At 41.7% G+C, this 121896-nt stretch overlaps 1 protein-coding gene and 1 long non-coding RNA gene across 5 annotated transcripts; one reads left to right on the top strand and one right to left on the bottom strand.

Moving 5' to 3' along the window:
- Positions 1-2033: 2033 nt before the first annotated feature.
- On the bottom strand, positions 2034-18850 carry ARRDC3 (arrestin domain containing 3). 4 transcript variants are annotated; one of them, XM_075932156.1, is made up of 8 exons: positions 18328-18848; positions 13687-13768; positions 10266-10413; positions 8874-8976; positions 8404-8660; positions 7375-7537; positions 6359-6513; positions 2034-4764 (listed from the first exon to the last, which is right to left on the bottom strand). In XM_075932156.1, the coding sequence occupies exons 1-8, from the start codon at positions 18605-18607 to the stop codon at positions 4708-4710; spliced, it is 1245 nt and encodes a 414-aa protein (XP_075788271.1). In that variant the 5' UTR covers positions 18608-18848; the 3' UTR covers positions 2034-4707. The 4 variants fall into 4 exon arrangements, with proteins under 4 accessions (XP_075788271.1, XP_075788275.1, XP_075788274.1 ...); XM_075932160.1 differs by lacking the exon at positions 10266-10413 and having other exon boundaries at positions 18328-18385; XM_075932159.1 differs by lacking the exons at positions 10266-10413; positions 18328-18848 and adding an exon at positions 15630-16466.
- On the top strand, positions 16494-116084 carry LOC142829906 (uncharacterized). The gene is made up of 3 exons (XR_012904814.1): positions 16494-16874; positions 41753-41935; positions 110878-116084. It is a non-coding gene; the product is annotated as an uncharacterized LOC142829906 (long non-coding RNA).
- Positions 116085-121896: the final 5812 nt, after the last annotated feature.

Genomic DNA, 121896 nt, shown 5'->3' with positions numbered 1-121896 from the left:
TCTCATCTGGAAACATGCATTACAATTTGCCACCTATTACAGAACTTTGAGAGAGTCTGGACTGATAACTACACATGAACAGAGTCAAAGATTTCAGGGTAGTTGATTGGTATAGTTATTTTTTTTAAATCTGTGTGGGGCACAAACCTGAACATAGGTTAAAAAAAAAAGCAATGATGACAACTTATTTAAAGAACACAAAATGCACTATAGAATATATTCTATAGAATATATTCAGGGCTGAAAACGTTGATAGTAATCCCCACCTTGATAGATAGTACTGCCAATGAACTTGTTCTTCGATGTGACAAGAGTAACTCATTCTAGCCCCAAAATAGGTTTTGCAAGAAAAGGTTTTACACAATTATTAGACTTTTTTTAAAATGCCAGTGAACAGTAAGTTCAAACAGCCCACAGTGGGTTGGAAACCAGATCACAAAATGATTGCAATAGTTCAAGCAAAAGCCAGAAAGTAACCAAATGGCAAAAAATAAGTTTGGACTAAAAACTGTTTTAATAATAATAAAATAAAGTATTACCAGTAAGAAAAACATAGGGATTTCTAAACATGTGTATCCACATTTCCAGGAATCTTAGTTCTGGCATATCCAAAACTTAGTGCTGAAGTTAGCATATTAAGACATTAATATATTAGAGTTTTTAAAAGTATATTGTTCTATTATGTGCAAATGCATTCTCATTCCAGTTAGCCAACCAGTAGAGCACGGTGTAGAATTAAAACAGTGAATGATTGTCTGAGCACCCCCAACTTATGAAGAAATAATCTGCATTTGGATTTCCTCATTCTTTCTGAGGAACAGTGTACTAAGGCCATGTTTACATTGCTGTTTGTCAGCAGAACTTATGCTGCTTAGGGTTGTGAGACAGCACACCCCACTTAGCAATGCAAGTTTCACTGTGATCAGTGGTAGCGCTCACAGCACTGTTGACAGCACAACTTCTCACCAACACAAGTCTCCCATTGACATAATTAAACCACCCCCAATCAGTGGCCGTAACTCTCTCCCATCAGCATAGAGCAGCTATTCAAGAGATCTTACAGCTGTCTGGGTACAGCTATGCCTCTGCAATGTCTCAAGAATAGACATAGCTTTAATAACTGAATCTTCCATTTGCTAAAGAATTGGTTTCCATTTCCAGCTTGTGTAACTCAGTCTTTGAAGTGCAAGGCCTTGCCCAGTGAAGGATTGTGAAGGTCACAGAACACACTACCAAAAAGTAGAAAAAGTGAATCTAGAAATCATAGGCCTCTGGCTTTTATCCTAATGGTTTCCCTTAGGCCACATGATATTTTGATACAAGAGGTAGGTAGTACATTTTGCCAGAGATTCAGCTGTGTGTGTGGTATGCTGCAGCAGCAGTTCATGGCAATATGTTCATTGTTGGAATACTGAGGGGCTTTACTAGTCAGTATCTAGCAAGCTCTACTCAGCAAAACACAAGCTGGGAAACAGGAGTTAATAGTATATAGCTGCCCAACCAACATGAATGGGGGGGGGGGGGGGGGCCAGCAAAAGGCACCTTCCTGATCCCAATGCTGTTTGCCTAAATGTTTCAGCCGCTTTTCGTATGGGGGAGGGGAGATAGGAAGGGGGTAAGCACTTATGCTTTCATGGTTTTCATTTGGAACTTGGAAGCTCAGCAGGCAATCTGAATAGGGAGTTATTATGGCTCCACTGTAACTATATATAAAGTCTCCTATACAAGTGTTCTATAAATAATTAGTGCTTTCCTACGTGGGAAACTTATGTACAATACCCAAACTGCCACACATCCTTACAGGTCACTAGGTTAGCCTGAAGCTTAGTGCTTCTGTTTAAATGGTTGATCTCACAAACCATCGGTCATGTTGTTCAAATGGAAGACAAAGCTCAATTGTGAGATTATCATTATAATTGCCCAACTTGTCATGTAAACAGTGAAGTTTTCTTAAGTCATATCTTCTCACAAATAATTGCATAACAAATGTTTTGTAGCTGTCAGTATAAAGATACTCAAAAAAAAAAAAGCAGTTTTCTTTTGTTAAAAAAAAAAACCTTTATTTTTCCACAAGGAAGAGCGATAGGAAAAAATTAAATTGTTTTCAATTTTTTTTTCTGAAAACAGATTCTACAAGGACATATTCAGCACCAAACTGAGAAAAAAAAGAAAAAAGTACAAACAGCCATAGAATATAATCCATAAAGCAAACATTTAATATTGCACTTTGTTTCTCTTAACATTTTGGATTTTACTTATTTTTTCCTAATTCAAAAATTAGGAGTCTATCTTGAATACTGGGCTAAGAACTGTGATGCTCATGTTGTACGATATCAGGAACTGACCGATATTTATAACAACAAGAAAAAATAATGCCTCTAAAAATTACGTAAAATACTTCAATGGAAAGTATAACATTGTTATAACTTTGAATTTGATCAGTTTGGTTATATAGTGCCAATTAGTACAATATTGGTCAATCCTGCTTTGTGTAATTTTTCATTATATTGCGGTAAGTATTTTAATGCTATGCATATCCAACAATTGTTCCCTAGACTTTTTCAAACAAAAAAGGAAAAAAAACGTAAAACCACCAAATGCCCTTTTATGCCAACAAATCCATTCATGTTTTTTTTTTCATTTTGTGGGGAGGGACATTCACAAAATGGTCTCCCTAAAATTAAAAAACAAAAACAAAAAAGCCCCCAACTTCCTTATTATCCAGTAGATTAGTTTGCTTGTAGAAGTCCAAACCCTTTAACTGAATCACTTAAAACGTGACCCATATTTACACCAGGTTTTTTTTCCACCCTGTCATTTTTAAACATGAAGTGTCTTCCATGTTTTGATAAAGGCCACTTATGGAAAAGCCTAATTTTGTTTTTATGGAGCTTTAAAAACAAGACAGCATTCCATCATTCCACCATGCCGTAGAAAGACTTAAATTTTATTTTCAAATATTTACTTGTAACTCATGGCATTAAATGAATCGAAATAGCCAATCCAAGAAACACTACTTTGTTAAAAATCGTGCTTGAATTTTGAATTTATACATATGCAGCTTTTGCAAATGAACCCTCAAAATTCCTAGTGCCTTCATCTGGATACTTGTGCTAACAGATCCAATGATTCTCTGCCCCTATTCCAAACACTACGATTGTTGGCCCCTTCCACTCTGAACTGTAGAAGTCCCCAGTCTTCAAGTAGTTGAAGTTTTGTTTACAATACATCTACAATTTTTTTTTATAGATTTATAATGTGGCTGTACAGTTACAATCCTTATGCTTAGACATATTTTAGGTTCTTGAGGGAACCCAGGGAACGCAATCATCAAGGCAAATCTCTATTATTATTCTAGTACAGCTGGTAATTTTGGTTTTCTGGCTAAGTTTCGCTTTTCTGACAATCTTACTGTTTTACAATTTTGCAAACGCTGAAGATAACTATACATAGTGCACAGTAACTGAGCCATCTCACCAACCCCATACTCTTCTTCCACTTCATACTTTAAAGACTTACAATATAGGCGTCTAGAATTGGTGATTAAGTAAAACCATGTATAAAAATAAACGCAATTTCCCTTTCCGCTCCCATGGGCTGAGAAAACTCACTATTAATCATGGATAGTATATTACTATTTCTTTTTTAAATTCTTTAATTCTTGCTGGGTGTGTGCTGGTGCTGTCTTCTTTTAAGCTTCAAAACTTGATGAGTATCTTCTGTAGTTGCAGAAAGATACAAGAGAATGAGGGTGCATGTGTTACTTTTGGGCATGTCCCTTTTTTTAAAAAAATCCTCCTTTAATAATAAAAAAAAAAAAGAAAGAAAGAAAAAAAAGTAACAGTGCAACATAACAAAACACACATAGCATTCCAACAGTTTGGCAAGTGATGAGTTCACCTGAGATTAAGTGATTTTTTAGGCAGTCTGTAACAAAATGCTTCTTTGCGGTAATAGTAGAAAGGCAACAAATTCTTAAAAGAAATCAAGAAGGTATACAATCTTGCAGAAGTCTCTTCTTCTTCTGTTATTTTTTCCACATTACTGTTGCTTATCTACTACAGTAGGCTGCAAAACATACAGCAAGAAGGATTGGCTTGAAGGCATTTGATGTTTGTGATAAATCCACAATAGGATCCAAGCTGAAGAGGTGATAAATGATCAGCCTACTAGGACAATTCTGAGCATGTGCATATGCAGGTAAAGTCCAGGCTACATTAAATTAAAAGAAAAAAGTCAGTGCATTTGTCAAGTTTTTCTCAAAGCTTTCTTTTTGCTCCTTGTTGTGCGGAACACAAACAAGTTTCAATGAGTAACAGTCCCGCATAAATGAAAAAAGCTGTAGTGACACTGAACCGCACAACATAAGCAATGCGCATGTGCAAATTTTCAAATCAGAAGAGGATGTCATCCCTCTTTTACAACATGGTGAGTGTTTTGACACATATTACCATAGGTTAAAAAGGCTGCTCCTAGTATGTGCCAGTATTTAAGGAAAAAAAGCTCAGGTCTTCAAGCAAGTGGAGCAGTCCTATGATACTATAGCTCCAGAAGTATGATCACAGGTTGTTTTCACTTATTCACCATTTTACAGGCAAGAGCAATACCGCTTCCTTTGAAAGTACATCTCCAACATAATGCCATGATCCTCAACACGGCAGAGATACGACACAAAATCCAAGTCAACTCAGCAAGTGAATGATTCCTTCAACGAGAGGGACAAGATGGTCTGTCTTCTGTGGGTTGATCAGGGTTTGGATCAATCTGAATGGGAGGGGGGGAAAAAGGAAATAATTTTAACCTTTTTTAAAAAGATAATCAAATTTATAAGTCACAGACACTGTGATAAACAATTAGACTTTTGGGCCCAATCTAAAAGTCACTAAAGTCAATGTAAAGTGACTAGTTGACTATAATGGACTTTGTATCAGGTGACCAGTGTTCCATAGTGGCTTGCATCCTGTACACATCCATGTTTAATTTAGCTTATTTTAAGATCAATGAAAGGATTGTAGCTGTAACCTGATGATACCTGGAGTTTTGCATAACTAGTTTATCTTCTTGACAGTTAGAGACATACAACTCAACAGGCACCGATACTGCCTTCTCATCCCAGGACACTTTATAGATCTTAAAATCCATCCCAAATGGCATTCAAGCATTTTATATTTAAGGCAGATTTTAAATCAAACTGCTCCAAAAGCATGTCACTTCTCAGCTGGAAGATTATTCAACAAAAGTTTGATTTGTCAAAGGCTGCATGAGAGGGACTTCAGAGACTAAGAAGAGAAAGCCAAATAGCCAGCACTGGCTGATGTGATGGCAGGCAGAAAAACTAATCTGAAGGAGATATGAAATATTCTGAACCTAAACCATGTTAAATTATCTAGATATCCAACAAGATACCCAAAAGGTCAACTCAATACTTGAATTGTTACCCACCAAAGTAACCAAAACTGGAATCACAGGCCTAGTGATATAGCTAAATTTACTTAGTGATGTGTCTGATTAGGCCTAGTTGGCTTAATTAGAATCACTATCTGGCAAGCCAATAAATTACAAATACGAGTTATTGACCAATACCCCCCTTTCCTAGTGTAAAGCTAAAATTCTGAATAATGTGCAAAAAGTTGATTGAATTAGCACAAGTCTGCCAAGGGACTCCTAGGTTTCATGGGCTGATACTCATGAGATTTGAAGCGTTTCTATAATCAACACTAAATAGGCACCATGTTTGAAAGGTGATAAAGTGAGGGTAACCTGCATGATGAGTTTAAGTTAAAGACTGATGCTAGGATAGAAATATTTTTGTTATGGTTTATGATTAGCAGACTTAAGATTACTGGCCCAATAGAAATAAGAGTGATCAAAGAATAACCAAAGAATAATAATTCCATGAGAATTTTCAAAGACTTAGGAATACCTCTTATTCCAACTTATGTCAGTGTAAAATGTGGTGTCTGGGAGCTCTGAAAAAGTCAGGCTAATGTTTTCAAAGCTAGGTGTCTTAAAATATGGATTTGGATTTTCATTTTAAGGCATATGATTTATTTTAGTTAAATACAGGTGATAAGCATATGTAGCATCCATGTCATGGGTCTGATAATGCTGTCAGCTGCTCTAGTATAATTCTTCATTAGTCAGTGAAGTAAAATAAATACACCGGTATAAATACACCAGTATGAATCTGAAGTGGAAAATACATTGCTCCATGTTTTGCTTTAGTGGTTTATTTTAATTTTAGAGTGGTGGAATACAGAAGTTCTCATTTTCTACATATTAAACTTCCTCCCCCAGAAAGGAGAATGCAAACATGTGAAACAAAATGTTGTGGCTAACTGCTTTTTTGCTTACTTACCTCTGAATAGAGAGGTGGAGGCAGAAAACGAAACTCCTGGATGTATGCAAATAATGGTCCTTGTAGTGCCCTCTCAAAATCATCATAAGCAGTTATAGGTACAAGGCTGGACTGCCTTTGCTCCTCGGTGACCACTTCTGCATAGCTAGGAGGTGCTGTAGGGAAAAGGTACACGCAGTTCGAACAACAGTTCTTATGCATGTCAAAATACATAACATGACAAATATTAAACTTGATAATTTGCACTAGATAGGTAAAAGAGTTCAGTGAAAAGTGTTTAGCTCTCGTGTTCAACAACAATTCATGCTAATTAATTTAAATCTAATAAGTTTACACTAAGACATGTTGAGAATTTATCTATTTTTGCTCGATTGTCTTCCTGAAATCCAAGCAGGAAGCTTCACATTTCCCCATATACCTCTGGATCATACAGAGGGACTCTCTGTGACCTGGAATTCATACAGGGAACTGGGCTGAAGACTAGGTAGACCAAAAGAGGCAACAGGGACAGTGTTTCCTCTAAGCTGCGTGGCAGCACAGCTTCACAAGTGATTATTAACCCCACCCAGTCAGTCATCTCTGTGCACCAAGGGAACACTGACCAGGGATGAACATCATTCCCTCTCCCTAATCATGTGCAGTCACAGTGGTAGCACAGCTGCCTGAGACAGAGTTGGTGTGAAGGCACTCCATGCAGATGGCCCTATCCTTCCATGCAACCTGTGCACTGATTCCACAGAACCAGCCAGATGAGTCCCATTGCCTTTGGGGCAGATGAGTCCCATTGCCTTTCTGGGACAAGGAGGGGAGAGATAAAAAGGAACTAACCCCATTATAAAGAGATGCAGAGAGCTCAATAAGGAGGAAACCTTGAGATTTCATTCTACCCTGTGGCTTTTATTGTGGGAATGGATTATCTGGGTCTTAATAAATCAGTAAGGATTTATCAAGCTAAAATTAAAAAAAAAAAATCAGACACCTCAATGAATTGTTTGGGAGTTGCATTGTCAAATTACCTTCAGGCCTTTCAGGAAGTGTCAGACCAAGCCAGTTCATATTCATGCTACACTGGCTGCTTACACTTGATGTTCTGCTGCCAAATGGATGAAGAGGAATAGTACCAATGACAAGTGGTAAATTAAGGAATAAATCCATTGCTCCAGGAATATCAACATACACCTAAAAAGTGAGTGACAAAAAGGCCATGATTAAATGTTGCAATAGTTGTCTGTGGGGTTCTATATAAGCTCTTTGTCTTGATTTGACAAGACACATGTTGCTTGAAGATCTATGTGGGTCTTGCTTCTGTTCCCCTTTTGACTCAATCCTGAGAAGTGCTGAGCTCTCAGACTACCAGCCAAACAAATGGAAGTTGAGGATTTTCACTATCTTTCACCATTAGACTCCAGATGCACAAGTCTTTCTGCTTACAGTTATGTATCTGCTTAGTTGGCAAGCAAATATTTTAATGTCTGCTATGGTTCAAAGTCGTCCCCCAGCACCGGCTCCTGTCCCCTGCTTGCCGCCTCTCATAGAAACAGCAAGGAGGGCAAGCGGGAACTACTTGAGTCCCTGCTCCTCCCCTCTCCCATACTCCCTGCAGCACTTCTGCTTTTGAAATGTAAGAACCCTGGAAGGGCTCTTGTACATGTCAAAAGCTGAAGCGCCCACACCGGGAACTGGCACAAATAGGGTCTGAAGCAGTCTCTGCTTGCGTCTTTTCCCAGTTGTGCCTCTGCCTACCCTTTTCCCTGTGGAGACGGTGCTGGGGGAGACTGGCTCCTGCTCTTTCCCCTTGCTGCCTCTATCAGAGAGAGGCAGCAAGGGGGGCGGGGACAACTAGTTGAGTTGCTACTCGACTATCCAATAAGCAGTCGCTTATATCCCTAACTTGTACTATTCATTATAATGCAGCAAGGATTACTACTGCTGAAAATGTCAGTTTCATAACCAACTAAAAACATCGGAGTTTGTTTCAAACTTGTATGTCTTCATGAAAATTAATCATATCATATATGCTTTGACAATATGAGCATTTTACTTACCATTAGTGAGTACTCTACACGAATTATACTACAGTCAAGGATAGATGGGGAAACTGGTGGAATTTTCAACTGTTTGCCATTCCATGTCTCTGTTTTCCCAGATGACAGAGATTCCCCACGCAAGTTGGCAACAAGCTGTTTTACTTCCTTCATTTTTCCTTTGGCATAGAATGCCTGTGTTTGGTAAATGGCTGCCTTTGGCACCACCATACGGGAAGAGCAGTTTTCTATCTCAGCAAAGATCTGAATTGATTCACCTAAAACAGAATTTAACATTCCAGTTATATTACATAGTAGTACAAGAACATTTTCAGCAATTCAAACATGGCTGCAATAAGCCAGATGCTTCTCTTACTGAGCTTACTTGCAAAACACCCATTGATTTCAACAGGAAAAAACCCATACATGTAGAGTCTTAAGTAATAGGGTACTTTTTAAAAAAAAAATTCTATTACTACTCTGCTACGTACCTGGGGTGTAGCCTTTCCTTTCTATTTTGGCACTTAAGGATATTGGGCCTGAGGTACAAAACCAACAACAGAGAGTCTTTTCTTTTGTGCCTGCTTGTGGTGACTGCAAAAGAACAATAAGAGATACCCATGCTTAAATTTGGCTTCAGTGCAAAATAGAAGTAGTTCTACAGCCTTTTAATCAACACAGAGGAATAACCATTAGAGTTTAAAGACCAACTCCTGCTGCTTGTTTTACTCATGGGAATAGTCTTGTTGAGTTCAATGGCATTACATAAGTAAAGCAAGCAAGTTTTGTCCTAATGCATCCCAGCACTAGCAATGGTTAATTAACCAAAGAGCTACCCCAAGACATGCTCATCTTCAACTGTGGACTTTAAATTTAAATTGGAAAATACTGTATATGACACAGTTGGGGGCTTTTTAGCCCATATATCCACAACATACTGTCAGTATAAACTTTCCATATAATTATCTATTCAGCTATCATCCCACATTCTATTTTACTTTTGAAAAATAAATAAATAAAACCCAACTCTGACTACTTTAATCTTGAATATTAACATTTCCTTTCCTTCCAGATTGATCCTGCTGCCATTCCCATATAAGTCAATGGTATTTCTGTTACTGCCTTCCATGAGATCAGGATTAAGGGCCTGATCCAAAGCTCACTGAATTCAATGGAAATCTTTCCCCTGTTCTCAGTGGAGCTTGGATGAGCCCTGGGTCATCTAAAAAAAATTCATTTTTTTACCCATACATACACAAAAGAAACCTATTTCAATGGACTTTATTTTATTTATTTATTGCCTACAATGCTATTTGAGCAAGAAAGAAAGAAAGATTTTATGCCAGATTGAAATATGAGTGCCTCACAAAAAACATCTTAATGCAATATCAGGAAAGCTTAGTAAAATAAAATTTAAAGGAAAATATTCTAGAGTTGTGATAATTTCTCCCTATTGGCAGACAATATCCATATTGAAGTTATGAATAATGCACTGTAGCGCAATTTTACTTTGCATGTTTAAGTTAGCAGTCTATTGTTGAAAGATTCATAAGAGTAACACTGCTTCCCAGGAAACTAAATTATTCTTTATTAAATCAACAAAGAACAGTTCATAGAATTTTCTCTGGAAAGAGATTTCATAGTTTAGCATGTATTCAGTTCACAGCTGAAGTTAAATGTAGATAATTTAAAAATGTGCAACTCCAAATACTTGAAGTTAGTTTTCAAAATGTCAGCTATTCTGAGTAGTTAAAAAATGGTATTTAAAGCATAGTTGCAGTTTAAGGAGCATATTAGTAAAAATTGAGGATTTGGATGTTGTTTTCAGTTATACTTTTTTGTATGGCAAAAAACAAACAATTAGTAATTCTGTCAATTCTTACCAGTAATGAAGGAGTGTTGATATCTATATGTTCAAAGACTGTAAATTCCTTCTTTAATTTTACTGGTAAAAGCCAAGGCCTGTGCAATTCGGCTTTCACCCAATAGCGCACACTGCCATGTCTGCCTTCGAATGAGGTAGCAAGTGGTCTGTGCAGGACACAAAGGTCAAAATTGAGTAAGTCTTTATCCTCTCTTTCGAATAGCTGATCAGAATAAGAATCAGTAAATTGAACTGTACTGTTTATGCTGCATATTTAAGCATAACTTACTTGCAAAGTTTCCATATTTCAAAAAGGATTAAGTTTGGGAGAAAAAAAATCTTTGTAGTTGAATTTTAATTCATCATATATTAGGTATGTCAAAATTGTCACTATTGCCATAGGAATTTTGATGCAACATGCCACCAGGATACATATTTCCTTTAAACTGACAAGAGGCTACTTTTAAATCTGGAGTATATGAAGTTCTAGGACAAAGTAAAGCTAACAATGATTTTAAAAATTAAACGCCCAAATTGCTATCTATGGCAGTCTATTTTGTAGATTAATTAACTACTCTGAGCAGCTTAATTATGCCTACTTTCCTATAGTGTCTATTTCCTCCTTATCTAGTTTAACCTCTTGTTCTTGTAGTTGACTTTAGCTCATGATAGTCTAGGTTAAACACTCTAAAAAACTACTTGACCAATCCCCATGTTTCTCAAATGTTGTAAAATAACTAACAGCCTCAAATTTGCAGTATTCTGATTTCCTGAATTGTACTTCCACATGTCTCTATCCTAGAACAGAGGTCAGGCAACCTTTGGCTCTCAGCTTGTCAGAGTAAGCTGTTGTTGGGCTGTGAGACAGTTTGCTGACATTGAGCGTCTGCTGGTATGGCTCCCTGCAGCTCTCAGTGGCCATAGTCCGCCGTTTCTGGCCAATGGGAGCTGTGGGAAGTGATGCAGAGACCCATCCTAGAATATCATCCTTATGTATTACTAGTGTATTTTTTCAGCGTACAATTCGACACCTCTATCTGTGCATCTGATACATTTACTTTTTCTTAGTGCTATTAAAAATCCAAGTTGAATGTTTTTATTCATCAACATCATTGTATTGTTTAGCACGTAACCACTATGCTTATACCGTTTATTAATCTGTATCTTTACATCCTCCACTTTTCTATACTATGATAGTCTTCAGGCTTTCATCATCAGTTCTCTCTAAAGTCTTCATCATAAGCTAATTTTATGGTTGCTTTCAAGTCATTAACACGGGGTGGGAGACTTAAAGTGATCTGAAGAGGGGATAAACAGTGAGGTGGCACAATTTGCAGATGATACCAAACTGCTCAAAATAGTTAAGTCCAAATAGTTTTAAGACTGTGAAGAGTTTCAAAAGGATCTCACAAGACTAGATGACTGGGCAACAAAATGGCAGATGAATTTTAATGTTGATAAATGGGAAACTAATGCATACTGGAAAACATAATCCAAACTATATGTACATAATGATGGGGACTAAATTAGCTGTTACCACTCAGAGAGATCTTGGAATCATTGTGGACAGTTCTCTGAATCAAACATCCATTCAATGTGCAGCAGAAGTCAAAAAAGCAAACAGAAAGTTAAAAAAGGGATAGAGAATAAGACAAGAATATCTTATTATCACTATATAAATCCATGGTACACCCACATCTCGAATACTGCATGTGGATGTGGTTGCCTCATCTCAAAATAGATATTTTGACACTGGAAAGAGTTCAGAAAAGGGCCACAAAAATTATTATGGGTTTGGAGAGATCAATAAGACTAGGCCTTTTCAGCTTAGAAAAGAGAGTAAGGGGGGGGGGGGGGGGGAATAGGATAAGAGTCTCTAAAATCATGATGGCTCTAGATAAAATAAATAGGGAAAAATTATTTACTTGTCCCCATAACTTAAGAGCTAGGGGCCACCAATTGAAATTAATAGGTAACAGGTTTAAAACAAAAGGGAGTATTTCTACACACAATGCATCGTCAACCTGTGAAACTTCTTGCCAGAGGACATTATGAAGACCAAGACTTTAATGAGGTTCAAAAAAGAGCTAGATACATTCATGGAAGATAGCCATTGATGAGCCTATTAGCCAGGATGGGTAGAAATGATATCCCTAGTTTGTCAGAAGCTGGGAATAGGTGACGGGAGGGAATCACTTGATGATCACCTGTTCTGTTCATTCCCTGTAGGGCACCTTGCATTGTCAGATGTCAGGATACTGGGCTTTATATCCATTTGCATCCTATAGGTGGACCTTTGGTCTGACCAAGTATAGCTGTTCTTATGACTTTTTACCAATCCTCATAATATTTTACCTATCTTCTTCCATCTTAAACTCCTTAATACAGACAGTACACCATTGGTTTTTGATGTCCAAACATATTACTCAGGTTGTTCATCATGTTTACTTATTGATAAGTTTCCTAAAGTCTAGTCCCAATTACAGAATGGAAAACCATTTTACAAAATGAGAAAAGAGTCTGTATAATGCAATTTGACATAAATTTGAGCCGAAAGAGCATTCTGGATGTTGTTCCCATCCAAGTGCCCACCTGGTTTCTAAAATATCCATAGAGGGGTCTTTCTGGATGTGTTTCTAGACAGAGTATAGCCTTTTCAATAGTATCACGGTAGTCCAACTAAATCTACACAATGCTGAGCTTCAATCAAAGCCAATGAGAAATGGAGGTGCTCAGCATCTCTACCACAGACATATATTTTAGCCATTTTCAAAGTGGTTAAATGTTGCATTTATGTCCTGATTTTATTTTTGTTAAAAGTATTAACATTGCCTGACCTAATCATTGCTATCCATTCACCTGCTTGTGTCCACCTTGCTTTCTGTGAAACTATCCTCTTGAAATATGTTTTTGCCCCCATTTACTAGTCTAAACTGTCAAAGGTATCTATCCCCACCTATTCAGATGTAGTTCATTCTATCATATCTGTAACAAATAAACCCAGATTAGTACTACATTTGCTTCTTATGACTTAACTCTGCTTATCTATATGGATATGCTTATCTATCAAGTGGAATCTTGATGCAGAAGGAAGTGATCCCAGCAACACTGCATGGTCCAGAGATCAACTGGTCCTTGAGTATAGCGAGTAAGACATGGGATAATCAAATGACACATATTACACCTGTAATAGCTCACAAAAGGAAATGATTGCTGCTCTTCAATCAATAGCCCTAATTTTGAAAATGTCACCATTTGGAATAAAAGCAACCTCTTTAATAGGACTATGTCCTTGTGGCATGTTTTAGTGCAATCCCTACCACCATTGAAAAGGGTTTTATTTTTTCCCCAACTAGAATTTTCCACATATAGTGCTTGTTTTTATAAATATGTATTTCAACATTATGTCATACAGCATTGGTATAACATGTGGTACTCACGTCTGTGGAAGCTCAAAGCTGAATGCATATTCGTGCCTTCCTGAATGAATAGTGTTGAGGCCTTCTTCAGAATTGTCATCCTCTAGGAGAAAGAAAAAAAAATGCTATTCCATTTCTGATCATTTTTTACACACCAAAATATACTACACGGTTTTCTTGCTTGTACTGTAATAAGAAATATCATTCTTGAGAGACTACGTGTTTAAGATACAATCTATTTGGATTCAATAAAACAAAATATTGTTAAGTAAGGCAACATGTTTAGAATCCATTTACATAAAAGCACATTAGCCACAATTTTAAGAGAATAGGCTTGGATGTGAGTACAGGTTGGACCTCCTTAGTCCAGCACTGTCGGGTCCTGACAGGTCCTGAATGACAGAATTTGCTGGATCAGAGGAGGTGTCTCCTGCCATGGGCCCAAGCCAGCCAACCTCCTGCCTCTGGCCCACTCTGCCTTTTCCCCAGCCGTGTTGTCCACTCTGCTGCCACCAGCCTCAGATTGCCATGGGTGGCTAGGGTTCTCTGGCCCTGGCCAGCGCTGCCACATACAGCCAGATTTCCCCAGCCCCATGCTACCACAGGAGGCAGAGCTTCTCCGGCTCCCAACCCCGTGCTCCTGAGGGCTGTCAGGGTTCTCGATGCTGTCACGGGGGCCCAGGCTTCTATAGTCCTGTGCTGTCATGGGCAGCCAGCCAGGCTTTTACAGCCTCATGTTGTTGTGAGCACCTGGTGTTCCCCAGTCCCCGGCTCCGCACTGCTGCAGGCTGCGAGTGTTTTGGTCCCTGGCCCCAGCACAGGTGTGAGGCTCCTCTGGCCCCAGCCAGGCTCCTGGCCCTCCTTCTCATTAGGCTCCTGTGCTCTCTGGTCCAGGAGCATCCATGGTCCTGCTGGACCACACATGATGCTGGACCAGAAAGTGCCCGTTTTCAGAGGCACAACCTGTAGTACAATTCCAGTGTCTATTTAAACATAATACAAACCTATAATGGTAACCACTTTTCAAAAGAATTCCAATGGGCCTTAAATAAAATTGCTGAATGATATTCAGAAAGTAACCCCATGTTATACCGACTATGGAGTCTGTGCTAGAAGAATAAATTTAGCAACTCGTCTTCTGTTTATTTTCTGCCTAGCAACAGACTTCATAAATTAGATGCAAAAATATCCTGTTCTGTAAGAGACCTGGAAAGTATTAGCAAAATCAAAAGGCATGGAAGTGTAGCTCTCTAAACGTTGCTGATAATTTAGTAGTAAAGTCATCTGAAGCTCTACGGTATTAGTTCTAGTTCCAGATAAGCTGACCTTCCTTGTTCTTGTAGAATAGTGATAGAAATGTTGCCGTGTTAGTCTGGGGTAGTTGAAGCAAAATGCAGGACAATGTAGCACTTTAAAGACTAACAAGATGGTTTATTAGATGATGAGCTTTCGTGGGCCAGACCCACTTTGATCTGAGGAAGTGGGTCTGGCCCACGAAAGCTCATCATCTAATAAACCATCTTGTTAGTCTTTAAAGTGCTACATTGTCCTGCATTTTCCTTGTTCTTAGCCATCATTCCTTGGTGTTACATGGAAAGTGCTTGCACATTGAATTTTATTGAGAACTATAAAACTTGAAAAACAGACTCTCCTCAAAATGGAATATTTGGTGAAGTTCAAAATAAATACTTCTATGCAAAAGTTTTCCAGCAATAACTCAAATGAAGGGAGTTGACTGGTATATCTCTATTCATCAATGACCATTTGGGAGCCTGACCCTCCCCCTCCCCGGAAAAAAAAAAAAGAGGGGCAGAAAAATAGAAGACTTTTTTAGATATTTGTTCTTATCCTTCCCATCCCTGCTTCCCAAAATGTGTGCTGCACTCGACTTCCATTTAACCAAAAAAATTTAAAAAGTGATATAAAAGGCATAATATCTACAGGATTAGATCATCTAAACCTACTCGGGGAGATTTATGCCCATCTCCAGCATGCGGTGTCACTGAAACTGCATCCTGGATTTTCACAAGGGCATTTCAGTCTTTATCCTTTTCTAGATTTGAATCATTTCCTGGCACCGAAGTTTCTCTCCTTCTCCTCCTTTCTGCCAGCTCAGCACTCCCATTGAGTCTCCGCAGCAGCAGCGAAACTGTGGTAAACAAGTGCTGAGCTGTCAATCACAGACCAGACTGGAGCAGGAGAGGACCGGCCTAAACCGGCGCGAGCAGCTCCCCAGCCAGCCAGCCGCTCGCGTACAGGCAGTGAACATCACACGAGCGCCCTCGCTCAGCACCTCCCTCGCGCGCAACCCAACCTGACAGGCCGGGGGAGCCGCCCCCTGCCTGGGCTTCCGCCTCGCACGCGGCCGGGCAGTGGTGCTCGCGCGCCGCCCGGCTCCTTACTGCCGGGGCGCCCCGTGCCGCTGGGCTAACACCACCCGGCCCCGGGGTGGGCTCGCCATGGCAAAGCGCGGGCAGGGGGCGGCGGGGAGGACTCTCTTCGCCTCCCTGGGGACCCTCAGGCAGCCCCAACCCCGGGGCGTCCCCGCGGAGCAGTGTAGCCAGGACAGAGCCGCTCGCCCGCCCGCACCTAACAGCCGGCAGCGAGACCCGCCCGGCCTCTGCGCCGAGGGGCATTTGCCACCCTCCGCCGGTTCGCGGGACGAGTGAGAGTGCGGGGGGAGGGCCCGCTCCCAGGATCGGGCCCAAGCCGTGCGAGCGGGACCCCGGGAGGATAATTTCCCGCCCCGAGCAGCAATAAGTGGCTGCCGGTGGCACCCCCTCTGCGTCGCACGTTGCAACCCGGGTGGCGAAACGACTCTTCTTCCTCCCGCTCCACCCAGCTTCCCTCCCTCCAATTAGCGTTTGGCATCGCCTTAGCAACAGGCTAACAAACCCCACTAGACCAATGACTGAGAGCACTGGGCGTGGTCTCTTGTTACCAGGCTAGGCTGAGAAGTGCCCGAGCTAAGTCATTGAAACTCCCTTTTTTCCATTCAGCAACAGCCCACTGTTAGCAGCAGCGCCTGCCTGTGCTGCAGATGGAGCGGCTGGCTGAGCTGCTCCAAGCTCACAGTATAAGTGAAAGCACAAATCACGGTTTACGCAACACACACTGCGCTTTATCTACAAGTGCTTCTCATTTGCAAGCTTCAGATCTACTCCACCTTCCCTACCAGCTTTCGTCTCCTGCTTTCCATTCAAACAGAGGTATGTGAGTGATACTGGTGGAGAGACGCTTGAGATACATACTCATACATACAAAGTCATTCCTGCTTTTAAAACTGCCATTAGAAAGCTCTGGACATATTTGTGACCCTACACGCGGAACGATGCATGCATTTTTGCGCCTATGCTGGGTGTGGGTGGGTTCTGGGATAGAAAATAGGGTATAAGGCAAATGCACTTTGCATAGACGAAATGTTTGCACGGTAAGAAAATAAAGAGCCTTTTAGTTCAATGCCTCTACCAATTACATTTACCTGCTTCTAACATAACTGAAATCCTTCCCATGCCTATGTAAAATACTCGATTTAGAGTCAGTGTAACGAACACTGTAACTTCTTTATTGATATTTCTTTTTTAGGCAAGGGGGAAATACACACATCTCTGCAGCAAATATACTGCATACAGATGTAAAAAGAGCCGAAAATTACATAAACACTTCTAACATTTTCTTGTGCTAAGCATTAAGTCATCGCTATCACCTGACGTGTGTAAACCAATCTGCGGAGAGGAGAGAATGCGCACCCCCCTCCCACTCCCTAGTACTGGTCCCAAACAGGATTGAACCGCTTCTAACAAAGGGTGGAAACTTCAGAAAAACAAGCTTAGTCTCCTATACTTCCACTATGCAACCTTTCAAACAATAGATGAATAATCAGAAGACCCACTCCTCTCTTTAAAATGGCTTTTTCCTAACCTAAATCAGATCCTTTTCTACAGTACTTTTCATTTCCATTGGGGCTGGCACAAGAGGCTTCATTGAATGCAGATTCCAGAAGTCCTTAACTTAGAAATGATGGTCTAATTATATAATAATGGACTCTAAGTGGCCTTTCAGACAGACTTCTTTACAGCTGTCTCACTGACATACAGTGTATTAAAAAAAATCTGTTCTTTTACTAACTTTGTTTAAAGCCAAGGAAAGAAAAAAACCACACGTGGAGTGCTGACTGCATATGTCAAAATAAACCACATGGAATCCTTTATCTGCCAACAATTACCCATCACTGAAGGGTTATCAGATATATTATTTGAAAATTGGAATTGTTTCCATAAATGTCAAAAGCAGAAGTCTATGCATTAATTCATCTCAGTACTTATGACGAGATTACAAAAAAAAATTATTTACACATCTGATTTCTGACTCTGTTTTTTCTTAATATCTCAAGGGAAGCAAAAAAATCTTCTAATGTCTAGCAAATCCATAGGACAAAAGTATGTTTACATTAAAAATGAAACCCTCATGTATTGAAAGTGCGCATGAAAGAGGCTCTGTTTAAGAGCAGGTAGTTGGGAAAAGTCTTGTTTGTATGCACTTTACAGCTGCATCTCAGTACAATTTTAACAGTAAATGTACATACAATCAAATACAAAGCCGTACCTACTTGCATCCAAAATGACTGTATATAATTTCGACTAGAGTAATACAATGACTTACCTCTTTCGTGCCCAATTAAGATGTCTTTATGGTTGAAATATTCTACTTCTTCAGTGTAATTCTGTGTATAGGCAGTGTTGGATCCAGCATTTCTAGATTCTGTCCAGCGTACTTTTGCATGTCCTCTTGCATGAATTTTAAGAGATTTTACTCTTATTTCCCCAGTAACTTCTAAATTGACCCTTCCTGAGACTGTGTCCCCACTAGAATAGACGGGGACATTGCTGTCATTGAGACAGTCAAAGCTTATTGTCAAACTCTTCACCTTCCCCAGCACCATGTTTTATAACAAAGTCTATAAAAATATATTGTAAGAAAAAAACAACAAAAGTCAAGATCTCATAAAATGCGATCTTCACTTTACACTGATCAATGCCTCTGCCGTGCAAGAAGCTTGCCGGCAGGATCAGTGTATTCTCTACAAACACTTCATTGGGATTGCTAAAAAGTAACAGCACTAGATGCTGTTCGTAGCTACTACCCAGCTCTGTGGTCTCTGTACAAAGACGGGCTGGTTGCAGCCAGCCAGCTCACTTAAGACTAGCTTTGTGAAAAACAAGCGGAGTGCGCATGAGCGGGCTGCTGCTGCTTCTCTTCCTTATAGGTGTAGCAGAGAAGACGAGCCTGCTGTGGAACAGAAGCTAGCGTCTACTCCATTCTGTCTCCCGTAGTGTGTCCGCTACCCTAAACTCTTTAAACGGGATGCAGATTTGTACCAAATAGCCTCTAATACCAGGCATAGAGCATTATATTATAGCGTAGGAATAGAGAGAAATGGGGGACTGAGAGCTAATGCTTCAAACAGCTGATAGAGAACACAGCCACAAGCCCAAACCTCCCAAAGTGTTTGCTTCTGGGAAGTACTGTGCTGGAATGGGAGTGAGAGAGGTTAGAGGGAAATAAGGCACATATCGAGGGATCTGGGACATCTTTCATCCCAAAGAGGAGCTTGTTCAATGACTATATCTGGTGCATTCCAGAAAGCAAAATATTTTGCTCTTCAAAGCATTTCAGCTGGAAATAAAAAACCATCTTGGCAGAAAATGGGATGAAATCCACCAGCTTCAGTGAAATCTCTCTTCCATCCCTCCCATTCCTTTCAATCTGGTCCTGGAAACCAAGAGAGGCACCCCACAAAATTTCAACCTGTTCCATTGGAAATTTCTCTTACCTCTCCTGTATTTTTAAAGTTGATATTTAACAGGAAAAAGAGGGAAGGGGGATCTTTAGCCTCAGTGCTTCCCTCCTATATACAATTAGGCCAATTACAGACACCAGCTGCATTTTTTTGGTTCAGATTATTTCCACTTCTGTATGCTGTGCCACCTGTAGAAATACAGCAGAGTTTAAAACCCTTCAAAAAGGTTTGGCTAAGTATATTACAGAGAGAATTTTGTAAAATAAACATTCTGTGAGAATTGGTGCAACTTTGTATATAGATAAAAGAACAAAAAGGTTAAATACTGACAACAAGAGAATATTGTCATTGCTTAACCAAATTGTCTAGATTAAATTAAATGCTACATTTCTTTTCCAAGTTCCTTGTTTATTGAAATAAGCAATTCATTATGATATATAATTTAATTGGTTAATATTAAACAGATTAATTTGTGTTGACAGTTATGGTTGTGTAAATTCTGTATCTAAAATAAAGTTCAGAGAAACAGTTTTGCTTTGTAGTATTGTGCCAATATATTATTTTCTTAAGGAAGTTTTTCAAATTTTCCTTTGGCAGACACCTGGTGGAAATTCTTTTGCTTTTTAGTCTTCTAGTGTCTTAATACATTTTATGTTTCTGCACCATCTTGTGGCAAATAGGGGAAATTTTCACAGGCACTTTGCAATGGTACTTCATTTCTTTTTGACACTGTGGTTTTGTTCCCCTACTCACAAATATGTGTGCAAAGGCTCCTTTCCAGGTACAGATCTTCCTTCCCCTGTGGAGTGAGATGATCGTCTGCTTCAGTGGGTCTGTTCTCCTCTGCTTCAGCTACCCCAGACTAACACGGCTACATTTCTATCACTGTTCTCCTCTGTTAGTTTTCAGAATCCCATCAATAAGTCTCTAGTCTGCTGTAGGACTGTTTGGCCCATATATACGCTTACCTCTATGCACCCTCCTACAAAAATCCAGCAGAAAAGTTAATAAACTTGGTGGCTGTGTCTAGACTGGCCAGTTTTTCTGGAAAATCAGCCGCTTTTCCGGAAAAACTTGCCAGCTGTCTACAATGGCCGTTTGAATTTCCGCAAAAGCACTGACTTCCTACTGTAAGAAATCGGTGCTTTCTGCAGAAATACTATGTTGCTCCCATTGGGGCAAAAGTCCCTTTTGCGCAAAACTTTTGCTCAAAAGGGCCAGTGTAGACAGCTGAGATTTGTTTTGCGCAAAAAAGCCCCGATTGCGAAAATGGCGGAAGGAAAAAAGTGCTTTTGCGGAAAAGCGTCCATGCCAATCTAGACGCTCTGTTCTGATAATGCTTTTAACAGAAAACGTTTCCGTTAAAAGCATTTCCGGAAAATCATGCCAGTCTAGACGTAGCCGGTCCGTGTTTTCTTTTGTTATATCTTTCCTGAGATATTGGGGGCAACCATGACCTAGAGTAGTCCATGTAGCTGAGCCTCAAGGCACTAGCCTCTTGCAGATCCTCTGGGGTTTGAGAGCAGGTCAGGTTTGAGAGAAAAGCTGAAGTACTCAATGATTTTTTGCATCTGTTTTCACAGAAAAGGTCACCTCCCAGACTACTGTACTAGGCAACACAGTATGGGAAAGAAGTGGGGAAAGAACAGGTGAGTGCTAACAGGGAGTTTTGAGAGGGAGTTCTCCAGGTGAAGGAGAAGCAGATACAGGACTCTTGAGGGAAGTGTGTTTTGTTATTGGGGCTTTCTTACTGTGTGCTGAGCTTGTGTTTGTTTGGTGTGTGGTGGTGTGGTTTTTTTCCCCCTGTTTGAGTGAGGCTTTAGAGAGGGAGTTCTCCAGGTAGAGGAGAAGCAGATACAGGAGTCTTGAGGGAAGTGGGTGTTGTGTTTGGGGCTTTCTTGCTGTGTGCTGAGCTTGTGTTTGTGAGTGAGGGTTGGTGTGTGTTCTTTTTTGTTTTTTGTTTATTTATTTATTTCCCCCTGTGTTTGAGAGTGAGGCTTTTTTTTCCCACCTCCCCTCCCCTTGATGGAGTTTGTGCTGTGATTGGCTGTGATTGGCTGGCGGAAACTGTTGGCTTCTAATTAAAGTTTGAATTCTAGAAGCCTCTGCTGATTGGCTGAGCCTTGGTAGGGAGAGGGACTTTATAAGGCAGTGGGCAAGTGACCAAGGAGCTTGCGAACAGGTGAGTGCTAACAGGGAGTTTTGAGAGGGAGTTCTCCAGGTGAAGGAGAAGCAGATACAGGACTCTTCAGGGAAGTGTGTTTTGTTATTGGGGCTTTCTTACTGTGTGCTGAGCTTGTGTTTGTTTGGTGTGTGGTGGTGGTGGGTTTTCTCCCCCCCGCCTGTTTGAGTGAGGCTTTAGAGAGGGAGCTCTCCAGGTAGAAGAGAAGCAAAGTTTAAAGGAGCAAACAACAGCATTGATGTTGTGGTTGGTGTTTGCTACAGGCCACCGAATCAGGTGGATGAGGTAGATGAGGCTTTCTTTGGACAACTGAGCGAAGCTTCTAGATCGCAGGCCCTGGTTCTCTTGGGAGACTTTAATCACCCTGACATCTGCTGGGAAACCTATACGGCAGTACACAGGCAATCCAGGAAGTTTTTGGAGAATGTTGGGGAGAACTTCTTGACACAAGTGCTGAAGGATCCGACCAGGGGCCGTGCGCAGCTTGACCTTCTGCTCACAAACGGGGAGGAACTAATAGGGGAAGTGGAGGTGGGTGACAACCTGGGAAGCAGTGATCATGAGATGGTAGATTTCAGGATCCTGACCAAAGGAAGAAAAGAGAGTAGTAAAATACATACCTTGGACTTCAAAAAAGCAGATTTTGACTCCCTCCGAGATCTGATGGGCAGAATCCCCTGGGATGTTAACATGAAGGGAAAGGAGTCCAGGACAGCTGGTAGTATTTTAAAGAAGCCTTATTGAAGGCACAGAAAGAAACCATCCCGACGCGTAGCAAGAGAGGCAAACCTGGTAGGAGACCAGACTAGCTTACAGGGGAAATCCTTGGTGAACTTAAGCACAAAAAGGAAGCTTACAAAGAGTGGAAACTTGGACAAATGACCAGGGAGGAGTTTAAAGATATAGCTCGAGAATGCTGGGGGCTTATCAGGAAGGCGAAAGCGCAAATGAAATTGCGACTGGCTAAGGATGTGAAGGAGAACAAGAAAGGTTTCTACAGGCATGTTAACAAGAAGAAGGTGATCAGAGAGGGTGTGTGGCCCCTAATGGATGAAGGAGGTAACCTAGTGACAGATGATGTGGGGAAAGCTGAAGTACTCAATGCTTTCTTTGCCTCTGTATTCACGGACAAGGTCGGCTCCTGGACTTCTGTGCCAAGTGATGCAAGATGGGATGAAGATGGACAGCCCGTGGTGGGTAAAGAACAGGTTAGGAACTATTTAGAAAAGCTAAACGTACATAAATCCATGGGTCCGGACTTAGTGCATCCGAGGGTACTGAGGGAGTTGGCAAATGTCATTGTGGAGCCTTTGGCTATTATCTTTGAAAAGTCGTGGAGATCGGGAGAAATCCCGGATGACTGGAAAAAGGCAAATGTAGTGCCCATCTTCAAAAAAGGGAAGAAGGATGATCCAGGGAACTATAGGCCGGTCAGACTTACCTCGGTTCCTGGAAAAATCATGGAAGGGATTCTTAAGGAATCCATATTGAGGCACTTGGATGAGAGGAAAGTGATTAGGAATAGTCAGCATGGAGTCACAAAGGGCAAGTCATGCCTAACCAATCTGATTAGCTTCTATGATGAGGTAACTGGCTCGGTGGACATGGGGAAGTCAGTGGATGTTATCAACCTTGACTTTAGCAAGGCTTTTGATACGGTCTCCCACAATATTCTTGCCAGCAAGATAAGGGAATGTGGATTGGATAAATGGACGGTAAGATGGATAGAAAGATGGCTAGAAGGCCGGGCCCAGCGGGTAGTGATCGATGGCGGTTGGTTTCTAGTGGAGTGCCCCAAGGTTGGGTTCTAGGACCGGTTTTGTTCAATATCTTTATTAATGATCTGGATGAGGGGATGGATTGCACCCTCAGCAAGTTTGCGGATGACACTAAGCTGGGGGGAGAGGTAGACACGCTTAAGGGCAGAGATAGGGTCCAGAATGACTTAGACAAATTGGAGGATTGGGCCACAAGAAATCTGATGCGGTTCAACAAGGACAAGTGCAGAGTTCTGCACTTGGGACGGAAGAATCCCAAGCTTAGTTACAAGCTGGGGACCAACCAGTTAAGTAGTAGTTCTGCAGAAAAGGACCTGGGGGTTACAGTGGATGAGAAGCTAGAGATGAGTCAACAGTGTGCCCTTGTAGCCAAGAAAGCTAATGGCATATTAGGTTGTATTAAGAGGAGCATTGCCAGCAGATCCAGAGATGTCATCATTCCCCTTTATTCGACTTTGGTGAGGCCGCATCTGGAGTATTGTGTCCAGTTCTGGGCCCCCCACTACAAAAAGGATGTGGATGCATTGGAGAAAGTCAGGTGGAGGGCAACAAAGATGATTAGGGGATTGGAGCACATGAGGAGAGGCTGAGGGATTTGGGCTTATTTAGTCTACAGAAGAAAAGAGTGAGGGGAGATATGCTAGCAACCTTCAACTTCCTGAAGGGAAGTTCCAAAGAGGATTGAGAGAGGCTGTTCTCAGTAGTGACGGATGACAGAATGAGGAGCAATGGTCTTAAGTTACAGTGGGAGAGGTCTAGGTTGGATATTAGGAAAAGCTATTTCACTAGGAGGATTGTGAAGTACTGGAATGGGTTACCTAGGGAGGTGGTTGAATCTCCATCCCTAGAGGTTTTTAAATCTCGGCTTGACAAAGTTCTGGCTGGGATGATTTAGTTGGGGTTGGTCCTACTTTGGGCTGGACTTGATGACCAGCCCTATGATTCTATGATTGTATGAGAGCAGGCTCTGTGGCTCATACATGGGGAAAACTCCTCCTAGTGCAATAGAATAACATGGAGACTGTCATGCCCAAAAGTTCTCGTGGAATGATCCAGCCCACAGTATTTTTCTGACTGTATACAATTCCTGTAATATTATTTTATTTTCTAAAGTTATTTTCCTTCACTTTTGATGTATTTTGTATAAATATTAGGGCTTTCTGCTTGGCTCATTTGAGAAGAATCAAATGTCCAGTAAGATGTTCGAATGACACCAGGTACCATCTGAAAGTAACCCCCCAAATTGCTGTCTCCTTCACATGCTGCAAAGTGGGGAATGCTGGGAGTAGGATGCTAAGCGCTATAGCTATTTTGGACTGGAGATAGCCAGAGAGAGGCTGCAGTAAGCTGTTGGAACACCCGCTGTGTGACAGGCAGAATTCAGGCTCTTCCTCCTGTGCTGCTTCTCAAGATTGAGCCCACTGAAGGTAGTGGAACATCCAGGCAACCCAGGAATTCAGGATCAGGCCCATAGGCTCTGAAACTTTCATTAGCTTTGCATGCACTACACTGTTGGTGGTTTGGGTAGGGATGTTAAATTTCAATTAGTTAACTAATTGAATAGTCCATGGGATTTCCATCTACTATTTGATTAGTTGATAAAGACTAGTGTGTTCCACCTTTGAAATGTACAAGAGCCCCAGTAGGGGTGCTTGTGCATTTGAAAGAATAAATGCCATGTGGAGCCTGGTGTCAGTGGGGAGCCCCACTGATCCCTGGCTCCATTCAGGCACTTCCACTTTGAAATGTACAAGTTGGAATGCCGCCACTGCCCTCTTGCCCCCTCACGTGAAGCTGGAGCTCGAGGGAGCTGGCTTTTAAGCCGACTCTCCCCCCAGCATCCTGTCCTCTTCCCACCCCTTGCTGCCTCGTTGTGAGAGAGGCAGCAAGGGGGGGGGAAGGTGGAAGCGACTAGTCGACTAGTGTATCAACTGTCTGATAAGCTTTCGCTTCGTCCCCCATTCATCCACTCACTCAGATTCATCCCCCCGCTCACTCACACTCTGAGATGGACCCTGTGTAAGTACACATTGATTAATCCAGGTCTGATTCCAAGTCCCGGTTTTAGATGTTTGCCTTGAAGCTCCAGGTCTTGGATTCATGTGATTAGGTAAGAATCTAATCTTTCAGGGTTAAAAGGTACATTTTTCCTAAAAGGCCCTCAGGGTAGTGGATAAAAGCTTGAAAATGTCATTCAAGAACCCCCTAAAAGCTCAGAAATCAGAAGACATAATGAGATCAATGTGTGTTATTTAAGGAAACTCTCATGATTTTTGAGGCCAGCCCTTAGTGTTTTTGAATATTTGGGACTAGCAATGCTGTAATAAATGTTTGTTAATTATAGGGGTGGGAGGCTACATCTAGAGGCTTGCAGTGTGAAATGGGTCATAAACACATAAGTTTGAGAACCACTGACTTAGCACTTCTCTAGTTCTTTATTGCCTCTCATGAAGTCCTACTTGCCACCAAAGATGCCACACATCCAGTGTGCTACTCACACATCCAGTTCTCTTCTCAGACTGCCACCTATCAACTCTGCTTGCCAGCTATTTAGCTTTCATTCTACCTCGCTAACTGCCCACCTGCTTTTCTTCCTATCCTGTTTCATCCACATTTGCTCCCTGCTGGGATGCTTTGCCACCCCTTCTGCCCTTCTACTTGTCTCTCACCCTAGATGCCACCTACATTCCCACCCTCCCTACAAGCTTCTGTCAGGACTTGCATACACCCCATGTGATATTTGTTGTAAATGCTGTAAGTAATTTAAATATATAACACTAGACAAACTAATGAATGCTGAAAGTCGCTGTCATATATGATTTATTTCAGCATATTCAGGCAGTCCCCGGGTTACGTATAAGATAGGGACTGTAGGTTTGTTCTTAAGTTGAATTTGTATGTAAGTCGGAACTGGTACATATTGTAGGGGAAACTCTAGCCAAACATTTCTCCAGAGCTCAGTTTTATTCTCCCACACCTCACTTCCCTCAGTCGTTTATTCTCAAGCTGAGGTGTCTGCTGAGAAAAGCCGCTCCACGTCTCCCTGGTCTGCTGGGAGGGGTGCTAGCTTTGCGTCTCCCTGGTCTGCTGGGGGGAAGCAGCTAGTGCGGGGTTGCCTCACCCCGTTTGTAAGTAGGGATCTGATGTAAGTCGGATCCATGTAACTCGGGGACTGCCTGTATGTTTCTTCCACTATTTGATCTGAGGAAGTGGGTCTGGCCCACGAAAGCTCATCATCTAATAAACCATCTTGTTAGTCTTTAAAGTGCTACATTGTCCTGCATTTTGCTTCAACTACCCCAGACTAACACGGCTACATTTCTATCACTATTGTATATGAAATAAAGTTCAGACCAACAGCTTTGCTTAGTGCCATTGTGTGTGTGCACGCCTATACATATACATAATTCAGTAAGTCATTCATAAATTGGTCTTGATGTAAATTCTAATTTTGTCCTTGAGAGGTTATGCTTATTTCTTCTGGGTTGTTGAAAAATGTTATGTTCAGTGCCATCTTGTGGTAAATAGGTTGAACTGCCTTTCCTGGTATCTTCAAAAGCTTCAGAGGGGTAGCCAAGTTAGTCTGTAACAGGAAAAACTTAAAAAACAACAAAGAGTGTAGTAGTACCTTGAAGACCAACAAAACATATAGATGGTATCAGAGCTTTTGTGGGCACTACCCACTTCTTCAGATGACCAGAGTGTTGGAAGTCCACATCTAACCAAACAATGAAGGTGCTAATTGTTCTCGAAGTCTGTGTAGAAACTGGTGTTGGTCATCTTCCTTTCCAAGTGCAAACTAATGGTTCTTATCAGCCTCTTCTGTCTATTTAGTCTTTAAGGTGCTACTAGACTACTTGTTGTTTTTTAAGTCTTTCCTGTTACAGACTAACTCAGCTATCCCTTTGAAGCTTATTTACTTGCTGTCTCTCTCTTTTTTTTTTTTTTTTTTTTTTTTCTTCCTCCACCCTCCCCATTTTTTCCTTCTCTCCTTCCCTTATTTATTCTTGGATCTGGACTTCCAACACTCCGGTCATCTGAAGAAGTGGGTTGTGCCCACACAAGCTCATGATACCATCTACATGTTTTGTTAGTCTTTAAGGCGCTACTAGACTATTCGTTGTTTTCCCTAGTATCTATCAGACTTCCTCCTACACACTTGTCCTCCAAATCTGTCACCAATCATTTCCCTTTGCTACTCCCCCAGAGTTCCATATTTTTTCTCTGTCACTCAGGGCCAGCCCAAGCCATTCGTACACCCTTGGCCCTGGGAGCGCGCACCGCCCCCGGGACTGCGGTGCATGCGCAGCCCCACCCCCACCCAGTCCAGCAGCTCTGCACAGCACCCCCTACAATGGGGCGCCCTGAGCAGTAGCTCAGTCAACCCGTAGCTCGGGCTGCCTCTGACGTCCCTCCCACTACAATACTTCCATATTCACCTATCGTTTAGTGTCATCTCTCCCCGCAACCCCCATTTTTACAATTAATATATTTTTTTTGTTTAAAAAATTGTTTTAAGCATCCACATGAATTTTATTTCTATTTTTCAATTGAAAAAAACTTTTAATTTAATTTGGCTAAAATTAAACTTGACCATAGATACTGAACCAGGACTTCTAAACTCTAGGGGAAAAAATCATACTCAAACCATTTTGGATTTTTAAAAAATGGTCAAGAAATCCTCAGCTCACTCATACCGAGTTGTACTACATGTGTCACTGAAGGCCTAGAACATCAAAATGCTTTACTCTGACTCTGTAAACAAGAGGACTGCTGGCTAGTGTTAGTCAGCTAATCTCAATTTCTGTGTCATTGCACTTATTGTAAATATTATGTATGTAAGGTATTATTATGACACTAATTTAATCATACGTTCCTTTATTAAATACAAAGGCCAAATAATATTTTATACAAGTTCTCTAAACATGCTTAAAAGCCTAAATAATAAGCAATGTACTATAGCCAAACAGTAACAAAACATATATAAGCATTTGATCAAGATCCCTAAGACACCTATAAACAAATGAAACCCAGGGATACTTTGACCCATATTGGACAGCTCCAGCTTGGTCAGACTGGCATTACCAATGAACCCTTTAAGATTTTATTTTTTATAGCTCTTAACAAACAAGTGATGTCACTGCTAATTATCAGGCTTTAGCTAAGGCCAGATGAACCAGTTTCTTAGCCAGTTATTTACTGCATCTGGTTCTCAGCTAATTTCTATTACCTCAGTCCAAACCTTTCAGATAATACTGGTACTTTAAATGGTCACTATAAGTTACACAACAACTCTTCCTTCTCACAATATCATTTTTGGGCTCATGCTTTGGTCCTATTTCTCATGCTAATGTCCTGACTCAATTTAAAACCATAGTTCTTCCAAATCTAATGTGGGCCTTTAGTCCTACAGTATTGCACAGGTGAGAATGAGTTTCTAAAGCCTGTTCTATGCTTTAAAAGTTTCCCCAGCATAACTATATGGGTTGGGCTTATGAAAAAAATCACACTCCTAACAAACATAGCTATGCCATGAAAGGTCTTAGTACAGATAGTTCTTTTGCCAGTATAAGCAGTAGGAGGGTTTCCTGGTATAGCTATACTATATCATATAGTTGTTTCGGAAAATCCTTTCTAGCATAGGTAAGGTGTAAGGTAGTCATGGCCTATGCTGTGTACAGCTTCTTAGATCCTATCCTATACCTTAAGTTTCAAATCACTAGGATGTTCAGGTAACCCCGATGAAATGTCAGAGAAAACACCCACAATGCTACTGGAATAAATCTTGCTGAAAAACTGACTGATTGTAGCATAATGGGTTTTTCATATTTTTACTATGGCTGGTCAAAGGGAAAAGAAAGGTTTCTTTCTTTTCACCCTTTCTTCCTATTCTCATTAGCAGAACAATTCTAGTGGACCTCAAACTAGTTACATTGTAACAGGGACAAGTGTTTCTCGCTGAAGGGAATTTTCAAGTGTCGTGTATGTGAAAGCTTGAATTCAGACAATGACGATTGTCATAGAATAGTAGAGTTTCAGCCAATTGTTACTCACTGAGTTGTGGCAGTGCTGGGCGATGTGTGAACTATGATATGTAAGCCAGAAAGGAAACATTCTGGTCATTATTGGAGTCAATATTTCCCTGCAGAATATCAAGGTTCTAGCTTCTATAAAGAAGCAACAATTAGCAACTCTTGCTCATTAAATCCTTTTCTGAAGTGCCATCTCCCTTTCTTTAATTTCCTCTTTTTGGGGAAAATTGTTTAGAATTTTACAGATAAAACATTCCAGCCATGTCTTGAATTTGTAGAACTCCTTGAGCCTGTTTTGTTTGATTTTAGTGTTGACTATAGAATGGAGACTGCATGGACTGTTGACTGATCATCATTTTTAGAGATGGCTGAAGAACTATTGTCAGTCTTTAGGATCATTGATCACACAGAGCACTGTATGGTCAAAACCAATCATTCATATGATGCTATTCGGTTGTCCCATTACTTCCTTTCTGAAGGTCTCTGAAAAGGAGAACAGCCCAATGGTAAGAATGCTAGGTACATGTTCTGTCATAGGTTTCCACTGTGAACAAGTCACTCAGGTCCAAATCAATAGGAATTAGCTGCTTAAATATCTTTGAAGATCTGGGCTTCAATTTCTCAATTTTCCAACTGTAAACTGGGGATAATAGCACTCCTCTACCTCATACAGCTGTTGTGAGGATAAATCCATTAATGATTACAAGGCACTCAGATACAATGATAACATGGCCTATATAACTATGATATAGCTTTGTATATAGTAGCATTGGGAAATTACTCACATGTTTTCCTGTGTAGAACTCTACAGGGTCTTATTCTGGTACAATTTGGACCATGAACTTCGCTCAAATTCTAATAGTCTTCTGGTAGCAGATGAGAACAGTGAGAGAGAATATAAGAGCAGTTTTGAGACTAGGTTGGATAACCTACATGTGTTTAATCAATAACAGAAGAATCAGGGAGTGTTAGAAAATGGCTCCTAAATTCTCAATGGACTGAAAGCTAAACGTTCCTTCAAGTTCTTCATCTCTCAGCAGCTACGTATTCCAGGAAAATGTTATTTGTTAATGAGACAAAATATGGAAAAATTAAATAAAATAATTATTCTGTTTATGATTAGAAGATTAATAGACTTGAGTAAATAATTCATAACAAATTTATTTGTTGAAATTAAATCTTTTTTTCCTGCTAGCAAATTATCTGCAAGCAAATTTGGATATTTTTCTATTTTTCTTATATCTTGAGGCAAGATCCATAAAGTGGACGTAGACTTTGCACTGAAACACCTATCTTTTAGGGGTCTTGTAACCTCCTGGAATCCAGTATCCTGAGTTAGGCAACCAAACTCCTTATACACTGCATGGGGAGACTTAGCTACCTAAGAATAGGATTCACAAAGGCCAGCACTGTGAGTTGAAAGCTGCCAAATCTATCCAGTAGGAAATCCTGAGGAGACTAAGCCCTGTTCCTCAAAGGCAGTAAGGTCCCTCCTTGGAAGCACCTCTCTCCCTGTGGGATATAAGACTGTGAACTCTTTCCTGGAGTTAGATGTTTAACCAGCTCAGTTCTTTCTCAAAAAAAAAAAAAAAAAAATTTGAACAAGGACTTGGGTCTTCCACATCCCAGGTGAGTATCCTAGCCAGTAGGCTTTAGAGTCATTCACATTCTGACTGTAGCCTATATTTATTAAGTATAGGTTGTACCTCCAAAAACTGGCAGGACCAGAGATGCTCCTGACCAGACAGCCTGGGAGCCTAAGTGCAGGAGGATTAGCTGGGGCTGGAACAACAGGGTTGGCAACCCGATTGGAGGCAGCGCAGGACCGGGGCTGGAGCCCCGTGGCAGCCTCCAGCAGCCTGCGGCAGTGCAGGCCACACTGAAGTCCCTCAGCAGCTTGGGTCAGCGCAGGGCCAGAGTTTCAGCTGAGGAGTCCCCAGCTGGCCCCGGGCTCCACGAGTGGCAGCGCTGCACAGCTGATCCCTGGCTCAGCTGTGCGGCATTGTCCCTTTCAAATGCTAAGGCCCCCACTGACCCCTGGCTCCATGCTGAACTGCCACTTTGAAATGTACAAGAGCCCCGCTCTTGTTATATTAGCAGCTCAGCATACCGTCCAGTACAACATCACAAAGAACATATAATTTGGACTGAGACAACAACAACTTCATTAACAAACCAGTCTTGAGTGCTAAAATGCCTAAGACATGCTTACAGTAAGGGTTGCTGAAGAACAAGAAGTTCTAGTGGCAAATCCTCGGTTGGTATAAAATGTCATTCCTTCACTGGACAATTTACATTGGCTGAGGCTCTGCCTCTAATTATGTTAGATGTTAAGAAATGAATCACTTCTGACTACAGTGTTCCAGGAATCAAGCTTCCTAGGAGTGTCTTTTGTTTATGACATATTGGGTGTGAGACACTTCTATATAGTTTCTAACTTACAAGAACACCTTTTTAAACGTAGAGTTTCTGATACATAGTGTACTGTGTTCTTTGAGTTTTTAAGTCTTCATGTGCACACATGATAAAATCATTTCATATCTGAGGGTATGTCTACACTACAAAGTTAATTCGAACTAACGGATGTTAGTTAACTTTGATAGGTGCTACACTAGCGCTCCACTAGTTTGAACTTAATTCGAACCAGCGGAGCGCTTAGTTCGAACTAGGTAAACCTCCATTCTACGAGGACTAAGCCTAGTTCGAACTTACTAGTTCGAATTAAGGGGTGTGTAGCCCCTTAATTCGAACTAGTGGGAGGCTAGCCCTCCCCAGCTTTCCCTGGTGGCCACTCTGGCCAACACCAGGAAAACTCTATTGCCCCCCTCCCGGCCCCGGACCCCTTAAAGGGGTACGGGCTGGTTATGATGCCCGTGCCAGGTGCAAGCCTGCGAGCACCCAGCCAGCAGACCCTGCACCTGGCACGGCTCGAGTCAGCCACCCGATGCCCCCCAGCCCTCCCCCTCTTCCCGGGACCAGGCTGGCGGCTCCCGGGAGCTTGCCCGGGACCGCAAGAGGCGGGCACCTGCCTGGTCTAGTGCGGACATTGTGGACCTTGTCCACGACCTCCGCACTAGGCACAAGAAAGTGGTCGTCTAGGGCAGGAGAGCTGCCAGCCTGGCCACCCAGGAGCAGGTGTGCATGAAAATCAAGGGGGTCCACTGAGAACCCCGACCCTGAGCCCTGAGCTTACAATGGCTGTACTGGGTCAGACCAAAGGTCCATCTAGCCCAGTTGCCTGTCTGCCGACAGCGGCCAACCCTAGGGACTCTGGAGGGGATGGACCGAAGACAGTGACCAAGCCATTTGTCTTGTGCCATCCCTCTCCAGCCTTCCACAAACTTTGGGCAGGGACACCACTCCTACCCTCTGGCTAATACCACTCCATGGACCCAACCTCCATCACTTTATCTCACTTCTCTTTAAACTCTGTTCTAGTTCTAGCCTTCACAGCCTCCTGCAGCAAGGAGTTCCGCAGGTTGACTCTTTGCTTTGTGAAGAACTTTCTGTTACTAGTTTGAAGCCTGCTACCCATTCTTTTCCTTTGGTGTCCTCTAGTCCTTCTATTATGGGAACTAATAAAGAACTTTTCTTGATGCACCCTCTCCACCCCATTCATGCTTTTATAGACCTCTATCCTATCCCCCCTCAGTCTCCTCTTTTCTAAACTGAAAAGTCCCAGTCTCTTTAGCCTCTCTTCATATGGGACCTCTTCCAAACCTCTGGTCATTTTAGTTGCCCTCCCCTCTCCCACCCTCTCTCTTCCCCTCTCCCACCTCCTTTTCCCAGTCTCCCCAAGTTTTGTTCAATAAAGAGAGTTTCTACTTTTGACCACACGTTTTCTTTATTTTGTACATCAGGAAGGGGGGCTAGGGAAGGGTAAGTGGAAAGAGGTGAGGGAGGAATGGGGTAGGAGCCCCCGATGGGGAGGACTGGGCTGGCTCTGCGGGCTTCTGGGGGTGGAAGCTCTCCTGCAGCCCCCCAATTGCCCCCTCTCCCCAGATGGCAGCCTGCGGCAAGTGCAGCCGGTCTGATGGCCGAGTGCTGTGATGTGCCCAGTGTGGGCACTCAGGGCACTCCAAGCCAGGACTGCTTTGCAAGCGGGGCACCCCGAGAACTGTCTGTCTGGGGTGGGGGTCGGGTCCCTTTAAGCACAGCCCTCGGCTAGCCCTCAGCAGCAGCTCCATGCTCTAAGTCCTCATCTGATGCCCTGCTGGCACTGCTTCCAGCCATCCTTAACCCCGGTTCCGGGTCCACTTAATGTGGACATGCTAGTTCGAATTAGCAAAACGCTAATTCGAACTAGTTTTTTAGTCTGGATGCGTTAGTTCGAATTAGCTTAGTTCGAATTAACTAATTTGAACTAAGTTAGTTTGAATTAGCGCTGTAGTGTAGACATACCCTGAGAAGGGGAAGTATAGGGAACACGTGAAATTGCTCAATGCTGTTAAATGTGAAGTTAATAAAGAGTCCATGTATCAGAGACATAATAGAACCAGTGAACTATATACCTGAAATTTGGTGGAAACACGGATGTTGTATGAGTTAAAAACTTTTGTTTGAAGTCAGCCTAGAGTTTGTCTGGCTTTACTTACTCTCCTCTCTTCTAGAGGAGATTTCCTTATCAAGGAAGCTACGGTACTGCCCAAATACGTGAACTAATCCACGTTTCAACTTGGATGAAAATGGGTGGCACTGGGTCATTGGAATGAGGTGCTGGTTGGAATAAGTCTTCTGTCTTCCCAAGTCTGATGGTGAGGCCAGAGAGCTGGGATGCTTTGGAAAATCTATCAAAATTGACCTAACGGTCCTCTTGTGTATGCGCCATCAAGGTACATCTGCAAAAAGTACATCAACTAGAAACCTCTTTAGTGTTTCTAGTGTCATTAAGTCGGTAGCAGATGTATTTTCCTGATCTCAGTCCTGTGTTGCATAGCTGAGAACACAAGCAAAGAACAAGACAAATAGTATTGGAGCTAGTATGCAAATGGATTTCAAATGCATTGGAAAAGTCACTGCTGATGTGCTCATGGAACAGATGAATGATTTGTATGAACCTTCTTGGGCAGCCCAGTTTATGTAGAATAGTCCATAGACTCATTCTGTTGACTGTATCAAAAGCTTTGATCAAATCAATGAAAACTGCATACAGGTCCATGTTATTCTCTAAACATTTTTCCTAGTACTGTCTTACAACAAAGATCATGACCATAATGCCATGATCTGGTCTGTCCAGTAGAATGCAACCTAATGGGATCTCGGAGCAGCCTCTGTCTGTGAGGAGCTGAGGCCCACCCCGTGGATAGGGGCTGCTGCCTCCCCACGCTACTGCCTCTGTATTAGATTTTTAAACTGGCTGCTCTCATGGACTGGTCCACCTGCCACAAAGGCAGAAGCACGGATTAGCAGAGGGCTCCATGGGAGTGGGGGCAGGAGCCGGGAACACACTGGCTGCCAGACCCAACCCCGGGGAATATTTTAGTAACTGTGTAACTAATAAAAAATTTTGTGGCTATATGATTACTAAAATAAATGCTATCTAACATCCCTACCAGTTCTCACCTGTGGCTCCAAGCTGTTGTTTGCATGTGACAGTGGTCATAGCTTGGGAAATGCTTTGATCAGTAGGCCAAATGAGTTGAGGGTAACTAATGGGTTTTTTGTCCTTTACGAAATAGGGAAACTGACTTTCTTTAGCATGTGAAGATTATTCTTGTGGCCTAGGTGATGTAAATCAGTTTTTGATTCCATGGCTATGAAGGCATTTCAGTAATGTGCTGAGGGCATGGAAAGCATGGCAAGGCACAGAAGATGTCCTGGTCACCCACTGCAGCTAAGGAAGTGTCCTCCGCCATAATAATTATTTGTGCCACTAGAATCTGGTTTTCATAGCCAAGAGAGTAAGACTGCCCCTGTGCAACAGCTTTCTCACTTAACCCCACATGGATTTTCTCACAACTTTCATCCCATTAACATCTTGTCAAATTCATCATCATTATCATTAATTCAAGTCCTGCGGTCATGGAGCATGGGGAAGCAATAGGTGGAGACAAGCACTGGCAGTCATAGTCACAATCCTGAATGTAGGCAGCCTTGAATCTAGAGGTTGTTCAGCTTTGTCCCCAGGTCAGTGGAGAAGTTCAGCAGCATCCTAGGTAACTGAGCAGCCCTTTTTAGGCTAGCAGTGATAGGTAGATATTAAATAAGTGCAAAATGATACTGTGAAGGCGATACATTTAGGGATCAGACATAGTTTGGAATCCTGACAATGCATTTGTTTTATTATTTTGAAAGCATCTAAAGTGATGCTTGTTGATAGAGCAAATGGAAAGATATGGTTCTTCTCCTGAAATCCTGACAATCTCAGTATTTATGATATACAATATATGGCGGTAATTAAAAACTAAGGCAAGAATGAGGTGATGAAATACAATGGTTACTGAAGTAAGGTCATGTGGTTATTAAGCTAGGTTGGTATGTGTAGATTGTATTGACTCCCCTCTTATGGGTCCCTATTACTACAATAGGAATCCTTATAATGTACCTATCACTGTAGTTATATGACCACAATCCACTAGTGCTTTATGCAATGTGATCAACATCTGAAGTTTGTTAGTACAGGCTGCCCCTGATTTGCGATGCGATCGGTTCTGGAGATCACATCGCAAGTCAGGGGCGTCGTAACTCAAGTCTGCATCTCCAAAAGCATCATATGCCGTCGTAAATGCGGGGCCGAGAACGTAAGTCGGGGGATTTCGGGGGAAATGCCGTAAGTGCAGAGGGGTTGTAACTCGGGCTGTCGCAAAGTGGGGGCCTCTTGTATACATGCATACAATTACATATCCTTTTAAATTTGGAGGATTTAGACCTTTTGACTGGGGGGTTTAAAATGCTAATTTTTGGACATATATTTTCCATGGGAAAGAAAATATTTTATTTATTCAAAACGAATACTGCTTATAGTCAGCTATGAAAGAAATTGTCACAAAGCTTGTCAACTGGTATTTTGTGCCATCTGGTGGTTGATTCCATGTACTGCAGACAAAAAAAAGATATTCCTAATTTTTCACATTGTCCATTTTGTTTGTTTGCCTTTTACACAAGAAAACAGAACTACCACATAAATATATAAAATAAGAAAGGAAGTGAGATCATCTGGGCTGAAAATGTACTTAATATAGGCTTGATCCTGAAAGGTACTGAGAGTGTTCAAAGCCTGTTGACTTCACTGGTTGTTGAAGTGCTCTGAGGAATGAATGATCAGGGCTTGTGCCCTTAATTTTATTTTTTATTATTTTAGTGCCTGTGACTTACATAGGAACCAAGTGAATTAAGAACATTAGAACGGCCTTACTGGGTCAGACCAAAGGTCCATCTAGCCCAGTATCCTGTCTACCGACAGTGGCCAGCACCAGGTGCCCCAGAGAGGGTGGACCGAAGACAATGATCAAGCGATTTGTCTCCTGCCATCCCTCTCCAGCCTCTGACAAACAGAGGCCAAGGACACCATTTTATCCCCTGGCTAATAGCCTTTTATGGACCTAACCTCCATGAATTTATCCAGCTTCTCTTTAAACTCTATTATAGTCCTAGACTTCACAGCCTCCTCTGGCAAGGAGTTCCACAGGTTGACAGAATGCTGTGTGAAGAAGAACTTCCTTTTATTAGTTTTAAACCTGCTACCCATTAATTTCATTTGGTGTCCTCTAGTTCTTCTATTATGGGAACTAATAAATAACTTTTCTTTATCAGCCCTCTCCACACCATTCATGATTTTATAGACCTCTATCATATCCCCCCTCAGTCTCCTCTTTTCTAAACTGAAAAGTCCCAGTCTCTTTAGCCTCTCCTCATATGGGACCCGTTCCAAACCCCTAATCATTTTAGTTGGCCTTTTCTGAACCCTTTCCAAGGCCAAAATATCTTTTTTGAGGTGAGGAGACCACATCTGTACACAGTATTCAAGATGTGGGTGTACCATAGTTTTATACAGGGACAGTAAGATATTCTGTGTCTTATTTTCTATCCCTTTCCTAATAATTCCTAGCGTCCTATTTGCCTTTTTGACCGCCGCTGCACTCTGTGTGGAAGTTTTCAGAGAACTGTCCACGATAACTCCAAGATCTCTTTCCTGATTTGTCGTAGCCAAATTAGCCCCCATCATACTGTACGTATAGTTGGGGTTATTTTTCCCGATGTGCATTACTTTACACTTATCCACATTAAATTTCATTTGCCATTTTGTTGCCCATTCACTCAGTTTGGTGAGATCTTCTTGGAGTCCCTCAAAGTCTGCTTCTGTCTTGACTATCCTAAACAGTTTTGTATCATCTGCAAACTTTACTACCTCACTGCTTACCCCTTTCTCCAGATCATTTATGATAAGTTGAAAAGGATTGGTCCCAGGACTGACCCTTGGGGTACACCACTAGTTACCCCTCTCCAATCTGAAAATTTACCATTTATTCCTACCCTTTGTTTCCTGTCTTTTAACCAGTTCTCAATCCAAGAAAGGACCTTCCCTCTTATCCCATGGCCATGTAATTTACACAAGAGCCTTTGGTGAGGGACCTTGTCAAAGGCTTTCTGAAAATCCAAGTATACTATATCTACTGGATCCCCCTTGTCCGCATGTTTGTTAACCCCTTCAAAGAACTCTAATAGATTAGTAAGACAGGATTTCCCTTTACAGAAACCATGTTGACTTTTGTCCAACAAATTATGTTCTTCTACATGATTCACAATTTTATTCTTTACTATTGTATCGACTAATTTGCCCAGTACTGAAGTTAGACTTACCGGTCTGTAATTGCCAGGATCGCCTCTAGAGCCCTTTTTAAATATTGGTGTCACGTTGGCTACCTTCCAGTCATTAGGTATGGAAGCCGATTTAAAGGATAGGTTACAAACCACAGATAATAGCTCAGCAATTTCCCATTTGAGTTCTTTTAGAACCCTTGGATGAATGCTATCCAGTCCCAGAGATTTGTTAACATTAAGTTTTTCTATTTGTTCCAAAACCTCCTCTAATGACACTTCAATCCGGGACAGTTCCTCAGATTCATCACCCACAAAGGACGATGCAGATTCGGGAATCTCCCCAACATCCTCAGCCATGAAGACTGAAGCAAAGAAATCATTTAGTTTCTCCGCAATGGCTTTATCGTCCTTGATTGCTCCTTTTATAGCTCGATCATCTAGGAGACCCACAGGCTTTTTAGCAGACTTCCTGCTTCTAATGTACTTAAAAAACATGTTGTTATTTCTTTTTGAGTTTTTGGCTAGGTGTTCCTCAAAATCTTTTTTTGCTTTTCTTATTACATGTTTACACTTGATTTGACAGTGTTTATGTTCCTTTCTATTTATCTCACTAGGATTGGACTTCCACTTCTTAAAAGATACCTTTTTGTCCCTCACTGCTTCTTTTACATGGTGGTTAAGCCATGGTGACTCTTTTTTAGGTCTCTTGCTATGTTTTTTAATTTGGGGTATACATTTAAGTTGGGCCTCTATTATGGTGTCTTTAAAAAGTTTCCATGCAGCTTTCAGGGATTTGGCTCTAGTCACTGTGCCTTTTAATTTCTGTTTAACTAACCTCCTCATTTTTGCGTAATTCCCCTTTTTGAAATTAAATGCCAGGGTGCTGGACTGCTGAGGTGTTCTTCCCACCACAGGAATGTTGAATGTTGTTATATTATGGTCACTATTCCCAAGCGGTCCTGTAACGGTTATATCCTGGACCTGATCCTGAACTCCACTCAGGACTAAATCGAGAATTGCCTCTCCCCTTCTGCAAAATTGTTTTTGCAGAAATGCTGTATTAGTGCTAAAGGACCATTGTACAGACAATAGTCTGCAAGGCCAGAAGGAACCATTGTGACGGAGTCTGACCTGCATAGCACAGGCCATGGGACTTCCCTGAATTAACCTGTCTGAACTAGAGCATAGCTTCAAAAGTCTTTCTGTCTTCATATAAACATGTCTAGTAATACAGTAAATTGTTCTGTTGGTTAATTACCCTTCCTTTGTCAGAAAGGGAAAACTTGTTTGGATGTGCATACTGTTATTAACTACTTTCATTCTACTTTTTAACATTTCAAAGTAATAATTTGTGGCAGACTATTTCTGAATATCCACAAGTATAAATTTGACTATTGGTATAAAGGAATACACACTAGTTTAAGGAAACAAGTTGTAAAGGTTTAGTTGTGATGGAGTCAAGTGAAAGTTGCAATAATACTTAGGTTTTAATGGTCTGAAAGAATGATCTTTATCCTATTTGATAGTTTTCATCTGATTTTATTTCTTTTTGTTGCCCATCCTTCACAAATCCTAAGGAACTCACTCTGAATCTGTGTATAAAGTTTGGTCAGCCTATTTGCTAATTAGTTGTGAAACAAATCTGTTGTCTTTGCTGTCTTTTTACTTTATTTTATATAATCAAACATTGCATTTGCCTGTAAAGGGGTATAGCAGAAGGAATGCACTGTGTGTACTGGGATAATTTGCAAGGCAGAATGTGTCCCAATGCTCCCTGTGGCATGAAAAAGTTCTGCACATACTCACAGCTGAGCTAAAGAGTTGCAATCACACATAGGTTGTCTATTAATTTTACTCATCATTTTGTAAATACAGTTCAGACATGCGTAATACACATGATGGAAGTGTATTGGTGTAAGTTTCTTTGAGAAAGGTTCAGAGATGAAGGGAAGCACTGAAAGATGGATTTGAATTAAAATAGGGAGGTTATGTGGTGAAAGAGGGAGCACCAAGCGTAATGAGTAGCCTGGAGAGACAGAAAGATACAAATGATATTTTAAAGACAGGGCTTAAAAAATGTGTGGCATAAATCAGAGGGGTAGCCGTGTTAGTCTGGATCTGCAAAAGCAACAAAGAATCCTGTAGCACCTTATAGACTAAACAGATGTATTGGAGCATAAGCTTTCGTGGGCAAAGACCCACTTCGTCAGATGCCCATGAAAGTTCAAACTAGGGTGGTAATGTAGGCAACTGGAGTTGCAAATGAAGCCCGGGATTTGAGTTTCCCAGGCTTCATTTGCATAAAGCTGGGCGCCACCATTTTTAAATGTTTGCTAGTGTGGACTCCATGCCACGCAGCTACACGCGGCACGGACTAGATAGTTTAAACGAGGAGTAATGGTAGTTCAGACTAGGAAGCCTAGTCCGAACTACCTAGTCCGTGCCGTGTGTAGGCGCGCGGCACGGAGTCCGCACTAGCGGACATTTAAAAATGGCGGTGCCCAGATTTATGCAAATGAAGCCTGGGAAATTCAAATCCCGGACTTCATTTGCAACTCCGGTTGCCTACATTACCATCCTAGTTCGAACTAGGGTGGCAGTGTAGACATACCCTTAGTCTATAAGGGTATGTCTACACTGCCACCCTAGTTCGAACTAGGGTGGCTAATGTAGGCATTCAAACTTGCAAATGAAGCCCGGGATTTAAATATCCCGGGCTTCATTTGCATGTTCCCGGGCGCCGCCATTTTTAAATGCCCCATAGTTCGAACTACCTGCCCGCGGCTACACGCGGCATGGACTAGGTAGTTCGAATTAAAGCTCCTAATCAAACCACTGTTATTCCTCCTGCAAGGATGTTTAATGGTAGTTTGAATTAGGAATTTTAATTCGAACTGCCTAGTCCGTGCCGCGCCTGGGCACATGCAAACGAAGCCCGGGATATTTAAATCCCGGGCTTCATTTGCAAGTTCAAACTAGGGTGGCAGTGTAGACATACCCTTATAGACTAACAGATGTATTGGAGCATAAGCTTTCGTGGGCAAAGACCCACTTCGTCAGATGCATCTGACGAAGTGGGTCTTTGCCCACGAAAGCTTATGCTCCAATACATCTGTTTAGTCTATAAGGTGCTACAGGATTCTTTGTCGCTGTGGCATAAATGGCTCTCCACCATGCTAACTTTCAGATGGTTGTGTTGACTGGATTTAGCAAGTTATCTAGAGAAGAATCAATCAGGGGCTCACCTCCCTGATCCTGTGCCTGTGTTCAGATGTTTTTATGACTAAAGGAAAAGTGATAAATTGTGAGAGTGAAAAACAGGTAACTGCCTTTATCGAAGCCAACAAAAGTTAACAGGGTGGGAAAATTCAGTTAAGTACTGGTGAACTAAAAGGACTCCTTGGCCTGTAACCTAAAATGAGAGTAGGTGTGGCAGTTGTAACTATAGAGGAAAAAAATCATCTTCCTACAGAGGATCCAGGTAGGTATGATAATGGATAAGTTCATCTTTACCATGTATGTCTATCTGTCCCAGGTAATGCCTCGGGAGACCAGCACCAGATCCACACAGATGATGAAACAGGTGAAGGCAGGACCTCAAGGGAACAGTGATGAAAACTCATCTAGATGGATAACAAACCTTCTTCCCCTGCGACACCATGACTGAGAGTTAGAATAAGGACCTGGGTGACAGATGTTGTCCCTTCTTCATGTGTGGGTGAGTGAAAAACCCTTCCCTCCTTCAACTCTATAGGCGTGATGCTATGGCCTACCCATCCCAAGAAAAACAGCAATGGAGTTTTGAAAGCTACCTGAATCCAAATCTATCTGTGTTCCTGTGGCTGTAGAGATTGCAGTTGCTGGTTCCTTGAAAGTCATCCACTATGGATCAGTAATGTTGAAAAAGGCATCAAAATGCACCTGGAGTTAGGGAAGAAGGATGCCCACAATAGAGTCCCTGTTTTGCTAGCATGAATCTAAAATGGCATGAAGATATTAGCAGCAAACAGAATTTTTCTCCTTGCAGTTGCACTGAGCAAAATGGGTGGAGTTTTCTCTTAATAATCATATTTCTTCTGAAAAGGAAGTGAAACAATATATCTAGCTACTTAGGCTTTACTAGCCTGTCAGTAATGGTTTATAGAAAAAGGATAGTCTGACTTCTAGATATCCATGGGATACAATCTTTTCAGGTGGTTTCCTACTTTGTTTGGGGACAGTTCAAACCTTCCACACATTGTGTGGTGGATCCAGGGAATGGGAGACTATGCCCCAGTACAGTTAATACTGTCTTTTCTTCTGTCCATTCTCTCTGCAGATTATCTTTTACTGTCTCTGTTCAATGTGGCTCTCTGTTCCCATCTAAAGGCTGGACCACTGGGGAGATTTCTGAATCTACTATTGCCTTTGCGGTGGGGATGTTAAAATTAGATTAATCAACTAATCAAATAGAATTTCCATCAACTATTTGATTAGTCAATAAGGGCACTTCCTCTTTGAAATGTAGCAACCTTCCACTTTGCAATGTTGAAAGAGCTCACCTGGCTGTTGCTACATTTCAAAGGCAGAAGTGCCATGCGACCCCAACAGAGGCTCTTATACATTTCAGATTGAAACGCCACATGGAAACTGGGGCAAGCAGGGAACTTAGAGTCCTCCGCTGGTCCCAAGCTCCAAGCTGTGCTTCCGCTTTGAAATATCAATATATCTCACGGGCAGGCCCTGGGGCCTAGTCTCTCAAAATCAGGCCCAGTAGCCTAGTTTCACAACACCTAGTCTGGGAGCTAGTAAAGGAGGAGTAGGGGGGCCCATGCCCTCCCTCTCCACGGGGCCCCAGCCCAGGGCCCTATCAGCGGTGGGTGGTTCCAACCACTGGCTCGGCAGGGAGACATTAGTTGCTTATATCCCTACTTTGTGGAACTGAAGCTGTGTCATATATTCAAGAAGTAGAAGGTCATTCTTTTAGATCCAGATATCCCAGTTTCAGTCCCTGTTTTACTCTGCTCTTGGTTTTTGTTCATACTTTTTGAGTGGCTGGCTGTTTTCCCATGCCCCAGAAGGCTACAGCTTGCTGTGACTATGAGCCTAGACTTTGTCTGTTCTCACAGCTGAACTTGATGCTACAGGAGCAAAGAAGATAAATGGGTGGGCCTACTTACCATGAAAATATACCTTGGCTAGCTACTTTAAACATAGTCTGGGTTAACAACGAGTAGTCCTGTGGCACCTTAGAGACAAACAAAAATATGTATATAGTATCATGAGCTTTTGTAGGCAAATCTTACTTCTTCAGATGAGCTTGAATGGAGAAAAATAGTCTGGGATGTAGGGAAAGGCAGGTGGTTTATAGCAGAAGGATAGTCTGCTGTCTAGATATCCATGAGATACAGTCTCGTCAGGTGGTTCTATATCTTGCAGCGAGCCAGCAACTGCAATGTCTACAGCCACAGGCACACAGGTGGATCTGGAGTCAGGTGGCTTTCACAACTCCATTGCTGTTTTTCTCTATCTTGTGCCTCTTCCCAGGGAGTTGCCATGTGTCCCACAGACTTTGAAATATTGTTTTAAAATGAGATTTATTCTGGCACTGGTGAATAACTTGATAGAATTGAGACTAGTTCTAACCTCACTTTATTGAGAGTGTGCCTCAGAGAAATATCCCTAAGGCAGCAGGACTTAAACTTTTTGGCCCATGGCCCACCTGGCTCAATGCAAACCTTTCTGCAGACCACGAGTTGCTAATGGAAACTCGCCATTAATTACATAATTACTCCTGAGCCATTTTGCTAGTGCTTCAGCTAGGGAGAATGGTTTAATTTAACCAGTAAGAAAGGAAGGCAGCTGCAGACCACTAGGCTACGTCTAGACTACATGGCTGCGTTGACGGAGCCATGTAAAATAGTTTATTAGGCATAGTCAAAGACGCGGGAATTTAAATAATCCCCGCTTCATTAAAATAAAAATGGCTGCCACGCTGTGCCGACGATCAGCTGATCCGGCACAGCGCAGCAGTCTAGACGTGGTGCGGTCGACAAAGGAAGCGTGAAACAAGGTTTACCGGAGCAGTCGACAAACACATCTAGACTGCCGCATTGTGCCTGATCAGCTGATCGTCGGTACAGCGTGGCAGCCATTTTTATTTTAATGAAGCGGGGATTATTTAAATCCCCGCGTCTTTGACTATGCCAAATAAACTATTTTACATGGCTCCGTCGACGGAGCCATGTAGTCTAGACGTAGCCCTAGTGTTGAGTTTGTTCAACCCTGCTATCTAACTACACCTGGAGGCAAGTCAAATCATGTGCAGTGATTGTAGTGGTTAGGAGAGAATTAACAAGGAGATTATGTGGTTTGTACACCTTTTCCAGAGTAAAATCATAGATCTGAGGAAACCGGATTTCTTTTCCCAGAATGTGCTGATCTGTCTGACAGTAGTGCAAATTACATGCACATTTACCGAAGCCCTGATGCTCAAGCTGCTTGCAGCTTAGCTTATTGTGGAGGCAAACTAATCAGGCAGCTGTTTGTGCGCCTTAAATGAACTACTGATTTCAGAGTTAGCATTTACTCTCTGACTACTGCAGTATCCTATCTGAGTGTTGTGTTGGCATATGTTGTCCAATAATATATGACAGCAGTCAAATAATTAATATTAAATATAATGTCCCCTCTACCAGCATGTATGTAACTATGATGACAGTTTCATTATTCCACAACAAAGCTAAGACAGACCTTCTCCCTTTCTTAGAACATAGTAGCTATGTTGCAGATTGAGTAGTAATCCTAGTGGGCAGAGGTTGTCCTGGCTCCTCAGCAGAGGAGCTGGCTCAGTCACAGACATTGAGTTTGTGGGAATCTTGCAGTGGCCCTACTGCTAACAGATATACTTTGTACAAAATGTATAAGCTTCCTTAATAGTGACAAGCTGCAATATCATGAGTTTCAATTAAGAAAAAAATCCTGATGTGTTTAATCACTTTCATTCAGGGTCCAGTTATACAACCAGTATAGGCAGCACCGGGAGTTTTGTCAGAGGAAAGACCACAGAGATCAGAAGTTCTGAATCTTAACGAGATGGGAACACTGGACTGTGGTAGGGTGCAGTCATGAGAAAGTGGAAGTTTAATCTGATTGCATCTCCCATTAGGCTTAGCAAAGTGGTGGGGTGGTGGTGAATGGAAAACTTAGTCAGGTACTCAGAAGGAACACACACAAAAATTAAAAACAGTTGTGTGAGGCAGAAGGATGATATTTGAGGAACTATGTTATGTTTAGTTGCTAGAGGAATGGGTCATAGCCTGAATTGGGTGGCTTGCTGCTTGAATGGTTGTTTGTGAAACCCCCTGTTTCCTGTGCTGTATCCTGTGTGCTGTAGGGCTAAAGAAACAAAGCACTGAACAAAACAATATGTGGCAGGAGACTTTTCTATTGGTCCAATCCGCAGTTTTACTTCACCAGCTTAGAAAGGGTTTTCATCCTTTGAAAATCAGTTGCTATCAACCCAGTAAACTTACTGTAGCAGGATATTAACAAGGCAAAGATCATAATAAGGTTCAACTATGGATTTGATGCTTTTATGAATAATAAATACAAGCTTGCATTAGTTATGATGAAAATCTGTAAGAAATAATCATTGACTGTCATGGTTCGGGACACAAGCCATCCACTACCAAAGATCAGACTTTCAAAGGAGCTCAGGATCCAAAGGGTTGTGCCCTTCTGAAAATTTGATCCCTACTTTGGTGCTGAGCTTTCTTGAACATTTAAGCATTGTGAGGGCATGTAAAAAGCACTCTGCTAGAGAACAGCACTGGGCCCAGGAATTGCCCAATCCTCCAGACTGGCAGAGTATGCACCTACTGGAGAGGAAGCTTTAAAAGGGAACAGTCCTTCTCAGTCAGGGGAGGGAGGTAGATCTATCCTGAGGGCTTCTAGATAAGGGTTTTAAAGACCCCTCCCTGGAAGAGTAGGACCACATGCTGTGCCTAGTGGAAGCTGAAGATTTAGTTGCCTTTTGTGACCAGAGTTCCAGGGAAACCAACTGAGCTTAGGACCAAACTGAAAAGAATGGGGCAGGCAACCCCCTAAACTGGTTGTTATTACAATACTTAGGGTGTGTCTAGACTACAGGGTTTTGTCGACAAAAGTGGACTTTTGTCGACAAAACTAAACCTGCGTCTACACTACTGCTGAGTTCTGTCGACATAACGTCGACAGAACTCAGCAGTTTTGTCAACGCTGGTAAACCTCATTTTACGAGGAATAACGCCTTTTGGCGACAGAGTTCTGTCGACAGAAGGCATTATTGCATCTAAACTGTCCTTTGCGTCTACACTGCCATGTTGACAAAGCAGCTTGCTTTGTCGACAGAACTGAATGTAGTCTAGATGCTCTTTGTCGACAGTATCTGTTGACAAAACTTCTGTCGACAAAAGCCTGTAGTCTAGACGTAGCCTTAGATTTATCAAGTGACCACAGAATAGCTTCTATAATACCTTGTTGGTTAACCAGAAGCCAGCAACATAGTTCCCTTAAACTAACCCAGCCTCAGGCCTCCACAAACAAAGCCCAAACAAACAACCCCAAATTCCTGTATTCTGAGGAATATTTGTGGGTAGATTCTTAATTTTTAGATTAATATAGATTGTTCCATCCTAGTTTGCTCCTAATTTGACATACTTGGTGAGAGGTTGTGGGGAGGAATCTCCATTTGTTCTGTTGATGCTACTCATGCTGGCTGAATCCTTCCATGAGCCTCCCTCACTGGAGAGCAGCACCAATCTGGATTAACTGTGGCTTTTTGTTTTCTTTATGAGTATGCAGAGGACCCAAAACAATGAACAATTTACACCTATTATTGGTAAATTCTATTCCCTTTAAAGCCTGCAGTTCCAAAGAAAGGTAGCTGGGAGCTATTAGCACCAAAATTTAATGTAGGCAATTATAAAAAAAATGTATACCGTATTTTCCGGCGTATAAGACGACTTTTGATGTTAAAAAACATCCCCCAAAAATCGGGGGTCGTCTTACATGCCAGGTATGAGGCTTTGCAAAGCCTCGGGGGAAGCCGGCGGCGGGGCAGCCCAGGCGCGCCGGGGCTGTCCCGCTGCTGGGGCGTCCTCAGAGGCTTTGCTCCCGGTGTCCCTGGTCTGCTGGAGACGGTCCCCAGCAGACCAGAGGCACAGGGAGCAAAGCCTCAGAGGCAAAGCCTCAGAGGCGCGGGACCCCGCCGCTGCTGCGGCTTTGCTCCCGGTGCCTCTGGTCTGCTGGGGACCGTCTCCAGCAGACCAGGGACACCGGGAGCAAAGCCGGGGAGGCGGAGGGGCGCTGGGGTATAAGACGAAACCCTATCTTTTAACTAAAAAATTAGGGGGTCGTCTTATACGCCCAGTAGCCTTATACGCTGGAAAATACGGTAAGCGTGATGTCTAAGTAAGATCTTTGCACAGATAGACCAAATTCATCCCCCACATCAGGGTCTATCACCCGTAATATTGCCCTTAAAATGACAAGGAGACTAGTCATAAAGTGAAACAAAGAAGAGTTAGTTAGGGATTTTAATACAATATTAGGTAAAAGGAGAACTGTGAAATAATAACAATCATAACAAAGCAACAGCGGCGAGGAGTCCTGTGGCACCTTATAGACTAACTGAAGTGTTGGAGCATAAGCTTTCGTGGGCAAAGACCCACTTCGTCAGATGCATGTAGTGGAAATTTCCAGAGGCAGGTATAAATATGCAGGCCAGAATCAGGCTGGCGATGACAAGGTGGATCCAATCCTGGAGAATGAGGCCCACTTCTAGTAGCTGATCTGGAGGTGTGAATTCCAAGAGAGGAGAAGCTGCTTTTGTAGTTAGCGAGCCATTCACAGTCTTTGTTTAATCCTGAGTTGATTGTGTCAAACTTGAAGGTGAACTGTAGCTCAGTAGTTTCTCTTTGAAGTCTGGTCCTGAAGTTTTTTTGCTGCAGGATGGCTACCTTTAAATCTGCAGGAGGCTTCTGGGTACACGTCTGGCTCTATCAATCTGTCTCCTCACTTCCTCGTGTGGGTATCGTAGTTTACAGAATGCTTGTTGAAGATCTTGTGGGTGTTAGTCTCGGTCTGAGGGGTTGGAGCATATGCGGTTGTACCTCAGTGCTTGGCTGTAAATAATGGATTGTGTGGTGTGTCCGGGATGGAAGGTGGAGGCATGCAGGTAAGCATAGCAGTCAGTAGGCTTTCGGTATAGGGAGGGGTTTATGTGACCGTCATGTGCCAACAATGCCCCCACTGCTATATACATCGGCCAAAGTGGACAGTCCCTACGTAAAAGAATCAATGGACACAAATCAGATATTAGGAATGGCAACATACAAAATCCTGTAAGGGAACACTTCAGTCTCCCTGGACACACGATTGCAGATCTAAAGGTAGCCATCCTGCAGCAAAAAATCTTCAGGACCAGACTTCAAAGAGAAACTGCTGAGCTATAGTTCATCTTCAAGTTTGACACGATCAACGGAGGATTAAACAAAGACTGTGAATGGCTAGCTAACTACAAAAGCAGCTTCTCCTTTCTTGGAATTCACACCTCCAGATCAGCTACTAGAAGTGGGCCTCACCCTCCCTGATTGGATCCACCTCGTTATCTCCAGCCTGATTCTGGCCTGCATATTTATACCTGCCTCTGGAAATTTCCACTACATGCATCTGACAAAGTGGGTCTTTGCCCACGAAAGCTTAAGCTCCAACACTTGGATTAGTCTAAGGTGCCACAGGACTCCTCGCCGCTTTTGCAGATTCAGACTAACACGGCTACCCCTCTGATACTTAACAAAGCAACAGTAATTCCGTGACTTAATAAGGGACACGAAGCCCAGATCCATACACTCAGACGCTGTGGTTGAATAAAGGCCTTTTACTCGTAGGCTCTAGCCAAACCTGGATGGAGGTTCACTCAGGAACAGTGTTCCCTGTAAACTGTGTGCTTGTGTGACTACTCAGGAGAAATTTAGATGCCATCCAGCTGCTTAGCAGAGTGTCGACAGCTAGGTTTTTGGTTTCTACATTTGTACATGCTTTGGTGCACATAACAATTTTATTCTGCACGTGGATGGATAAAGTCCACACCTGGATAGAAAAGGTTAGAGGGATAATTGCTGAGGAGTCCCTTAGTATCTGTACCCGTAGACGGAGACTCTCCAGCTGACGATGCTCATAGGTAAGAGAACCTGTAAAGGAAAGTACAGAATTGCTGAGCAGAGGATCCCTGGACAGGAACAGGAGGCAAGTCCAGGACCCTGAACAGCCACTGAGGGACTGGCACCAAGGGGCTAGGAGAGAAAAGACTGGCTAGGGCTTCTAGAGAAAATGGACATTGCAATCCTGGAAGCTAGGAACACTGAGTGACCTAGCTGAAGGCAGGTGTAATAAAGAGACTGCTGTGGTTCCTGGAGTAAGAAAGAGGGTCCAGACAAAGTAGGTGAGAGAAATGGTGTAGAAACCATGGTAGGCAATGTTGACCTCAAGAGCTAATTCCCAGAATGACCAGGGAATGGTGCCAGACCAGTGATGTGTGATGTACTTTCTGACATAAGCATAGCTTTCATTTGGACCCAGCAGCAAAGCCTTTGTATTTATAAATAAGCACTTTAACTACAACAACAGCAGATTCAACTTAAGGGCAGGGAAGATGGACAAGCTGGTAAGAAGCTGGTTTTGCAAGTACAGCCGATTGCAAACACTTGGGCTACGTCTAGACTGGCATGATTTTACGCAAATGCTTTTAACAGAAAAGTTTTCCGTTAAAAGCATTTGTGGAAAAAAAGCATCTAGATTGGCACGGATGCTTTTCCGCAAAAGCACTTTTTGTGGAAAAGCGTCCGTGCCAATCTAGACGCGCTTTTGCTCAAAAAAGCCCCAATCGCCATTTTCGCAATCGGGGCTTTTTTGCGCAAAACAAATCTGAGCTGTCTACACTGGCCCTTTTGCACAAAAGCTTTGCGCAAAGGGACTTTTACCCAAATGGGAGCAGCATAGTATTTCCGCAAGAAGCACTGATTTCAGACAGTAGGAAGTCAGTGTTCTTGTGGAAATTCAAGCGGCCAGTGTAGACAGCTGGCAACTTTTTCTGCAAAAGCAGCTGCTTTTGCGGAAAAACTTGCCAGTCTAGACACAGCCTAAATGTAAGGGAGCCTGCACTGGGAAAAGTATCATGTATATGTAGAAGGGAGGATCTCTCTAGAGGATGGTTGGAAATGCTAAAAGTATTACACCTTTCTTTTTCATATTAATTAGTTTGAAACTTTATTTCATGTGTTTGTACAGTGCTTCAGCCATGAGTCTCTGAGCACCATCATTATACAGCTAGAAGAAGACTAACACTAAACAGAAGAATAACAGTTCTCTTAATTGTTGACTTGACTCTTCAGATGAATGCTGACTTATCTGTCCTTCTGTATTCTAATGTGTGAAGCTACTTCTAGAAGCAGCATTTTTAGCATACAAGAGGCACCAATAGGATGTATTTCTGTCTCTACCTTTTTCCTTTCAGATAATTCCTTGTTTTCTATTATTCTTCCATAAGAGAGATCAGGGCATGAGTTCAGGATGGGTTTGCTTTACCCCTCTGCTCCTCAGTGGCCAGGAACTGACATGGTACTGGAGACAAAGTGCTGCTGTGGGGGCTGGTGCCCCCTTGGAAGACTAAGGAGGAGGGCACTGTTATTTAATAAAAGGGAATAATCACAGTAAATTTAGTAACTAATGACTTAATATATTTATTATGACTGCTCTGACTTTTAAAAAATGTTAAAAAATCTGTATGTCTACCTCATTTGTTTGGATGATAAATATAGATGGCATTTGCCTTGTTTTTTGGATATGTACGAATATAATTTCCTTGTTTTCAACTGCATATTTTCCCTGCTTTGCCTTAGAATTATCTTTATCTCTGGTACTTCCTGGCAGCATTAGTAATTTGTATATATTACCAGGAAAAGAAAGGACTTTGTGATTGAATTCAGCCAGGTATTTAGTCCACACACTATTGTAGTAATCGTGGTACAATGTTTACCTGTAAAGTACCATTGAAACTCAATTTGCTGTTCAGTATTTCTTGGTACTTTGTAGCCCCGCATTTTGTATGAAGTTATAAAACTTCCTGTATTGCACATGTTCTAAACCCTAGAGTTCTGCCTAGGCAAAAGTTGGCAAACAAGTCAGTTCTAAACAAAGGAATGTGTGCTTGCCTTAATTTGCATTTAAGCAGTCATCAAACAGGAAGGGAAAACAAAAGAAGCTCAAACAGATGGAAACAACATAACAGAGAACATCCTTCTACATAAACTTTGTCTCCTGGAAATGTTCTTTTTTTAAGTGGGGAGCAGTATTGAAACTATAAAAAGGAGGGGGAAATACTTCTCTTTCTGCCTGTCCTATGAGGACAGAGGATCTGGGATTTCTGTGAAAAGCCAGTGTCAGAGATTAGATAACCTAGAAGAATACTTCAGAGGGAACTCACGGCATGTCTACGCTCAGGAGGTCAATCTTCTAGGTTTCAATTTATCAGGTCTAGTATAGACCTTTAAATTGAACACTGAGGGCAGCCCCTACTGGTGTCTGGTACTCTCTTTCTGCAAGGAGTAAGGGAAGCGGATGGGAGCTCGTGCTCCTGTCAGCCTCCCACTGTGTGGATGCTGCCACGGCTCAGCTAAAGGTAAACCAACTCCAGCTATGCATTTTGCATAGCTGGAACTGCATTCCTTAAATCAGCCTGCCTGGTCTAGTATAGACCAGGCTTCAGGGACTGGGGTGCACCTATTTTTACCAATTGTTACCAATGCATCCACTATTGCACGCACTATGAAAGTTCAATAACCATTTCAGGTAACAGACACTTCCACCAAGTTCATTATATAGAACAGCTTTCTTAAAGACTGCATCATAAAATCATTTGCAGAGTAAAAAAACCCACCATTTAATTTCTCTTCAGCTATTAGCAAAACAGAAAAATGATGTATTCAGCTGAGACTTGAAATGTGTGGGAATCAGTGAAGCAGAGAGAAACTGTAAGTCATTTCTAGATGACAGAAGCTACAGCAGGAAAGGGTTTCACACCAATAGTGGTGGGATTGCACAGAAGGGCAAAGCAGTTACTCAGCGCTACTCAGGCAGAGGGGAATACAAAGAGACAAGGGTCTTCAGGTAAGCTGGAGCAAGTCTATGGAGGGCCTGTCCAGCCCCTCTCTATGGATAAGCATCCCTCACTCCTGACCCACAGGAGAAACAGGGTGCAAGGACAGCACAGATCCAAGGGCAAGTCTTGCCTGATCAATCTGATTAGCTTCTATGATAAGGTAACTGGCTTTGTGAACATGCGGAAGTCAGTGGAGGTGATATACCTTGACTTTAGTAAAGCTTTTGATACAGTCTCCCACAGTAGTCTTGTCAGCAAGTTAAGAAAGTATGGATTGGAGAAATGAACTGTAAGGTGGATAGAAAGCTGGCTAGACTGTCGGGCCCAACGCGTAGTGATCAATGGCTTGATGTCTGGTTGGCCATCAGTTTCAAGCGGAGTGCCCCAAGCATTGGTTCTAGGGCCAGATTTATCCAACATCTTCATTAATGACCTGGATGAGGGGATGGATTGCACCCTCGGCAAGTTTGTGGATGACACTAAGCTAGGAGAAGAGGTAGATACAGCAGAGGGCAGGAATAGGGTATGAGTCAACAGTGTGCCTTTGTAGCCAAGAAGGCTAATGGCATATTAGAGTGCATTAGGAGGAGTACTGCCAGCAAATCTTGAGAAGTGATTATTCCCCTTTATTCGACACTAGTGAGGCCACATCTGGAGTACTGTGTTCAGTTCTGGGCCCCCCACTACAGAAAAGATGTGGATGCATTGGAGAGGGTCCAGCAGAGGGCAATGAAAATGAATAGGGGGCTGGAGCACATGACCTACAAGGAGAAGCAGAGGGATTTGGGCTTGTTGAGTCTGCAAAAAAGAAGACTGAGGGGGGATTTGATAGCAGCTGTCAGCTTCCTGAAAGGAGGTTCCAAAGAGGCTGAGGGAGGCTGTTCTCAGTAGTGATGGATAGCAGAACGAGGAGCAGTGCTCTCAAGTTGCAGTGGGGAAAGTCTAGGTTGGATATTAGGAAAAACTATTTTACTAGGAGAATGGAGAAGTACTGGAATGGGTTACCTAGGGAGGTGGTGGAATCTCCATCCCTAGAGGTTTTTAAGTCTCGGCTTGACAAGGCCCTGGCTAGGATGATTTATTTGGAGTTGGCCCTGCTTTAGGGAGGGGGCTGGACTCGATTCTCTCCTGAGGTCTCTTCCAGCTCTATGATTCTATGATTCTATGACCAGAGAGAGATTTTTATTGATGGGCTGTTTGGACTGATGTGATAATAGGTTTCAACTCTACCTTCACAATGGCTTTAAACAAGGAGGTGTGGACTATAAATAGGCCTTACAGCATAGTACAAGACTGTTTTTAAGTTTGTATGAAAACATTTTTCCATATTATTTTAGTCTCCATACTTTTTTTACATATTGTTTTTTACATATTTTTATATATGTAACCCCCTTTTTCCTCCCCGGGTTACTGGGGAGCAGGTCACACTCACAGGTGTGCCTGGTGTTTTAACCCAAAAGAGATCCTGAGTACCCCAGTGGTGATGGTGTTTAGCTGGGGAAAGCCCTATCCACCCCCTTGCTGGCAATGAATGTAAAGTGGTGGTGCCTCCACCTGGCTGGCCTTGTACACACACTGGTGCCTTGAGAGCCTCCAGGAATATACTCATTCCAACATAAAGCTGGATCTAATTCCAGAACAACTACAAATCACATACATCTAATAGAATACTTTAAAATAAACCATCTTTACTTAACTAAACAGGGATTAACAGATTAGCAAGGAATAGCATTAACAAAACACATAACAATAACTGAAGCTTATATAGCTAGACAACAGTTACTCCACCCCAGAGTGTGCACACCCTTAGACTCAGTCCCAGACACTTGCTTGCGTTGGCGCACTGATGTTGCAGCTGTAGTGAGGGTTTGGTCCAGGCTAAACTGCAGCTCTGACCCCGGCAGCACTCCTCCAGCAAGGCCCAAACTTACTGCCTCATGCTGTGCCTATAGGAAGCAGCCTGCTAACTCCCAGTTCCAACAGGCATGTAGTAGCTGCACTCCAACAGCCCCTGCACTGGGTCAATGTCCTTGGCAGCAGCCTGGCTCCCCCTTTGGTTCCAAACTGCAAGGCAGAGTCCCAGACTGCTAGGCCTCTTCTTCAAGCACATGGGGAGAGCCTCTTCTCTCTCACAAGAGTCCCTCCTCCCTCTTTTGTTCCAAGGGCTCATGGGAATTATAGTCTGGATTGTAGCACACAGAGTCTTTTTAGAATAAAACAGAGGCCCCTTTAGTAAGGGGACTACATATATATTGTGTTTAAAACATTTTGTAAGCCACCTTGACTATTTTAAATAGAGAGGCGGGGTAAAAATATTTAAATAAATAAATAAAATATTATTGTTTTTCTTCCATATTCCATTGTTCACAGTGATGAAATAATTGGCCAAGCCTTTCCACTGGAATGCTTCTATGGAAGCAATAAAAAAAGATGTCTCTTGAATATATTTATACATAAAAGGTACAGAAAGGTATATGAACCTTTTGGTTTTAATTGGTTTCATAAACCTTAAAATAGTAAGATCTTGTTTTTAGGGTTTATAGCCTTAAGATTTGTGTAGAGAGTTGGTTAATAGAAACCTGAAATACTAAGTTGAGCCATGCAACAGTAATCGGCTTCATATGAAGTTGAGGAGGGCCTGTCCTCCTTTTCTTTGTCCTGCTCCACAAAAGGCCTGTAAGCCTTACATTTTATGAACTCTTCTGTCCTGACTACACTATCCCCTATTATTATCCATATCTTTAGAGGACAGCTGGTTGGACTGCTTCGTACCCTGTAATCAGAGGGCATCAGAAAAGCTGCCTGGCATAGCTCTACATACAATTTGTTACTCAGTGGGTTCCAGTGCTCCCTCTAAGTTGCACGGCAGCACAGTCCTGCAGCTTCTTAATGAACCCCACCCACTCAGGGTCTCAGGATTCGTGCATAAACCTTCCTGGAGGGGGGGAGGGTGCTTCTCCCTCAGCGACAGCAGCAGCTCCTTACCTAAGACAGATCAGTGAGTTTCTCTCAGCCAGTAGGGACATGTCCCCTTCCAACTGGCTGGGAGAAACACTCTGTTCTGTCCTCAGCAGGGAGCTGCTGCTGTCCCTGAGGGAGAAGTGCCTTCCCCCTGCCAGGTAGTTCTGTGCAAATAGTCCTGAGACCCTGGCTGGGCGGGCCGATTAAGCAGATGCCGGGCTGTGGTGCCGTGCAGCTTAGAGGGAACATTGGTGGGTGCTGTCAGTTCCACTACTTGCTCATTTTCTCTTCAGTTTTACACTTCCAGTGAACTTGGCCTATGTCATCTGACTGAGTTATTTTACATATTTTTCTTTTCTTCCTATCCAAGTCAAGTAGTAACAGTTGCTTGCAGGCAGGCTAACAAAGATACATTTTGCCACCTCCACTTATCTTGTACAGGGAAATATTTTTCTGGCTTATTAAAACTATAGGCTGTGTCTAGATTGCACCCCTTTTCCGTAAAAGGGATGCAAATTAGACACAGCGCAATTGCAAATGAAGCAGGGATTTAAATCTTCCCCGCTTCATTTGCATAAACATGGCTGCCGCTTTTTTCCGGCTCGAGGCTTTGCCGGCAAAAAGCGCCAGTCTAGATGGGGATCTTTTGGAAAATAAAGCCTTTTCCAAAAGATCCCTTATTCCTGATTTTAAGAGGAATAAGGGATCTTTTGGAAAAGGCTTTATTTTCCGAAAGATCCCCGTCTAGACTGGCGCTTTTTGCCGGCAAAGCCCCGAGCCGGAAAAAAGCGGCAGCCATGTTTATGCAAATGAAGCGGGGAAGATTTAAATCCCCGCTTCATTTGCAATTGCGCTGTGTCTAATTTGCATCCCTTTTACGGAAAAGGGGTGCAATCTAGACACAGCCATAGGGTTTATTTGCATGGCATTAGTATCACATAGTACTGTATTAAGTGGCTATACAAATGTCCGGGTATTTCTCTTGCCTATATTCCAGCCTCTTCTATATTATTACTTTTAATAAACAAAGGATGGTTTGCTGTTATAAACACTCTTTCTGCGAATGGTCTTGCATTCTGACACATTTCAAGATGAAAGGTCCCTCCTGGCACTTACTGTAGCTGTCTTGATAGAAATCTGGGACTGCTTTCCTTTACCACTCAGCAGGAGTGTGACTGAGTAACTTGTGTCTCCAGTCTATATCACCAGGGAGTTCTGGCATGTTTCCAGCATCTTCAACGTTTGTATAATGTTCCGCTGCAGGAGTTTGTCTTTTATCTACAGCTCAGGCACTTTCTTCTTGATACCCTACAAGATTATCTCCTATGAGTGGCGACAGACCTTGAATCTCTTTTCCTCAGATTAAAGTCTGTAAAAGGATTTTAAAAAAATGTTTAAAGGATTCCTTCCAAACACTGTTGTTTAGTAGGCTGACTGATCCAGGAGCTGACTGATCCATTTCTAGCTTTCAGTTTTCTCAACTTAGCAAATGTTCCTGATGGGCTATATAGAAATTATTTGAGCAAAATTTTGCAGTAGTTATTTAGATAAAATATCTCTTTTTCACATTCATATCCAGTATGACGATTTGCTTCCATGTATTTGTAGGCAGGAGTTTTAACTGAGAAAGGAATATATAACTAGGGCCACTGTACAGTTCTCTTGCTGAAATTTCTGAATTCCAGTGTTTAGTCAGTTTCTCTTATGTTTTTGGGTTGTGTGTTTTGTGCAAGCCATACACTAAAAAAACAAAACCAACAAAAAACTCTTATAGAGTTCTTAGAGGAGTATAGAAAGGGGGTGTTGAATAATTTGTAGAATTGGTAAAACTTAGTGTTTGCACTTGTTCAATGTTGGCTGTGTCAGGAATGACTGAAAATAGATTAGACAGCTAGAGTAAAAAGGATGTAGATAGAACGGACTACTGTTCATCTCTAGAAGCAGGTGAGAAGCTCAAGGTTAGGGAGGAGCCTTTTGGTGGGGACAGTGTGGAGGGAAGCTTGCATTTTTGTTGCCTGTGTGGTATCTATTTTGTGGCTTGTAACAAGGTTGGCACTCCCTCACAAAAGCATCCCCATCTGGCTGAGTACAGGTTCCTTCATTGCCTCTTCAGCAACTTAGCCCTCCAATTGAATCACACCCTGTGCATCACAAACCCCTTCCATGGTTTACCCATCCTGCTGCCCTCTGTAGAGTGTCTGTCTGAGTCTGTTGCCTCACTCTGAATGAGAGTGGTGCCTCTAGGATTTCCCCTCCTGGAGACAGCTCCTTTGCCCTTACGTCAGGGCTTTATCTTCCAGTCAACAGTCTTTCAGCAGCTCTCCACTAAGAGCTGCTGCTCCTTCAGACAGCCAGTTACCTCTCGTCTTCTCTCCTTCAGGGTTCCACTGCAGCTGAACTACTGCTGACTTGTGGTTCCTGTGGTAGGCCCCCTGGCCCCTTATATGCCAGTTTCTTCTGGCCACTCTAGCCTCTTGGAGGTCTTCTCTTTGGCCCTTTCTGGTCTCAGGGCTTGGTCCACCCCAATTCATGGATAAATAATGATTAAGTAAAAAAGGGAATCTGTTTATTAATAACATTAAATCCATAAACGTAAACACTCAAAATAGAAAATGAAAACATTAAGGAAGGGCCAAGTTTTTCAGTTGTTTTAAATGGAAACTACTCCATTGACTATACTGGAACTGTCCCTTTACTCCAGGAACAGAGCTGGCCCAAGGCTGTCATAGTAACTTGAGCTCACTCCCGCTGTACACATTCTCTACCTAACAACTAGGGTATGTCTGCACAGCAAAGTTATTTTGAAATAACAGCCCTTATTTCAAAATAACTTTCCTAGCTTCTACACAGCCAAACTGCTGTTTCAAAATTAATTTGAAATAGCGGAGCGCTTATTTCAAATTTGGTAAACCTCATTCTATGAGGAATAACACCAAATTCGAAATAGCTATTTCAAAATAAGTGCTGTGTAGACACTTATTTCGAAATAGGGAGCCTCCAGCCTTCCCAGGGTGTCCTGGTGGCCACTCCAGCCTCAACCAAGAACACTCCTCTCCCTCCCTCCCTCCCTTCCCAGAACCCTTAAAGGGGCAGACTCTGGCCACAGTGCCTATGCCAGCTCCAAGCCCTCCAGCCCAGAGCCAGCAGTCACTGTCCCTGACCCAGTGGCCCCAAAACATGAGCCACCAAGCCACTGGCAGGCAACCCTCCACTGCTCCCCAGGAGCAGTCTGCCAGGGCCCGGAGAAGGTGGACGCCTTCCTAGTCTAGGGTGGAGATCATGGACCTTATTCAGATTTGGGGGGGATGCCCGTGATCTCCGCACTAGATGGAGGAATGCGGCCATCTGTGAAAGGATAGCTGCCAGCCTGACCACCAAAGGCCACATGCAAACCCAGGAGCAGGTTCGCATGAATATTGAGTTGGCCCAGCGAGATGCCCCCAATCCTGAGCCCTGAGCTTCCCCTCCCCCTTCTTCCCCTTGATTCCCCCTTCCAGCTCCCTCCTCCCAGGTTTCCCTCTCCCCTCTCCCATCCTCTCTTCTCTCCTCTCCCGCCTCCTTTCCCCAGTCTCACCAGAGTTTCATTCCCTCCCCCCTAGTTTTGTTAAATAAAGACAGTTTGTGTTTATGAAAGAATGTGTATTTTATTTGACATCAGGAAGAGAGATTAGGGAGGGGTAAGTGGAAGGATGTAAGGGAGGAATGAGGCACAAGCCCCCAGTGGGGCAGACCAGGGAGGCTCTCAGTTCTCCTCAGGGTGGAAGCTCTCCCACAGGGCCTCCTGGATACTGATAGCCCCCCGATGGACCTCCCGGATGGCAGCTTGCAGAAAGTGCAGCCAGGATCGCAGCAACACGTCCAAGAGAAGCACCAGAGTGCCCAGGGGCAGCTCCATGTTGCAGAGTGCTGTGGTGTCCCGAGTGAGGGCAACCAGAGCACGCAGAGACAAAATGCTTTGCTGTCCCTCATCGAGGTAGGCAAGCAAGCAGGGAAACCTGAGAACCGGCTGTCGGGGGGGGGAGGTCCCCTTTAAGCACAGGCCTCCGATAGCCTCAGGGAGCAGCTACACAAAGTATGTCCTGACCTGATGCCCTGCTGGACCTGGTTCCAGCTGGCCTTAAATGCGATTCAGCATCCACTCAGTGTGGACTAGCTATTTCAAAATAGCAAAATGCTATTTCGAAATGCATTTTGTGTGTAGACGTGTTATTTCAAAATAAGCTATTTTGAAATAGCTTATTTTGAAATAACGCTGTAGTGTAGACATTCCCCTAATGACTAAACATTTTAGTGCATGCATGCAAGGTGGGCTAGTTAGTGTAGCTATGAGAACTCTTTGAATTATGCATTTCACTGACTTCTTGACGTAAAGACACAACCTGAACTTTTCATTAACACTTTTTTTTCATTTAATGTTCTGAGTTATATATAGATGTTGTCTTCTAAAAACAAAATGAATACTAAACCCAGATTAATAAATGGACAGTGATTTATTACATTGCTTTCATCGATACTTAGTTACTTAGCAGAAACTACAGTCATAAATTTATCCAGCTATAGTGCCATAAAATCTAACTGACCTAGATTCTGATGGAGGGTTTAGAGGTGGGAAAGTCCAGCCAAGGAGGAGATTGCAGAGGTTGGGAAATAGTTCACTGATTGATAGACCCAAAGGGTGCTGTGATTATTAGAAAATAGCAAGTTGACGACTTGTTTGTGTCTTGTTAACAAGTAAGATCTATGGAAGATACGGTTTCCAAGCTCTGTAAGTAATGCTAAGGAGCTTTCTCACTATTCTATGCTTTGTGGGATAGGCCAATTTGAGTTCTAGTTTGTGAAGATACTAAAGTATGTGTCTAACTTTAACATGGGAGCAAACCTTTTCTTCAGTGGGACTACTTGTGATGAAAATTAGGCACATTCTTAAGTTTCTTCCTGAATTGGAACTTGGGTAAGCCCACTGATATTTACAAATAATGCTTAAATGTAGCTATTTCCACCTTCGCCAACTTTTAGCCCTCTGTCTAAGATTAGCTCATTCATTAAGTTTCATAGAGATAGCCGTGGTAGTCTGTAACTGAAAAAAAACAACAAATAGTCCTGCAGCACCTTAGAGACTAACACAAAATTTAGATGGTGTCATGATATTATCTACATTTTTTGGTAGTCTCTAAGGTGCTGCAGGACTATTCATTGTTTTTTTAAGGGCTTTTTTTAAGTTTTCATTAAGATGAGTAATGTGAGTATCCATTAGACTTAAGTACCTGATAATCCAGGTGACTGTCTTAGCCTGTCCAGATTTCAAAGTATAGCTCCCATTCAGATTTTCAGCAAACTAGGTAAAATAACAGGCTTCATCCTGATAGAAATAGCTGATGCTAGGAGCATCTGTTTTGTTTAGTTGGTGATACTTTCCTTGCAAATATTAATGATTTTGAGCTAATAAGATTTTACACAACTTCTGTTGACTGAATCTAATTGACTTGACTCACTGTGTAGACTTTCTGACTCTACTAGAAAGGTTTTGGTTTGGATCTGTGCTGCATGTGGTGCACATGGGCATGAATGCAGACACATGTCCACACACGAACATAGGGTACATTCTGACCCTATTGGAGAAGTCCATTCTTGTATAGGGAAACCATCAGACATAACAGAGAGCTGTAACTCTAACTGACCTAACTGATTGGCATTGTAAAGTTTTATATTTGCAGTAATATCTCCTTTTCATACTCCCTTCGAGGGCTGTAGAGTTCATTATGTCCCCTGAATTCATCATAACAGTCTTTCATAAGATCAGACCTACAAAGAAGCTTTTCATTGCTTTTTGGGTTTTATTATATTATAGTTTGAGATTACTGATAGGATCTTGCTTTGAACTCTTGCAGTAAATAGACCTGAGAATCTCACAATTTTTTCAGATAAAATTAGCTTGTGGTTTAGGGGTTCACTCCTTTAAATTACTGAGCACTCCTATAAATTTCTAAAGTAGGAATTCAAAGTAGGAATAAGAGATCCTCCGGAAAAGGGCTTTTTTCCGGAGGATCGGGGCCAGTGTAGACGCTCTTTTCCGGCTTTTCTAAAAGCCGGAAAAAAGCGGCGGACATTTTTATTTAAATGCCGCGGGGGATATTTAAATCCCCCGCGGATTTCCCTATTACGACCTGTGAAATTAGCATGCCCCTTTTGGAAAAGGGGCCAGTGTAGACGTAGCCTCTCTGCTCCCACAGACTTCAGTGGAAGTTCTTCAGCATCTTGTTGAACTGAGTCCCCTAATTAATAGGTTACACTAGCCTTTCCTCTGGACTGCTTTAACTCTGTTGCAGCTGCTTACCAGACAGGATTCTTCATTTCCATAATGTGAACTTGCCAGCCACTTTCAAATGCATTTTGATATTAGTGGCATTACATCAAACACGCAGGAAGGCTGACAATATTCTTAAGAAGAGGCACCCACAGACTGGCCCCTTATTCTGTGGGTACCACACTTGTACTTCTTTGGAGACAGAAGAGTAAAGTAAACAGAAAATCTATTACTAAGAACCAGGAAAAGTCATTGCCACTTGGCCAGTAAACCAAGTCCAGAGCTGGTGGGGAAATATTTTGTCTGAAAAGAATTTCAATTATAATGAAAAGTTTGGTTTTGGCAACATTTTTTCTTGTTCTCAGAAAAATCAACCCTTTCCCCTAGTCTTTTGGTTTTCAGGAGAAAACTTGCAACAACTGTGTGAAAATATGTGTTGTCAACTTTTTTGACAAGATTTGTCAAGTTTCCATTTAGTAGAAATGTTTATACTTTGTGCCAGAAGACCATGCTGAAGATATTGACAGCATAGGACAATGTTTAATATGTTTGAGCGGTAGGTATGGCTAAATGTTTTTTTAAGGGTTGTTGGCTGATCTTCCTCAAAGGAGCAGTTATTTTTAATATTTTTGTCTGTTCAATGTAGTTAAAAATCTCTCTCCTGAAGTAGTATTGGTCCCAGAGCTATGTAATCTCCGAAAAGAGAATAATTAGTAATGTCTATAAGCTGGGGGGTGGAGGGCAAGCAAGGTGAGGAGGGCCCTGAGTCTACACTCCTGGGAGGGGTGCAGCCTTGGACAGAAGGGACAGGATATGGGGTCCCCAATAGCTAATCTTCAGAGGTGCCTGGAGTGCCGGTGTGGGGGTTCAGTGGCTTTAAGGGCCCAGGGCTCTGGCTGCCCTTTTGAATCACTGGGGCAACTGCCCATTTTGCCCTTCCCTGATGGTGGGCCTTCTCTAGGGGTGAACTACAGTAGAGAAGAAATCTTATCAAATTCCCTTGCAGGTGGCAGAATTTTAATAAGGGGCTTCCAGGAACGCTCTTGCCCATCAGTGATTAGAAAGATGAAAATGTGGTGGTTTTTTTAATGAAATGCCTTGAGACAAATGATCAGTGCATATAATTTGGTGTAATTCCACACTGATTTATACCGGTTGAGGATCTGGCTTGCTTGTCTGCTTTGTAACAAGATTGGAGTAAATAATGCAAAAACAAATCTAGATATGTTAATTTTTAAATTTTAAAATTGATTCAATTTCCTTTATTTTGTGTTTCAGTTATGAGAAATGCATCTCATGATTGCGTTGTGTTGACAAAAAGTAGAGGACATTGAATGTCAAAATTGCTTGTATTAGTATTCGTAGAAACTGGATATTGTTTGTGCACGTGCACATTTATTTTGAAAGAGCTTGCATTCCTGTTCAATTACCAAGAAAAAACATATTATGTCTTTTGTCTGAGCAATTGGAGTTCAACTGTACAGCATGAATTTTTAATATCCATTATCAATCCATAGAGAAAATAAATATAAGTAGATATTAATCAAATGAATGTGAATGGTAAATAAATTTGAGGAAATTTGTGATCCGCTTGTAAATATTTCATGAACAGAAAGAAACTAAATGTTGATTAAATTATTCACTCAGCTCCATTTGTAAAATAACCCATGGCAAGAATAGAAAGATGTTTGTAGAAAACTATAATTTAGAGATGATCCCTCATACGGGATAGTTTTATGAACATAAGAGTTTGTAGATATGCCCTGAAGGCAGAAGTTGGGAACAGTGCCTGGCTACGTGAAGCAGCTCACTATGGAAGCTCTCCAGTTTGTTTTATTTAAATTTTTATTCCTTTCATTTGGTTTATTTGAAGAATACCAAGATCGTTACAGCAGCGAAGTTTGTTTCACATTACAATACTGATACAATCGAAAGATCTAGGGAAATATTCCCAGTGACTTCCAGGGACAATAAATCAGGCCCATAGTCACTTCAATATTGAGGCTAATATGTGCAGAAATGTCATGACAGATAGGAAGTCAGAGAGGAAAACTATTGCTATTTTCAACAAGCGAATGTGTTTTTACTAGGCAATGGAGAGTAATAAGTTTAATATTTAGACCAGGGCTACTCAACTTTGGAAGCCCCAGGTGTCACAATGATATTCACAGCACATGGTGAGAGCCGCAACTTAAGTGTGGTTGCATGTACATGCAAATATATATGCAAATAGCTTCTTTCCCACAATGTCCCAGAGCTCCCCGCTCCTCCTTCCTGGGGGCTAGAAATGCCGACACCCCATACCCTTCTGTTCCAGCCCGTAGGGTTGCCAGATGGTTTCAGAAAAAAATATTGAAAAAAAAACCCACGCCATGAAAAGTTTAAGCAAAATAAAATAAAAAATAAAATAAAATAAAAACATAAAAAAGGCTGCCTCCGTATTGAGATGGACAGCCCAGGATTTTTACCTCCTGGCTGGGAAAAAATCAGAAAGTACCAGACATTTTAGGAGTCTGGTATTTTCTGAATTTTTTTACCAGACAGGAGGCAAAAATAACAGACTGTCTGGTTCAGTACTGGATACCTGGCAACCCTACCAGCCAGCCTATCTGCTTGCGTTTTTCAATGCTTACCGCTCCTGGGAGATGCCTCGCTGTTGTGCAACACATTCCCAGTGGAGGCCATGTTCAAAAGATCCCACTTGCGGGCAATGTGTTGAGCCCCACGTAAACTCAAACTTGATTCAGACTTTAGTCAATATTAAAATATTAAGTTTTAAATAAAAAACAGATTTCCAGACCAGGATGCAAAGGGTTGCTCTGCTACACTGGGTCATTGTCATCATGTTTCCACCCTTCAGATTCATCAGTTTGGGAAGTTGCTCATTCATCACTTTGTGTGTGAAAATGTCTTCCTGTACAAATAGTAGCAGGGTGTTTAATTCCTTTTGACTTGCATCTTGAAAATGTACCTTTCATTTTCTGAATGACAGAAGACACTGACTTTAACCAGTTATAAAAAGGCTTCTACTTTGAGGTTTTTTTAAAGCTCATCAGGCCCATCTAATTGAATTTATCAGATGACTTCTGAGCATAGAGGTTTTTAATAGCTAATTGAAAAAAACATCTGTGGACATAGATTTGGCAAAGAAACCATTGTTTCCATCTGTGGAATGATTTGAAGGCTGATAGAGTACTTGTGACAGTTGAAGGTTACCCCTGCATTCATTGTTTTTTGCACTGACACACAGTAAGTTAATATTCCCACTGACAGTGCATATATCAATTTACAGATGCACTTTTCAGCAGAACTAATAATCTTATTAGCTTTCCACAAGATAATCAGTATCACAGCAAATAATGCATGAATTTTATGACATTGCTGGATTTCTATCTGTCTTGGGAGCTACAGACAGTATGCATGTGGTAATGCATGCATCACCACATAATGACTAATGAGGCAAGGTAAAGAAATCGAAAATCTTTTCATTCCCTCAACATGCAGCTGGTGTATGATGCCAGATGTAAAATCATTGATGTACTTGCCAAGTTCCCAGGATCATGTCATGATTTATTCAAACTCAGACAATAAGGATTAGGTCAATCTTTTGAAGATGGTCAAATTCAAGGAGACTGGATAATAGATAAGTAGGTGCATTTCTTGTAAATAAATCATTGAATATGTATTAAATATGAGAGTATTATTTACATCTTGCCTTTTTTTAGGTCACAGTGGCTCTTCTGTGAAAAAATGGCTAATGACTGCAGTTCTTAATCCCCAAACTCCAACAGAATCACTTTATAATGAAGCACATAAATTTAACAGACCTATAATCGAAAGAACCTTTGGTATTCTAAGAAATAATACAGATACCTAGCAAAATATAGTAGTATGGATTATATAAAATCACTAAAATGTTTGTGAAGGTTTTTTCCTGGTTGTCTCATACAGAGAAATGACACTGTCCAAGTATAATTTCTTAAGGAGAAAATGAGATCAGTGTATTAAACCATAAATATATGGTCAAATAATTAAATTGAGTCCATTTGTAATATGAGTTTTCTATTGTGTATGGCAAGGAAAATAAAATGCCTGGTGGATCAGGCCCTTTGGTTTTTTAGAGCATAATACCTGATGATGTATACATTTTTCATCTTCCAGAATAATTATGTATTTCATAAGGAAATGTATTCCTGGCTGGCAATTTGTACATTGTATTTATGGGTGTTCCTCTTTGGACACAGTTGCTCAGGTAATGTCATTTCTGGACCCTAAAGCCAAGCACTTTATACAACCAATTCACTTGCATTTGTCTTCCTGAAATTGAAAGAAAATATGTTTTTGAATAAGAGAGATGTCTTGACAAATCATGTGATAGATCACTAACTACAAGACACATTTATTTCATTTCTAGTGATTAAAGTGCATGGAGGTTTTTATCAGGGAGGCAAAGATGTTTGGTTTCTTCCATCTCCTTCTCCTTTTATTTCATGGGAGTTTACTGGGTTCCCTCTGAAGGAGATATCATGAGATACTTACAGAGCAGTAAGGGCTGCAATGCTTGCAAGAATGACTAACTGCAAAGTGCTAGTGAAGGCAGTGGATTTGAAGGAAGACTGGGCTCTGACCACTGTGATTAGTAAGATTCTATGATAATATTTGTAAGATTACGATTTAGTGCCAGGGTCTTTGCTAAATTCCAACTAGGATAATTATTGTGCCTCTTAAAATGTCTCCCACAACTATAGTGTGTATTGCACTAATATTTAGGGATCCCAGTGGAAATTGAGGAATCATGATAGATGGTATACACCCTTGATGATAATAGTTAATCCCTGTTCTGAAGAGCTCTCTGTGCAAATAGGCAAGATAAAGTGAAGGAGAAAGGTCCTCTTCTGAAGAAATGGGTTTAATTTCCTGAGTCTGAGATCTTAATTGACTTAAGCAAGGTCACAGAGGAAGCATTTGGTAGAGGCTTTTCCCATGCTCAGTTATGTTCATATCATTCATTTTATTTTTGCTTCACAACAGGTTTTTTTGTCTTCAAAAGGCTTTGTCAAAGGCTGTTCTCTGTAAACATGCTGGTATTCATAATTTCTTAATGTTTGTTATTCAGTATTTGTTGTTTTTTGTTGATTATTTAATACTCTAATTTAAGTTTCATATGTCCAGCCATCTGAAGTGGAAGCATCATTTGACTTAGCTGGCCTGTCATGAAACATGAATAATGAATAGCAAACAAGCAAAGAGAAGCTTGTGAACACCTTGTAGGCTGAAATGTGTTTGCATAATTATTGAATACTTATGAATAAGAAATGCATTAGCAGAACTCAAGATTGGTTTGTGAACAATCAGTAAACAAAAGAAAAAGTAGATTAAGTGCTCTGATATTATTTGCAAAGAATCCTGTAATACCTGAACTCAATCTCATTCTGTGAATACAAAATATAGTTAGAGAGGTTTGCAAAATTTCAGTCAAACTCACTCATTTCATATGTGTAGTTTAGACAGTTTATCAGTTTGATCAAGAACTCCTCCTAAATGTTAAGAGCTAGGACCACAAAATTCGGTATACCATAACTTAAAGCAATGTAAGGGTTTGACTGTGCCAGGAAAACAGGATGTTCCTGGAATAGGATTACTTCTCATAAAACGAAAAGAAAGAGACACAATCATCATATCCAGTACAGTGCTCAAAACTGAAAAAACTGAGTGAATGTTGAAAGCAAGTGAACCAAGATGAGCTAGAAAAATAGGATGAACCTGAAATAAGATTACTTCTCGATAAGCCTTACAGAAAAGAGTTAAAATGGACAAAGTTGGTGTAGTGCTCTGTTTTGGCGCAGTTAAATCAATGTGTAGGGTTTAAAAACTAGAAGTAACCAAATTGACTATACTCCTTTTTTGTTAAAACATAGCCAATTATAAGAGTTTATAGGAATGAAGAAAGAATACACTTGGTGGAATTCTCACTTTAAAAATGTACTAAAAAAAATAAACAGACAAATTTTAACAATCCTATTTAAGAAATAAACAATAAAAATTAATAAAATAATACCTTTTTTGAAAAATACAGTCATTTAAATAAAGCATGTACATTTTCCTTTTATTAAAAAAACACCTTGAGTTAAGGACCTGAGCAATGCCCAGTGCATCTGTTAGTAAAAAAATACCTTTTGCGTTGCCCTGGAATTTTCCTTGACTAGATGTGTTTGCATGGAACATTATATAGTGTGAAATGTATTCATGTGCAGTATAAAACTAGGGAAGCACTTTGTTTGAACTCTGTTGCTGTTATAAAAATGTTTAATTAACCTTTTCCGTTAATGTCACTATGTTTTTATTACATTCTGCAGCTCCCCCTGATGACTAGTGAAAATTCTTGATTTTCTTTACCAAGTAGACTGCGTGTTGCATGATGAATGTGGTAGCTGACTTTTAGGGTAGCTGCCTGGTTGTAGACCGGAGGTTGTGGGTTTTTTTTTAATCTTCATTAGCAATATTACATTCTGCAATGTGTTTCTGCTGGTTTTTAAGATAGGGACAGTATCTCCCGCTGCTGGGCCTGTTGCCTAGTTTGCTCCAGTCACTAAACAGAGATTAACAGAGGTTTCCAACAAGCATTATCTCCTATAAGGCCTGATCCAAAATGACTAGAAAGATTCTTATTGACATCTATGGGTTTTGAATGGCGTCAACAGTGAAGTGGTTTGCAGCAGCAACTGATTGAGCCCCATAGACCCTCCTCTCCATGCACACAAAATAAGTCACAAGAGCAGAGTTGTGCCACTCTTGAACTCAAATGTATTCACAGGAATGCCCTGTTGATGAGTAGGACAGTTTCATTTTCATCTTTCATTTTAGGAAGGAAAGAGCCATTTTGCAGTTACAAACGGCACCTGACTTATTTGTAGAAGCTTTGGATTTTCACAAAATGTTTTGGGATTGATTTGCAGTTGTGGGGTTCTCTGTTGCTCTGTTGTATCCACCTTTGACCCAGTGCTTTTAACATGCCAAGTGTTCATCTTTGGCTAGGGTATTGTGACCTGATGTCTACATGTAACTGAAAAGAGACCATATTGTTACCTACCAGCCAAGTGGCAGAAGACCTAGAAGCATGAAACAGAATCTCAGAACTCATAGTTTTCTCTGAATAGAGTCCTTAAGGGATCAACTTTGATTTCTTATAAGAACAGTTAAATGCTAGAGGCCTTAAATTTAACATTTATTTTAATCAGTACACTTCAGAAGGAATTTTTGTTCCATTTGTTCCAGCATCAGGTAATTAGGGTTTCCAGGTGTCTGGTTTTGAACCGAACAGTCCAGTATTTGAGCTTTCTGTTCAGGAAACAAATTGAGAAAATATAAATGTCCGGTATTTTCTAAATAAGATGTAATGTAGATTGTGATGTAATGTCAAGTGTGTCCGGTATTTTTGTTGAGACTATCTGGCAACCCTAAAAGTAATGTATTTATTTGTTTGGTTTTAAAGCAAGCCTTCCAGGGCTGAATAATTAAAAACAAATGAAGAGAGGGAGGCAATGACTCAATGGTTACAACCTTATGAAGTGCTTCATGCCTAGGTTACTACTGTATTTCAAATCAGCCCAGGCTGATAGTGGGTACAATTTATTACCCTCTGATGGCTGTTTAAAATCAAGGTCCAATGCCACAAAACCCACAACTGGAAGCCCTCCTAAGACTTTCAGCAGAGAAGCTAAGGATTAAACATTTAATAGACTCTTCTCTCACCCTGGATGGGAACCTTTAAGATCATATTGGAGGTGCACTGTAGCTTGTATAGGAAGCTTGTGCTTCAGTCTGCATTTGTATGCTTGTATTTATCAAATAAGAGATTCAATCTCCAGTGCAATCAATTGGACATCTTTCACGAGCACTGAAATCACTGAGACATCCTGGGATGAGGGGGAGGGAGGTGGGAAGGGAAAAATCCACTGTAGGTCCTAAAGAAAAGCAAAATTTGACAAGCATAATCTGTAATCAGAAATTCATGTACATATGTATTCATACATATAGCATGTAGAGAAAGTATTTGTTTTGCTTTAAAAATATTTGGTATTACAAGGGTTAAGATTTCTGCACCACTACCTGAGAGCAAAGAGAACATTCATACAGATAACCACAGCTTTACAGGTATGATGCATTTTAGGACCTAATAATTTATATTAACAACGTCATTTTAATTTAAAAGACCATTTTGAAAGCAAGTGCAAGGCATTTCTAGAAACATCTTAGGACAAGTAGATAAAACTGAGTAAAATATCTTTATAGGTTTCTTTCAGATTTTTACACTTTCTGCAAAATCTGTATTTTTCCCCACTCATCTTACTATGAGAAAACAATGTTGCTTAACAGGAGACATGAAAAAACATTGCATCTTATTAGTTATCCTTTGGGGATAGAATTCATATTTGCATGGAATATGCAATGCAGAATTATTGTCCAATGCCATTAATTATATCTGTAGGCACAAACAAAGTTTGCAAGTGATGAGAAACAGAAGTGAGGTTACTACATAGTTATTCCTAATTATTAAAAATGTTTTTAAAGGGTTTTGACTTAGCGTCTGCAGTTAAATTATGTATCAACTTCAGGGAGTTATATCTTTAATCTGTGTGACACCTGTCCAAATGCTATAATGTTTTCTAATTCAGCACATCTTTGTCCAAACTCTGATGAAGCTGGTTATATCATTTACATTATAAGATTCATGTGGGGACCAGGGAAGAAGGATGTTTCCATCTCTGTTTTTAAGATGTACCTGATCATCAGCCTAAATGTCTGCATTTGTCATACACCCCTGTTAGTGCAGATGTACAGGTATCAGTCTCTCAGTGCTCTTTTGCACTAAACGCATTAAGAATTGAAATGTACAAACATAAGAAGTCAGTGTAGCGCATGGAGCACTAATGTGGTCCTACCTGGAAGGCAGGCTGCTGGGGATGCAAAGGCAGTTCCTTCACATGGCAACAAAAAAACCCCAACATTAAAGGTTGATATCCACATTTGTCATTCCTTCTATGACTTCCTGTGACATGACTGAATCAAATGTGTCCCTAAAAAGAAGGATCTTTAAGAATAGCAATTCACTAAGTGATCCATAGCTTGAATATTTTCTCCAAAGGGCCCATAAAAATAAAACTGTGAAGAGATCGTCCTTTGTCCTATGAGGTTGCCACCATTCTTCTCCACTTCTGCATATCAGACTATCCTTTGTTTTCCATTTGTACAGTAGATAATTTCATATGAGATTCTGAGGTGATCCAAGACCTGGTCATAGATCCGCAGAGAAACTGAATACAGAAAGGAAAGCTATTCTCATGGTACATCTGAACCAACTCAACCGACTATCTGACTTAATCCAACAGAAGAAAACTGTTTATGGAGAAATATCTAGCCTAATTTCTAGCCCAAGGGGGTTTGGATTCATTCTGATTTATGGATGCTTGTGTGAACTAAGCCTCCACTCATTTCTAATTCTAAATGAGTTGGGATTATGATCACAGATTTCTGATTGAGTGATGTAATACACAGTGACTAGTAAATTCATTATGTAAATAGAATACACAGTCATCTTTTCTCTATCAACACATAGCTTAAAATACTCATGGTATCTATTTTTGGAATGACTTGTAATTGTATGACAGAATTACATTAGGTTTACTGCAAAAATTTGAGAGGCAGAATACACAAAGGAGTGTAAACTTCAGTCCTTCGATTTGCCTTCTTAAAGAATAATTTACATGAAGTTTAGAAATCATTTGTTTTCTTCCATAAAGCCATTTGCAAATTCTAGAGCTCACTAAGTCTTGATTTAGTGCTTTGTCTTGTCATTGCCTCTTGTAATGTGCCAGTGAGACAGAAATCAGAATGCATCATGCATAATTTGATAAAGAACTCATTACTTAATGCATTTAATGACAGAAAAGTATGTTGTTTTACAAACACATTTAAATATTCAATTTTTAAATTGCTTGTTAGTTCCATTTTTGAAATGGCTAAATTTTTGTTTTGTATTATAATCAATGTGATGTTTGGCATTTTGAGCCCATACTTTTAATCAATACCTTTAATACTTACAAGCACCAGTAAGGAGAACAGTATGATAAACATATTATTGCTGTAGGGCACATTTAAAATGTTTAAATAGTAATCAATACTGAGAAATTAGGTATTGACTAAAATAGTTTTATAATAAGTAATTATTGGTTTGCTCTTTTGGAAATTAGACATTTTCACTTTGGGAATAAAGAGTAAATATACTGTCATGAAATTAAAGTGTTTGTGACCTTTTGATACAACTTTCCTCTTTCTATGAAATTATTAAGTTTAAATATGATTGCACAGCTGTATTATGCTCTAAGCATCAATTTTTAATTATTATAAGGTCAATGTTGGAACAAATGTGATTAGTATAGTACTTCAGTACACTTCTGTTTTTGATTCAGGGACCTTCAGCTATTTCAGGTTACCCCTCAGCACACTGGATGTTACCATAATACTTTAAGATAGGATTTAAAAAGTGCACAATATTAGTCTAATTCTGTGGCCATTGAGGTCAATAGTAAAATTGCTAGTGACTTCAGTGGAAACAGAGGTGGGCCAACAAGTGCTCTTGAAAATTGCACCATTACCTACCTCTTAGCAATATATTGTCCAATGAGTACATTCATAACGTATCATTAGGTAACTAGGGCTGTGTCTAGACTACATGCCTCTGTCGGCAGAGGCATGTAGATTAGACAGATAGGCAAAGGCAAATGAAGCCGCGATTTAAAGGATCGCGGCTTCATTTACATTTACATGGCTGCCGCGCTGAGCCGACAAACAGCTGATCAGCTGTTTGTCGGCTCGCACGCTAGTCTGGAAGTTCCCCCTGTCGACATCAAAGCCCTTTGTCGGCAGCCCTGTTATTCCTCATGGAATGAGGTTTACCGGGGCTGCCGACAAAGGGCTTTGATGTCGACAGTGGGAACGTTCAGACTAGCGCGCGAGCCGACAAACAGCTGATTAGCTGTTTGTCGGCTCAGCGCGGCAGCCATGTAAATGTAAATGAAGCCACGATCATTTAAATCGCGGCTTCATTTGCCTTTGCTGAACAAACAAAACTACATGCCTCTGCCGACAGAGGCATGTAGTTTAGACGTACCCTAGGTGACAGAAGCTTGACTTTCAAGCTGGTGTAGCAGTATGAATGCTTTCAGTACTCTCACTCTTAACATGAATTTTATGTGGCTACATTATTTAGTTCCTCTTTCTTAATCAAAGAGATGGGCTTGCAATCAACACAATGATTGGAGGAAAGTGCTGTGCATATCAGCATCTCCATGTATCTGTGTTCTCATTGGTATACTTTCACGTAAATTAACTACTGTATTTTATATAACACATTCCCACAAACTTTCAAAGCTTTGTCTGAGTAGCCTCTTCTGAAAATGCAATAAATAAAATTTAAATCTAAAATTTAAATACTGTTTCTCTCACAAGATGTCTTGAATGTCACAGTTTGGGAAGTCCTCATCTACTGGTCATAGTTTCTGAACAAAATCTATTCTGGATAAAATCAGGGTACAGTTATTTTTGTATTAAATAGAGGTGCCTATGTTTTTGCACAAAATAGACCTCAGATATGCTTTTAAGAGTCCTGCATGCGGGGAGGGGAGTTGTGGGGCTCACCACTGCAAAGAATGAGGAAACTCCTGCACAGTTGGCCAAGTCGTAGGTCATGTGGGGCAATGGTCCTCCCTCTTTGGAAATCTTGCACCCAAAGGGCACATGGAAGCATAATTTCATGTTCCCTATGACATGAAGTCACAAATCCATGCTCAGAAAAGCAATGTTTTGGAGATATGGTTCATGTATGGTTAACCTCTGAAAGGCTGTAATCACATACTGACTGAAGGCTGTTTTATTTTTCCCTATTGCCTGACTATCCACAGCTGGCACAGTCTAATTCAGTCTTTTCAGACTACTATAACTCTTCAGGAATCTAATTTGTCTTGCTTACCCCTAAGTTTCGCCTCACTTAAAAACCACTTGGGGTATGTCTACACTACCCCGCTAGTTCGAACTAGTGGAGGTAATGTAGTCATCCGCAGTTGCAAATGAAGCCCGGGATTTGAATTTCCCGGGCTTCATTTGCATGAAGCCGGCCGGTGCCATTTTTAAATGCCAGCTAGTTCGGACCCCATGCCGCATGCAGTGGTCCCATATGTCCCATATGATGTCCCATATGATGGAGGCTACATACAATCTATTTAGCTGTACTGTAGATGAGATACCATTGCCACAGAGGGGTTGTTTAATGTTCCAGAAGTTATAGTAGGTTCCTTTGATAAACAAAAGCTAAGTGATGCAGACAACATATTTGGAATATGGAGGAGGGATTAACTGTATCCTGGCCCGCCCACACAGTAGGGGCAAAACAGATAGTTGCCCCCGGGGCCCAGTAATTCAAAGGGGCCCAAGGCTCCTGGCCACCACCACTGTTACTGTAGCAATGGTGGAGGCTGAAGCCTTGGGCTCTTTAAGTCATCACTAGGGTGCTACGCCGCATGCCATGTGCACCTCTGAGGGCTGGGGTGAGGAATGAATTGTGTTCTGGCCAGCACAGACAGCTGGTTGTCTCAGCCCTGAGTCTTCCAGGAGCATGGAGCTGGCCCCTACCACCTCGCATGAGGGCATGTGCAGGCTGTTGGCTTCCCTGACTTGTACCCATTTCAGTTTTAATTCATTTTTCTTGAATATGGGTGACCAGCATTGTGACTTAATACTGTGTCGTTTAATGACATTAATGCATGGAAGTACCTCATAGAATCAATCCTAGGATGTATTTGTCTTTTTTCACATTGGTGGTTCACATCATATCTCAGAGTCATTTTGTGATTGACCCACACACCAATGTGTCTTCATTTCTCAGTTGCTTCGAAATGATCAGCCTCTAGCTTGTAGCAGAAATTCTTCTTTTTACACCGTACTCTTCTTTTTACCTTGTACTCTATACCATTGAATTTTATCCCTTTTCTGGTACTCCTGTCTTCAAGGTCATCTAGATCTTCCTGTATAACTTTCTGATCCTCTTTATTAATGATGCCTCTTACTTTGTATCATCAGCAGATTTCATTAGCAAACTCTTCCATTTTGTGCCAAGATCTTTAGTAAAAATATTGAAGAAGATTGGTCCCAAGACTAATCCTTAAGGAAACTCCAGTAATATCCTCCCTCCTGTCTGACAGTTCACCTGTCTTCACAACCCATTGCCTTCTCCCTTTGGCCATTTCATTATCCACCTTAAAATTCTTGTACTGATCTACATCTTCTCTAATTTAACTAATAATTTCCCATGTGGTACTATGTCAAATGCTTTACTGAAATCCAAGTATATTACATCTACTGCACTTTTCTTAACCAATTATTTTTTAGATATTTTTGGCAAGAAAAAAATCAGGTTAGTTTGGTATGAACTACCTTTACTAAATCCATGTTGTGTTACACTTTTACTGTTTTATCTGTATAAATGTAATTATTCTTGCCTTTCACAACTTGTTCTAAAGCAATGCATACTACTATGGTCAGACAAATAGGTCTGTAATTGCCTGGATCACTTTTCCCCCCTTTTAAAATATAGGTTCAATATTAGCTATCTCTAGTCATGTGGTACTCTCCTTGAATGCATACATTTATTAAAAATTCTTGCTACAAGGCTAGCAATTTCATGTGCCAGTTCTTTCAGTGTTCTGGGATGGAAATTTTCTGGTCCCCTCAATTTGAGTGTATTAAGCTCTTTAAGTTTTTCTTCCCTCTCAAAAGTAATTTTCATTTCTAGACACTCATTTACATCAGCACTACTGCCTTCATGAACATGTTCAAATTTATCACTCTTACTGAAACCTGAGGCAAGTTCATTTAATTTTGGGAACATACTAGATTGTCTATGGCTACGTCTAGATTGCATCCCTTTTTTGTAAAAGGGATGCAAATTAGACATATTGCAATTGCTAATGAAGCGGGGATTTAAATCTCCCCTGCTTCATTAGCATAAAAATGGCTGCCGCTTTTTTCGGCATGGAGCTTTGCCGGAAAAAAGCGCCAGTCTAGACGCGGATCTTTTGGAAAATAAAGCCTTTTCGGAAAGATCTCTTATCCCTTATTTTAAGAGGGATAAGGGATCTTTTGGAAAAGGCTTTATTTTCCGAAAGATCCGCGTCTAGACTGGCGCTTTTTTCCGGAAAAGCGCTGTGCCGAAAAAAGCGGCAGCCATTTTTATGCTAATGAAGCGGGGGAGATTTAAATCCCCGCTTCATTAGCAATTGCGATATGTCTAATTTGCATCACTTTTACGAAAAAGGGATGCAATCTAGATGTAGCCTATAAATTTGTTCCCATCCACACTACATAGCAGCCCAATTTCATGCTTCCTTTATGCTCTTTTTATTTATATAACTAAAAATCCTCCTGTTATTATTTTTTCATTACCTTGGCAAGAGCTAATTCTGCTTGACTTTTAGCAATTATCACTTTATTCCTGCATTTTACAACCTCAACAATGTGGCTCTCTTTGCAAACCAATCCCTTTTTTCATTCCCTGTAGTCTTTCTGTTTGTTTCTGATAACCTTTTTGAGATGATTATTCATCTAGCTGGTTCTGAAGCCTTTTTCTGTAATTTTCCCTCCTTTGGTTGGGATTCAAATTTCAAATAGATTTTTGCATAGTTGAGCTGAAGAAATTCCAAGCCTACTTCGCATTGAAGTCCTTGAGTGTGTCAATCCAGAAGACATTTTAACTAACTTCCTTCATTTCCCAAAACCTGTCCTTTTGAAATCAGAAACCAAAGTTTTGATTATCCTCCCATTTAATTTAAGTTGAATCAATTCATGATCACTCAATACAAAGATATTTCCTTTGTGCAGCTCTTATATTAAGTCCTCACCACTTATCAAAACCAATCTAAAGTTGTATCACCTTTGCTGGTTCAATGACAGTTTGGTGATGAAAATTGTCCCCTTATCAATATTAAGAGCATTTATTCTCCAATCAATATCTGAGAGGTTAAAGTGTCCCATTATGACACAATTCCCCAAAGCATTTCTCTCTCTAATAAAGGAGATATCTATCTGTATCCAAATCTGACCCTGAATAGGCTCAGCCCCGATAGCAAACCCCATATTATCAATCCTTCTCCACTGTGATTTTGACCCAAACAGATTCTGTTTTATCTGTGCTATCACTTCATACTATTTTGTTCATGTACAGTGTACCACATTTCTCTTTATTTCTAACACTTCTAAATAGCAAATACCCTTCAAGACCTCTATTCTAGTCATAAGTGCTACTCCATTATGTTTCTGAAATCCCTATACCATCATGTTTGACATGCAGCACCAGTAGTTCTAGTGCCTCCATTTTTATTGCTGAGACTGCTTTTATTCTCATATAAATATATCAGTTATTTCCCTCGGACCTCACTCCAGTTTTCTAGCCTGATTAGATATCGTCCTGTTACTAACTGTAACACCTACATGACTACTACTTCAATCAATATTTGTTCTCTCTTTCTCCTTGCTGTCTGTACTCTTAATTTGTGGTGTTCCATTATCCATTACTATATCTTAATTTGACTGTTTTTTCTGCCCCTGTGTATTGAGGCCAGGTATGGAGATTTCACAAGTCTTTCCCAAACTTCTGTCCTCAACTCCTACTTTAAAGCCATTCCTATTGATTGTGTTGCCCTTGATTTCAAAAGGTTAATACCAAAGGTACTCAAGTGGAGTCTATCAGATGAGAAGAATATTATATCTATGAAAGCCTATCAATTGTTGATCATCCCAAAATCTTCCTTCTTGTACCAATCCTTCTTTATTATCCTGTCACACCTTCCCCTCTTTCTCTTGTGACCAGAAGTATTCTGTTGAAGATCACTGGGATTTCTACTCCTTTAAGTGTCTTATCCAGCTGAGCATAGTAATTCTTGATCCATTCCAGTGGGAATCTAGTTGTGTTATTCATCCTGACATGTGGCACAATCAGTGGATTTTCCCTCACTCCTGTCAAGATCGTTTTTAGCTTCATGTTCCCATATCCTTGCTCTTGGAAGACAGCATGCTTTTCTGTTCTCTGGATCTGTCCTCATGTAGGGTATATTGTGGGCATTTAGGGAATAACTTTGACATAAAAGAAGGCTCTTTCTAATTCAGGCAGTTACTATTTTTACTGTTCACTGAGTGTACAAAAAATGTACCAGGTCCTGTGCATACGTGAACCACACACACTAGGTGTGTGAGTTACATAGTCCCATGTAGTGGCACTTAGACCACTTACACATACAAATAGTAATGAGACAGTTCCTGTCTTAAAAGGCTCACAAGAGAATAGACTAGAAAAATAAAAATAAAAAAATAACCCTAGAATTCAACAAACAACATATACAAGAAGGGGATACAACATAAAAGAAAAATGTTTGAGGTGATGTTAGACCAGCATGCATCTAGTTAGTTTTAGCCATCCCCTTACTAACTCCTTTCATCTCCTAGGTACTCTGGCCTATCATTTCTAACCTTTTGTAGGACTAAACATGGCCTCATTCCACATGTCCCACCTCATACATATGTACATTTGAAACCTGGTATAAAAGCAAAAACAAATATCCAGAAAGTGCTGATGTTGATTATTTTTGGAGGTTGAAGTGGGGATCCTGACATTCTTCCTGTCTTACCCACCATCCTGGCAGTGACCTTGCACCCATGTATCAAATGACATCTCCTGTTGCTTTCTGCAGAGGAGCTGGGAATGTAGCTCAAAATAGGCTATGCCTCTTATGCTGTGTTACTTTAATACAGTGGTTCTCTCAACCTTTCCAGACTACTGTACCCGTCAGGAGTCTGATTTGTGTTGTGTACCTCCAAGTTTCACCTCACTTAAAAACTGCTTACTTACAAAATCAAGACATAAAAATGCAAAAGTGTCCTAGATCACTACTATTAAAAATTGCTTGTTTTATCCTTTTACCACCTAAATAGAAAATAAATCAATTGATGCAAAAATATATTTAAATTTCAATGTATACTATACAGTGAAGCATAAACAAGTCTTTGTATGAAATTTTAGCTTCTCTTGACTTTACCAGTGCATTTTATGTAGCCTCATCTAAACTCGGGCAATTATCTAGAAGAGTTGATGTACCATCTGGAGGAACTCTGTATACCCCCAGGGTTATAAGTACCCATGGTTGAGAAGTACTGCTCTAATGCAACTGTGGATGCTCTTGTATCCATAGACATACCCAATCATTTTCTGAACCCTGCTAAACTCGTGGACTCACTGAGTTCTACAGTTTAGTTACAGGCTGTGTAATTCAGTGAACACATGGTAGCTGGGACCATCCATTTTCTGTGAAAGAGAAAGGCCATTGTAAAATGGAGCAACTTTTCTCTTGCACCAGGGCTCTGGACAGTGCAGGAGGTTGAGGGAGATGGCTGTGATCATGTATCCAAATACAGGTCTTTGATTTGGAAGGTCAGCTCTAGTCATGCGTCCACTGAGAACTATAGACAGACATCTCTAAATTACACCACTGATGTGGAATCCCCTATAACAGTGGGGGATTGGCAGAGCACAGTGATTCTTACAGTCCCCTCCCTATCCCTATTCCTCTCTTACTTTATTCCAAATCTGGCACAGTTACTCCCAGAGGAGTTCCCTGAGTCTAGGAGAACTATCCTTGGGGAATTTATAGCCCGATTATGTCCCCTTTTCCCTGTGAATGTGGTGCAAAGGATCTGGCTCTCCACAGAAAATCTGGTGAGGGTTCTGTAAGGGAATAAATGAAGTGGTAACCATGAAGGGCTCCTGGGGTCTCCATTGGCAAAATAAATTGAATTTGTATCTTATAAATAAGAACAGCTGGGACTTCCCTCTTGCCTAGAAGCTTCCAGTATTTTATTTTATTTTTTTTCTGTTTAAAGAGTTGCACTCTCCTGAGTAGAGTAACTTAAATCATATGTTTGGAAGAAAGAGGAGTTAATGAAAAAAGGAAAAGGGATTTATCATGGAGAAACCATTTTACATGCTTTTCTACTGTGAAAAAAGAGCTCTATAGGAAAATATTCCTAATCTATGTCTACACTATTATAAAAGAAGCGTCTGTCCATCCATCACAGAGAACATTTGAGAAGACTTGAGAAGTTTCTAGGAGAAGGCAGGCCCCCAGTCCGACCTACAGCCCTGCCCCTGAGGTCCTGCCCCCACCAAGGGGATGGGAGGAGGAGGAGCAGTGCGCTGAGCACACATGCGCTTCCTCCCCCCCCCACCATGGGGAGGGGAAAAGCACGTACACGTGCACCCCAACATCCCTGGAGCGGTGGGGAGGGAAAAGGACACTTTCCTGTGGAAAGAATACGCTTGCAGTGTGGACGTAACTCAAGATTTTTTGGAAAAACAGCCATTTTTTCTGACAAAACTCTGTAGTCTAGATGTAACTTGGGAGTGCAGGGGAGGCCCATTGGCCTTACGTTTGGGAGGGACTGTCCTCACCCCATGACTCTTCCACCCTCTTCCACAGCTTGCTTGGTCTTTATTCAGAGAATGATTAATTTCACCCTAAATATCTGGACCATGGCTGCTACTCCATAATAAGCTGTGGAATGGCTGTGGCCAACTGCACATTTCTGTGTCAGGATTTGTTGATCTACATTGTTAACTAGCCCATCAGGTGTTCCCCTACCACAACCATAGTGTGACCCCTGTCTTCCCTCCAAATTCTGAGTCAGACACCCATTATAGATTTTTGCTTTGCAGCAGGAAAGTGTAAGGTAACCCTGTGTGGGCTTTCTCTGGGCTGTCAACCTAAGCAGTAAAATGTGACCTTTCTACTGAACACGAACAACTGGTGCCTCCCTGAACTGGGAGGGGGGCATCCTTTAAAGAAAAGGACAATGTGACCATGCCACATGTCTCCTCCTGTTCCCTCACTGTGCTCAATCAATGTTCTCTTCACCCCATGTTGCCTGGTGGAGAGTGAGCTATGTCTTTCTCCCACTCTGAGACATGTATACTGGTTTCCTGAGAATAATCAATAAAAAGTACTAATGAAAATAAACTGCATTGTATGGGAAGAACCTGCTACTCTGTTCAGTTGTTTTAGAAAACAAATCATGAACCAGGACACTTGTGTTATGGGCTTAAGATGGCCATGGTCATCTGTGAATACTGAAAGTTTAAAAAAAAAAAGCTACGGGTTACACTGGTATATATTTGAGTCATTTTTCTCCACTTTCTTTAATTTATTGCACATTATCTCTCCTTCCCTTGCCCCTGCTAAATTCACTTTATTAGCAATAAGTGTTTTTGTAATTTTTCAGTTGTCTTGTACAATAATTAGCCTTTTAGCCTTGTTTGCTAATTCCAAAGATGTCCAAAGGAGGCAGGAATGGCCTTCTGAGCTGTTAGACTTTGGAATGAAATAGTAAATCAACTTCTGGTAAGACATATATATCATATTAAACACCAGGAATCCACCACAAAATCATTACACTAAAAAGCGACAATTTTGATTGATTAAAATGGTATGGGCTGGATAGTGTTAAATCACAGTGAGTGATGTGACATTACAGTTTTACATATCATATTTCTGCCAAGACAATGAAGGTAAAAGGCATTGTCATCAGACGATAACGGACAATAAGAGGAATCCTGATGTTAGATTTATTACTTGGTTTAGATTTAGAAAGAAGTAATTCTTGTCTTGTGCCACTTATCAAATGACTGTAAATTCAGTGATGATGTAAAATTCTAAGGCAGAGCCACTTAGAGTTTTGACAGAGTGCCAGCTATAAAGTATTTACTGTTCTCAATGGTTCTGCCTTGCACACTTAAATATTTATCAGACACGTGAACCCTTCTGATAAATGTTTCTGGTCTTTTGTGGTGTTTTTTTATGCTTGTATTTTTCATCAGAAGCTTGCTTCCATATTTTTAATAATAATAATAATAATAATACAATAATAATTAATAATTAGTAATTAATAGTCCTCTGCTGATTTTAAATAATTAATTGAAAATATAGGATTGCTGGTGCTATATATTATTTCATTATATTTATTTCATTAAGATGAATTACATAACATTTTCATGGTTTATGTCCTTTGTCATGTTCATTTTAGAGATATGAAAGCTTACCCATATCATGGACACTGATAGTCACTACACGTTGTGCTTAGTGACTTAGCATTAGTAGAGCCCAGTTGTTGTTCATATATAATACACAGGCCACATCCAGGTGGGGGACACACTGTGCTAGGCCCTGTACAAATGCACAGTAAATGACAGGCTTTGCCCCAAATAGCTTACTGTATTTTCCAGCGTATAAGGCGACCCCCTAATTTTCTAGTTAAAACATAGGTTTTCGCCTATACTCGCCGTATAAGACTACCCCCCCCTTAAGAGGCCAACCGGCAGCGCCCCAGCTGCTCTGCCCCAGGATCCACCACAAAAGCCTGGTCTGCTGGGGGGGCGAGGAGGGGGCGCACTAGATGCGCCCCCCCCAGCAGACCAGGGACACGGGGAGCAAAGCCGCAGCTGAGGCTTTGCTCTGCCCCACCCCCCCCAGCAGACCAGGGACACCGGAAGCAAAGCTTCTGAGGACGCCGGCAGCGGGACAGCCGCGGCGTGTCTGGGCTGTCCCGCCGCCGGCTTCCCCCGAGGCTTTGCTCCGCGTCCTCCTGGTCTGCAGACCAGGGAGACGCGGAGCAGCTTTTCTCGCCCCGGAGTACACGGGCGGCGGGACCACGAGGTCCCGCAGTCCGTGTCCTCGGGGGCGAGAAAAGCCCCGTTCGTACCTGCAAGTCGGGGACTGCCTGTATGTTTATACCCGGCTTATAAGACGACCCCCGATTTTTGGGGGATGTTTTTTAGTATAAAAAGTCGTCTTATACGCCGGAAAATACGGTACTGTCTTTAAATTATAAAAAAAAAAAAAAAAACTTAGCAGGTGGATTAGTTATGTGGGCAGAAGGGTCAGAGAAAGAATAGTACAGGTTGATCCTCTATAGTTTGGCACTTTCTGGTCTCGCAACATCTGTGGTCCAGCATGATTTTACTTAGCCAGATGTCCACCTATTGTGAGTGGCCAAATTTACTGCAGTTTGTTTACAGCCAGCAGTCCTGGCTTTCAGAGGTCTAAGAGCCCAGTAAGTAGTGAAAGTGTTGGTAATGCTGCTAACCAATATTGACCTCCCATGGTCCAGCAAATTCTCTGATTCAGCACCGGTCAGGTCCCAAGGGTTCCAGACTAGAGCGGTTCAACCAATGTAATGAAAGGGATCAGATATTTAATCACCAGCTATGTGCATCCTTCCTAGCCAGTCAATAGCTGGATAGTGGTTTGCTATGTGCATTCCAGCAGGAATGAGTTTTTAAGGAGAGATTTGAAGGAGAATTAATGGTGGTTTTTAGAGTTTTGGATGAGTATTTTGCTTAAAGGCAATTTGTGAAAAAGCACAAAGATTCTTGTGAGAGAAACAGACAGGCAGACAATCAAGGCTGGCATTTTTGGCAGAGCAGCTTACTTGTTGACTTTATAATAGGATAGGCAGGTAGGCTAGGACAAGGAGTTTGTGTTGGTGGTAGAAAAGAGGGAGCTGATATATTTTAATGTGATAGCAGATAGGCTTCACTGAACTAGCTCTTGAAGTCTTTTAATTCCATCACAGTAGAAGAGGCTACCTTGGCTAAGTGGAAACAAGCCACTTTTCAAACAGAACAGTATCCCTCAGAGCACTACTCAACAGCAGAAAAAATAAGTGGCTGCACAGGTTGGCTGAGACATAAAAATATTTAAAGGGGCAAGTTAGGTAGGTTTTATGCTAGTGCACCTGTTGGGATTTAGAAAGAGACAAGGTGGATGAGGTTATATCTTTGATTGGATCAACTTCTGTTGGTAAAAGAGAAGCTTTCAAGCTATATAGAACTCTTCTCTGGTCTTTTAGGATTAGTCACTGAACCTATCTGATTAAGATCTTGTATAAGTGTCTGTCACTGAAGTATCTGGAATAATTTCACTGCTTCAGTGGTGCTATATTAGATTTACACTGGTATAACTGAGATCAGAATTTGGTCCTTTGGCCTTTTTGCTTTGCGTTTTCCATCCTGTTTCAGCCTGGGGTACAAACACAGACTGATAGCTTTACGCTGAATGACTATAAAAAGCATAAAAAACTATTAAAGTAGCCCCACGGATTATTTTTTTCCATTCATGATTCAGACTGACAGTCACAGTCAGAGAATGTGAGACTAATGTACATTAAATTTCCCATGCCATTTGGTTCTTTGAGGCCCAGGCATTGAAAACAAAAAAGTTTCCATGGCCTGCTTGAATATCTGATGAATAGACAGGGTTGGGTGCAGAGCTGAGTTCTGTGACCCTCTGCAGCTTGCACTTAGTTCCTCCACAGCTTCTGTGACATGAAAGGTTCAAGACTGTTTTGAATGAGCATAGCCTTTTCAAACCACATCTGTGAAACACAGAAGAGCTGGGGAGCAGTCATCTTAAAAATAGGAGAGTTTGCAAAACTGGGACAGATTATTAAAGCACTTTTGAAATATCTCAGCAGTCTGTAAGAACCAAAATAAATCCCTTGAAATCGCATTAGGAACTTATATTTTCTTTTACAGATTTTTCTCCTCTTAGATATCTAAGTGGAAACAAACAAATGCAGTCTCCACTAAAAGTGGTAAAACTAAGAGTGTTCATGATTAAAACTGCCACTGTGCCAAAGCCTTGGAGCAGTATGGGATCTTATAAAGCACACGATGCTGGAAAGATGTGATGGAGCCTGTTGTAATTTCCTGTGGGAACAACAAAATTAAGTTACCACAATTTTAAAGTGAAACCCTATATAACCTTAACATTACCTTTATTTTAGTAAGAGCTTAGTGGCCTGATATTTTGGGTGGGGGGAGAGAAGCAGGAAGTGGAAGAGGCAGGATATGTAAGAGGGTTGAATTCATCTCCTAGAATTTTCCTGCCCTCGCTTATCTAGATACCATCACTCTACATGGCTCATTGTGAAAGCCTTTCTTGTCTTGGGTGGGTTTTAGGATTCCCTCAAATCTGAGTATACTGTGCATCCCACAGTCTTAGCTACCTAGCATCTTCACAACAAAGCATCTTGATTTTGGGACATAATCAAATTATCATCAGAACTACTGTAATGAGCTTGCAAAAATGCGACTGCATTGATTCTTTCTATATAAAAGAGTTGTTACTAAATCTTTCTCTGTCATCACTTTACATTATCAGAATCACACCAAAAACCACATCCTTTGTTTACTCTGTCTGGTAGCTGCTGGCCCTTTTGGCCTAATTATAATCTCACTACAGTGAATGCTAGATCTCTCAGGGGAGGATCAGGCCTTATATTGTAAATTTACTGTCTGATTAAATTCTAGTTCTCATTTTTGATTAAACAAACAAGTGTCATTTGTTCAGTTTTTCATTGTTATTTGACAGGTTACTTTGGTCAAAAATCTGCTTCATTTGTACTAGTTTATGGCTCTGCCTTTTTTTTCTTTTTCATAATGTAAAGCCTGAACCTGAGACCTTGCCTTCCCATACTCTAGGGGAAGTAGAAGAAAGCCACTAATGTCTAACTATTTTGTTGCCTAATTGAAATGCAGAATACTTAAATGTATTGTTTCCAGACTTAGATGCATGCTTTTTTGACACCAGATGTCACTGTTGGATTGAGAGAAAGCTTAACTAAGCCTGATTTTATCTTTGTTATGTACCCTGTTAGCATCTGCTTCACAGCCAAATAACAGCATGGAATTAGTGCTTACACAGTTTGCTGGCAACTCTAGGGCAATATTTATGTAGGGCAGCATATCCCAAATGCCAGTAACTGGTCTGAGAGTTGCTTCCGTGTCCAGTATTTAAAATGTAGGTTATTGTGTTTTAGAACATAATGGAGTTGTCACAAAGATACTTGCTATAAATATCAAGAGAATATTTTGTGTCTGTAAACAAAGGTCTATAAACAAAGGTCTTTTGAAATTGTTACCCTTTCTAACTTCCACTATCACTACCATAGGATTTCATGAAGCTAAAACCTAACACTCGGTTTATGTATATTTACTCCAAAATATTAACACAAGATTCAAGGAATTCACAACTGATAAAGTGATCACATCTCTTTGGTCAGAACCTTTGTTTGAGATCAGTTTGATTTTATTCCAGCATTAACTTTTGGTTGTTTTCTTTGCTACTTTTCATCCTTTACTTTTCACTACCTGCATATTTAGTGCCTCTTTCTTATTCACATCTTAATGCATAATTTTCCCATCATTGTCCTTTTATATTTTTAAATTTCTGACTTTCCTTTTTGATGCACATTGTAGTATTTTCATCTTATCACTCTCTTCATCACAATTTTTCTTTTTAACTTGGCTATTTTTCTTTCGCTATTTTCTTCTCCTCATCTGATTTTTTTTCCCCCCTCATGGTCCTCTTCCCTCTCTTGTGGCTGGTGTGGAGGCCAAAGATCTCTTTCTCCCTTGTTCATCCAAAATCTGTCATGGTATTTCTTCCTCCTCCCTGAATCTGTCACTCCTTTACTGTCCATTTCCTCCGACTCTGAAGTATAGCAACAACATAGTTTATATTTTGCCTTGCTGGAATGAGCTGCATTCTGAGCCATGTTAGTAACTGGCCCTTCTAGAACACTGTTCTCAACTGAAGGGACAATGAAATTAAGCTAAGTGTTTACATGTTTCTGGTTAGTTAAATGATATAGGCCAGGGACTAGGAAGGCAGAACTGCTGCTGAAGTGAAAAGTATCATAATGAATATATTATAAATATACACACTGTACATTTGCAGTAGATTAAAAATATAGCTTTCCATATGCAGGGGATCATAGAACACTAATGGGATAGGAAGCATGTTTCTCAATTAGGGATATTAACATTGTTATTCATTAACTCTGGACTTGCCACCCAGTCCTTCCACAGCCATGGGGTCCCATTTCTGGGCCAGCCATGGCCGTGAGGTCCCTCTCCAGTCCAACTGGCTCCTTTATGGCTGAGGCTGCCCCAGCTTGGCATGGCTGGCTGCTGCCAGAGGTCACCGTCAGGGACAAATTAACCATTAAGTATACCGGTAAGCCTCCTGCTTACAAGTATGCTTATCGATAAATCATTTTAACATCCCCTATTCTCAATCACAGCTCTCTGTTTTTTGCTCTGCAGGCAGCTAGTCGCCAGTAATTAAGAGGGTGAAGGTGGATGGACTTCACCTGTATTGTTTAAGAATTTGTGTTGTCCCAGAAATAATACAGTATGACTCAATCAGATGAGTGAGAGAAAAGATGACATCTGGCAGCTGCTTATCCTTGAGGTAACACTTTGATTCACAGCACATAGAATCTTCCTTCAGTGTAAGTCACAACTAAAATCTGAAAACTAGTAAAAAGAGCATGTAGTAAAACCTCTATATTTTTAATTGACTAGTGACTCCTGTGTATCCTCTAGCTGTGAACCAGCTTTTTTTTTCCTTTTCTCTCGCTCTCTCTTTCCCCCCCTGCAGCTGGTAATAGTTTATAGAGCATGTTGCTGTGTTAATGCCTTGTTAAGACTGTTTCAGCTGCTGGGTCTTTGAGAGGTCAGTGTCAGGACTATTTTACTGTGAACCCTTGATATGCAGGGTAAAGCTGGGGACAGGTAGAACTTCCACCCTCTCACACTGCAGGGAGCTTTACTGCTCCCGGCATCCTCCCTCCCATAATGCAGTGCTCCTGGCAGTATAAACAATAAAAAATAATATGTTTCTGGTCACAAGTAATTAGGGCAGCTTTAAGAAGCATTTATGTTAATAGACCAGACATCACATCACTGGCATTACTTGATATTTGTAAATTCAGTGTTGTAAAGCTGCAGGTGTGAAAAGGCTGTTGAATGTAGTAGTCTATATATTTTTGACAGGTAGCAAAAACCATTCTCCAGTTTATAAAGAACAAGTAAAAATAAAAGCATAAGTTTAAAAGTAAAATGTTAATATTGTCATACTTGCAGTTATTACTTCACAGACGACTGCATTGTCAGGTTTCTAAAATACAGTAGATGGCATTTCAGATAAGCCAAAGATCACCTCTGAAAAGAGAGTAGTAAGAGCTCATTTTTCAGTTCAAGGTACATTTTTAAATTTCCTAATAGAAGTTCATCCAAAAACATACGTTAGATTCCCAGTTGTGAAATGGAAAACATATTTTAGGAGCATAATACAAATAAAATCTGGTATTATGCCTTCTGTGTCCAACAGAAAGTTAGACCCCCCCCCAGCCAAAAAAAAAAAAGGTAACCAGAAACACAATATTTTCCTTCGTTCTTTTTCTGGTTAATTTCAACATGAAGCTTGAGCAGTCCATTTTTGCTCTGGGGCGGTAAGATTAATCATAGGCCAGGAATGTTTGTTTCTTAATACCTGGTTAACTCACTGGTTGCCATATTTATTTTAAAGGTTTGTTTCTTTTACACTACATAATTTAAGAAAAAATATCAAGGCTAATTAGTTGTTAATGAGAAATTTATATAATGAGAGCCAAATGCAACATTTATGTCATGCAGAATATGAGTTTTGTATCCTAAAAGGTAGCAATGAAACTATTATTCAAAACTGAGTAAAATCAAGGAAATAATTACCAACAGATGTGTTGTGAATTAAGATTTCAGAGTAAGAATAATTTGTTGCAAATGGTAAAATGTGAATGCCTTTTAAAGAATTGTTTGGTCTTTTAGTCACCCATCACCTGGGTTTTCTCATTTAATCTTTAAAGCCAACCTAAGAGTCAATATTAATGGTTTGTGTTTCTTTATCACCTTCCATCCAAAGCTCTCAAATCACATTAGAAATATTAATTGAATTAAATCTCCCAGTGGTGGATATTTTATCTGTTTTACAAATGAGGAAATGGAGTATCACTGAGGTTAAGTAACTGGACCAATCTCAGAGAAAGGGCAAGGAATAGAACTTAGATATCTTTATATTTTACACGATCACATTTCCCTTTCTTTTTCCCAGCTACATGGTTTATTCATTAAACTTATTTTATTTAATAATGCAGTGAGTCCAAGTGCCACTCATGGCATCTAAGTATGAGACAAAAACCAGACAACATTGTCCACGATGGAAAACTATAGAACTCTCTGCTTTAGTAATCAGTCTCTAGCTCACATACTAGGAAAAATACGTTTATAGCTTAGACCATTGATGGGCAACCATAAATCATGGGTGGGTCACATGACTGGTTCTCCTTCATCTCAGTGGGCTGCAGCAACTCGCGGTCCATTGGAGTTCTACCTGCAGCCCCACGGCTTCCCTGGGTGTCCCTCTTCTCTATGTGCCTCACATGCACTGGAGCACTGGAGCCCCATTCTTCCTACGCCTCCCCCCAAGCTTCCCAGGATTTTCAGAGCACAAAAATCACCCGATTTGCACTCCATCCATGGTCCTTCCTTTCCCACTCAGAGCTTCAACAAGTGGATTCATGTCATTCCAACTCTGGGAGGGAGGAGAAGGACCAGGGATGGATTGGGAATTAGGCAATTTGCATGCTCCAAAAGTGCTGGGTGGGAGAGGGAGGAGCAGGGAAGTGTGGTTGCCCCAGTGCAGGAGAGGCGCATGTTGCCCCAGTGCAGGAGAGGCACATGGGGACAGTCAAGGAGTTTATGGGCTGCAGATGGAGCCCCAGTGGGCTGAATGTGGCCCGTAGGCCACAGGTTGCCCACCATTGGCTTAGACAGTATGGGTGTGTCTAGACTATAGGTTTTTGTTGACAAAAGTGGACTTTTGTCGACAAAAGTATACCTGCGTCTACACTACCACCAAGTTCTGTCAACAGTAAGTCGACAGAATGTGGCAGATTTGTCGATGATGGTAAACCTCATTCTACGAGGAATAACACCTTTTTTAATAGAGTTATGTCGAAAAAAGGCGCTATTGCATCCACACTGCTTTTTCAAAAGAGAGCGTCTAGACTCTCTGTTGAAAAAGCAGCTTGCTTTGTTGACAGAACTGGCTGTAGTCTAGGCCCTCTTTTTTGACAGAGGCTTTGTCGACCGTATCTGTTGACAAAGCCTCTGTCGACAAAAGCCTGTAGTCTAAATGTACCCTATCAGACAAAATCATGACTAAAAATACGAGCATGGCAGAATTATCTGAATACTAGTAGCCTGGGGCTCAGTGCTATAGGATCAAAACTTATACTGCATCTAGGAATGGGCAAATAAAATCCTGAGCACCATGAATATCAGCCATGTTAGTGAATATCAATCAGAAGGCATTCAGCTCCTGGATATCTGAAAGCTTATATGGCAAAACAGCGCTAGTGGAGATTTGCAGATCTCAAGAATCTCAGAGGAGATTAAGGGAAAAAAGATTTTCTTGCACTTGTTTCAAATTTTTATTAATTCCCATAAAGTGAAGCTCCCTTTTGGAAAAGCTAAAATCATAGCTAGAAAGCGTGAGCCAGAGAGAGAGAGCTTGCCAAACTTTGTTTGTATTGCATTGCTACCATAGGAAAGAAAAAGAAATATGACCAAGGGGCAGGCATACAAATATGTCTCACCGTGAACAAACGGATGAGGTGTGGTGTGGGTATTCCTATGATTGATAGGGCAGAGAGCCAAACCCCATTATCGTAGTCTACCTTAACTCTCCTACGATGGGGAGAGTGGTAGATGGTAGGGCTCCGGCAATGGATTTGCTGGAGGAACGTGGACTGAAAAAGAGGAGGAGCTGACGGATATCCCTTAGGGTATGTCTACACTACAGCGCTAATTCGAACTAACTTAGTTTGAATTAGTTAATTTGAACTAAGCTAATTCGAACTAATGCATCCAGACTAAAAAACTAGTTCGAATTAGCATTTTGCTAATTCGAACTAGCATGTCCACATTAAGTGGACCCTGAACCGGGGTTAAGGATGGCCGGAAGCAGTGCCGGCAGGGCATCAGATGAGGACTTAGAGCGTGGAGCTGCTGCCTCAGGCTAGCCGAGGGCTGTGCTTAAAGGGACCCGACCCCCACCCCGGACAGACAGTTCTCAGGGGTGCCCCACTTGCAAAGCAGTCCTGGCTTGGAGTGCCCTGAGTGCCCACACTGGGCACATCACAGCACTCGGCCATCAGACCGGCTGCACTTGCCGCAGGCTGCCATCTGGGGAGAGGGGGCAATTGGGGGGCTGCAGGAGAGCTTCCACCCCCAGAAGCCCGCAGAGCCAGCCCAGTCCTCCCCATCGGGGGTTCCTACCCCATTCCTCCCTCACCTCCTTCCACTTACCCTTCCCTAGCCCCTCTTCTTGATGTACAAAATAAAGAAAACGTGTGGTCAAAAATAGAATCTCTCTTTATTGAACAAAACTGGGGGAGACTGGGAAAAGGAGGTGGGAGAGGGGAAGAGAGAGGGTGGGAGAGGGGAGGGCAACTAAAATGATCAGAGGTTTGGAAGAGGTCCCATATGAAGAGAGGCTAAAGAGACTGGGACTTTTCAGTTTAGAAAAGAGGACACTGAGGGGGGATAGGATAGAGGTCTATAAAAGTATGAGTGGGGTGGAGAGGGTGCATCAAGAAAAGTTCTTCATTAGTTCCCATAATAGAAGGACTAGAGGACACCAAAGGAAAGGAATGGGTAGCAGGCTTCAAACTAGTAACAGAAAGTTGTTCTTCACAAAGCAAAGAGTCAACCTGTGGAACTCCTTGCTGCAGGAGGCTGTGAAGGCTAGAACTAGAACAGAGTTTAAAGAGAAGTGAGTTAAAGTGATGGAGTTTGGGTCCATGGAGTGGTATTAGCTAGGGGGTAGGAGTGGTGTCCCTGCCCAAAGTTTGTGGAAGGCTGGAGAGGGATGGCACGAGACAAATGGCTTGGTCACTGTCTTCGGTCCATCCCCTCCAGGGTCCCTAGGGTTGGCCGCTGTCGGCAGACAGGCTACTGGGCTAGATGGACCTTTGGTCTGACCCAGGACAGCCATTGTAAGCTCAGGGTCGGGGGTCTCAGTGGACCACCTTGATTTTCATGCACACCTGCTCCTGGGTGGCCAGGCTGGCAGCTCCTGCCCTAGACGGCCACTTTCCTGTGCCTAGTGCGGAGGTCGTGGACAAGGTCCACGATGTCCGCGCTACACCAGGCGGGTGCCCGCCTCTTGCGGTCCCGGGCAAGCTCCCGGGAGCCTCCAGCCTGGTCCCGGGAAGAGGGGGAGGGCTGGGGAGCATCGGGTGGCTGGTTCGAGCCATGCCAGGTGCAGGGTCTGCTGGCTGGGTGCTGGCAGGCTTGCACCTGGCACGGGCATCATAGCCAGCCCGTACCCCTTTAACGGGTCCGGGGCCGGGAGGGGGGCAATAGAGTTTTCCTGGTGTTGGCCAGAGTGGCCACCAGGGAAAACTGGGGAGGGCTAGCCTCCCACTAGTTCGAATTAAGGGGCTACACACCCCTTAAGTCGAACTAGTAAGTTCGAACTAGGCTTAGTCCTCGTAGAATGGAGGTTTACCTAGTTTGAACTAAGCGCTCCGCTAGTTTGAATTAAGTTTGAACTAGCGTAGCGCTAGTGTAGCGCCTATCAAAGTTAATTCGAACTAACGTCCATTAGTTCGAATTAACTTTGTAGTGTAGACATACCCTTACAGAATACGCATGGGGTGCCTGCATTACACACTTTTATCTGTTGGTAGTCCCAGACATCAAATAATAAAGTTGCAGCCTGATTAAACCCACGTCAAATGTCTTTTGTCTATCTTTCAGTGTAACCAGAAAAATTGGCATTAAACTCAAATGGAGCTGAAGTAGTAGCACCTCTCTGATTAGCAGGCTTATGAGTACTGCTTCTGGTGATTTTCTTCCGTCTGTTGTCACAGCTATGAATACTGTCTCTTCCATTATTTTGTTTTGACTTCAGTGGAGCTTTGCCAATGAGGAATTTGGCCTCTTTTCTTTTATGTGTAGGACATTGATAATATTGTATCTGATCAGTGGGAGGACACTAGTGAGGAGACAAGTAAGAGTATATAGTGCAATTGTCAGATTCTAATGTATTTTTTTCCAGTGGAGATATGTATATATAACAAAGGTATGGGCTAGTGCTTAGAGGACTGAGAATCAGAAAACCTGAACTGCATTTTTGAGTGTCACTTGCATACTTTGTGTAGTTAAAAAACCACAACTCACATTTGTAAAATGAGAATAGCAATACATGCTAACTGCAGCTGGCTAAAAACTTGAATTCCTATACCATGGAAAATTCTGAAACTAAATAATAATAATAATAATAATTCTGAGATAGAACAATGACATTTCAAAATTTCCATGGAATTTGAATTCCACATTTTTTTGTTTTGAAAAGGTCCAAATGAAATGTTTACACTATTTCAAAACATTTGAGACCTGCAGAGCTGTCTACAGTCCTGGCAGCCCCTCAGGTGCAAACTGGTCATTGTGAGAAGCAGGGGAGCGGGACCTTCCAGACTCCCAAAAAGATCAGGGCCTGCTGGCAGGAAACCGCAGCATTTCATCCAAGTTGGCACATTTGCACAGCACCATGGGGGGAGGGATAGCTCAGTGGTTTGGGCATTGGCTTGCTAAACCCAGGGTTGTGAATTCAATCCTTGAGAGGGCCATTTAGGGATCAGGGGTAAATCTGTCAGGGATGGTACTTGACCCTGCTGTGAAAGTAGGGGACTTGACTCAATGACCTTTTAAGGTTCCTTCCAGTTCTATGAGATAATAATATATGGAGATATATCTATCAATGTTAGAGAGACAAGGAAGATGAGGTAATACTTTTATTGGACCAACTTTTGTTGATAGGAGAGAGATAAGCCAATCAAGGTAGTATAATAAAATATACTACCTCGCCCACCTTGTTCCTCTAATATCTGAGACCAGCATGGCTGCAATACACAGGTGAGCCAGCACTCCTATCACTGGGGCATCAATCAGTTTCTCTGCAGAAGGTTGATTGGAGATTTGCAGCTGATGAGGCTGAGAGGCCTGATGAACCAATTAGCCATCATCCGAAGTCTATAAAAGACAACCCTGAAAGAAAATGACAAAGGGAGAACTAGGATAGCTGAGGGGCACGCACGCACAGACATACACATACATACATACATACATCAAGGACAGAAAATTGCTGTTTCAGACCTGTGGGAAAGGACAAGAAGCAGTGTAGTTTTCTGTGCATTGGGGAATATAAAAAAAAAATAAGTCATGTGATGATTTCTCTTTCTGAAAAGAGTCTGAGAAGTTTCTCAGGAAGAAGAGGATGCAGATGGAGTCAACAAATCAGCATTTTCCAATAGAAGATTATTCTGTAGGAAAATCTCTGAGCAGCTCTATGCTAAACTTTGTAGGGCTGTGAGAGTCTAGCATGAAAAGTGCAATACAAATGGAAGAGATTCCTATTACTTCTCATTATTTGAGTGAGTTAAACTTTGCAGTTAAATTATTCTATGACTAGAAATGTACTAGATATATTTTAAATGTCTTTGTAACTTTAAAACAGTCTCTAGGGTGAACTAGCTGGTTTCACCTCTCTAGGGTTCTTATTATTTGGATGTTGCATTCCCCTTTTTTCTTATTTTGCCAGTTGTGGCAGACAGCATATTTGGGACTGATTCCAAGGGTTTAAGAGCTTCTCTTTCCATCTGCTTTCTTGAAACTGCACAATCTGAACCATCACTACCATCTGGGAGAGAATGTGATCTTGTGATGAAGTAGAATCATTTGTATAAACTAAAACAAAAATGGTCATTTCTTTGCAGTGGAAAAATTCTCAGCTTTCCCCACCCAATCTAAAGTTCTTGCCAAACAATGGCAGAATGAGCTGCTTGATGGAACTTAACAGTAAAACAAAAGTAATACCCGGGCTTTGGATAGGTCTGCCCTAAAGCCAGATGATACAAGTCTGAGGAGCAATTCCTGTGCTATCTCTGATCCAGCTAGAGTGCTAAAATAGTGTGTAGCTTGGTTAGCAGGCGGGATTAGCCACCTTGAGTATGAGCCCCTTCCAAGACCTTCCTCCTGTTGGAGTTACTGTGGGTTTTTTATTTTTTATTTTTAGCATGATGGCTCAATCAGAGCTAGTTAGGGTCTTTGGCCTAGAGCTGGAATTTGCTCTTCCAGCTCCACTGTAAAGATGTTTGTGACAATCAGGTTTCAGATGCCCCCAGGTGGAGAATAGTAGGCCTGAGCTCCAACAAATAAGCAGTTGACTCAGCTATAAAAGTGTAATGAGTGAGGTCTTTTATGAAAACCAGTGGCTCACTGCTGTTTGAATTATGGGCTATGTCTACACTGGCGGCTTCTTGCTCCAGAAATATGCAAATGAGGCTAAGCGTGGAATATCACCGAGCCTCATTTGCATACCTAATGATCCTGTCCCATACCTGGGTGGTGGGACAGGTATGGCGTGCCCCTCCTGGACAGCTGGTCCTGCTGTGGAGGACAAGAGGGAAAAGTCGTCTGTCATGCATGCTCACACTTTCCCTGAGAGGGCATGCCCTCTTTCTCAGCAGTCAGTGCCTGTCCTAGGGCCAGGGGGTACTCATGTGGTCTCAGCAAGGCATGGTGTGGCCTGGCCAGCAGCCACGGCCTATCTGGAGCCCAGAAGGTGTGCAGGCCACCATCCTGCCCCACCGCCCCCCCATACTCCCACATCATGGCTAAGCAGCACAGACAAGTGTCAGACCACAGTTGGGGTTCCCACAGGTTGCTGAGAGGTCTGAAGCTGCAATCCCAGGGCCCCCAACCCAGGCCTGCACCTGGCGTCACTGTCTGCAGGAGCAGGTGGTGCCTTGCACCCATGCGGGTGAAGGGTCGGCCATGTGTGGGGGCCCCCCCAGGCTGTGATCAGCATGACACGTCATAGTACCACACCGTCTACTTTGCTCCTGCCTCCCCTGCTCTGGGTGTGTTGGACCCTCACAGCACTCACTTGATGTTCCCTCCCTGGTGTCTGAAGTTGTCTGTGAGGCCTCCTGTGTCTGGGTGTTCGGTTCCTGGGTGAGGGTCACTGTGCTCCTGGTGTCCTCCTCCTCGTCTTGGAGCTGCTGGTCCTCAGTGATGTCATCCTGGAGCTGCGGCTGCTGCTGCACAGGTGTCTCCACCCAGATTCCACAACCTTCTTGGGAGACAGGGGTTTCCCTCCCCCCAGGATATGGTACAGGTTCTCATAATACGCACAATAGTGTGCTGCTTCCCCAGAGCTGGAGCTGTGCTCACAGGCCCTAACATATCCCTGCTGCAGCTCCTTGACCTTTGCTCTGACTTGGTCTAGTGTGCAGGGTTGGTGGCCTTTCTTTGCAAGGCCATCAGCCATTTGGGCATAAATGTCCACACTTCTCCTGGACTGCAGGGCCTGAAAAGAGTCCTCCTTGGACTAGAGCTCCAAGAGGGCTTTGATCTCGGGCCCAGACCATGAGGGTGCCCGGTGTTTGGTGCCCCAACTTGGTGCAGGGATGTGTCCCTGGAAGGGGCAGGGGAGTCTTCGGGAGGCTTGTGCCTGGGACATGGCCTACCACCAAGAGCCGAGCAGTCAGGGTCCTGCTTGGAGCTGGCTTGCTGCCACAATGCTACTCCTGGGTGCCTGTGCCTTTAAAAGATGGCTATAGGCAGGAACAATAGAGGTGAGAGGTCTGGCAAAGAGTGTCCACCAGGGCTTCTTCCTGGAGGCCTTTCTTTTCGGAAAAACAAACAAACAAACAAACAGACCCTTCCCCACGTCCACACATATCTTTTTTTGACAGATCTCTGTCGAAAATAGCATTATTCTTCATAAAACGAGGTTTACTGCCATAGATAAAACCGTCACGTTCTTTCGATTTACTGTTGACAGAACGCCATGGCAGTCTAGATGCAGGTAAAGATTTTTCAAAAAGCCACTTTTTTTCAAAAAATCCCTGTAGTTTAAACACACCCTGCAAGTTCCAGTTGCATATGACTCAGCAAGACAACAGGAAGGGGAGAACAGCAAAAGGTCACCTTGATTCTGAGGGCAAAACAATGCACTTTGAGGAAATATAAGCAGAAGCAAAAAGTCACTTTGGCATCCGTTACTTTAGGGACATACGGAATAGCACCCTGTGAGCCTGTGAAAGTCGTTTGATGCTGTTATCTTGATGTATGTGATAAAACTGCCTAGGCAAAAGTGGTATCTTGGTATTAAGTTATAGCAACTAGAAAGCATGGTTTGCTTTGTTCCATGTGTAACTATACTTGCCTCTTTCTTCCTTAGTATCATATAAATCTCTGTTCTTAATACAGCTTATGCTTGTTTCATTGTAAAGCCATCTAGTGCTTTCTATTAAACTGAAGGGTGAATCCTTAGCTAGCGATACAGACTAGTGTGTCGTCTATCTCTTTGGAAGCAGCAAATTTAACTTCTCTGAGTGCCCAGAGATTGAATGCTTCAGGGAGATATCCTAGGATCTTGGAAGTTGGGGTTCACAGATTCAGTCAAATCTTGTCTCGCAAGTTACAGAGTTGTGTTTGATGGTCAGGCAGTGGATGTGGCAGGAAGCTTAGCAGCTGCTAACTTCCTATTTGCTGAGGTTGAGAGGATAACAAGGGACTTACAATTCTGGTTACCCCAAGCAGCATTTCACAATACCCTTAGAAAAATAGGGTCAGATTGTGCAAAACTCAACACGGGTGAGCAGACCCTTTCCGTCATCCCTCTTGTCCATTATTGAGATATATAACTATAGAGAGGCTCACCTCCAACAGCAGAGATCTTGAAGTGGCTGAACAAGGACTAAAATGGGTTGGGCTCTAGACTTAAAGGGGCATATTCACCTCTGAGAAATGTAGCAGAGTAGAGGAGAACCCCATGAGCCAGAGTGAGGAGAGAGTATCCTTGCCCCCCACTCCAGATGTCATGACAAGATGGCTGCTAAAGGGCTAGCCAGAGCATCCGTCCCATCCTTGACAGGGTGACACCTGCTTTTCAACAGAGAACAAGAACTGTAAGCTGTGAAAACAAAGATGATCACTGTGTTGACATCAATGTGATGCATGCATAGACAATGACCCCGGTGGTTTCTTGGCCCTATTTGGAATGGATGTTTTTTGAGGAAGGAACTAAAGGATGGTGAGGGGATGAGGGACTATTTTATCCATCACCTAAATCACAGCAGGGAATCTTTTTTTGGGTTGCGTGCTGCTGATTCACAGAAAAATCTATCAGAGGCTGCACACAAGTGAGAAGCAAAAACAAAAAATCCCTCACTGATGTGGCTCCCCACCAGGGAGAAACACAAAGACATTTCCCTCATACGCCAGAGTATAGTGAGGTCCAGGCTAGTATGCTTCAGTCCCACAGGGAGGCAGCAGGGGGCTGGAGTGCCAGCATGGGCTCCCAAATGCTGGGGGGGGGGGGGGACTCTGAGCCTTGAGGGCTGGATCCCAACCCTGAGCTCTGAGCCTGGGGACCAGATCCAGGCAGGCTGGGGGCTGCATCCAGTTCCTGGCCTGAGGTTTCCCACCCCTGACCTAAATCTTTTCCCTAGCACCATCTCCATGTTAACTGGATGAGGAGCTTTGACTAGGAAGCACTCAGCTAGGAAATCAAGGAAATCAAGCTTTTGGCAAGAAAACATTTGCTCTGGGATGCTACGTGTTCTCTAACCAATAATTAATTGGGCCATTTGTCTTCCCATTATCTATTAAGGCACTAAATTTACAGGAGTGGGTTTCAGATTTTGTCTGAAATGGGGAACTGAGTTTTCACATAGCATCAACTTAAAAAGCACACTTAAATCTTTTAAGAGGGAACTCTTCGTCCATATACATTGACAAAGGTCAGAGGGGTCTGTGCTCTGGAACAGCTCCTGAAGGGCCAGCACACCTAGACCCTGATTGGTATAAGGAATCATTCATGTTTTTGAAAATCTATTTTGATGACTAGCACTCTGCAGGATAACAGGCTTTCTAAAAGAGTACATTTTTCTATCATCTATTCATGAATAAGGGATCATTTTCAAAGGGACTTCTACTCTCTGGATGTGCAGAAGTGCTAACAGAGAAGAGTGCTAATGGAGGAAAATGTGGGATTAGAATCACAGGACTGGAAGGGACCTTGAGAGGTCATCTAGTCCAGCCCCCATGCACTCATGGCAGGAGTAAGACCATCCCTGACAGGAGTTTGTCTAACCTGCTCCTGAAAATCTCCAGTGGTAGAAATTCCACAGCCTTCCAAGTCAATTTGTTCTAGTGCTTAACCACCTTGATAATTAGGAAGTTTTTCTCAGTGTCCAACCTAACCTCCCCACATCCATGTATCTCCCTTTCCACACATGTCCCATAGTGCGGATACCAGGACAAGGAGGTAGGAATGACATGTTGACTGTGTGGCACAGACACACAATGCTTAGAGGGGGTAGGAGCTGGGACCTGCTATGCTTAGTGGAATGGCACCGTACACAGCACTGAGATCATAACTGGAAACTGAAACCAGGAAAGCCCCGAGATAGGGTGAGGAGTTGAAAATTGGCATATTCAGTGCATGGCACAAGTCTACTGACACTGAAGGGAGGTGATGAGAACACTACAGAAATGAATGGAGCAGTTTCCATCTTTCAGAGCTATTGCTTCAGAATGTATTCATCTCCATGGTGTAGTCACAATCACACTGCAACGAGTAAGCCACATCACACCTCTCTGAGCCTCCTGTGCCGCTAAGAGTCAGTTGCAGATGCAGAGATGAAAAGGGGAATTGGACTGGGCAATGCTGCCAGTGGGTTGAGGTGGGGCAACAGATGTGTGTATGGAGAAGCAGGGAAACACGAGTCTGTTCTTGCAAGTTCACATTTATCATAGCCTATGTGGAATACATTTTTTAAAATGTTGTGAAATAAGTGTGTTTTTTTTCTCTCCCTAACTTACTACCAAGTCCACTCTCAAGAGTTCATAGCGTGACCATTATCACTATTTGAGTATAACAATTTTCACTTTGGGGGGAAGAACGATTTACAAACCAAACAGCATCTTTTATCTTCCTGAGTTTTCCGCCAAACCCATTCAATAACTCAAATAACATCTCTCCCGAAAATAACATCTTGTGTTATTTAAAAGCATTAGAAAATTCACTGACAATTCTGTGAATGCAGAGCTAAGGTTGCCTCAGACCCTTCCAGAACATCACGCCCAGCATGTTCAATGTCTGAAAATCAGGAAATGGAGTTAAGGTGTGTCATGGTCATGAGGGATGCCCAGTAGTCTGGGGACTAAAGGATTAACTATGTCCCTGTACCTTGCCAGGTAGCATTCAGCAAATAGAAATGCAGATAGGGATTTTGAACTGAGAGAAAGAAATGTTGGGGTTTTCTCTCCTTTGTCTCAGAGTCAGTTTGCTCTCTAGGTTCTGAGGGGGACACAGGACATGTCTCTCTCCAAGAAAAGACTCTTCACCATCTGTAAGTAGGGCAAAGTCTAGATAAATCTGTCAGGTTTTATTGTTTTCTGGTTTGGGAATTTGGATCTAAGATCTGTGCTGTTAGAAATGGTTTTTTTTTCCCTTCTGTAACTAAGTCCTGAGTGCATGGGACTCCCCCATGAGTTTATTAATTTATGACTCTTACCATCCAATCACCTTAATTATGCTTGCAACAGTAGTATTGTTTTGGTAATAAAAGTTCTTTCTTTTTTATTAACCCGGTATTGGTTCATTTCTGTGTCCTGGAAAATCTGTCTGTGGATATCTGCATGGCTCTGACTAGGGGGCAGCTACCACAGACTGTAATTGGTATTTTCTCTTTTCATTTTCAAGCTCTTTGGTGAAAAGAGCTTGCGGTGCCCTGGGGTTGGTTTCAAGTGTCCACCCCTTTTTGTGAATTCAAAAGCACTTGATGGTGGCATCAGATTTTTATCCCCCAAAATCTAGGTTTTTAGGATTTTGGAGGGAAGATTTATACCAAAGCCTGGAAAGATAAGGTTTTGGGGTACATTTGTGGGCCCCCACTTCTGCATTCATTGTACCAGAATGCAGAATTAGCCTTGACAAGGTGTATCCCCACCTTCCCCAATGCAATCTTAACTCTACCCTCTCTATGCAATGTCTAAACATACCCATAATATGTGCTAGCATGTCAGCCTTATGTATGCTGCAGGGAACAGAACACATGAGCACTATAGACAAAACTTACATCTTCCCTTTGGCTTCAGGGGGTAGCCAAGTTAGTCTGTTACAAAAACCAACAAATGGTCTGGTAGCACTTTATAGACTAACAAAACATGTAGATGGTATCATGAGCTTTCATGGGCACAGCCCACTTTGCTAAGCCAAAACCCCTTTAGGGTTTGCACCTGGCAAACATTCAAACACCAAGCCTAATCCACACAAATCACTGCAGATGATCATTGGTTCTTCCTTTCCTTCAGTGTTTGAGGACTTCAAGACTTATTGGGACCATCTGATGTATAGGGCTGTTTCCCTGAATATTCAGGTGAAGTTCCTGCAGGAGAATATCCCTAGGTTGTTGAATATCCTACAGTTATCTGCTTCAGGAGATTGTCCCTCCCTATTAATGATGTGTTTCTAGAGCCTAGAAAGGATTTTTGAAGCATGCCAGATTCAGTGCTGCCTACTGCAAAGCACTTGTGCTATATTGTGCTGGTGTAGGGATTTTAGGGATTTTTTCTTCCATCCGTCCCCACCTACCCATTTTGATTCTTTTGTCCAGAGCAATGGTCCAGTCCTAACTCGCTTTACCACCTCTCCTCTGTTTAGGGACAGACTGGTTCATATTAGGGCTCAATTTAATACTAACAGCCAGGTCATAAGCACATCAGATCAAACTATGTCATCTAGTTCCTCTCTCTCATTATGCCCCCATCCCCATTCCACTTCAGGGACCCACCTCATGATATACTGCATCTCGACCAGGTTTGCTCTCTACTGTTTTTGGGAATGGTCTAGGAAGTTCCTTCAAACACCAGTGCCAGGTCTCTGTTTCTAATACTTTCCTTTTCAGATCCAAAAGATGATCAGTTTGAACTGACCAAAGAGGTCATTTTGGTATTGGGGGGAGATATAGGCAGAAAGGTGCCATCTTAGTGGTTGAGCATTGTACTGTCACATTGCAGCCAAACGGTAGTACCTTTAAGAATGACAAGCTGGTCACAAACATCAGCATCATTCAGTCTTCTGTGGTACTTCCAACCAGAATAGAATTATGGAAATGTAGGACTGCAAGGGACCTTGAGACATCATTTAGTCCATCTCCCCATGCAGAGGCAAGACCACATATATTACTCCATATCCGGGAGGTATTTGTCCAACCTGTTCATAAAAACTTGCAACGGTGAGAATTACATAACCTCCCTTGGACGCCTGTTCCAGTGCTTAACTATCTGTATTGTTAGAAACTTTTCCCTACTATCTAACATCCCTCTCACTGCAGATTGAGTTGATTATTTGTCCTATGTTCAGTAGACTTGGAAAATATTGATCACCCTCCCTTTTTTACAACTTTTATCAGGGCCCCGACCCTTCAGCCTTGTTTTCTTAAGATTAACTTACCCTTTTTAAACCTTCCCTCATAGGTCAGATTTTTTAAAGCCTCATATGTATTTCATAAAAGTGTTATGTCTAGTTTTGTGGCCTAATTAGTGGCTGGGTAATTACATTTTGCCTAGGTAATTTCCCCTGTAATTGTACCTGAATATGGTGTTTGTTTTCACTTCAAGTTCTTTGTTAAATTGTTCCATAGCATTATTGTTACACTGGTTATTTCAATGGTCCATGAAGTATAGAGTGCAGTGTAACAAGGTAGGGCCTAGATACACAAAGAGACTTAATCTTTGTATCTGATTCTCGTATAAAGAGCATGAAGAAGTGTCTGAGATAGGGATGATCAGGGAGAACAGAGTAGAGTAAAAAGGCTGCTGGGATTAAACAAACTCCATCAGTTAAATACAGGCCTCGAATTGATGCTACAAGTAAGTGAGATTTGTAAGAAGGAAAGGTTTGGTAGTGAGCTAAGAAAGTAAATGGAAGGACTTGAAAATTATTATTTTGGATGTTTGTTAATTTAATAAACCAGAAGCTGAGAAGAAAAAAAGGATTTGAGAGCTATTGAAGAAGTCCTATGAAGGGGTAAACTCAGACAGGGTCTACATGTAGGAATGCCTGGAGGCTAGGAGGGAGTGCACAGGAAGTGGTCATATGATAGTAGCTATATATAAGCTATATAAATAGTATGTATATTTTTATATTATTTGGCTTTATAACCAATAAGAATCTAATTTCTCTAGCCATCTTGGACAATTTTTTAAAATAAAAGTCCAACAAACTTAAGAAAAGGGAAGTTGATAGTAATGAATAGAAATCAGAAGTTAAGAATTTAATTCCTTAGCTTTCCTTATCAAATTTCTACAAGGAGAAATTTTTGGCCAGGGGAATTAAGAACAATAAGAAGGATTTTTTTTCATACTATCAGGGAAAAAAACATAGATATTGGTTCATTATTAACTGGAAATAGTAAAATTTTCAATAATGAAGAAAAATCAGAAATATTGAATACATGTTTTTGTTCTACATTTGGGAGAAACAGATTATATAGTTTCATCATATTTCATTGATAACACTATATATATATATTCCAGTAGCATTAATGGTGGTTGTTAAACAGAAACTACTGAAGTTAGACATTTTAAAATCAGGAGGTCCAGATAATTTGCATTCAAGAGCCGGGGCGGACTGGCAATCAAAGTAGTCCCGGGAAATGGGTTGAGAATGGATCACTTTTTCACATCAAAGAATTTTTAAAAAATTTACTCTTTGACCCCCATTAGCCACACCCCTGACCCCTGTTAGCCATGCCGCTGGAGGTAATGCTCTCGGGGTGAGATGGAGACATGACCAGAAGTAAAAGGTGTCATGTGACCCCTCTCTAAGGACTTTTCCCACCATCCTCCTACCAATAGGGATTAGTTTGGCCCCCACCAAACCCTCCTCATGCAACTATCCTGCAATTGCATTAACCCAATGTGTGTCACATTAACTCAAGGGCGGGGGGCAGAGAGGTTGGGGGAAGTGTTCCCTCTAAGAGTTTCCTCCCATGAGCAGAATGAATTTTCTGTTATGCACCAGTACTGAGTTCATGTGGCTTGTTTGGAAGTGCTACTGTGGCACCCAAGTTATTAATAAATATCTTATAAACCTCTACCTTTTCCCTTTGTTGCAGTGTCTCCTCCCCTTGCTCCATCAGCTTCCCTGGTGCCTGCTGCCCCCCAACCTCTCACCCTCCTCTGCTGTCCTGACTCGGACTCTTGCCCTTCTCACTGCCCTCAGCCCTCCTGAGATCTCCCACCCTCCACCAGCCCTTCTCACCCCCTGGTGCCCACTCTGATCATGTGAGCTACCCCTCCTCATCCCCTCTTCTAACACCTCCCTCTACACACCTGCCCTGCCTCTCTCCTCTGGTGCTGGTCCCTCCCCTGCAGGTGTCTGCCCTCCTGCTTCACCCCCAGAATTCCCTGACACCTGCACCTTCCTTTACCCCTGCATTCTCCTGGTGCCCCCCTTCCCTCACTGCCCCTGACCCCTTTGTCCTCTTTTTCCCTGATGCCCACCGCCTCACCACCCTCCCCATCAGCACAAGCCCCTTCCTCACCCACCCATTTCCCCTCCCCCACCTTCTGCCTTCCAGTTTGCAAGGCTGGAATCTGTGATCGGGCCCCAGAAGTCCGGATCCTGCACGAGTCTCCGATTTACCCCTCACTATGCTGCCAACCCCATATCCCCTCTGCGGGAGTCTTGGTGCTGACTGGCTCATGGGACATGACAGGAAATGTTCTGGGCTCCCCCATTTTCCTCTCCAGGCAGAGGGTTTCTATAGTCATGTCTGTTGCTGGAAACCGCCTGGGGGGCGGGGAGGGGGGGGACACAAGCATGTGAGGAAGGTCCCAAGGGGTCTGGGTGGGCCAGAGGGCTGGAGAAAGGCAGTGCTATGCTTTGCAGCCAGCACCCAGCAGGGCTCTGTGGTCGCTGCCTCACAGCGAGGGGAATGAGACTGGGCTGCCTGTCCGAGCGACCCCCCCGGAGCCAGGAGATTCCGTGTCTCTGATCTAATGGACTCTTCAGTCTATCATGATCTAGTGTCTGGAAGCTGAAGTTAGACAAATTCCAACAGGAAATAAGGTATAAATTAAGGATGAGAGTAACTAACCATTGGATCAGTTTCCCAAGTATCATGGTCAGTTCTTCATCCCTGTCCATTTTAAATCAAGATTGAATGCTTTTCTAAGACACATGTTCCATGACTTAGTTTTGGAAAGGTCTATGGCCTGTATTATATAGGGGAGTTCAGATTAGGTAATTGCAATGATACCTTCTAGCCCTGGAATCTGTGAAAAAGGCACAGATTCCAGAATAAAACAAATTAGCAGCCTGATCATAGTGTAATAAAAATTGTTAGTCAAATCTTTAGAAAATGCCCCACTTGCTGGACTTCAATTCTCAAAGTTTTCTCTGGTTGAAAGATGACATTTGTAGTATGCCCTCAAAATCAACAATTCAAGCTATTTTTATCTCAGACAAGGAGAAAGTGAGTTACAAAGACATATAATCTTATAACAGCCCCTTCTTTAACAGTGGGGTCTGTAGTTTGATTGCTTCTGCTCTTTTAAGCACAGAAGAATCACACCAAAAAAGAAAATTGGTCCTAAGTCAGTGAGGGCTCTGGTATGGGTCTTTCTTACAAAATACTTTTATACAAAATACTTTTAGAGCTGTAGCTGCAGCTGTAACAGATTTATGTCCTCTGAAGATCAGCTCCAGAGGACATCCAGTACCATGCTTTCACTCCAAAGAAATCTAGTAATCATCCCACCTGTAGAGCTTTTACTCATTAGCTCAAGTTGTAGTAGATCAAGTTTTGAGGTCTGGAGTTTCCACAAAATATCAATGTAAGTTGTTGCTACTTTTTCATTATAACTAATGCTTCCATGGTGAATACAAAGTTCTTTATTTGGAAGATTTTCTTTTTTGGTTTTTAGTATTCGTAGAAGTTTGTACACATGAAAACTCTGTCAAATATTTATCTCATACATTTTTCATATTGCTATTCCTTTGTAGGACTACCTGTTGAGTATCTGAAATAACACTCATTCAACCAAAGCTGTGGCAGATATGATGTAGCTAGTATCAGGTCAGCTCTCTCTTTAGTATTGCAAGATAGCCATTTAGAGTTCTTTGTACACGTATAAACCTTAACAAGATCTAGTGGTGATATTTGAAACTCAACTTGGCTACCTCATAGGAGCTCTTTGAGTGCTTGGTTCTCCCTTTCTGGCTCTTGTAAATGTCTGGGAGCTGGCTTTGTATATACCTACAGCTTCTATAATAGAACTTTTAGCTTTCAAACTTTTTGTATGGTTCTGTTTGCCCTAAAAACAAGCACTTGCTCCAACATCCTCTTTTTTTTTCTTTTAAAGAAGCTTTTTCTTTCATGTGCAGATATTTTGTCTCATTTTGTATCTTGTAATAAAGTGACATTTTCTAAGCTTTTCAATCCATAGGCTTCATGTGGGATATTTACATTTTTGAGAGGAAAAAGAATTACTCATAACTGGAGATTTTACAGGTGATTTCCATTCTGTGCCCACAGTTACCTGGCCCTCCCCTTTTCAGAACTGACTTACTATGGCTCACGCAATTTGGAGGAAAAGAAATAGAGAGCTGGAGATGGTAACAATAGTATATGCAGTACTTCCTCTGATGCACTCTATCAGTAGATTTTGCAGAGGTATTTTAGTTCATTCTTGAAGTTGTGAAGATGAAACGATCTGTGGAAGATAGTAGAACTGCATCAACTTTAACATGAGGCCATTTATGTTAGGTCATTTAATAAGTAATAGATTTTGTTTTTATTTCTGAAACTCTTACAACCAATACTTAGTAACCTGTCTGCAGCAACTCAACAGTATTGTCAGTGGAAACCAAGAGTTAAACCATTTTTTCTCATTTTTGGAAGGCTTCACTTATTTGTTGCATACATGTCAAATTTCTAAAATGTTGTAATAACTTGGCCTAATTTGGACCTTTAAAATCTCCTGCCTTAAAAGTCAGTGCCGTTATGTGCCAGTACAGCGTGCATCTCTATTGCCTAACTCTTATCTGTGCTGTTGCACTGTTCCACAGTACCACTGCTGGGTGAACCAGAACTGGCACATCCATTGACTTCTACCAGCTGTTCTCTGCCAATTCCAGTTCCTGACAGGTAGCAAGCTGTGTAGTTGGCAGTGAAAAATCTCAAACAGTTCAAATGTGCCCCAGGGAGGGCAACTGCTTACCCTAAGCCCATCAAAGAAGCACTGTTATGTTTTGGAAGATACATTACATTAACAACATCTGTCTCATATTTTTTGGTATTCAGAACTGAGGAAAGGGTGAGATGCAGCTTTTAATATAAAGCAAGAGAAAGTTGCTTATAACAGCTAATATGTATATCTTGGTGAATAATTTTATAATAAGACTTTGTGGGCTGTGTGAAATGGTTCTGACTCTAATTTGATAATTTTATCTTTTGTATTAAAATCAGTTTAAATATTAAAGAGCTTATTATTGAGCTTATTATTTTATTTTAAATTCTTATTTGTTCATTATTCATATGCTGCTGTGATAGTCACATGCCATACGGTATATAAATGGGCTTGATCCTGTGAGGTGCAGAACACCAATGGTCCTCACTGAAATCAGTGGGATTTGGCCTGCCTGATTGGATCTAACCTAGTTAAAGATTGAAGATATTTGTGTTTGGAATAGTTAACATGTAAATGATTGTGGATCATGAAACTACTTTAAGCTTTAGGCTTTGTTCAGAAGTAAATTAAGGTCTTGGCCATGAGAGAAGCTGTGTGTCCTCAATTCCCATTAGTTGACAGTGCTCAAAACTTCACCAGACTGTGCTTTAAAGTAGCTGTTGATAAATGCACTTCCACAAAAAAAGTCCTGACTAATTTGGTTTGAAAATATTAGTACTGTATTAACTGTAGCACTTGTTCTTTGGATGACTTCCATCACCTCTATTTGCAAGAAATAGTCATGAGTGGTGGTGATTTAATTTTGACCTCTCAAAACCTTTATCATCTGAATATGAAATTTAGAAGCTGAATAATCTGACAGTAATGGGTATAAACCCTTGTTTTTCTTCCAACCTCAGAATGAAATAAAATACTGGATGTTCTGGAGCTACTAGATCAATATCTAGTATCACCTGGAAGAAAGACATAAAGTGACCTGCATGTGGGCTTCATTTAGAGCTCTTCATGTTAGGAGCCCCAGCATTTGTAAGTAATGTGGACATTTTTTCCTCCTTGAAGGCTAAGCAGAATACAGATGCTCACTTTGTAACTGATTTGGAGTGACAGGGGTTTAGTGTAGCCCTGCAGTTACTGACCTGGAGCATTCATAATTCTGTGCCTTGAGCAAGAAGGAATAAATTATTCTGCTACCTTCCACTGTCATTTTAAATCCATAAAGGAATTTTGCAGTATAAAAAATTGAAGACTGTTATTTTATTGTTAAAATATGGGGTTTTGTTTTAAATTGAGCTGTCAAGGATCAAAACAAGGGGTTGCCTAGTGCAAGTGTCATTATTTTTTCAATCAGAAATCAATAAAACATTTTATAACAGCATACTGAAATGTATTTGTTAATTATAGTGATCATATAGTCTTTCAAATGCTAATGGTCTGACTCAAATTTCACTTTGTTTAGTACCGTTAGAACTTATGATTAAAGAATGGTATAGCTTTATAGTTGTTTTACTGCCATCTGTGTGCACCAGGCAATAACTATGTACAGATGGTTGTGATTCAGAGACAGGTTGCCACATGCAAAAAAAAGTATGTTTCAGTTATTTTAATAAGATTTATTGCAGCAGTCACAGTTAAATGCTTGAACCATAATGATAATTGCTACTAATCTTTCAAGAAAAATGATTAGAGTCTAATAAACCTCAAGGAGCAGGTTTTGCCATAAACTTCAGAAACATATCATCAAAGGTATGTTATGTTTTTTTGTTCTCCCTCTCCCCTGTCTAATTATCTATTCTGCTGTTCGTGGTCCTGCAGTGTTTTGTATGGAATTTCAGAGGCTCATCTCTCAATACTCTATTGCCTTCCTGTACTTTTTTTAATTGGGTACAAGTGCAGAAAATGGCTAGGTATTAAAAAAGCCCTTAAACTATTTTTTTTAAATTGAACAAACGTGGAGTGAAAACCAGACTCTGCCTCACAAAACTTTGGTTTTAGTGACAGGGGCCAGACTCTAACTCCAGATGTAGCCCATTGCTGAGCTTTAGTGGGCGAAGAGGTGAATGAGAATCTGTACCTGAATCTAAATCCAAATTTTATAGTTTAGCCCCATGATTCATTTAGTTGGAAGTCCCTTCCATGATTCTGTTTTCCAGGATGGACTTGAGAGGAGATTGTGTGTGATGACACAAGACAACAGGCTGGGATTCTCTGCTTGAGATCTACAGGATTTGGCTATGCCCACTGGCCTTACTAGAAAATCAATTTATTATTCATTATAACTGAACCCAGTCTCTTCCCTTTCTCTGTAATTGATCACACTATAACCTTGGGTACAAAACCCCCAGACTCTGAAATCTTTCTCCAGTTTTTCAGCTGAGTCTTGTCTCTAATTTTTGAGTATAAAGCTACATTTTCCAATTATATACTAATATATATTAGAGTTTTTTAAATCAATCTAAGCTAAAACTAGTGGAGGTAACTAACCATGTATTTATGTAGAGCTTGAAAGTGTTTTTACTTTCAGAAGAGCCCTCAACTGTGTTTTGTTATTTTTAATTTTGTGAGTAACGCTTAACCCAATGTGAGGGTGGAGTTAGAAACATTGATATTCAGCAGGCAGTTTAAGAGGGCTGGCCTGAGCCTAGTTTAGGGTGTCTTGAGTGATTATGGCTATTAGCCTTACGTGTCATAATTCCCATTTTCATTTATGTCATCAAAATTGTGGTATAATATAATAATATGATAAAATGTATATTTTTTTTTAATCTAACAACTCACATCCCAGAACACCCTTCAATGTTGAAAGATTCAAATTTAGTTTTTGAACCCTCTTCTACTCTGAGCTTTAGAGCCTCCTGCTGCAAACTCTTATTACCAATCTTTGCTTACTGCCAGGAACAGTCATGCTCAAGTCACAAATAGAAGAAGCCAATTGGTCGATTCACTGTGATCAGTAATCACTCAGTGCTTGCAAGTGTTCATGGTCCTGTGTCTGGCTATCACTAGCTGTGTACAGCAACAAGGCCGTACTGTCTACTAAACTCAGTCCTCAACAGCACAGATGCTAATACCACACTTATGGCAATAAGCACTCCCCTTGATAGCCACTATTGTATCATTATGCTTATATTGTTTAGATTAATGGTTTGGTTAATTACTAAATTTTGATGTTAAGAAAATATATGGTCATTAGAACAGAATGCTTTTCTGTGTCTTCTCTTTTGCATGATCTCTTTTGTGAGCTTTTTCTGCTTTCCAGACAACATTTAGGGCCAATTTTTATATAGGTCAATTGCTGCTGTCCCTTTTCCTTTCTCTTTTTATTTCCTCTACATTTTGTGAAATATTGTTTCAAGCGTGGGGTTGAAAGCAGTGCCCCAAGGAGAGGAATGTCATCACTTGTTGTCTCTATGCATTATTGTTCTTAGATACCACAGAGGTTGCATTTAAGGCAGAAGTACTGTCTTACAGTCATGCTAGGCAAAGCTCAACCAGGGTGAGGAGGCCACCTTAGGTTTTAGATGCCAAACATTCCTGGTACGAAATATTCATTTGGAAAAAGTTAATGCTTAATGGTGCTCAATTAGGTTAAATCATATTAAAAATAAATGTCTTTATTTGGGTTATTAAACCATTTAGATGAGGGATTCTCAAGCTTTTTAATAGTATAGGCCACTTCCTACTAGAGAGATTATCCCCTAGATCAAGTCCTTTATAGCTACCCTGTGGCTACTATGTAATTGTATAAATGAAAAAGAAATATTAGAAAAAATATCCTGCAGGTTTTATTTTTTATTGCTGTTTAGGAGCTGGAAACAAGGAGGATGTCACAAACAAACTCAGCACAGCTCAGCAGAGAGAGTTCCAAAAGTGAGTTTAAACCTCTTCTTCTGTTTCCAGGGCCACTTCTGCACTGGACCAGCCCTTGGCATGACACAGATCACCTTCAGGACCAATAGTTTCCAAGGGGATAATCCAGCAGTTCTAGAGTGCTTGATCTTTCAAAGTTCCAAGGGAGAATGACGTGAGACTGCCACACAATCTGAGGAGGGAAATTTTCTGCATTTATGTCTAATTTGGGTCACAGAGTTGTAGAGGGCAGCTGGAATGGGGTACAAGAAGTGATCTTGGACTTGGTGTAAGTGACTGTGAAAACTACTATTGACTTCAGTGGCAGTAAGATCAAGTTCTAACTCTCCACAGTGAATCCATGCTTGATTCTGACTTGGCAGTAAGGATTAACACAAATCCCTCATTATCCACCAAAACTGGTCACCAGTTGGAAAGAAGAAAATTTTTACCTCAAGGATAAGTCAGACAGGCTGTTATGAAAACACTGTTGTGGTCTCCCTAGAAACCCCAGTGTATTTGTCAAGCTTAGGATAAAATTCTACCCCCTCCAAATGACTTTAAAAATTGGCCTTGTGGGGTTCTATTAAAGATCCTTGGCCATATCTGTCCCAGCCTGGCCTGCTTCATGCCTTTCTGTATATACAATAGGCTTTAAATATGTGCGAGCATCTGTTACTGTATTCCTTCCTGTCTTCTCTCCACACGCCAAGATTTCCATAGTCTGCTGCCATGGTACTTGTGTATGACATTTTGAATGCACGAAGTGCAAAAGCATGACATTTTGAATTAGAAGTTAATTTAACAAAAATATCTGTGGAAAAAGTTTGAGCCCTCAAAAATATGTCAAGTTATATTTTGAGATGTTAAAAAAGGAAATTAAACAAAATGAACTGGTGACAAGTTACACATGAAAGTTCACGGGGAAAGAAATGTTCATTGCCTGAGCAACATCATGGTCTAGTGTGAAGTGCACTGGTCTAGGAGCCAAGAAAACTGGGTTCCACTCCCAATTATAGTTCATAACTTCCAATTATGATGTGTGATTTTTAGATAATTTACTTCGTTTCTTTGGGCTTCTGTTCTTTCTGTTTAAACTGTAACCTCTCTGAAGTAGGGCATCTCTCAGGCTATGTCTACATTACAGTTTTTCTGGGATATCCCAGAAAAACTGCCGCGTCCAGGGAACGCATCTGCTTTTTTGGAACAGTTTCTGAAAAAGTGGGTGTGTTCCTTCGGAAGCCCTGTATTCCTCATTTTATGAGGAATAAAGGCTCTTCCTAAAGAGGAGGTTTTTCCCACATTTGGCCCCGTGTAGACAGGCCAAATGTCAGAAAAGCCTCTTCCGAAAAAAGAATTGGAAAAAGGTACGCAAATTGCAGCTTGCAATTTGCGTATCTTTTTCCGGAAGAAGATTGCAGTGTAGACATAGCCTCGGTAAGTGTTTTTACCCATGCCTTCTACTGTGGTGCCCAAGTACCAACTGGATTCTGTGTCCTTGTCTCAGTTAAATTAGCTAATGCAGAACAAATAGATGATAATTAAGGAATCCTTAAGTGCTTTGGGAAGTATAAAAATTAGCTGAGCTTTGATAAAAGAGTCAAATTACATAAGTATGAAGATTGAAAACAGTGTGTAAATATTAGGGAAAGGAAAGTGGCAGTGATTGTTTCATAAATATGCACATATGTTTAATTTTACCACATCACACAGTGGCTGAAATGTGGTTCCCTTGGGTGTGCAGACTCACCTTATTTCAGTGTAACGAGGAAGGATGGAGGCCTCCCTGGATGTTCTAAATTTAAAACGTTGAATTTTTATTTAAAAATTTTAAGAGGATGAAATCATCTAATAATTAGGTCCTGGTCCTGCAAATGAATCCATACAGGTGGTCCCTTACACTCTCTGATTAGATCCCTGCAAATCTGTGGATACCTGATTTATATCCAGAGGTATCTGCATTCACGGATGTGGATATGGATGTAGCTAAAGGATATACATTTTGTATCTAGAACCCTGCAGATTTGTGGATATCAGCATTTGCAGATGTCAGTGTGGATATCTGCAGCTCATTTTTGAAGATACAGATGCGAGTGCACACACACAAGGGCAATCTCTAGACTGGCATGATTTTCCACAAATGCTTTTAACGGAAAAGTTTTCCGTTAAAAGCATTTGCGGAAAAGAGTGTCTAGATTGGCACGGACGCTTTTCCACAAAAGCACTTTTTGCGGAAAAGCGTCTATGCCAATCTAGACGCGCTTTTGCGCAAAAAAGCCCTGATTGCCATTTTTGCGATCGGGGCTTTTTTGCTCAAAACAAATCTGAGCTGTCTACACTGGCCCTTTTGCGGAAAAGCTTTGCACAAAAGGGACTTTTGTCTGAACGGGAGCAGCATAGTATTTCCGCAAGAAGCACTGATTTCAGACAGTAGGAAGTCAGTGTTCGTGCAGAAATTCAAGCGGCCAGTGTAGACAGCTGTCAAGTTTTTCCGCAAAAGCAGTTGTGTAGACGTAGCCATTTTGTATCCATGCTGAGCTCTACTTCTGATCTTCACAGGCAATATGGTTCCATTTGGGCTTCCAGCCCAGATCCTCTTACAGGGCTGGGACAGCATGCCTCCTTATCAAGGCCCAGAGCCCCAAAGATTTATAAATGCCTGGCCACAAAGGGAGTTCAGTGTTTCAGCATTGAGCATTGCACTACCTAGAGGAACATAGAAAATGACTAGAACGAGAGTCTACAAAGCTTGTGTTAGGTGCCTAGGCTGCTATGGAGGAGAAAGAGAGTGGATCCCAGTCTTAGATACCTAAGTCTAAGCTACTCAATGGCAGATGCTGACAAGAAGAGTTGTCCTAAAGTTCACTGCTTTCATGGAGTTAAGCACTTATGTCTGGATTGCAGGTGGGTGTCTATCTCTGTGTGAGATACAAAACCAGGAGACCCTCTTCGGATTCTGATGACTTTGATGCCTAAGCCATTTTTTGCAAGAATGAGTTTAGAGCAGGGAGGGAAAACTCAGGATTGGTGGCTAGATGTGGTCCCTGGCTTGCCTAGATCCATCCCCCAAGGTTGAGGGCTCCCACCAGCACTGGGGAGTCCAACTGGTGCTCCAGCCCCCCTGCTGCCCTACCAAGAGGCTTGAGCACACAAAATCTACTAGGCTGGGCCTCCCAGAGTCTGGTGTGCAGGAAGAATTTCAGGGGTGTCTTTCTCTTTCTCAGTTGGGGGCCATGTAGTTTTTAGTTTCTTACTTCTGTGATGCCCCTGTCTGATTTTTCTGTGGGCCTGTAGCCCCCAATCCACAAAAGGTTCTCTACCCCTGGTTTAGAGATAGGCATTTTGTTTAGAGGTGGAAGAGAGAACTTCATCATAACCTTTAGCTCAGCAATTAGAGCAATCACATTTGTGGGGGAAACCTGAGTTCAGTTTCTCCCGTCAGTCTGATGAGGAAAAGAATTGTGAGAAGGGTCTCTTACCCTCCTACCCTTCTTGCTCCTCCAATTACCCTATTAATATTTAGTTATTTAATGAACAGCTTCAAAAGAGTGAAATTGAGATTGAAAGTCCCCATCAGAATATCCCCTAGTCTCCTGAGAAATGGGAGACCTCTGTTGAAATGACTTCTAAGGATACACAAGGGGGAAATACCATGGTCTTTTAATAGCCATGTGAGAGACCTAATCACTGGCTTATCAGGGAGAACAATTTTAGCACCAGTCCCATAATAATGGATCTTAGGCACGTGATAGGTATCAAGATGCCTAGCATGAGATGAAAGAGTGAATGCTCAGAGACAGAAGTGTAGGTGCCCAGAGAACTTTTTACAATGAAAATTTGGGCACCAAGTGAATTTAGACATTTACAGGGATAGGTGCCAGACAAGTGGGAATCACAGTAGTTCCTAAATCTGAGACTGAGGTATCTAGTCCTAGGGTTTAGATCTAATTTTAAAAGAGAATTGGATACTTAAATACCTTTAAGGATTTGGGCCCAAGAACCAGTTCCTTCTTAAGAGCTATACAGAAATTGGCTGGCTTAAGATCCTCTTTAGATTTCAATGAATTGCCCCTGCCTCATTTTTTCTTTATTACTTTTTGTGTGTATGTAAAAGTAGTCCATTCTGGACAGCTGGAGAAAGGGGGATGGTGATGCTAAGTCCCCATGAAACAGCAACATTCCAGAAGGCAAGGAAAATAGAGAAATAGAACTAATGTAGGAGTGTACTTAGAGTTTCCTTACATCTCATTAGGGGACTTGCAGCATGGTATAGCTGCCACTAGGTGAGCCTGAAAATGGGCTTCAATCCCAGAAGTCTCTCGATTGCAAGCTAGCCTATTTCAGTAGATAGTAGGCGGTATTTGCTTCTCCAGTGCTTTCTCCTGAAATATAAAGAAAATATTCCCCCAGGCTGAAAGAGCACCTTATCTCTTTCTCTAATGCAGTGGGCAATAGAAAGGGAAAAAAACAAGGTTTTGATATATGGTATTTAGGGAATTTCCATCTAGGGTAATTGCTCAGTGGCCCCAACTTTGTCTATTCTTTTTCTTAGTAGTTGATTGCTCTGTTTCACCATGGCATGGCATTTAATATACATCAATATCCCTTACTGTTGCACAATCAGAAGTAAATTAATATCTTAATGTTTATTAATTTAAAATTCAATTTGCTGTGAGCATTAATGTTACTTAGCTAGAGTTATTTTCCACTTCACTTAATCACCTACTTATTTTAACTACATTAGTATATCTCTTTGTTGGTCAACTAATTCTTAGAAATTCTTTGTTCCTTTTCATTGACCTCTTCTCCCCTCTGACAGTTAGAGATGGAAGAGTATTAAAAAGTTAAGCTGTGATAAACACCAACATTTAATGTCTGTCTGTAGTTGGTGGGGTCTTGTACTCCTATACTTCCTTTCACAGCTCTACTGCTTAGCCTCTGAATGTCTCCATTCTCAGTTCCTATAACTTTCACAAGCCCAAGAGTCCTGCATCAATTCTCATTCCCTGTTACTTCTCCCAGATTTATGAGTTCCCTCAACTTTGATCCCATTGTGTGGCCCAATATATCACTACTTATTTTGCTATGTTTCATCACACTCTACATATTTCAAGTTGTCTTGGCCTTATTGTTTAAAGGTGTTAGTTCTGTTATGTTTCTCAAATGGCCAACCATGCCACCTTTCAGATACGAAAAGAAAAAAGACTCATAAAGTCTTTTCAAGTCTATGATGTAATCTCTAAGGGTATGTCTAGACTGCATTCCTCTGTCAGCAGAGGGATGCAGATTAGGCAGGTCGACATTGCAAATGAGGCAGGGATTTAAATATGACACGCCTAATTTGCATAAAAATGGCCACTGTGTTTTGTCGACTCAGCACTTTGTCGGCAAAAAGCGTCAGTCTAGAGGGGGATCTGTAGAGAAATAAAGCGTTTTTCAACAGATTCTTTTAACCTCCTTGCAGGAGGCAAAAGGGATCTGTGGAAAAAGGCTTTCTTTCTTGACCGATCCCCCTCTAGACTGCTGCTTTTTCCGACAAAGTGCTGAGTTGGCAAAACGCGGTGGCCATTTTTATGCAAATTAGGTGCGGGATATTTAAATCCCTGCCTCATTTGCAATGTCGACCTGCCTAATCTGCATCCCTCTGCTGACAGAGGGATGCAGTCTAGACATACCCTTAGTGGCATAATGGTGGAAAACAACAAAAAGGTAAGTGGGTAAATTACTATATTTCTAAGATCTGGGCTGTCTTTTTTTAAATGAACCAGTTTGAACTTCCTACCCTGACTCAATACTAAGTTGTCACCTGACCAGTGAAAACACTATACTAGTATATGAACTTTGCACTTCTATATTACTTTACACATGACTATCACTATTTTAAACTGTGTTACAAATATTAATGAATTTACTATGTTAAGTCCCATGTGAGAGAGAATTGTCATTATCCCCATTTTTAGAAATGATGAAATGGAAAAAAGAGTGTTGTCACTTTGACACAGAAGGTCACAGCTAAGAATACCAGATTCAGGACAGACTGCCAAGAAATCAGACAGACTCACTCCCAACTGGTGGTTATTCTATTATTAGATTAAATGAAGCCAGTAACAAAAATCAACTTCTGTCTTACCACACTGGTTAACAAGGAGTCAAAAATGCAGTCTCCTTAGGCATTCTGGATCTTGGCTCATCACCCAGATTCTATGATAAATGGTTACTTGAAACCAATTTGATTACATCTATGGGCCTTCTCCTAAGAGATCAACCTCTTACCTGCATCAATATAATTCAGAATGTACCCAATAATCATGTTAATGCCAATCCTCTAAGCTATGTCTACACAGAAGCTTTATTTTGGAATAAGCTATTCCGGAAGAGATATTCTGGAATAGTTTATTTTGAAATAGCATGTCTACACGCAAAATGCGTTTCAAAATAGCGCTTAGTTATTTTGAAATAGATTCAGTCCATACTGATTGGATGCTGAATCATATATAAGGCCACCCAGAACCAGTTCATCAGGTCAGTAGTTACTTTGGTGGCTACTGCCTGAGGCCATCTGAGGCTTGTGCTTAAAGGGACCCCCCTGGACATCTGTTTCTCAGGTTTCCCTGCTTGCTTACCTAATTTTCTGAGGCACAGCAAAGTGTTTTCTCTTCTTGCTCTGATTGCTGTGACTCAAGACACTACAGCATTCTCTACTATGGAGCAGGAGCTGCCTCCGGGCAGTCTTCAGCTCTTTTGCTACAAGTCATGCAGCACTTTCTGCAGGCTGCCTCCCAGGCTCTGCAAGAACCCAGCCCCCAGGTCTTTTTGGAGACTCTCCTTGGGTATGTGGGGGAGTGGGTACAGGACCTGGATGCCGCCTGCTGTGTTCTAGGTGCCATGCCTCGCCGCATCTAGTGTCCGAACACCAGTGCAGATTGGTGGGACCACATCGTTCTAGAGCACTGGGGAGACCAAGAATGGTTCCAGAACTTCAGAATGAAGAAGGGCACCTTCCTTGAGCTGTGTGAATGACTTGGCCCTGCCCTGAGGCAACGGGACATACACATGAGGCCCGCCATTCCCCTCCAGAAGTGTGTCAACATCGCCCTCTGGAAACTCTCCATGCTGGACAGCTACTGATCTCTGGGGAACCAGTTCAGCGTGGAGAGATTGACTGTTGGGGCCCTGATCATGCAGGTATGGCATTCTGTGGCATTCTATGGCATGCAGGTATGGGCTACTGTCCCAGGAGGGGGGTGGAAGGAGGGAATGGGCTTCCCTAGGGAAAGAGAGGGTAGGGGTAGAGGTGGTGCAAGTCCCTACCCTGGGAGGGTTTGTTCTGTCCCACCCATACAAAGTCCTGCCTGGGGTGGCTGTGATTGCAGGGGGTTGCTCCTGGTGAGTGGGAGGGAAGAGTGAGTATGAGGGGGAACTCTCAGGTGCCCTGATACCTGTGTGATTCTCGGTTTGTTTGTCTCCTTTTGCAGGTGGTCAGGGCAATAACCAGCATCCTTCTGTGAAAAGTCATCCGCCTTGCGGATGTGGATGCCATCATCGAGGGGTTTGGCACCCTTGGCTTCCCCAACTGCGGGGGAGCTATTGACAAGACGCACATCCCTATCCATGCCCCAGACCATCAGGCCTCAATGTACATTAACCACAAGGGATCCTTTTTGGTGGTCCTGCAGACTGGGGTCAGTTTATGGACATAAATATTGGATGGTCAGGGAAAGCACATGACACGTGTGTTCAGGAACTCTAGCATTTGCCAGAAGCTGCACACTGGGACTTTCTTCCCTAACTGCCACATCAGGGTCAGGGACATGGACATGCCATATACCTCATGGGGGAAACCTATGGCCTGCAGCCATGGCCCATAAAGCCCTACACCGGTCACCTCAACTCCTCATGACAGATTGAGCAGGGCCTGCATGGTGGTCGAGGGTGACTTCAGCTTCCTGAAGGCATGTTTTAGATGTCTTCTCATCCGCCTGGACCTTGGGGAGCACAACATTCCACATGTGGTGGCTGCATTCTGTGTCCTGCACAACATGTGTGAGAGGAAGGGGGAGGCCTTCCTGCCAGGGTTGGGGGCAAAGGCAGACTGCTTAGGCGGGGTGTAGGGTAAATTGAGGCAGTCAATGATATCTTGCTGAGAACTGACAAACTCAAACCTGAAAGTACTAGGCCAGCTTGGGAAGTAAAACAGTTCAACAGTTACTGTGACTCTGGTTCCCCTGGCAACCAAATTCCAAAAGGGCCTCACTTTGATAAGGCCAGTACCAACAACCAAACGACCGCGCGGGATTGTTTTTCATTGTCTGCTTTGTTCCTAGAAAATAAGCTTGAATCCCAAAGATCGCGCCAAGGCAATACCGCCCCCGCAGGAGACGCATTATATTTCCGGCCAACAAAATGACCATCAACATGTCTTTGTTTATGTTGGCTTATTTAGCTTGTTAGGAATAATTACCTGTATTAGTGATAACATGTTTAATTGGCAATAGGCGGAGATACTGTGTAACTGTTGTAGACCATTGGCTTATGTGCATATCTCACTTCCGCTGCTAGACCTATCAAATCACTTCTCCTCCATCCATCTGCTACCTATATAATCTAATATATGTTTTGGTTAAGTTAGTGCTCACTGGGTTAACCCCTGATGAGTACTCCTCCAGCTGTGTGAACCAATAAATCCTCTGCTTGTTTTCACCTGCACCCAGTGTGTCCAAGAAATTATTCCCTACATTTTGGTGTGAGAGTGGGATCCAGAGTTGTGAGCTGATCGGGAGTTGGAGACTGATATCTAAGGAGAGGTAAGTACATTATTTACCATCTCATTAGGCCTGGGTTTGAAGTCTCTCATTCCCTTCAGACACATCCTGGATCCGTTCCCGTTTGAGGTACGAGACACCTGGATGTGTGTGAACCAAGCATAAAGGCAGGCCTGAGGGGACAAGCACAAGAGGGCAGTGTACTGTTTGAGGTAAGGGGCTGTTACGGAGGGACTGGATAAAACCACCAGGGAGTTATTGAGCCATAATTGCTCAGAATTGACTGGGTACGCAAGGCGGCAGGCAGTACGAACTGGTGGTTCACTCCCTCATTGTGTGTAACATTTTAAGACCTGATGGAAACCCCCCAACAGGCACATGACATATACATCCTTGAGTAGTGCAGATCCCCGACCCAGCCAGCAGTAATGGGAGGGTGCCTGTAGGCACAAAGACTGTGCAGTATAAGCTGTATACGGAAAAATCATAGGCGGGAAAGGCTGACCCACTCAGGAGAAAACTCATCCCCTGGGAGAAAACAGCAAAGCTGTGTACAGAGAAAAGGGAGGGAGAGATTCCCGAGATTCCCAGGAGTGTGGGGGGTGTCAGTGTCTGTGACATCCAAAGGGAGGCAAAGTGCGTGTCGCCTCCATAAAACCCAAAACCCCAACACTTGATCCGGGGGGCTTGTGCTCACGAATCAAGGTTGGAAAAGAAAAGGAAAAAAGTGAAGGAAGAAACACGTAAGTAATATAGGCAGGAGTGGAGAGATAGAAGCCATGACATCGCAGGGAGAAACGAGAGAGCTAGCCCACAGGAACATCTAGACTACAAACAAGCACCAGAGAAGGATTTGATCAAGTGGGGAATTGAAAAGGAAAGTGGAAACACCAAGAAGGTAGTAATAACATTGTTAAAAACCCTCGCATTAAAGGAGGAAGAAATTAAAGCCGTGAGGAATGAGATTGAAGCTCAGAAGAGCAAAAATCTGCCCTGTAGTGAGAAATGCAACCCACAAGCTTCTGTACCTGGTAGTCAGCAAGAGGGAGAGACTAATCTCAGGGTATGTCTACACTACCCCGCTAGTTCGAACTAGCGGGGTAATGTAGGCATACCGCACTTGCAAATGAAGCCCGGGATTTGAATTTCCCGGGCTTCATTTGCATAAGCGGGGAGCCGCCATTTTTAAAACCCTGCTGGTTCGAACCCCGTGCAGCATGGCTACACGGGGCACGAACTAGGTAGTTCGAACTAGGCTACCATTACTCCTCATTTCACGAGGGATTCTACTGAAACTTCATTGGTTAACTGCATAAAAGAATGAGCTCTATATATTGTAACTCTATTCAGAGAGCCTTTGACAAGCTCCCTCACCAAAGGCTCTTACATAAATTAAGTTGTCATAGGATAAGAGGGAAGATCCTCTCATGGACTGAGAACTGGTTAAAAGACAGGAAACAAAAGGTAGGAATAAATGGTACATTTTCAGAATGGAGAGGGGTAACTAGTGGTGTTCCCCAAGGGTTAGTCCTAGCACCAGTCCTATTCAACTGATTCATAAATGATCTAAAGAAAGGGGTAAACAGTGAGGTGGCAAAGTTTGCAGATGATACTAAAGTGCTCAAAGTAGTTAAGACCAAAGCAGACTGTGAAGAACTTCTAAAAGATTCACCAAACTAAGTGACTGGGCAACAAAATGGCAAATGAAATTCAATGTGAATAAATGTAAAGCAATGCACATTGGAAAAAATAACCCCAGCTATACATATAATATGATAGGGGCTAATTTAGCTACAACTAATCAGGAAAGAGATCTTGGAGTCATCATGGATAGTTGTCTAAAGACATCCATGCAGTGTGCAGTGGCAGTCAAAAAAGCAAACAGGATGGTAGGAATTATTAAAAAAGGGATGGAGAATAAGATGGAGAATATCTTATTGCCCTTACATAAATCCATGGTACGCCCACATCTTGAATACTGCGTACAGATGTGGTCTCCTGATCTCGAAAAAGGTATACTGGTATTAGAAAAGGTTCAGAGAAGGGCTACTAAAATGATTAGGGGTTTGAAACAGGTCCCATATGAGGAGAGATTAAAGAGACTGGGACTTTTCAGCTTTTCAGCTTGGAAAAGAGGAGACGAAGGGGGGATATGACAGAGGTTTATAAAATCATGAGTGGTGTGGAGAAAGTGAATAAGGAAAAATTATTTACTTGTACCCATAATATAAGAACTAAGAGCCACCAAATTAAACTAATGGGCAGCAGGTTTAAAACAAATAAAAGGAAGTTCTTCTTCACACAGCAC

This window comes from Pelodiscus sinensis, chromosome 6 (genome assembly GCF_049634645.1).
Source record: "Pelodiscus sinensis isolate JC-2024 chromosome 6, ASM4963464v1, whole genome shotgun sequence".
Lineage (NCBI taxonomy): Eukaryota > Metazoa > Chordata > Testudines > Trionychidae > Pelodiscus > Pelodiscus sinensis.
Note: the sequence above shows the minus strand (reverse complement) of the source record. Positions and strands in the feature narration are given on the sequence as shown.

Excerpts from the sequence above, each read along its gene's own strand:
- ARRDC3 (XM_075932156.1), bottom strand. The coding sequence starts at position 18,607 with ATGGTGCTGGGGAAGGTGAAGAGTTTGACAATAAGCTTTGACTGTCTC. Across the intron at positions 13,769-18,327 it reads CTTAATTGGGCACGAAAGAG|AGGATGACAATTCTGAAGAA; the intron begins GTAAGTCATTGT and ends TCTTTCTCCTAG. Across the intron at positions 7,538-8,403 it reads GTGTAGAGTACTCACTAATG|GTGTATGTTGATATTCCTGG; the intron begins GTAAGTAAAATG and ends CTCACTTTTTAG.